We start from the raw sequence: 144,179 nt of genomic DNA, 5'->3' as shown, positions 1-144,179 counted from the left end.
ATAATTATTATGTAAAGCAATTTTTAAAAGTCCCCCATGCACCCGGTCTCCATTTTCCTCCACCCCTGATGATTGTCAATATTCAAAGGTTTTGTGTGCTATATGCACTAATACAGTAAACTAACTAACTTCCATTTGGAGGGTATTTGGGTTCTATCCAGAACATTGGGAGATTTGATCAGTGTCTCATGGCGACTACGGAATACACCACGTCCTGCTCCTTTACAACTCTCTGAAAGAAACACAAAGGTTCATTCACATCACAGATATGATTATAAGGAAGCATTACTAGCCAACTATGAGACAGTAAAACATTTCCATTACACACACTGACAGAGACACACAAGTCTGACTCACTGCTGAAAGAAATACACACTATACACCTAAAACAAAGCTTTGTACCGTTTTCTTTTTTTCTCTCTTGTAGAATGTCGGATCAGCGTATGTAATTTCTTCACCCCTCTGAACTGCTTCAACTACGATGACAGATAAAACAACTTAAATAAGAAAATATAACAAACAATATATATTTAGGAATTACTGTCACACAATCTTCACACTTTCCAGATGTATCACTTGCCTCCTTTATATGTATTTCTTTGTTTTTTGAAGATCCAGAAGACTAGTGAAACAATCAACAGAGATCCACCAGCAGAAGGCAGTACTGTGTACAATAAAGCAAGGCCTGTGCAATAAAGCAAGTGATCTGATACTGTACTGGACAAAATTCTGTATTATATATAACCATTATTAGTGAATAAATAACATATCAGCAGTTCTGTACCTGAACATGTCTGGCAGAGTGTGTTGATGTCCAGATATGTGGTCTGGTTGCTGATGGTGTTCTTGATCACACAGCTGTAGGTGTCTTTATCTTGATATTCCACCTCCAGAGGTAGAGAGAGACTGATGCTGAGGTCAGGCGCACTGATGCTGGACAATACACTGTTTCCTTTGTACCAGGAGAGACTCACAGCACTCACATTCACCGCTGAACACACCACTGAACAATACTGCACTGATGAAGAACAGTCTCTGATCATGACTGGAGCAGGCAGATAAGCTGGAAAACACGAAAGGATAAACATAAATGAGGATAACCAAAGATATTCAATTAGATGTAAAGATACATTGACAAATAAAAACAGACTATATTTATAGGTTTTAAAAGCAGTCTGAAACAAAAAGAATGGAGCATTTGTTTAGCGCAGAGGCAACACTATCACTGAAAAGCTTGTGATGAAACAGGAGATGTGGTAAGTAAATATAACAGGGATTTTAGTCATATATTTGTAGTATATTTGTTTTAGTTTCATATACAGGAACTCTATATGTAAATAATCTGAAGGAAAACAAAGGAAACATCAATGTGATTCTAGGTTTAGCATTATTTTCTAAGGATTTATAGCTTAAATTGAAGAAACACTGTTAGCTTCAAACATGTTTACTCACCATAGACAGTAAGGTTGAATGTGTGGAGTGGCGTATCTCCTTTAGTGCGGCTGCTCACTGTATAAAGTCCAGAGTCTGAGATTCTGCTGTTTGTGATGGTCAGAGATCCAGTCTGATTGTCCAGCTTCAGTCTGTCTCTGCTTTTCTCATCAGTAACATCACCAAAATTCTCACCCTTATTGTCGTCTCGGCTGATTTTAGCTAAGAGAAAATCTTGAGGTCCAAACCTCCACATTATCATATCCTTGCTCTGTATTTCAGCTAAAGCAGATTCTAGAGTGACTGAATCTCCTTCTGTGACCGACACTGACTTCACTTCAACACCACACACACCTGATCAACACACACAATACTTCGAATTTGTGGATTTGTTAAAAAATGTTTTTGTTAATTTTACACAAGTTTGAGTTTCAATTCAATTACAATTTTTTGAAATGTTGAAAGAACAAAATAACATCATAAAATACCCATCAAAGACAATGGGAAAATTAGCTTAGAGAGATTTATGTCTAAGTACAATAATAAGGATACCAAAAACTAAATCAAAGAAATAGGTTACTTACCTGTCGAACTCCATAGCCACAAACAACAGAAAAAGAACATGTCTGTTGTCAAGTTTTTTTTTGAGACTTTACTAAACAAAAATATCAGTGAGTTATTATTATAATTTTCAAAAGGAAAACGCGAGAAAATGACAGCAGACTGAAGAGGAGAGTGCTGCTGGTCTCTGAAAGTAGTTTCGTGAAAGTCAGTATTAGAAGTGAAGCACCTCCCTTCATGTACACTACAACAGCAACAAAAAAAAAAATCGTCCTTGAAGAAAATTGGTGTTTTATTTTGCTAAGAATTATGAAAAAACTGCGCCTGTTTATTTAAGCCAATAAGTATTTTCCAATAAGTGTAGATACAAAAAAACATTTGAATTATTATTGTCACGCTGATGCCAAGATTTTGGCACAGGAGATAAAGCTGATGTTTCATACAGTATTTCCTTGTGTCTGTGACACGACAGTTTATCTAATTCAGCAAACGTATCGACAAGCATTCACGGCGGTTGTCAAGACGGTTATATATAAACGAGAGACTTGCGGGTGCGTCGCATATTACTTGATCTGCACAGGTCTTACTGTTATTGCAGCAAACTAGTTACAATCATTTTTTAAAGCATATTGAAAAGAACTCCTGAAATCCCACTGTTAACAAATGTGTTCAGAGAGTTTAGTGGTTTGATTCTAAGAATCTAAAATAATAGAGCTCTGAGACAGTAACTTTGTTTTGAGATGATGTTGTATAGTCTATACATTTATCATAATTCTGTTTCAAGTTAATAACATGTTTAAGCACAATTATGAATAATATAACTAATGTTAATACAAGTGTCAATGTTTATTCAAAGACAAGAATCCACGTTTTTAGTTTGTCTGGTACTATTAATGTTGGCCTACACTAATAGTAAAACATAATCACTTTAAAAACTAAATACGCATTCCTAATAACCATTTAGTTCTTATACACACTTACAAACCACACAAACAAATAACTTTGTTTTAAACAAATGTTTAGCTTTATTTTTTGTAACAAAAAAAAAAATTCCAATCCACAAATGACAACATATTTGGAAAAATCAAGTTACAAAACCACACACTATCATGATTAAGTTTTTATATAATAATATTAAACTTTCTATCAGTTAGCCTTGCCACACACATTTTGTAGTCACAGTGACTTCTGTCAAACAGGTTTTCAGCCACCAACAACAAAGACTAAGATTCATTCTTATCTGGAAAACTTTTCTAACCTATTTTCTGTGCTGTAGAGCTACCAGTCTCTCCCTTTAGTGCAACAACAGTGCTCTGAGCATGTCATGTAAAACTAACATTAAATTTGGACTAATCTTGCAGCAATAAAACATGATCCAGAGTTGTAAATGTTTTTCATATTTAATGCATGATGGATCAGTATTTTTTAAAAAGCTGATTTGTACTAATTGTATGCAATATATTAAATAATGCATCCACCATCCTTAAAAAAGGGTTGTTCACAAAAATAAAAAGAAAAGAAAAAAGATTCTGTTATAAATAATGTAGTTCCAACTGCCCAAGACCTTCATTCACCTCTGGACACAGATTAAGAAATTTTGGATGATATCTGAGAGCTCCATCATCGTAAATAGACAGCAATGGTCATGGCTTATTCAAAGGTTTAATCAAAATATTATGACTTTATTCAACATTTCCTCTCCTCAGTGTCAGTATAGGCTACGTTTATGAACACTAGAGTGATGATCCCCACACGTCACTTCCTTTTTTCTTATTTTTCTTTTTTAAACAAAGCAAAGGCACATCTGAAGTAATACATCAGCAGCATGACCGAGCACAACATGATAAGCACCACAATGTTCATGAATGTGCACCCTATACTGACACTGAAGAAAAGAAACTGTTGATTAAGGTTATTAGTTTTGTTATATGTTTGCACAAAAGCTTGATAACATTCTGACTGAACCACTGAAGGCCTACAGGGATTGAGGATGTTTTTGATATCTTTCTGGGCTTTGAACTCTCAGATTTAACCTAAAATATCTTCATTTTTGCTTTAAAGATGAATGAAGATCTCAGGGGTTTAAAATTACATAGTGGTCGGTAATTAATAACACAATCGTTATTTTTGGAGTATCTTTAATTAGTTCACTCTCTTCTGATGACTTCTGGATCTAATGTCACAAAATAGCACAGCAACAGTGGCCACGGCCACCACAGCAGAGAGAGCCAGTCGAATCCCAGCTTCAGTAGACCCATAACAGCAGATACAGTCTTTTAAAAGAAGAAATTTGATATATTATATTCATACCTATATATATAGAGAGAGAGAGAGAGAGAGAGAGAGAGAAAGACATATACAAAAATAGAGAGGGAGAGAGAGAGAAAGTACCTAAACATGGCTGACAGAGGTTGAGATGTGTGGTCTGATTGCTGATGGGATTGTTCACCACACAGCTGTAGGAATCATCCAGACAGTCAATCTCCAGAGGTAGAGAGAGACTGATGCTGAGATCAGACACACTGGTGCTGTTCAATACACTGTTTCCTTTGTACCAGGAGAGACTCACAGTGCTCACATTCACCACTGAACACAACACTGAACAATACTGCACTGATGAAGAACTTTGTGAAGAGGTAATGATGAGGACAGGAACAGGAAGATGAGCTGGGAAATATCAGAGAATAAATGTAATTTATTGTAAGACTGCTGTGCTATTTGTTAGTTGAATGAAGTATAAAATATAACACTGAATATATAATATTACAGCTGAAATAAAGTAGCAGTGAAACAAATATTACGTTATTAGGTTTGTTTATTAAACTTTTTAATTATAAGGAAGCATTAAACCCACAAATTAATCTGTGTATCATTACTGAATTGTAAAATATCCTCAATAATTAAAAAAAATTGATGATTGTCAAAAAATAAAACCACTTAGGCAATTTTATACTCACCATAGACAGTAAGGTTGAATGTGTGGAGTGGCGTATCTCCTTTAGTGCGGCTGCTCACTGTATAAAGTCCAGAGTCTGAGATTCTGCTGTTTGTGATAGTCAGAGATCCAGTCTGATTGTCCAGCTTCAGTCTGTCTCTGCTTTTCTCATCAGTAACATCACCAAAATTCTCACCCTTATTGTCGTCTCGGCTGATTTTAGCTAAGAGAAAATCTTGAGGTCCAAACCTCCACATTATCATATCCTTGCTCTGTATTTCAGCTAAAGCAGATTCTAGAGTGACTGAATCTCCTTCTGTGACCGACACTGACTTCACTTCAACACCACACACACCTGATCAACACACACAATACTTAGAATTTGGGGATATAACAAAATTAGTAATTTTGTAATTAAATTTTGCCAGTGCTTTGTCACTTTAATTTTAATCATCAATCGTGTTTCGTAATAAATTAAATCCTTTAATATCATTAGAAGGAATAAATGATTATAAAAAGAGAGTACTCTAGTTTGATAGAATAAGAATAGGAAAGTTATTAAAACAGAAATACTTACTATTCAGACTCCATGACAATGAACAGAAAAATATTATCGTCTTAAATACATTTTTCTGAATTTTTTTACTCATTTTTTTTTAAATATATATAATTTGCATCAAAGTAACAGAAAAGCTGAAAATGAGTGCTGCTGGTTTGTAATAATGACTCAGTGAAACCTTCCAGTAGATGTAAAAAAAAAAAAAAAGTACTGAAACTTAATGCTCATTGGTTAAACCATTTTTTTTAAACCTATAGGGTCAGGATAAAGATTTGAAGGAGTGGCCAAGTGTGAACACTTAGTTTGCCAGCAGGAGGTATTAAATTTAGAAAAAAGACAAAACAATGTATTAAATAGTTTACAAATGACAAATTTTTGTTTAACCACAAATAAATAAATAAAGTTTTCTATTTTTGTCATTCAATTTACAAACTACATTTATATGCATCAAATCACTTTATAGAATGTAATAATTGTGAATTACCAGAGAAAGAACATGTAGTTTATTTGTGCAGATACCTAGTAAAATCTATAAAAGAATAAAATCATCTGTAAATAAACATGTGACACCTTAAAAAGGTATATTGTGTTAATAGGCATGCTAAATAGCCTCCTTTTTGCTTATCTAGTACTGTAGCTTCATGCTAGTCCAGTAGGTGGAGGTATTTCAGTCGGAATAAAGAAAGAATATGTAAAACACTACAGATAGAAATAGCAGAACTGTCTTCAGAAATGAAAAGGGTACAGCTGTCAGTGGATTATTTTATAAAAAATAAAATAACAATAAAAAAACATTAAAATATTAAAGCACTCTTTGGTAAAAGGGAGAAGGAAGCTAAACGTTTTTTTGGTGGGGAGTCATGTAAAAAGCAACAGACGTAAAAATTAACTAATTAAATGTTTGTCCAACTGTACTAACACCAGTAATTAAAACAATGGGTACTACCAGACAAAACAGCAGATTTTACAATGTTAGAAAATAAATGCAAAATAAAGAATATAGGCATGATGGCTCAGTGGTTAGCAGCAAGAAGGTCACTGGTTCAATTAAGTCCCAGCTGGGTCAGTTGACATTTCTGTTTGGCGTATATGCTGGAATAGCTGGCAGTTCATTCTGCTGTGGGCACCCTTGATTATGCCGCCCTTAGTCACAACGCGAAGGCTGAGGTTCCTTTTTCACAGATGTTTAATGCACTTATCGACACAGATGCCGACATCAACACCGTAGAACTGTATAAATGATTATAATAACATCAGATACATTCACATACATAAGGATTAAGCATACAACTTTAAAATAATTAATGAACAAAAATACATTCACATACCACTTTGCCTGCTTGTAAACTAAGAGAGGAGGGATACATCCTTCGAATTCTTGATTATAGCACTTATAACTTACAAAAGAAACGCCCTTAAATCTTGCCGTTACTTTCCTCTTTCACTTTCCTGCGAGTGCCAAACCCGGAAGTAGTATTTTAGCTGGGCAAGATGGGAATGCAATTAAAAAATGTCCAAAACCGTCAGAATGAATAACTTTTGCTCAAATAAACCATAGATCGGTAAATAAGTCAACAATAAGCATTTTAAAATTATCAAAAATCGAAAATTATACATATTCAACTAATCACAAGTTATTGAAGAAAACACGTTTAAAGTACACTAGCGCCATCTAGTGGAAACAAAATACCACTGCTTTATGACAGCAAGGGACTAAGCTGTAGGAAAATGAATGAATAATATAATTTAGATAATTTCAGTGTGGAGTTTGCACGTTCTCTCTGCATTCGGGTTTTCTACAGGTGCCCCGGTTTCCCCCACAGTCCACAGACATGCGGTATAGGTGAATTGGGAAAAACTAATTTTTTCCAGTACAATTATTTTCAGTACCGGGTTGCAGCTGAAAGGGCATCCGCTGCATAAAAAATGTATGCTGGAATAGTTGGAGGTTCATTCTAGTAGAAGGCAAAATCATCTTTTGTGATTTTTTGCTAATAAATAAAGGTTTCAAATAAGCATTTTCACCAGACCAACAGTTTAACAGAAAATGTAAGAAGGTGGGCCAATTTTTTTTTACAGGAGGTGGGCCTCGAAGTCAAACTGTCAAAGTATTCTGTGAGATACAATGCATACATTCTTAAATCATAAATCAAATATTTAAAAATTATCTTGATAGGTCCACATATATAAAATGACATGAATAACATGATTTTTGCTTATTATTTTCCATTTCTGGTTGTTTAAGGGTTAATGATTTTTAGCTATTTGGACTAGAAACAAAAACTCAGTGACAAGCATTTTTTGAAGAGTATTTATAAACTATTCTCTCTCTCTCTATATAGGTATGAATATAATATATCAAATTTCTTCTTTTAAAAGACTGTATCTGCTGTTATGGGTCTACATTTAAAGAAGACTGGTAATCTCTAGTGATATTGGTGCAATAAGTAAATGTTTTATATATATAAAAAAAAATGTTGTCTGGATTTTTCTTTGTCATGTAGCTAAATGGTTTTGGAAGTTTAGTAAGGAGTGAATTGTTTGTCTAAAAGTTTTGCACCTGTCTGGTGGTCAGTACCACTGCATTCTCATCAAAGCACGTCATTAATTCATATTACACTGTATTGTTTGGTTATACTTTTTTATTTTCAGAATGCAACTATATATAAACAATGCAACAAATGCAATATCTATATATTAAAACGTATAACTAGGCTAATACAATTAATCATTGCACTTTCCAATTATGTTTGTTTGTAATTTTTCTAATTAAATTAATCTAAATTTATATGCAGTTTGGCTTTTGTATGTCTGAAACACTGTATCATGCGTGTATATTAACTTTCTTTCTGATACATCAACTTAAAAATAAGCTAAAAATAGATAGAAAAGGGCATATCTATGAATAAAACGTAAAAAATGTCTAAGCGTTGAATTAAAATATATTATTTGGCCATAAATCTTTCACCCCCCCCCCTACTGGACGCATATGGAACAACAGGTGGCTAAAATGCCTTTCTTGGCTGTGCTGTAGGTCTGACTGCAGAGTCAGATGACCCATCATTTAAAGAAGTTGAAGAAAGACCCAAGACTCCGCCGAGCTTTTTAATGTTACGTGATATTTAGAAATGCAAACGTTGTTCATTGGCTTATAAATATACAATTAGTCAACAACAGTAGTTTTGTTCAATCTATTAGGCTTTATCTTCAGTCGTCGGTGACGTCGAGTGGGTGTGTTTCAGAAACAAACACAAAAACCGAGTATTTAATATTACCACTGAAATCTGATATTGGATCTTCAACATCATGAAGAAGTCTTCCATCTTTTTTCGGATCGTCCTACCATGTTGTAAGTAGTATGACATTTGTGTTCGTGCTGTCATTGCAAGCTACGCCATACGGAAGTGCAATATATTCGCAAATAGTGAAATATTGTTGAATATATGGGTGTTGCTGTATAAAGGTGTCATTCTACAGAAACGTGCATTTTTTCAATTTATTTATATTTTAAAATGAAACAATGTTATTGGAACAATTACACCCGTTTGAGTCATCAATTTGGCAATAATTGTGTTTTAATTACTTGAGTAAAGTTACAAACACCACAAAACTGCTTGTCCCACAGCCATGTACAGAGAGGAGAGAGGTCAAAAACTACCAATCGAAATACAAAAAGTATCTATAACAATCAAATAAATGATGTAAATGACATTAAAAAAGAAAATATCAAATAATTATAAAAAATTATAAAAGTAGTTGTGTATATATATATATATATATATATATATATATATATATATATATATATATATATATATATATATATATATATATATATATATATATATATTAAAAATCATGCTGACAACTTGTTTTTGATGTTCCTATTTCCTGGCTATCTATAAAAAAATGTCCCATTGGAGCCCCAGTTTTATTTTGTTAGTTAGTTAGTTAGTTAGCAATTTGTCATTTTTTTCTCTCCCTTTTATGTGCAGTCTTTAGTTTTCACCGCTGTTATTGTAAAGGAATTGTAAAAATTTGGAATATAAATGGAATATCGTACTTAATTTAGTGAGTATATCATGATTGTTAACATACGGTTAGATACATTTCAGCAGACATTTTGTAAAATGCATTTTTGATTAAAATTGTTACTAGTGTTACTTTTTTCTTGGTAACACCAGTGTTTCTCACTCATGATTCTGTTGGTTTGTGTCACTGGTGTTATGGTGTTTTGTCCTCCATCACATAAATAAAATGTGTTGACATATATAATAATTTAAAACATTACACATTTCTACCCATTGAAGTCTGCTACACTCAAGACTTACGATTTAAAAGATTGTAACAATACTTTTTTTGTTGTTTGTTTTGTTTATAGCTAATGTATGGTTACAGAAATTGACTAACACTGTGAAATAGCACTTTTAACTTAAAATTTTCTGTAACTGAGTACATGGCTTGAAAAAAATTAAGAAGTAATATTTCATAACAAGCTTTAATATTGCCAAAAAGTAGGTAACAAGTGATAAAAACTTGTACATGAGAGCTTTAAATACATGTACAAAATAAAAACAAAAATCATTAAGCTGTCATTTATGTGTTTTCATAAAGTCAAAAGGTGTTTGATTTATGTAGTCTAAGTTTAAATGTAAAAAAAGAAATGGATTTTAAGACATTTCACCAAACAAAATGGGCATGTTTCTGTAGAATGACCCAAAGGTCTACTGGGGCACAGGACCCCATTACAATTAGCACCTTTCCCCATTGCTTTGAGTGAGGCCTTGGTATTTAGATACAATACTACATTGCTTTAACAAGCATTGATTAGATTTAGAATAACGTCTTTATTCTGGGATAACCAATCTGTATTAATAAACTCAAAGCATATATCTGGGCAAAGGAGACTTTTACTGCGGCATGTGCATTTTCATTACTGTCATGTGATCATACATTTTGGACATAGTCATCATGAAAAGGAGAAGCATATGAGAGAAGTGGTTAAAAACTCAGTAAAAAAGTGGTTAAAAACTCAGTTTTTGTCTTGTCAAAGTAAACTTGTTACAGAATTAATGGCTGCTACATCAAAACAAATATATCAAGATCTAAAAACATTCATGATACATGTTGGTGATATTCCAATGTTTAAAGCCGTGTTAATTTTTTAACAAAATATTTTAATATAAATAGTTAATAAGCAAGCTAATTTATTTATTTATTTATTTTTTTTTCAAAATGGCAACTATGGAAAAAAACGAGCCATGCTATGGGGTAAACTGAGCCAGTGGTTTAACTCATTCTGGCATTTTCCCCACTGAGGGATGCAGTCAGGGGGTTTGAAACTGTCGCCCAGGTGGACCATGCTATTGCAGTCAACCTTTGCCCCCAAGGTGTCCACCTGCGGCTCTAAGACCTTCTCCGCCTCCACAGCACGTTCCAATGGCTAAATTAAGTACACAGAGAGAGAGAGAGAGAGAGAGACGCTAAATTAATTATATATATATATATATATATATATATATATATATATATATATATAATTTAAAAATCATTTTAAGGTCAATATTATTAGCCCCTTTAAGCTATATATTTTTTTCGATAGTCTACAGAACAAACCATTGTTATAAAGTAACTTGCCTAATTAGCCTAACCTGCCTAGTTAACCTAATTAACCTAGTTTAGCCTTTAAATGTCACTTTACGCTGTATAGAAGTGTTTTAAAGTGTTTACTGTCATCATGGCAAAGATAAAATAAATCAGTTATTAGAAATGAGTTATTAAAACTATTATGATTAGAAATGTGTTGAAAAAATCTCTCCGTTACACAGAAATTGGGGGGGAAAATAAACAGGGGGCCTAATAATTCAGGGGGCTAATTATAATATGGCTACATTAAGTAGATTTTTCCTCTGCAGCCCGTTCTACCGGCTAAGCAGCAGTGCTGAGCCCCCTGCAGGCAGCAGTCCGGTGGAGGGCCGGGAATTTCATCTATGAACAACATCAAGCTGTTGGCCTTACGCCTGGTGTTGACCAAATTATTAAAAAAAAAAGAGGCGATTTTCCTCTTTCCTGGTGTGCTAGGCATGCACAAATAAGCGTTTTCTTCCCTTAGCGTACTCACACAAATCCTGTGCATGCAAAACTACTCTGTTACTCTGTGGTCTTGGCGAACCTGTGCGTTGCTCATTGAGAGGACCTCCAGACATGCTAGATTAGTGTTGTGTTATCCTTCCTTTAGGATAAGCTGGAATGTAGGCTGTCACCCTCCACACTGTAGGTTTTCTTCACACGCTCTCACCATGATGTTTAAGCCACTAGACTTGAATCTTGAATTCTGTCCCTGAAAACAGCTATGCTGGTTGTGTTGGCATCGATCAAGATAATTGTGGAGCTGGAGGCATTTTTTTTGGTCAACAAATCATACTGGCTATGCGCCATGTTTCCTACCATGCGCTTTTGGGACCAGGTAGTGAGCATGCAAGTGCTGCCAGAAGAGGAGGCAGATCCAGCCCTTTCACTGCTGTGTCTTGTTCCCGCACTGCACCTATATGTGAACTGCACTCAGGCAATGAGATCTTCTGAGCAGCTCTTTGTCTGTTATGGTGGTCGGAAGAAGGGAAGTGCCATATCAAAACAGAGGTTGGCCAACTGGATAGTTGATGCAATTGCTCTTGCTCTTCCTCCTGGGGTAGTTCACTCAACAAGAAGTGTCGCCTTCTCATGCGTGTTAGTAGGGCACCTCTCTAGCCGACATCTGTAGAGCTGAGAGCTGGGTTACACCTAATACAGTTACAAATTCTGTAATTTTCAGGTGGAGCAGGTTTTTTATTACTTCATAATTATGATCAATTGGCAGGAAGTCAGTGTCCAAAAATGCTAGCTGCACCATTCTCCCTAACCCAGAGATGCATAGGCAAATTCTGCTCTGCTTAGCAAGTTCCTCATTTGGTGAACCCTAGAGAGTTCCTCCAAGGCCCCCAGCTTTGCCCAGTAAGATGTTCCTCCTTTTCAGGCAGACCTTTGTCTTTACTACCCACTAACTGCCTATTATATATAGCACTCTCCCTGGTTAGGGCTAGCCCATATGCTTATATTGTCACCAGGTCTCCCCATTGAGTAACAGGTGGCCTCTGCAGCATCCTTCCCCTATTGAAAGACTGGTACACTTCCCCAACGTCATATTTCTAAAAGTCCCACACAACAGTTAGCTAGGTAAAAGATCTCATACCCACCTTAAATTTTTAATTATTCCCATATTCTTGTGATTAAATGGCCTGGGGATGTTGGAAGGTTCCGCTTTTGGTGAAGCTGTGCACCCACACTGTGCTTGGTAAACTCATCACCAAATAGACACAATGGAGTTCCTGACCTTAAGGGTAAAGTTCTTGTTATGTCCATAACTAGTATATATATATATATGTGTGTATATGTAACGGTTCGGTTCGATACGATACAGTGGTGTCATGGTTCGGTATGTTTTCGATACAGCAAAAAAAGAAAAAAGCCAGAGAGGATTTCTCTGATTTAAATGTTTTTAATGTATTAAAACTAACATCATAAAAGTATGATCTTGTTTTTTTTCTTTTACTTTAAACAGTGATAGAGCTATACATCTGGGGTTTCTGCTTAGCAGCAAATAAAACAAATCCCTCTTTATACTCAAAACCAAAAAGCTGCTTATAAAAATACATTTAATATTGTAGTAGGTAAACAAATAAAAACAAAAGAACAATGTAGTGTTTGATATGGAACTCAGTTTCAATCAATTTTTAAGTATTTTCATATTTTCAGAAAGATGAGTGTCCACCTTTTCTTCAGACAGCACAGATCTGCTTGATTTGACTGTCACCTGCCATTTTACCCAAGCAGGAATTATCTGACTGAAATGGGCTTATCTGACTGTTACAGGGCACTATTACATTGAACATTTTCCTATAACCTGAAATTTCCACTACAGATTAAGGTCTCACAGGGCTCGAAATAAATCTTTTTTCTTGGTAGCACCGGTGCTCCTAACTTTAAACATTTAGGCGCACCAGACAAAATTTAGTCTCACCCACCAAAAATTATGGGCACCGTTACTACACATTTTATATGAACAGATTCTATTATATATTAACACTAATCACAACTAACAAATAAACACAAATCTGCATGCGCTCACCGGCCCTGCACGCACTGCTTGGCATGAATGAGATGAACTGAATTAACAATAATAACTGTGCTGTTCTGGGTGCACGGGTGGTGTCTGATATTGCACAGATGATATTGACTTATAAATTATTATTTGCATCCGTCATCTTAATAGCAGTAACGGTCTTTTCAGGAGCTGCAATATTAGTTTCATCTCAGTGAATGCATGCTCTTTAGCAATGGTGAACCCGGTGTCAGTCGCCCAATTGACAGCATCGTGATAATTAAATAAAGGATTAAATAACGTTAGAACATCTCGTGCTTTAAATGTGTCGATTCAGGGGCAAACACTGTTACCTGAAAACTCCGTCCCACCAGCTTTACGGTGAATGCTTTATTCATTTTCATAGCGGACTTTAACAACTGCAAGTCTTTTATCCACTCTTCGAAAAGTGTAAATGCTGGATTGACATTCAGCACATGACCACTAATCAGATGTGCCATTAGTTGTAACTTTAGGTGGTTTATAAAACTAAATCTGCCAGTGTTGTTAATATTCTCTCGAATCCAGACCTTTACATTTTTGCGACTGTAGCTCCCTGTCATCAAACTGGGTGATTGACAGCTGATAATAACCTATCCATTCACGATCTGTTCTAGCGCAGTGGGCCAATAAGAAGAGCTTAAAGGCGGGGCAAGCATTGCAGCAAGTTTAATGCAGCAAGTTGACATGACAACATTCCTGAGCGCTGCGTTTGCTGTGTAAATGAGTTGACATGCCCAAATATTACCGCTAAAATAGCTTACTGTCATAGCAGGTGTCATTGTTTTTTTCCACCACTCTCTTACCATCACCCTCATAACTTATAGGGAAACCAAAGTGCTCCCAAACGCCAGACCCGCTGTTGGTTATAGGAGCATTACATTAACGTTACTAGCCATTTTGCGAGCTAGTGCAGCGCATCTATATATATATATATATATATATAAAATTAGCTTAAAAGGGGTAATAATTTTGTCCCTAAAATGGTGTTTAAAAATTAAAAACTGCTTTTATTCTAGTCGAAATAAAACAAATAAGACTTTTTCCAGAAGAAAAAATATTATCAGACATACTGTGAACATTTCTTTGCTCTGTTAAACATCATTTGGAAAATACTTTTAAAAGAAGAAAAAAATTTGAAGGGGGCTAATAATTCTGACTTCAACTGTGTGTATATATATATATATATATATATATATATATATATATATATATATATGCACTCACCGGCCACATTATTAGGTACACCTTACTAGTACCCCCTTTTGCCTTCAGAACTGCCTTAATTCTTCGTGGGAATTAGATCTAAAACAGAGAGAATACAGATCATTGTGAAAGCTGCAGTCGACCATCTTGAAATTAGAGGACTGACCTGGGAGGATAGTAGTGATAACAGTTCACTGTTTACATTGAAATGCAAGGAGTTTATTGGCTAATGGACAGGATTATTAAGTTTGAACTGTAAAATTATAGATGTATTATACATTAATTGTCAACTAAACCAGATAAGATTTGTTTTTAAGAAACATAGCTGAAGTCAAACTTGGATTTAAGAATAGCCGGATATTTATATATTAGAAGAGACAGAGAGGAAGTATTTGAAGGGGGTTATGCTACTTTTACTCAGGAAGATGTGAGTATACACTATTCTGACTGTTACTTGAGATATTACAACTATGTCAGTGTAGGAAAATCCGTTTTTTCCTCAGGTCCCTTCACTTTAGTTTTTGTATCACCAGTGAGTGTCTGCATCAAGACCTTCCAAGCTTGGAAAAGATGAGAAGAAAATCAGCTGAGTGGTTCAGTATGATTTTATTCTGACACAAGGGAGGGAAGAGCAATCTTATATACACATTGAGGGTCCGCCTGCAGCTGAGCCCTAACACAAAAGAATATTATCATAGAAGGAGGGAAACAGCGATACAGAGAAAGCTTACAGCAACCAGAATACGTGGGAATGTGTGCGTGTAGGTATGCGCGCATCTGTGAGCGAGTCAGATAGTGGCTTTTTTGCGCACCCCAGATGGGACGGAATGTTCCGGCCACACCGAGATAAGATGAACAGAATATGCATACACACACACTTCTTCTGTGCAAAAACACAGAAGAGAGAACAGAAAAACAGGCTGTAAAAACAGTAGAATACACACACATTTATTAATCAAATCCTTCAGTCAGATTCAGATAATGGGGTTAAAGTTTCCATGAACCGGAAGCTGCGACCGTAATTTTTTCATATTATGACTCAGTTCCTAGAAAAACATAATATTAAATGACAAAACAGTGGGCGTGGCTTATTTTTTCTACTGCAAGCTGATTAGATGTGGTAAAGTAGGCATTTCATTCAGAAAGATCTGGAAAAGTGTTTGGGGAGACTTAACCTAACAGACACCTCCTGCTCACCATTTCTGTTTGATGTCAAAACTGACAGTTGCAGCAGTGTGGTTAAATATTTTAGCCACGCCCATTTGCTTAGATGTACAAAATCTGATAATTTGCCTAAAAAAAAAACAGGAAGTGCATTTTCAGATTTCAGTTAAAGATTACAAGGGCAAACTATTATTTTTTCTTAATGGCATGCACAGATGAATTGTTAAACACAAAACTAGCAATGTGAGCTAACAAAATCATATGGTTAGTTTTGATTTCTTGGGGAATTTAAGAATAAGACATACAGCGTTAAAGAGTGGTTTATACATTATAGGGACACATAAAAATGGAATGTGTTTATATTGCAAAGAACCAAAATCTGTAAAACACATAAGGATTATAGGATTATAGGATGTGTGTGTGTGTGTGTGTGTGTGTTTTTTATACAGTATATACAGTTGAAGTCAGAATTATTAGCCCCCCTGATAATTAGCCCCCATGTTTAATTTTTTCCCCAATTTCTGTTTAACGGAGAGGAGATATTTTCAACACGTTTCTAAGCATAATAGTTTTAATAACTCATCTCTAATAACTGATTTATTTTATCTTTGCCATGATGACAGTAAATAATATTTGACTAGATATTTTTCAAGACACTTCTATACAGCTTAAAGTGACATTTAAAGGCTTAATTAGGTTAATTAGGTTAACTAGGCAGGTTAGGGTAATTAGGCAAGTTACTGTATAACGATGGTTTGTTCTGGAGACTATCGAAAAAATATATAGCTAATAATTTTGTCCTCAAATGGTTTTTAAAAAATTAAAAACTGCTTTTATTCTAGCCGAAATAAAACAAATAAGACTTTATCCAGAAGAAAAAATATTATCAGACATACTGTGAAAATTTCCTTGCTCTGTTAAACATCATTTCAGAAATCAAAAAAAAAAAAAACATCTAATCAAATCAAAGGGGGGCTAATAATTCTGACTTCAACTGTATATATATCCCTAAAGATCATATCTCATTCCAGAAGGTGGCGGTAATGCATTCACTTTGCAAGCTGCCAATAAATACCACAGAAGAAGAAGATTATAGTAAACTTTTTGTATTTTATTTTAATTTTTTATTGAACATAGTAATGTACAACAACTTGGCATTATCAGTACACCTTTACATTACAAAAAAGGAAACAGGTGTAAATAAAGAACTAATAATATGTTACATAAAATAATTATAAATGAAATAATACATAACTAAATATGAAAAAACTAAATTAATTAAAAGGACTAAGGGTTTTCCTGTAATTTATACTTTTCCTGTAATTTATACAAAGACAAAAGATTAATTGCACTTTTTGCGTTCATTATATTTTGGAATTTTATATATGAAAGAATCTTATTATAATAAGGACAAAACAGTGGTTTCAACTTCAAACATTTTGATTTATGTATGTGAAATTTTCCAAACATAAGGATGTTGTTGATTAAAAAAGGCCTCTTCCTCACTGTCCATTACAAGTCCATAAATGATGTCATTCACATTCAAGATCCTGAGGTGTGGAATCTTTTGGGTAAAGCCACTCATAAACATCTGACCATAATGCATCCACAAACATAGGGCTTGTACACACCGGGACGCTTTTCGTTTGCGTTTATCGTCAGCGTTTTAGGAGACGTTTTTCCCAATTTCCGGATTGTCGTCAAGTAGAAGAGTATGCAAAATCACTCATTGACGTTAGATGACGCTACACAGCTTTAAGCTTCTGACACCCCGCGTATAACACAGAAGAAGAGAGGAAGTTCACACGCTTGTTGTTAACGTTACTGGTGACTCGAACAAGCATGGATGGTTCAAGTAGCAGCTGCAGCTCTAGCGATGAAGAAATGATTATTGTTCACCAGAGCAATAAGCAGCTCCACGTTCATATCACCTCTGGGCATCTTCTTCAATGTGCGCTCTCATTGAGAGTTTTGCGTCCAAGTGTTTATTCCTGCCATAATAGAAATATATTTGTAGAGCAACTCGTGTTCTCTTGTGATTAATATTATAATAAACTTTAAATGATAAAAATGTCCGAGATATGAACAAAAGCAAGTGATGCATCAAAGTTTGATTAAAAAAAATCTTGAATGGTTATAAAAATGCTTATAATCATTAAAATAATGTATAAAAATAAAAATTTGTTAAAAAATATTGAACAATATTATGATATGACGTAGTTCCGGACACTTCCTACTTCTCTGTTATATATATATATATATATATATATATATATATATATATATATATATATATATATATATATATATATATATATATATATATATTGGCTTGTATAATGTGCATTTCTTTTATTTATTTATTTATTTTTATTGCGATAATAACAGTGCATTACAACAAATACAGAACTAAAAGAAATATGGTACAATCAATAGAAATATTACTTTTTGGGACAAGAGAATTATAAGAATTTTATAACAAATATAATATAGGTAAAGCACAGAAAGACAACGAGAAAGAAAATTAAACTAACAAAAAACAAACAAAAAAAAAGGGAAAAATACTTGAGGGCACATGACATAAAACAAATGATTGCAGAATATTAAATAAAGCACATGTTTTATAAGTTTTAATAGCTTTCTTGTTGTGAAAGTCTGTGATGGTTTTTAAATAAAGTATCAGTTCTCCTTTAAAAAAAAAAAAAATTGGCTTACATTGAGTATATTTGCATTTGTGTATAAAAAACTTTCCAATAAATAAAATGAGGTTTATGCAAAAAGATGAATTATAAGTGTTTTCCTTTATTATAAAACCCCACAACAACATGTTTATAGGTTAAAGAAAAATCACCACAAACGTTTTGGACAATTTACTTCTCTGTTATATGCTTCAATAAAAAAAAAATAATAATAAAAAAGACACTCTAGAGCGATTTGGGAAATAGCCACTAGATGGCGCGGCGGCCATTTCCAATAGAGCAACAGCATATTATAAGTCTGTAAAATAAACTATTAAAAATGCTGATGATTGTGATAGTAAAAATATAAAAAAAGAATCATTTCTTCATCGCTAGAGCTGCAGCTGCTACTTGAACCATCCATGCTTGTTCGAGTCACCAGTAACCTTAACAACAAGCGTGTGTACTTCTTCTTCTTCTTTTTGTGGGGTTAATGGCGGTTGTCTGACCATAACAAGCGTGTGAACTTCCTCTCTTCCTCTTCTTCTGGGTCACAAGCGGGTGTCAGAAGCTTAAAGTTGTGTAGTGCCATTTAACGTCAAGGAGTGATTTTGCATACTCTTCTGCTTGACGTCAGTGAAAATCGCTTGGGTTTGAATGCGGAAAAACGTTTTCACAATGACGTCACTTCACTTCCACCTATCGGCAACGCAGTGTATTTTCAGTTTTGGTTTCCCTTTGAATGAATGGGATATTGCTCGGGAAAATTTACAACTGAAAATATTAACATTACATGTCTGATTTAAGACTATTACAGTGTTGGGCATGTGTCCAATTGTTTCTCTTTCAATTCTGATCTGAGTTCGAAAATGATTAAGTTAAGAATAGGAAAAAGCTATTGTTTATCAAGGATATGTTTAAAGCCTTTTCACTTAAATCAGTTCATTAAAAAAACTCAAAAAATTCAAAAGTTCATTTAATCAAGTTTTATTTTATTTATTCAATAATGGATAAACTTTTATTTTGATGCTGCTATGAATATAAACTTCTATTATCTATGTGAATGTTCCAGCATGAGTAAAATTCTTTATTAAATCTTCTCATCTGGTAAGTATGTCGTCTATAAATGCAATCAGTTTCATCATTTATTATTTACTGATCTATTAAAGTTTTGTTTAGTTCCTCCGTTTGAATGAATTAAGACTTTAAGACAGTGTCCTACCGCCTCCTGCTGGGTGGATTTAATTTGACATTGGTATTGCCTTTTAAAAAATAATGTTACAAATAATTTCATAATCTAATAATACTGAATTAAAATGCAGTTGTTGGTGTTATTTTGCAACTGTACATTTTTATAATGATTTTGTTTGATTTGCAAGAATCACAACATTGTTATTCTATTTCGTTTAATTTAAATATTAAATAGACAAAAATGTTTTTGTTCATAAATTAAATGCCTTTATAGAAACAAATATCAAAGAACAGAGCAGTAGAATGTGAATAACATGAATGTGTTCGTGAATCAGCTGTCCACTGTAAACAACCACAGTAAAACACCAACAGTTTTATGTATTTCTTATTCTTCAGGACACAAAAAAACAATAAGAATACATAGAGGTGGGCGATATGACCTAAAATTAATATCACAGTATTTTTCATCTTTTGAACGGTGACGGTATAATATCATGGTATTACTTTAAATAGCAAAATAATATACATCTCAAGGAAGAACAGACAAAAGAAAGTCTCACTTCTATCACTCTTTAAAAGTTTTGGTTTGGGTCATTGTAAATGCTCAGTCTTGTTATGAGCTGATCTTCATTTCTCTGTGTTTCTGGAATAAAGCAGGCGAGTCAGCCGCACCAATTTATAAGCAGACAGAGCAGGATTCTCATGATGATCACCGGCGCAATACCGCTCTTTGTTATGAGCCGTAGTTTCAGTGTAAACTTAGTAAAGGTGAGTTTCTTTGGCGATGATGTCTACAGTATTAGACTTTATATTTAGCGGACATTTGCGCTGAACACACGGTGAATGCAACGCATCAAGATTCAGGCACCTTCTCCGAAAACACTCGATTGATCTCAGCTGGCGGATCAACATTTACCTCATGTTATGATCGCTGTCATCTGCGCCATTATTATTATTATAACTTTAGGTGAGGTTTGCAAACCTGTGCACTTTTCACTCTTCAGCCGTTTGCATTTCCTGCAGTAACAAAAGCTCCCTGTTATCTGACAGCGGGAAGCGTTGAGTGACTGACAGCTAATATGAACCAATACAGCAGCAGGGTAGAGCGATTCAGCAAGTTTTAGAGAAAATCAAATCAGATTGCACTACAACCATTATATTCAGTCGCACAAATGCTCCCAAATATATTATGAGGGCGCATAGATTACATTTCGGGCGCTCATACGACCAAAATGGTTGCAATTTCGAGCCCTGTAGTATAAGGACATGTATTCAGACCACAACTGAACATTTGAAGAAAATTTAATCCCTTATTATTTAGAATTAGCTATTATTGATGTAAATGCAGCTGTTCAAGGCGCATAATTGATTTATCACAGTATTGACGGTATTAGAAAATCCATGTCGTGGCGCAATGTCACACCGGTGATGACTATGACACCGGTGTACCGCCCACCCCTAAGAATACATTTGACAAAAAAAAAAGTTCAGCGCCCATGTAAACATCTCAAATCTTTATTTGACAAATGCTGACTAGTACATACCAACTTCATCTGCAGTAAAGACAGCAACGCAATGCAATACACACCGTTTAACGTCCCATTTTCTTGGTTCAAACAGAAATCTGGCTGATCTATATGTTTTTTTAGATGTTAGACGTCTCACCTTGAATGCAGACAACAGAAAACAGCCTTAGTCTCAGTCTAACCGCATCTGTAGTAAATAAACAGCTTTCTGGGTGAGTTCCCTTATATCGGGAGTTCTGTGTAGACAGAAGTAATGGTACACTGTGTGGAGTAAAACCGGACACCGCATGTTGTCATGTGAAAAGGGTCTATTAGTAGGGATCGAGATAACTCCAACAGTTGTAATTCCAACAATATGGCTGTACCCAATGACAGAAATAGATTTATTCATACATTGTGAGATTCACAAAAAAAGAACAAAACATTCCGATAAAAATAGTTGCAAAGAAATACATAGATCAAACACACAAAAACAAAAGTCAAGTATATACGGATAAATCAAAATGTACATACCTCAGCAAATGGTTAAAATTACAACAGATCACATTAGCGTATTCTCAACAGAATTAATTGCTGTTTTTATGGCTCTGGAATAGACAGAAAGGCACCAGCATAACAATGTGGTAATCTGTACAGACACCCAATCAGTAATGTAAAGTTTACAAAGTGGTCCCTCAACAGATAGACAAGATATTGTGTACAATATATATTAAATAAATTATACTACAAGAACATGGGGATGAAAGTTAGCTTTTTTATAGATCCCTGCTCTTGTTGGAATAGAAGGAAATGAAGACGTAGATGAAAGGGCATATATGTAGCTCTAATACGGTCAGTGTAAGATTATGGTAGTGTATATGGGTCAGCAGCCAAGTCAAATTCTCAGGCACTCAGAATATGCTGTGGAGTTTTTAAAACACCAGTGTCAGCTATTCAGGTAGAAATGGGAGAATTGAAACTGGAATTAAGAAGGAAGCAGTTGATGGCTAATTATTGGGTAGGTTTACAGGGGCATACAAATTCACATAGCACTAAATCAATATTACAGGAGAGTTGGGGAAATGGGAAAAGTCAAAAGGAGAATTTTGATCGGTGTGGAAACATGGTGGCAAAATAATTTTAGGTGTTTAATTTAAGGATAAGTTATCTGTCTACTGTCATCTATCCAGAGATTGCTCCGTGGAGGCTAGTGTGGCCAAAGTCTTGTTCAAACTTCGCATCAGCTCTTCTAAGCAAGTCTAAGGTTTTTCTCAAAAAGTCAACAATATATTTTGCTTGCAGTACTCCAGTGTATAACAAAAATAACAAATCAGGGAAAGGAGGTGAAGTTTTTATGGGTTCCAGGTCATGAAGGGATAAAGGGAAATGAAATGGCAAAACAATATGTAGAAATGCAAATAAGGGTTAGTAAAGCAGAAGTAAAAAGTCTAATATGGGTAAAAATAAATCTAAACTAGCAAGAGAGGTGGGACAGAGAAAAGAAAGGAAGGCATTTGTATCAAATTCAAACACAAAGCAGTCAGTAGTGGTAACCGGAGAGAATGAATAGATAACTAGACTGGGACACTGTTTATTAAGTAAAACAGTTAAATTAATAGGGAAGCATAAAACTGGACTGCATGAGGGCTGTTATGTAGAAGAGTCAGTGGAACATGTGATTCTAAAATGCAACAGATATGAAGCACAGAGCGAGGAAATGAGAAATGAACTAAGGGAGATAGAAATTCAGGAAATAAAATTAAAAGGTTTACAAAGAACAGGGTTCAGACCAGAATTCTTATGAAGTTCTTGAGAGAAACTGGTGTTTACTATAAAATAGATAAACAAATTAACAAATTTAAATAAAAATAGAAGGTGAAGGAAAGATTGTTAAATATAATTCAATATTAAAAGTAGTAGTAGAAGTAGTGGTATGAGTATTGTGGTTGTTATTATTATTATTATTATTATTATTATTATTATTATTATTATTATTATTATTATTACTACATAGGGGTGTTTGTATGCATGTGTGTGTATGAGAAAGGTCGGAAGGAGGGAAGTGGGAGGAAAAGTGGTGCAGTGCAATCTGTGCTGCATCCAATGCTTTTTAATGTGCTCACCTAACCCCACCCCTCACAGGGACGTCACGAGCTCCATTTGAGTGCATTGTGTTTGACATTGCATCGCTGAGTGACGTAATCTCAGTTTGCACCATAAAGGCTGCATTCAGATGCTATTGGATTTAGTCTGTAAACCTAACTTCTGATTCACCTTCCGGAGCTGGAGGTGGCGATATTGCACCAAAAACGCTGGATGCCAACCACTGTAAAATAATAATAAGAAGAAATAGAAACATCACCAGAACACAGGTCTCCAAAGACTACCACGAGTTTTTGCCGACTCTGTTAAGCTTTTTTATGTTGTCATATTTAGGATTGTAAACTGTCTTCTTTTTATTAGGATATTTTAGTCAGTAACCGTCGCTTTGTTAATTCTTCTGATGACAGCCGTATAGGTGTGTGAGTTTGCTGGAATATTCAACATTATGTGCAGGACTTCCATCTTCTTTCAGATCTTACTACTAATGTGTTGTAAGTACATTTAACGTTATGTTCATGTTTCATATTAACATTGCAAACAGTTCAGCTAACGACTGCAGTCAAGCCAGTTGATCTCTTAAAAACGGTCAAGCTAGCCAGCAAATGTTTTGAGGAAGTTTTAAAAAAGCAGCTAAAGGCGGAAAAAATCCAGCTCGCTAAAAGTTACTATAACATCGTGACGTCATTGTGCAAAGACGGCATAACGTAATCGAAACTAAAAATTGTTAATGTTTTACATTTATAAATTTTCTCTTTTTATAGACCTTTTTCTTGGCTGCTGCACTGAGAGCGACCAGCGTTTTCTGGTAGAATGTTTAGAACTTCCGGGGGGTGACTGCGGTCACGCCATCTGCGGTTCCGAGAGACACGGTCACGCTATCTGTGCTTTAAATTATAGTGCGCGTCTACTCTGTGTTTTGCGGTAGATTAAAGACGCGTGTGTTTAATGCGCTGCAGTTTTATAATCTTGTTTCACTTTTATTCGCGTAAATGAATTCAAATGAGGGATAATCAAAAATCGTCACTTTTGTTCATATTTGGGTATATAATAATCATGAATTTGCATGTAGGCTATGCTATTATTCCTTTGTTTTGCTGTAATTGTGTTTTATTTGCGAGTTTAAAACAAAATTAATAGTATTAAAGTCATTACCCCGGCTGTTATGACTATTCACATTCCTTTTCATATTCACAACTTACTATTTAGGTGTTTACTGTGTAATTATGACTGTTTTATTGGTTTATTTGTGGGGTTTTTTTGTTAATATTTCCCCCTTTTTCATGTGGAATGTTGCTAAATTAATGAAAAAAAAAAATTTTTTTTGTACGAATGTTCATTTTCCCTACTTCAATCACATTTAAATAATAACATACCAAAATCATGTGAAATACTGACTTTTTACCGAAGAGTCATATTAGAAAAATCATAAAAAAATAAAATCAAATTGTTTTCTGCCAACTCCACCAGATTATTATTCTACATGTCCTGATGTACTACTGTACCCACTTTTCATATCATATTACTGTTGCATATTTTAATAATAGCGCGCTAAAATCATGGGAAATAGAGTTTTTTACTGTACGGTCATATTAAAAAAATCATAAAAAAATAAAATCAAATTGTTTTCTGCCAACTTCACCAGATTATTATTCTACATGTCCTGATGTACTTTATTACTTACTTTGCACTACATGAACCTCCAATTATGAAGTAAAAAAGGGGGGAGGTGATAACAAATCAACCAGGCAGGTTTCTTAAAGAAACAGGACCCGTAATGACCGGGTGAAAATTAAATGATGTGTGGGTTCAAATTGTACAATTTTAATTAAAAAAATGATTCTATATTGTTATATGAATTCAATAATTCAATTAGTTAAATAAATGGTTTGGTAAAATTAAAACACTGAAGTATTTTAAATGAATACAATAAGTCTTTTTACACGGACTGTAAATGCGTGGGCCATGTCCTTATAAATACATAACATCTCTTCAACTTAATTTTGAAATTTGTAGTTTAATACAATATTTGCAATATGATAATTAGATAAATGTTCTAAACTTTATGAACTTTAAATTATTTTTTAATGACTTATTGGCTTAATTTTATTAAAACAAAACCAATTTGGCTATTATTTAATGAACTAAATTTTTAATTTAATAACAAAAAACAGAAAAATGACATGAAAAGTGAGCACAGTGTAGAATAATAACAATTTGATTTAATTTTTTAATGATTTTTCTAATATGACTCTTCAGTAAAAAACACTGTATTTTCCATGATTTTAGCACTCGATTATTAAAATATGCAACAGTAATATGATATGAAAAGTGGGTACAGTAGTACATCAGGACATGTAGAATAATAATCTGGTGGAGTTGGCAGAAAACAATTTGATTTTATTTTTTTATGATTTTTCTAATATGACTCTTTGGTAAAAAGTCAGTATTTCACATGATTTTGTTATGTTATTATTTAAATGTGATTGAAGTAGGGAAAATGAACATTCATACAAAAAATATATATTTTTTTTCATTAATTTAGCAACATTCCACATGAAAAAGGGGGAAATATTAACAAAAAAAACACAAATAAACCAATAAAACAGTCATAATTGCACAGTAAACACCTAAATAGTAAGTTGTGAATATGAAAAGGAATGTGAATAGTCATAACAGCCGGGTAATGACTTTAATACTATTAATTTTGTTTTAAACTCGCAAATAAAACACAATTACAGCAAAACAAAGGAATAATAGCATAGCCTACATGCAAATCCATGATTATTATATACCCAAATATGAACAAAAGTGACGATTTTTGATTATCCCTCATTTGAATTCATTTACGCGAATAAAAGTGAAACAAGATTATAAAACTGCAGTGCATTAAACACACGCGTCTTTAATCTACCGCAAAACACAGAGTAGACGCGCACTACAATTTAGAGCACAGATAGCGTGACCGTGTCTCTCGGAACCGCAGATGGCGTGACCGCAGTGGGGGACTGGGGGTAGTTGGAATTCCGGGAGTTTTTCGGGAGACAGAGCAATACGGGAGATGGGTCTGTAATACACTGCGGTCACGCCATCTGCAGTTCCGAGAGAGACGGCCACGCTATCTGTGCTTTAAATTGAAATGCGCGTCTACTCTTAAACTTAATCTGGTGGAGTTGGCAGAAAACAATTTCATTTTATTTTTTTATGATTTTTCAAATATGACCGTACAGTAAAAAACACTGTATTTTCCATGATTTTTGCACGCTATTATTAAAATATGCAACAGTATTATTATGTGAAAAGTTTGCACAGTGGTACATCAGGACATGTAGAATAATAATCTGGTGGAGTTGGCAGAAAACAATTTGATTTTATTTTTTAATGATTTTTCTAATATGACTCTTCAGTAAAAAACACTGTATTTTCTATGATTTTGGTATGTAATTATTTAAATGTGATTGAAGTAGGGAAAATAAACATTCGTACAATCTTTTTTTTTTATAATTAATTTATCAACATTCCACATGAAAAAGGGGAAAATATTAACAAAAAAACCCACAAATAGACCAATAAAACAGTCATAATTGCACAGTAAACACCTAAATAGTAAGTTGTGAATATGAAAAGGAATGTGAATAGTCATAACAGCCGGGTAATGACTTTAATACTATTAATTTTGTTTTAAACTCGCAAATAAATCACAATTACAGCAAAACAAAGGAATAATAGCATAGCCTACATGCAAATTCATGATTATTATATACCCAAATATGAACAAAAGTGACGATTTTTGATTATCCCTCATTTGAATTCATTTACGCAAATAAAAGTGAAACAAGAAAACTGCAGCGCATTAAACACGCGTCTTTAATCTACCGCAAAACACAGAGTAGACGCGTACTACAATTTAAAGCAGAGATAGCGTGACCGTGTCTCTCGGAACCGCAGATGGCGTGACCGCAGTTGAAAACCACGGGAGACTCCCGGGAAAAACGGGAGTGTTGGCAGGTATGTCTTCAATGCGTGCACACACACGCAATTCTTCACTGCATTATAGAGCAAACCAGATTACTGGCATGAAACTTAACCGGTATGTAAGTAATGCAATTTACAAAAATGACCAATAAAATGTCTGTTACTGATACTCTGCTCACTGATTTGCATGTTGATTCTAATCGGGAGCCGTTTGTGTTTCATTTAATTAGTGTGTGTTGTGTAGTATTTACTACGGTTTGTGTTTTTCTGTCATTTCAAAACGCCACTTTATTTTCACTTTGTGACACTTCATCAATCTGTGTCAGTGGGACAGTATAGCTACGTGTGTGTCAAACATTTTGGTGAATTACATTTGTTTGGGTGGGTAATATTTAAATCAAAGAGAAACTGTTGACTTGAGCGATGACGAGTTCATTTAAACAGCAGAAGATGTACTGACAACGAGGGGAAAATGCCTCAGCAGTTGTTTTCCATCTTCTTAGATCGCATTTTTAAATAATCAGTCCAGGAGGTGGTGCTGATTGACAGCAGTATTAGTTTAAAGATGTTAAAAGCAAATAAAATATATTAAAACTATCGTTTCAAAGCTGTCCAAATGTGACTGTTTATGCGCATCAGCTGCCGACCAGAAGTTCTTAGCATTCTCCTTAAGCGTACATGCAAAGCATAATGGGTAAATGTTAGTTAATACTAGTTTGCTGTTGCATTCAATAACAAAGTTGTAGGTACTGCAATATAAACAGTATAATACAATCTACTATAGTATGGTTTAGGGCAGCACGGTTTGGGAAAAATATCACATTGCAATTATTAACGTCAAAATTGCGATTTACGATTGCGATACGATAAACAAGGGGTATGACTCAACTTGCTTGTTATCAAGAAAAATGCACACACAGATTACTAATAATGCTGAAATGTTTATTTTTCAACTGAGATGCAGGATGCAGTGCAATCTAGCAACAACTAGAAAGGAACAATGTTTTCAAATTAAAACAAAATTGTACAAAATTAAATAACAGTAACATCTTTACATTACTGAATTAAATTAAATTAACTAAAATGAAATTAAAAAGTCAAATGTACAGATAAATAAAACAAATACCCATTATTTATTTTATTTTTACATTTTGTCACAAAACGGCCATTTAAGCAGAATGTAACGCATACTTTGTATATTTCTTTTGAAAAGAAACCTGGATATAGGTGATTTCTCAATAAAACTTAAACCTCTGTAACTGTTGTTATTTTAAATGACCAACTGGTACATTACAATTCTATTTCTAAAACAATCTATTTAGCAATTGAGAGGTTCTTTGCCAAAAAAACAAGCATGTCAACCTTGTCTGCTTTCAGACAGGACAGATGATCTGTTACAACATTACCACTAGTACTAAAATCTCTCTCTGATGCAGAGCTTGTTGCTTGTATGCACAGATATTTCAAGAGTTCACACTTAGCTGATGATTAATTATAAGCTTGTTTGGCATGCTGTCCCGGGAGAGAGCCCTGAGCTCATAAGATCCTCGAGCCCGGGGCTCCCTCCCATTGCAAGGCGAGAGGGAAGTTTGAGCTCAGGTAGATCTCGAGAACTCCCCCGCTGTAATAATCAATGAACAGCCAGTGATTGCTCTTGAGAGATAACCATTTACTAGGAGCATGTCTATAGTGCCGGTTTGGATTAGTCAATTAACTTATGTTGCATGTTTTTTGGACGGTGGGAGGAAACCGGGGAACCCGGGGGAAACCCACGTGAGCATGGGGAGGAAATGCAAACTCCGCACAGAAATGTCTGCTGGTTTGGTAAAGCCTAGAACCAGAGACATTCTTGCTGTGAGGCAACAGTGCTAAGCACTGGGCCACCGTGTCAACCATCTAGGAAGAAGGAGGAGTAGGGGTGGATGGGGGGATTCTTCAAAACGAAGATAGCGGTGGTACGTAACCCAGGGTATTTGTAGTAGCTTAGGAGTCGTCTCATTGGTGCATTGAGAAATGGATAATGCGGATCCAGCCGCTAGCTATCATAAGCACGTGATCCTCTCGAAATTAGTTTATAACTAAACTTCACTTCTGTGCTAGTTTGTATAGCCTAGTGTAGTTTATTTTGTGACTGTTCCAGCATTTTAGTGGATCTTCTTCATGGTCTACACGTGGCATGTAAATATAAGCATCGAGTTCAGCAGCTACTGCTTCTCTGAACTGCACCATAGGATAAAAAGATGCTGCTGATGTTGTGCTTGTGGTTTTCTTAAAGAAACTGGCCAGGGTTTTTTTCTTGGCTTTAGCAGCAGGTGGATTTTCTGCATCCAGTTCCAGGTTATCCTCCATCGCTGCTGTGCTTTGAGCTACAGGCTGCTGCTGGTGAATGTCCTGAAATTAAAAACATTGCATTTTATAAATCTGTTACAAGCTATTCTTACCAGTTAAAAAATCGCTGTTATAATATTACTCACAATCAACTCAGTGATGACTTGTTCCTTTAAGGTCTGGGTCTCTTGCTCAGAAATGTGTTGTGTTCGAAACCTTGGGTCTAGGAAAGAGGACATGTTGAGCAGTTCCTGTGTGACACTGTCTTCATATTTCTTGTTGAGGTAGGCCAGAATTTTTGATTTCAGGGATTTGGTCAGGTTAGTGTCCTCTTTCTCTTCAGCCAGCACAGAGGTGTTCAGAAGATGCAGAGTAGGCTTTACACAAGATATGCTCACATAACTTTCACATGACAGGGCATCCGTGAAGTCCTGGAGTGGGCTAAGTGCCTTGTTCACAGATTCCAAGATCTCCAGATCCTGCCATAAGGCCAGTAGGTGTCGCATTTTGCGGTCTGCAGATAGAACCTTGGACAAGGCATTTTGCTGCTCCAGGACTCTTGCTATCATCTTCTGAGTGGAACCCCATCGTGTTTAGCAGTCTGTCACCATGGCATGCTCTGGAAGGTTGAGTTCTCTTTGGGCTTCCTTCAAGGCCACTCTCGTCTTCCAGCTATGGGAGAAGTGGCCCACAGTCTAACGATGAAGAAAAGATTAAAGGAAAGAAAAGTGTCCTTTAAACATTAATTTTTAGAGTCATGTGCTAATAATGATGAAAATAATTTAAATGGGACATTTTTAGTGTTCTTTGTGAGACACTGATTTTCACACTGTATTTCCATTTATTCTTAAATAAATATGCTAACAGCTGTCTTCTCTAACGTACAGTTAAGTAGCTTTAAATATGGAAAGATTAATTTAACTTACCAATGGCCAAATGAAGTCTATGCCCGAAGCAGAGTGATTAAGCGCCACCGCTTTGACGATGTTCATGCCATTGTCTGTTGTGACAGCGACCAAACCATCCCCCCAGAGGTCCCATGCAGCTAGTGCCTCTCTCAAACCCGCGGCTATTTTCTCTCCCATGTGATCGTCAGGGAAATACGATATTTGCAGGCAACAGCTTTTCAGTTCAAAATCATCGTCGACAAAGTGCACGGTTAGGCTAATATATGGTTCGGTCGTCCTGCTCGTCCAAAGGTCCGTAGTGGTTGAAAAGGATTTCACTGAAGTTATTTCAAGTTGAACCTCGCTACGGCACTTGCTGTGAAGCTCAGATATTGCGACTTGAGAGAAGTAGTTTCGTGAGGGCAGCTGGTATCTCTTGTCCAGTGTGCAAATCATTTTCTGAAATCCCTCTTTGCTAACAGTGTATCATGTCTTTTGCCAAACAGTGCGTGAAGGAGTGAGTGATTTCTTTATATCTTTGCGACGTCTTTTCGTATGGCGTGAGACTTGAAAACACATCTGTAATAATGTGTTGTTTTGTTCTGCTCACACTGGGTTGTGCTTTGTTTTGTTCGGTCTCTTTACTACTCTTGGCTTTTATCGCCATGCATTCATCATATTTTTCTCTGTGTTGCTTCAGGTGCTGATATAAATATGCCGTGTTGCCACGTGATGTAGCAATTTTAGTTTGGCAAATTTTGCACATTACCTCTTTCTGCTCAGTGTCCGATATCCTGAAGCCAAAATATCGCCAAATAACAGAGGTAGCATTTTTTCTGGGCACAAGTTCAGTGTCGGTCTGTTCTGTATCCATTTTCTCCCATCTCCACACTGCGCTGTGGAAAGTCACATGACCACAAGCCGACGCGCTACACGAGACTTATACAGCTCTTAGAATGAATGTCTTGTTATGTCCATAAATGCATTTGTTTATTTAATATAATCGCAAGATTTGCTGTAATGTAATCGCATAGGCTGACATCGCGATTGCAATATGATTAATTGTGCAGCACTAGTATGGTTCAAAAACTTAATTTTATTTACTACAAAGACTATTACAACTTATTTCATGTGGGTTAAATGTTATCTTTAGAACCATATAACATCATTCAAAGCAGCTCCTACAAAACTCCATAACCGTTTCTTATATAAAAACAAACTACAGAACCACCTAGCACAGTCCTTTGCTTAGCTTACAGTATTGAACATAGAGATAATTATTAAAAATAATAACTTACCCTCTGATTGCTCGAGGCCTCCAACAACATGAGCTGCCCTGTGTGCTGACGAACAAAAACGTCCCATCTCATTGGCTGGCTCTAGCCAATAAACTGGCTTTTCTGCTCTTTCACTGCTATGTACATTACCGCAGAATTAATGATATTTAACAAAAATCTTTTCAGAAAATAGTTTAAATAAACCCTAAATAATAAAATAATCATAGAAATTATTCATTTGCACCTCAAACCCGTGGGCTGCTGGCATTGTTCATTGGTCAGGCACGAATGACCTCATGATAAAATACCATGGTTATTTATATAGTAAATATTCTAGTGTTTTTGAACATCTTTTTTCAGTATTGGGTTATGTTTATAGTTGTTGTGATACCAGAGCAACTTTACAGGGTGGGCCATTTATATGGATACACCTTAATAAACTTATTGGGAAACAAATAAGTGGCGTGAAAACAATGGCGTGCTTGTTTTTAAAGTAACTTTATTCTTTCATGAGTTATTTACAAGCCCCCTCACATATACTAATGTGCCACAAACAGGACGTTAATATCACCAATCATTCCCATTTTATTAAGGTGTATCCATATAAATGGCCCACCCTGTAGAATTTAAAAAGGCTATTTTCATAATATAGTTCAAAAACACTGTAGTATTCCTATAAATTACTATTGTATTTTTATTGTGGGAGTGGATGTAATTGAAATATCACTGTTTTTACAAAAAAATGGTCACAATCACAGAAGATAAACAGCTCATTGTTTAAAAGGGTGTATTTAAAATACAAATGTGTATATTCAACAGTGGTAAGTGTTAAAAAATGACAAAATAAACTGCTTATACAGCAAGAAAGGTTTCAAGAAATCTCACTTGGCTAAATTATAAATTAAGTAGCTATAGCGAGATGCTTTTGAGTGACAGGTCATCACAAATGTTTGTTTGTTTGTTTTGCTAGGAATGTCCCTAGATTTTGGCATTTTATTGAACAAGTGATCCATTTTTATAGTCATTTCAGACTTTGTATAGAGGGCATTAGAAGGTATAAAGGGAAATACAACTTAAGACTAAATTATCAGCCCTCTTGTGAAGTTTTAAAGAAAAAATGGTATTGCATCAAATATGTAAATCTATTGTTCAACAGATTTTGTTTTCAAAAGTTTTATAAACTAATTTCTCTAGTCTTTGCAATGATTACAATATTATATTATATGTTTTACATAATATTTTACTAGTTTTTTGCAAGATACTAGTATTCAGTCTAAAGTCCCTATAGATTAATCATGGTAAATTAACCTTGCGAAAACGGAAATGCTTGAAGTTTCTGCCAACCCGACTCTTCACCATAACTTTTCAATCCAGATGGATGGGGCAACCATTACTGCATCCAAAATGGTAAAAAGCCTTGGAGTAACGATTGATCACCAACTAAACTTCTCTGACCACATTTCTAGAACTGCTCAATCTTGCAGATTCGCACTCTATAACATCAGAAAGGTCCGACCCTTCCTATCTGAACATTAGGCATGTGCCGGTATCACATTTTCATGCTGCGATTAATTGATTGAGCTTTTATCACGGTATACGGTATTATCACGATATTGTAATTTTACTAGAGAAACAGGTAAAAAAACACGAAAAACTTCAGTTTCGTCAACTTAGTAACTTTAATAACTTTTTAATTAACTAAAGGTACTTCAAACATTTAAATACAAATAAATATAAATAAAACAATACACAATATAAAAGTAAACTTGAGCAATTATATCAAAGTGAATGTGCAAAGGGAAACCGTCTTCGATCAGCAATTTTTTTGGAACCCAAAATATTTCCAAACCTCTGACTTTTTTTTTGAAGGGGGATAAATTGTCGGCAGCGTTCCTCCTTCCGCCATGCTTCTTCTTCGTGTGAGGATTAGAGAGCGGTGGCAGCAGCGGCGCACGCTGTGTGCACAGAGTGCTTCTACATGCGGGGATTGTTTACATCAGAGTGCGCATCAGTTCTGCGCAGCATATACGCAGTGTTTCTTCAAGCGGTTGATGGAAAATAAGCTGAAGGGGGATAAATTGTCGGCAGCGTTCCTCCTTCCGCCATGCTTCTTCTTCGTGTGAGGATTAGAGAGCGGTGGCAGCAGCGGCGCACGCTGTGTGCACAGAGTGCTTCTACATGCGGGGATTGTTTACATCAGAGTGCGCATCAGTTCTGCGCAGCATATACGCAGTGTTTCTTCAAGCGGTTGATGGAAAATAAGCTGAAGGGGGATAAATTGTCGGCAGCGTTCCTCCTTCCGCCATGCTTCTTCTTCGTGTGAGGATTATAGTGCGGTGGCAGCGGCGGCGCGCGCTGTGTGCGCACAGGGCTTCTACATGTGGGGATTGTTTACATCAGAGTGCGCATCAGTTCTGCGCAGCATATACGCAGTGTTTCTTCAAGCGGTTGATGGAAAATAAGCTGAAGGGGGATAAATTGTCGGCAGCGTTCCTCCTTCCGCCATGCTTCTTCTTCGTGTGAGGATTATAGTGCGGTGGCAGCGGCGGCGCGCGCTGTGTGCGCACAGGGCTTCTACATGTGGGGATTGTTTACATCAGAGTGCGCATCAGTTCTGCGCAGCATATACGCAGTGTTTCTTCAAGCGGTTGATGGAAAATAAGCTAAGGCGCGTTCTAAGAATATAAATTCGGATCTATTATTTTTCACGGTATTTTGAAGTGCCCGCGATAACAATATCGTGCATATTCATTACCGTGATTTATCGCATTACCGAATACCGGCACAAGCCTACTGAACATGCAGCTCAACTCATTGTTCAAGCTCTTGTTCTCTTCAAACTGGATTATTGCAACTCTCTACTAGCCGGGCTTCCAGCCAATTCTATCAAACCTCTTCAGCTGCTTCAGAATGCAGCAGCACGAGTGGTCTTTGATGAACCCAAAAGAGCACATGTCACTCCGCTACTCACCCGTTTGCACTGGCTGCCAGTTGCTGCTCGCATCAAATTCAAAGCTCTGATGTTTGCTTACAAAGCGACCTCTGGCTTTGCTCCTTCTTATCTGCTCTCTCTTCTGCAGATTTATGTGCCCTCCAGAAACTTGCGTTCTGTGAATGAACGTCGCCTCGTGGTTCCATCCCTAAGAGGGAAGAAATCACTTTCCCGAACTCTCACATTCAATCTGCCCAGTTGGTGGAATGAACTCCCTAACTACATCAGAACAGCAGAGTCACTTGCTGTCTTCAAGAAACGACTAAAAACTCAACTATTTAGTCTCCACTTTCCTTCCTAATCTGTAACTGCCTCTCTGGCTATACCACTAACTGTACTCTCTCAAAAAAAAAAAAAACACATTACTAATGCTTTGCTTTTTAGATTTTACACACCTAAAACTTGCCTATAGAGCTGTTCACTGCTGCTCTTATAGTTGTGTAAATTGCTTCCTTGTCCTCATTTGTAAGTCGCTTTGGATAAAAGCGTCTGCTAAATGACTAAATTTAAATGTTAAAGAAAAAATAGGAAAGCCATTGGACAACAGTGATTTGTTCTGCAGACATAAAGAAATTCTTAAAGGGCTAAATTTATTGACATGGAGATGAGGAGATGGGGTGGCTTGGCGCGGCTGTTCTCTCAATGACACAAGGTGTCATGGTGTTAATTTGTTTCTTTTAATGACAGCAGTAAATAACTGAACAATTATTTGAACTGTACAACTGCACAAGCTAAAAATGGACATTTATTTATATATATTTTTTATTATCCACAAAGTATAAAAGCTATTGTCACTGCAGTGTATCTTGATGGGCTTATTTTATATTTAATAAATAAAGTATACTTTTATACTTGACCTTTGTTTAAGTATACTTCTTTTTCCTAAGGGTGTATTTACTGACTTACCAAGATCAGTCTTGTACAGCCAGGGGGAGTATTGCTGCTCTGACAGCCTAGTTGGGTCAAAGCTAGAGATGCTCCGATCAGGATTTTTCAGCCGATACCGAGTATAGATTCCTTGTCATGGTGATCGCTAATACTGAGCACTGACTCTAATGCTATAAGTAGAGATGCTCAAAATAATCGATTAACCATTAATCGAAAGGGTGTGTTTGTAACCGATTAATGGTATCAGTTAAATGATTAAAAATATTATTTCATATATTTTTTGTTTGGCTGCATAAGGGGGTCGATCGAATGCACTTTTTTGCATTAAGAGCAAAATAAATTTGTTGTTAAATTAATCTTAGCAGAGAAACAACAGTCTGTCATTTTCACATTCGTTTTTCAGTTAGGGATTAGGTCTAATGTTAGTGTAACCTCATAAAAATGTTTTGATGGACACTGCACGGTCCCACAGTAGTCTGCACTATAATTAATAATATAATTTATTATATTCATTATTATTAACATTATTAAAACTAAGCTATACAATTGATAAAACGCAAAACCCTTTTTAATGTTTGCTTTCATTTTGACATTGCTAACAGTTGTAATAAGAAACATCCCATTATGTTGCAGCAGTCTCAAGTTAGGACACTTAAAAATGCGAAGTCAAGTTTACCAACACAATCTCACAGCAATTCGTAACTTTTTGATTTAGTGCCTAATTCGTACAATTTAATACGATTTGCTCATCCCCCAATGATGGTTGGGTTTAGGGGTGGGGTTAGGTGCCACACCTCCTTTTTAAAATCGTACAATTTCGTACAACTGAACTTGTATGAATTTGTACAAATTAGCCATAAATGAACTGGGTATAGTGCATGAGTAAAGGGGATTTGCCGCATAATGATAATCTTTAAAAATATATGGAATTTTAACAAAAACAAATAAGGAGAGTAAGATATAATTCAAACCACTGGTCTGGCGCTGAAGCCATGATCCAATTGCGTTAATAAATAGTATTGTTGCATAACCTTCATTGATGAAATCAGTACCTAATAGCAAAACTGCATACTATTAACTATAAAAAGTATATTTCTGCCTTAAGTCAATAAGTAATGCAAAGTAATAAATAAGTGAATAAATAGAAATGAAATTAACAAGAGGAAACGAAATCACAAAGTCAAATGCCCCCTATATGGCATTAAGATGCCACCTCAGGTATGACATTCTGGCGCCGGGCCTGCTATAGCCATACTTTATTGTTTGTAGCGAGAAGAAGAAAAAACTGATGAAAACCTGGCTGGGGAGATGGCGATAACATGGATTATCTGTTCTTCAATGAGAAGACTGTAGACTTGACATTGTAAAGGTGTTTATTATACAGCGCAGTCCATGTTTATGATTATTAAAATTAACTAATATTAATTGCATATTAATAACTCTTCTCTCTCTAGACTTTGTTTTAGGGCTTGTTCTTGTCGGCACAATATAGGTTTATTGCATGCACTAATCAGATTATGAAGAATGATTAAGAGCATGCCTTTTCTTTATTGTATCTTTTTTGCAAGTTATTTTATTTATCCATTTATTTTTTTAAGTAGTGAGAACATTATCCACTGGCAAAAATCTTCCTCCCGTACCACCAACAAATAAAGTAGCCTACCTAAGTTAATTTACCTTTTATGTAAAAATTAAGGAATAATTTATAAAAAATCTAAATATTAATTAATAAAACAACCGTATAAAGATACGTGTCTATTTTTTAACTTTCGTTAATCAAACAACACAATACAGCTAATAAATATTGTAGTTAAATATTAAATAGCTTTAACTTCTTGAAACCGTATAATAATAGGTTAAATGTTAAATTTTTAAGAACTTGACAATTAGCTAAAATAGCGTTTTTCTAATCAGTAATAATATAAATAATTATAAGAGGTACAGAAATATTAGCCTACTAGTAACAATATTAGTCAGATGTTTAAAACAGAGTATTCTCTCTCCACCTTGTTTTCTATTCATATTTTAAATTCTTTGCCAGAAAAACTAACATGTTGACTTTGTCCGGTTTAAGTGAAGACATAATTGGGGTTATAATGTTTGCAGCAATAGCAGCACATTGAGACGGTGTGCTTGTAGCACAAATGCACAGATACTTTTTCACAACCGTGCAAGAGAGGGTTTCTTGCTTCTGTTCCGCCGTCCGCATTTCTCAGAAAGCAGGTTTCTCTACACTGCGGAGCGGCGCGTTCTTAACTAAGTTACCAAATATGTTGCACCATTTCTCATCAATGTCTTCCATTGATCACTTTCTCTTTTGTATCTGGCCATTTTTGAAAAAGCCTCTGCGATACCTGGCTGACTAGCTGGGCGTTTGTGTTTAGAAGACAGGAGTTGATTATACAGTACGTGGCTTTTTTTCCTCGCCGCCGTCGATCGCCACTAGCTTGCATGGTTCAGTACCCGTGGAGCTGCGCATCAATGGATTTGCTCTTCAGTGTTTGGTCTCTCAGCAGTGAATATTAAACCACACTTCAACACTTTTTAACATTTTTTTTAAACAAACCCTACAAAAAGCTTAATCCAAATTAATTTGTTCACCTTTCTCGGTCTGCATGAATCCAAAATATTCCCAGATGTAAGATTTTGTTTTCCAACAAGATTCATGGTTGAACTTGAACTGAATCGTGCCTAATGTTATATCCTAACAGAAATGTAATACTTGGCGACATAACTATAATTTGTGTTTTAAAGTGCGTGACGTCACGTAATACCGCCAGTGGCAATGGACAACCATCGTGGTGACGCGGTTGTCACGGTGACCGTCACAGCCCTAGCTATAGGCAGTCACATTTTAATAAAACTGTAGCCTTCATACCAAAACCTAATACCAAACCTTTTTTTTTAATGAGTTTTGACCAAGCGGCAACCTCCCGCTCTCCCTCGGGAAGCCAATACGGAAGTAACTGAAACTGCAATTCATCAAAATTCCGCTAGTCCTGGCTCCATAATAGAGCAAATTGCAATTGAGCCCACTGTTAGAATGGCCAACTTTACAGCAGAAAAAAAGGTGTTTACAGCCTGGTACAAAGAACGATTTGGGTTCATATAGCTATTATTACCCTCCATGACAACTGTGAGGGGGGTGAATTTTTTTTATAACTCATCCATTTCCTTTATATTAGGTTATATTAAGTTTGCATAATTAAGGGTGTGGCCACTTGAGTGACAGCTAGGTCTCGCTGGTTGCCGTCACTTTACCTCAGCTGAATCCGGCAGATTAGCCACTGATCTCGGCAGATTCATCGTATTTTTGTTTTGTTTTATGTGGCTTTACACCGTCAGCTGCCTTTTGGACTTATTTCTTACAATTTCATATGATATGGGATGCTGTGTGCACTTAATTGTGCTCACAAACCATTCATGTGGCCTCGTTTCCCATGTGAGTAAAGTTATATACTTGTAGACCATCTCTATAAATGTATTTGTTTTATTTAAGATAATTTATATTTTTCTTTAGACCTGTAAAGCACTCCAGAATGTGACAGATTGATTAGCTGTAGGCTCTAGATCAGTCCTCTGAAGCGTTATCATACAGTGTTATGCTGGAGTTCATCAATAGTCTTGCATTTACTAACACACACTATATCTGAAGTGTTAGGAAGTAATTTGCGTTTTCCTCCTGTAGAAAAACGTCATAAGAGCAATGTTTAGTGGCTCAATGTATTACTACAGTGTTTTTGAAAGGCTAAACAATTTATTGATATAGTGTACAGCCAAGCACATGTGGTCAGAACACAAACGAGTCGCAGGTAATAGAGTATTAAGCGTTTCTCCCAAAGTAAAGTGTGTCTGCCAGGTCTAAGCAAAGTGCCAGCAGGTGTCTGTAGCTCCGCTCACTCTCCGCCTCTTTGCACTTGTTTGGTATCCCGCCGTGGGTGCAATGACGCACGAACAAAATGGCGACGGTTGGCCGTGCCTACTTGTAGTTTCTTTTGCAGTGTTCAGAAACCTATGTGTGACGTCACGGATATCACGTCCATATATTTTACAGTCTATAGTTTTGACAATGGCGGTCATTAATTATCGATACCAATTTTATCGCCCAGCCCTAACAGTAAGTGAAGTCGAGTTCAAATCAATTTATCTTTATTTCTGTAGAGCTTTTTACAATGTAAACATAGAAAAGAGAGAAACAAATATTTCTTTTTTCAGAATATTTCAAATTGTGCAATGTTTTAACAAGTCAGGTAGGCAGGAGAGAATGCTGGTTTAGTTCTAGTTAAATTTAAAGTGCTTCAGTTCAGTTTAGTATAAATGACACCGTTGAAGTGCAGTTTAGCTCAGGTCAGTGTTTTGCAGATGTCACTGCAGAAGTTCACTACTAAATGAGGTCAACAGTAATGTGAAAAAGTGCTTGCCGATTACTGATTTCTTTTTTTTTTTCACTTTTGTCACACTTTTTCAAATCATCAAGCCAATTTAAATATTAGTCAAAGATAATACAAGTAAATGGATCATATAATTTTAAACAAAGTTTTTTATTATTAAGGGTAAAGGGGAAATTAATGTATTTATTTTCCCATGTATTTACAATTGTAAAATATAACATGAAGAATATTGCATTTTAATTCAGTATTAGATTTTGTAATTACTTGTAATTAATCTAAAGATAGTACAGGTTTCAAATTAAAATCACCCAGTAGGTGGGACAGGACACCTTAATTCAGTTAAGGAATAACAAAATGGGTGGGTGACTGGAGATGGGTCTGAAATGCGGAAGACTGTTGCCTTTGCTCATACATACACTCTGCACTCTGACTACTTCAATATTGTTGATAAGCCGTGCTGGGAATTTCACTCTGTCTTGCGCTGAACACTGTTGACCAATCGCAACAGCTGTCATTGGACCAATCAGCGCAGATTAGCTTTTCGCTAAGGACGGGTTTGGGAACAAATTAATCGCTGAACGATTCATATGGGAGTCGCACAAAAACAGAATTGTGAAAAGTTGGCGGGACATGTCGTGTATAAATTTAATAGATATATAAATATTTATTTTTGTGCAGGTGTGTTTGGTGCTGATGTAGATGAAAAGAGGTCAGTGATGGAGGGAGATTCTGTCACTTTGAACCTCGATCAGGATATACATGGGATTATTCTGGTGCAGTGGAAGTTTGGAGACAAAGGTTCCACCATTGCTGAAATTGATAGAAATAAAATATCATATCCTGAACTAAATGAGCTATTCAGAGGCAGACTGAAGCTGAATCAGACTGGATCTCTCTCCATCATCAATATAAGAACTAAACACTCTGGACTTTATAAAGTACAGATCGACCACCGTGGGCTTCCCTTAAAAAGGAGCTTTAAAGTTGATGTCTGTGGTGAGTACATTTTTAAAGTTTCTTTTTTTTGCTTTTGATTGTAATGTGATAACATGCTCCTTTTTGTATAGCTGAATTATCCATTTATATTTGATTTATATGAAATTTGAATGTCATGACAATTAGAAATGAGACTCTACTGATATTGAAATTCTGAATGTAATGCTACTTGCTAAATAGATGGTCACCCAATGATGTTAAGACGATCTGTTCCTCCAGGATTTTGCAGGACTTTTTTTCTGAATTTTGCGGGCTAAAATAACTGATTTTGCTGCTGCTTAAAATTTAGTTTTGCCTTATTTTTTGCTGATTTGCCACAAACAAACTCCTAGACCCAGACAGTGGGTTCTGTAACTTAAAAAGATACTAAAAAAAATAAATAAATCTTGTATCCATATTTAAATTGTGTGCACACAACAGCTCAAAAATCTAAATCCACTGAATCATTGAACAGGTATTCTCTTGTGAAGGCCATCCCAGTAAAATTTTTTTTAAGTGTTGTTGTTTAATAATAATGTTTTAACATAGTTAAAGTCAAAATTATTCACCCTCCTGTGACTTAAATTTTTTTAATGTTTCAATTTTTTTATTTTATTTTTTTCCTTATTTCCCAAATTATGTGTAACAGTGCTAATTATTTTTCACAGTATTTCCCATAATACGTTTTCACCTGGAGAAAATTTAAATGTAAAAAAGCAGTTTTACATAAAAAAAAAATAATAATTTAAGGTCAATAATATTAACCCCCTTAAGCAATATTTGTTTTTCCGATTGTCTACAGAACAAACAACTGTCATACAATAACTTAATTACTGTAACTTGCCTAATAACCGAGTTAAGTCTTTAAATGGCACTTTAAGATGAATACTAGTAACTTGAAAAAATATTTAGTCAAATATTATTTACTGTCATCATGGCAAAGATAAAATAAATAAGGTTAGAAATGAGTTATTAAAACTATTATGTTTAGAAATGTGCTGAAAAAATCTGCTTTTCATTAAACAGAAATTGCGGGGAGAAATTCAGGAGGGATAATAATTCAGACTTTATTCGTTCATTTATTCATTTTCTTTTCGGCTTAGTCCCTTTATTTATCCGGGGTCACCACAGCGGAATGAACCGCCAACTTACCCAGCACGTTTTTACGCAGTGGATGCCCTTCCATCCGCAACCCATCTCTGGGAAACATCCACACACACTCATACACTACGGACAATTTAGCCTACCCAATTCGGTTTCTGTGGGAGAAACCGGAGCACCCGGAGGAAACCCACGTGAACGCAGGGAGAACATGCAAACTCCACACAGAAACGCCAACTGACCCAGCCGAGGCTCGAACCAGCGACCTTCTTGCTGTGAGGTGACAGCACTACCTTCTGCGCCACTGCGTCGCCACAATACAGACTTCAGCATTAAGTAAATAGAAACAGAAGGATCTGTGAAACAGCCGTGAATCAGGTGTGCGTGTCAGATGCCGCTGATGTGAAATCCTGCTTGCTGCTTCTGCTCATGCTCTGCGCATTAGGGCTGGCCGATAAAATCGGTATCGATTTTTATTGACCGAACACCATTGTCAATAACGCAAAAAAAAAGTTTGGCGTGAAGTTTTGGTATGAAGGCTTCAGTTTTGTTGAAATGTGGCTGCTGAGATTGCGCCTTAAGTCTGGTTTATACTTCTGTGTCGAGTGATCAGTATAACCCATGGCGCATGCAATGCGCGTATTTGTGCATTTATACTTCTGTGCGCTGTGTGTGTTCCTTTGCATTAACACTTCAGAAACGCTAGCTGGCAGTAGGTGTTTATTTTCTTCTGTCAAGTTTCTTCGCTAATGTTTTGTTGTTTCTGAACGCTTCCTTAATGTATAAGTGGATCAAACTCGCTCATTTTGAGGCTGAATTGGCGGACATGCAACAACTTTAATCATAAGGTAAACACAAAACATCCTCCTTCATGAGACACACTTGTAAACATTCGCTCCATCGTGCTCGCGCAGATCTCACCTTTACCCACACTCGTCATTGCTACAAAGCCGACCAATTACAGTGCTTGCGCTACCCATCGTTAAATTTTTTAAGAGGTGCACATCAATGTGACAGATGGCCATGGCGAGGGCTATGCAACCACGCATAGGCTGCGCCTGAGCATACGCATGCACTTGATGCAGAAGTATAAATCAGCCTTTAGAAGGAATACCAATAAGCCTAGGGTGTAAGTTTGTCTTTTCAATGAAGGTGCGTGACTTGCACTACATGCACATGGTGTGCAAGCAGCGCACACATTATGCGTGCGCATTTTCCAGGTACAGCTAGTTAAAAAACATCTTAACTTTTCCAAATGCCCCAAGCACACCGCAATTCATGCAAGTAGAGCTCACCAATCTGCTTTACACTTTGTATGGAATATACACATTTCAGTCACAGCAGCCTAATTACCTCAGACAAAGACAGAGCAACCAAACACTGCAGCATTTTTTACTTTCCTCCATAAGCTTGCATATGGTCGTCTAGTTACGTGAGACGCCATAGAAAAGGGTGAAGGAAATCACGCGCTCGCGCTTGTCACTTCGGGTCAAAATAACAACACATGTGAAAATGAGTGGTGTATAGCAGCAGTGAAGAGATTATAAATAAACAAGAATGTAAGAATGTCGTCAGAGTGGCTTTTTGTTTTTTTTTTCTTTTGCATCCCAGCCACTAGCTCCCCATCTGAAAATGTTTTTAGCATAGGGGGCAATATAGTCATTCAACTTCACAATGTTTGATGTTGCAGTATGTTTTTAATTAATAATGGTTGGTTCCTTTACTTGAAAGCTCAGATTTGATCATCATAATTTGTTTTGATGACAGAGTTTGAGGTTTACTGTATCATTTTTCACACCTTACAGATGTTGATCTACCACTACCATTGCACACACTTTGTAACATTTTATTTATCAAGTTTAAGAGTCTCTTTAACACTTATCTTTATTTTATTATAAAGAGATCAGATATTTTGTTTAAATATTTTTGTTTTTTTACCATTAAAACTATTTGCCTTAATAATGTTGGTAAATTAATATAGTGGATAAAAAAATCCTGATATACCTAAATGGATTGTTAATAGAAATTCAATAATTATCGATATCAAATTATATGAAACATGATATTGTAACAATTTCTTTTGCAATATCGCCCAACCCATATATAAATCACATGTACATCAGTATTCACAGCCTTTGTCGTGAAGCTCGAAATTGAGCTCAGGTACATTCTGTTTCCACTGATCATTCTTGAAATGTTTCAGCAGCTTAATTGGAGTTCACCTGTGGTAAATTCAGTTAATTGGACATGACTTGAGAAGGCATACACCTGTCTATATAAGGTCCCAGGGTTGACAGTGCATGGCTTTTGAAAGAATAAATAGTTGGCTTACAAGCGTGATCAGTTTAAAGTTTTGTTCAAAAATCTTTGAAAATGTACACTTATGAAAATAGTATCAAATAAATTAAAATAAAACTTAAACTAAGCCCAAGCAAGAATACTATGCTTACAGAAAAATGTATAAAATTTTTAAACTGCAACAACTAATTGTTATAAAACTTCATATTTTGTTGTTTAATGTAGCTCTGTGAATCTTTTTCTTCCAGAGGTTCCATCTGTTATTAAAGCTCATAAAGCTGAAATGAATAGCATGTCAGTGACGAAAGGGACTTCTGCTGTTCTTCAGACTGATGTTACTGAATTGCATGGAGATGAGCTAATAGTGTGGAGATTTGGAGATGAAGGAAAACTGCTTGCTAAAGAAGATAAAGAGACGAAGAATCCACCATATTATAATACCGATGAGAGATTCAGACACAGACTAGAGCTGAATGACGTGACCGGATCTCTGACCATTAAGAAGATGAAAGACACAGACGCTGGACTTTATACAGTGAAGATCAACAGCAATGAACAGATAGCATACAAGAAGTTCATTGTTACTGTCAAAGGCGAGTAATTATTATTCACTGTGAATAATTCCAATGTTCTGATGTGAAAGGCTTATGTCATGAGTAATCAATCCTTTCTTTGAATATAATTTCAGGATCAGCTGTTGTAACAAGAAATGTTGTCATTTTTATTGTTCTACTGTACGTCTGTGCAGCTGGAGCTATATTGCTTTTTTTATACTATTGCCGCAAGATCTTTGTACAACAGAAATGTACTAGTAAGTATTACAGTTGTTTAACCGAGAAAACAATTATTTTGTGACACGAGTGTAAAAGTTTAGCAAAATATTATTTAAGAAAATAATAGGATCATTAAAAGCACATGTTTTTCAGAGTATTTATGTTTATGTTCGAAGTACGGTAATGTGGCTGAATTACTAAAAAAAGTTTGAATAGTCTGTCCAGAAGTTTACAGTTGATTAGTTTACACTCACCTTTACAACAGTGACCTTTCCAGTGATCTTTCACTCTGTGGGGAAATTGAAAATCTAAAACAGCACTTTATCACATTTACGATCAAGAAGAAAACATGACATAGAATTTACAGACAGCTATAATTCAGTCTCACAAAGAATATGTAAAACTATGTTACATAAAGCAAATTCATTGAGGCAGTACTAAATAAAATTTCACACAATTTAAGTTTCCTAATGTTTAACATGCTTTGATGTTTCATATGGTTACCTCAACAACATTCTGACCTGAAACTGGCTTGGTGCTCAAGAAAAACAAACAAATTTTAAATTTTAAATTTTGGTTGCAGTCAAATTGGTCGAACCCATTGGTTTAAATAGTAGTATAAAAGTGTACATTTAAGCTTAAAAGATTTATTTGTATTCCAAGGTTGCACTGTACTTTTTTTGCGATGTAACATTGTCGCATTGAACTACATTTAGTGGGAGTGTTCTAAATGCTGATTAAAAAAACATAGTATTTTTTTTGTGTGTGTGTGAACAAAACTGAAATTAATTTTTATCTATACAGGAATCTGTTCATTTTTACAATGATTGGCTGTCAATGCCGTTTTCACAGGGGAAAATTGTGTCTTGAAAAAAGCTCTGGTTGAGGGATTTAACCCCTCGACAAACTTGAACAAGAAAACTTTTGCTCACAATGTAGGGTGACTGCAAATTTAATGTCAAATGAGAAAAAAAATAAACATTAGATAAATATGAGATAAAAAAACCAGCTGGCAAGAATTTTAGATTAAATTTGATATTGATATTTTACTCGCCACCTTGTCATACTAAATTATCATTTTTTTCTTTAGTGAAAAGAAATTAAGGAAAACATACAGTATTTGTATCCCTATAATGGACTTCTATGTTGCCAAAATGATCTTGGATAACAAAATAAACTATTTTGATTCTGGAAGTGAACTAAACTTTGAAACCAATGACTTTGAATAGACATGCAGAGTTTGAATAGAATAGAAATGCAAAGTTTATATACATTTAATGTTAAAAAATACAGTTTAACTCCATAGGGATAAACAATGTATTACATAAGGACAATTTTTTTTTAATAAATGATTTGGTGTCAGTTCTTCATCTAATGCCAACATCCCCCCCCCCCCCCCCCTTTTTTTTGTTTTTTTTTTTGTTTTTGTTTTTTGTTTTGCTTTTTGTGGTCACAAATGAAGAGCATGTACAGCGAGGAGAATCTGTCACTCTAGAGCCTGACACTGAAATAGAGAGAGATGATGAGATACAGTGGACTTTTGGAGAGAAAGATGAGCTGATTGCAAAAATGGGAAAAATGACAGGAGAGACCAGAGAGATAACATATCCTGGTGAAGGATTCAGAGACAGATTGAAGCTGGACCAGAAGACTGGATCTCTGACCATCAGGAACATCACTATTAAACACACTGGAGATTTTAAAGTGAAGATCAGCAACTGGAGAAAAATCACTAAAACAAAGAACTTCTCTATTATAATCAAAGGTGAGTTGTTAGTGCGTTAAAATGAAGACAGATTTACGCTTAAACAAAAGGTTACAAAGGTAACCTGCTTGAGTGAATTAAGTTTAACATGCCACATTATGGTTCAGCCAGCCTCAGTGAGGGTGAGGGTTTATCAAATTAAGCACACCCACTTTCTGTCACAGTCTATGAATGTTTATTTCTTTTTATTCAAATTACAGCAACCTGTCTACTGGATCTAATGCTAACATTTTCTTTCTCTGTTTTTTTGTGGTCACAAATGAAGCGGAGACGAAGTGTGTGCAGTGAGGGGAATCTGTCACTCTAGAGCCTGACACTGAAATAGAGAGAGATGATGAGATACAGTGGACTTTTGGAGAGAAAGATGAGCTGATTGCAAAAATGGGAAAAATGACAGGAGAGACCAGAGAGATAACATATCCTGGTGAAGAATTCAGAGACGTACTGGAGCTGGACAAGGAGACTGGATCTCTATTCATCAAGAACACCACTATTAAACACACTGGAGACTTTAAAGTGAAGATCAGCAACTGGAGAAGAAGCACTAAAACAAAGATGTTCTGTATTAAATTCAAAGGTGAGCTGTTTGTGCTTTAAAACGAACACAGATTTACACATTTAAATGAAGAGTTACAAAGGTAACCTACTTCAGTGAATGAAGTCAACACTCCACATTATGAATCAGCCAGCCTCAGTGAGGGTTTATCAAATTAAGCACACCCACTTTCAGTCACAGTCCATAAATGTTTATTTCTTTTCTTTCCAAACACACCAACCTGTTTACTGGATCTAATGCTAACATTTTGTTTCTCTGTTTTTTTTTTGCGGTCACAAATGAAGCGGAGACTAAGTGTGTGCAGGAAGGAGACTCTGTCACTCTAGAGCCTGACACTGAAATAGAGAGTGATGATGAGATCCAGTGGATGTTTGGAGATAAAGATGATATAATCGCAAAAATGGGAAAAATGACTGGAGTGACCAGAGATATAACATATACTGATGAGGGATTCAGAGACAGACTGGATCTGGACCAGGAGACTGGATCTCTGACCATTAAAAACATCACTATTAAACACACTGGAGATTTTAAAATGAAGATCATCAGCAGCAGCAGAAGAACCACTGAAGTAAAGATGTTCTGTATTAAAGTCAACGGTGAGCTGTTTGTGCTTTAAAATGAACACAGATTTACACTCATTTGAACGAAGAGTTTAAGGTAACCTGCCTCTGTGAATGAAATGAACATGCCACACTGGTTCAAACAGCATCTGTAAGTGTGAGATTTAATCAAATTAACCACACCTAAAGCCAATTCTCTCTATTTTGCTGACAATTGGCAAGAGCTTGCAGAGTGACCACACAATGTGGTAGAGCTGCTATTGGCAATGACCTCAGGAAACAATATGCAATGCGATACGGTTTATGATACAATATAATCTGATATATTTTCATACATTTTATATTACAATATATTGTAATGCTTAAAAAATGTGTGAAATGAAATCAGACTAATTGACCCATAATGCGGTGTAGAACTGAATTTTAATAGTTAATATATAGTAGTCCCTATTCAAGGTTTGAAGTGGATCAAAAAATGTAATCAAAGTTGTCCTAAGACAAGAACAGGGCTTGTTTTTGATTTTAGGACAATGCTGATGAAGGCTTTATTCAATATTATATTAAAGCAGTAGGGTAATTTACTCCACAGATTATAAATAATGCACATGTATAGAAGAGTTCTGCTTTTATGTTCACATTGTATTGTTTTAATATATTAGAGTTATGAGAATCTCATATTTACCTCTGCAGTTTGTTCTTGTTTTCATATTTTACGGAATATTTCTGTCACTTTCTGTCCAATAAAACTTTACTCACTTGTCATAATGACTGTATTTCTCTGTTTCTGTGGCATGCAGACGAGAGAGTGACAGTCATGAAGGGAGATACAGCTATTTTAAAGAGTGCTGCAGAAATAAAAAGTGATGATAAAGTGCAATACTCCTTTGAATATAATAAGTCTCCTATAGCTGAAATCAAAGATGGACAAGAGATCTCTACATCTGATGGTCCTGATAAGATGTTCAGAAACAGACTGGAGCTGGACAAGAAGACTGGATCTCTGACCATCAAGAACATCAAACGTGAACATGCTGGGTTTTATTATCTAAAGGTCACGAGTAGCAGCTCAGTCTGTGAAAAAAGATATGATGTTTTTGTTGTGGGTGAGTATTCAAAGTTTTTTAGTTTTACGTTATGAAGATCTGGTTATGCATTTTTATACAGTTTTACTCATCAGGTAAATCAGCTGAAAATGGTCATACTGCTGTTAAATGGCTAATCATTTCAGTCTTCATACATTTAAGATTAAAGATTAATGTTATTATTGTCAACTGCAGACACAATTTGCTTTTTGATGGAATTGTTTGGCAAACTGAGACAGTTTGTTGTTTTAGAATGGCAATATGCTAAGAAGGCTTAATCACAATCAGGTCTTTCAGAAACTGAGTGATTTTTTCTTTATTTTATACAAAGTATTGTTCATCTGTTCAACATTAGCATTGTACCGCCTACTTTATCCTATTTTATACAGGGTATTGACAAATATTATTAGTTATTTATTTTAATCACCACTGTATTGCATTACATTGTGTTTTAACTCTTTAGAAATGTGATTATTAAACCAAGCATTTAAATGTCTTATGTATAATAAGATATTAATATCTTAAATCTTACGGAGACATTTTTGGGGACATATAGAGAGACGGCTGATATTTATATCCATTTTTTTTGTTTTCACCAAATTAAAGTGTCATTATCCATTTAAAATTCTCTTATGCTATGTTTCTGTGCATGAATTGTCAATATAAAATGTAATTGTGCATGACATTGGCTGACATTGCAACATTGGCTGACATTGCTGACATTTTTTATTTTTTATTTATTTTTTTATTATTTTTTTTTTTTGTGTGTGTGTTTTATATTGTGTTATGAATGCAGTTCCACTAGATTAATTGAATTGCCTTGGAAAAAAATTATAATGTTATATTGATTGGAGTGATTTTGTTGGAGAGTGCATAAAATATAATAATAATGATAGTAATTGTCGTCTACGTTGTGCTTTCCTCACTTTATTCAATATTATAGTGAACATGAATGATAATATAAAGCAGTTCAGCAATTTACTGTACATATTAATCATAAATAATGCACACGTATAGAAGAATACTGCTTTTGTTCGCAATGTTTTGTTCTTCTATATTAGAATTATGAGCATCTCATATTTACCTCTGCAGTTTGTTCTTGTTCTCACATTTACAGAATATTTCTGTTGCTTTGTATCCAATAAAACTTTACTCACTTGTAATAATGACTGTATTTCTCTGTTTCTCTCTGTTTCTGTGACATGAAGACGAGCCCATAAATGTCATGGAGGGAACGTCATTTGTTTTAGAGAGTGCTGCAGAAATACAGAGAGACAAAGATATAGAATGGAGGTTTAGCACCGATAAGTCTCCCATAGCTGAAATCAAAGATGGGCAGATCTCTACATCTGCTCATGATGAGATGTTCAAAGACACACTGGATCTGGACAAAAAGACTGGATCTCTGACGATCAGGAACATCAGACGCGAACATGCTGGATTTTATCAGTTTATTATCAGGAATAGGTGCTCGACTTTTTTTCCTTTTTTCAATGGTGAGTATTTGATGTCTTTGTTTTTATGAAGTTCTCATGCATTTAAAGATTAATGTTATCATTTTCCACTGCAGACACAGTTTGCTTCTTGCTGGAATAGTTTGGCAAACTGAAACTAAGACAGTTTGTTGTTTCAGAAAGACTTCATCGTGAGAAAGCTTGATCATAATCAGGTCCTTCTGAAACTGAAAAACAGATCATCTTAGTGATTTATTTTATTAGAGTGTTGTTATTCTTTAACCCTTTAACCCTTGTAAAGCCTACTTTATCATATTTTAATTTTATACAGGTAAAAGAATGGACAAACTCAGCAGATACGTTAAATATGAAACACATTTATTATTGTTATTGTTATTAATATTAAAGCATCAATGTTTTTCATTACAATCATTTTTTTACGTTTTTAGAAATGTGTAAATATTGTAAAAAAAACACACTGTGATATTTTGTTTTCTGTGATATAGATTGCGATCTGAATACAATGTCACTAGATTAATTGAACAGCATTGGAAGACAATTATAGAGTTATTTTAATTGGGGTGATTTTGTTAGATAGTGCATTTGCATAACATATAATAAACAAATCACAAACTACATAAATACAAGAGAGCAAAGATATATTGACCATCAAGTATTCATCTGTTCAACATTAGCCCTGTACAGCCTACTTTATCCTATTTTATACAGGGTATTGACAAATATTATTTATTTATTTTAATCACCAGTGTATTGCATTACATTGTGTTTTAACTCTTTAGAAATGTGATTATTAAACCAAGCATTTAAATGTCTTATGTATAATAAGATATTAATATCTTATATCTTACGGAGACATTTTTGGGGACATAAAGAGAGATGGCTGATATTTATATCCATATTTTTCATTTATTTATTTGTTTTCACCAAATTAAAGTGTCATTAACTATTTAAAATTCACTTATGCTATGTTTCTGTGCATGAATTGTCAATATAAAATGTGATTTTTTTTTATTTTTATTTATTTTTTTATTATTTTTTTATTTTTATTTTTATTATTTATTTATTTATTTTATTTTTTTTACGTTTTTAGAAATGTGTAAATATTGTAAAAAAAAACACACTGTGTGATATTTTGTTTTCTGTGATATAGATTGCGATCTGAATACAATGTCAGTAGATTAATTGAACAACATTGGAAGACAATTATAGAGTTATTTTAATTGGGGTGATTTTGTTAGTGCATTTGCATAACATATAATAAACAAATCACAAACTACATGAATACAAGAGAGCAAAGATATAATAAAATAATGTTTATGGTTTTCTGCAGAGTCACAGTTTTCTGGTAAATTACTGAATAATCAAATGTAAAAGAAAACTGTGTAGTCTTCATTGTATAAATTAATAAATATATTTATTAATATCTGTTAAAGCTATTATGATTACATTTTTCTGTGATTTAAAACTTAGGTGTTCTGAACCGTAGCTTCTGGACAACCTTAATCCAGACTCAACATTGCAGAACACGTACTTAGTGGAGTCATTGCAAAAATGTGTAGATTAATCAGAAATAATGCACAACTGTAAAAGAATATTGTTTTTTGTTTTAATATGTTAGAGTTGTGAGCATCTCATATTTACCTCTGCAGTTTGGTCTTGTTCTGACATTTATATAATATTTATATCTCTTTGTGTCCAGTAAAACCTTACTCACTTGTTATAATGACTGTATTTCTCTGTTTCTCTCTATTTCTGTGACACGAAGCGGAGACTGTGACATTCATGGAGGGAAAGACAGCTGTTTTAAAGACTTCTGCAGAAATACAGACTGATGATCAGATAGAATGGAGGTTTAACACAGACGAGTCTCCCATAGCTGGAAAAAAAACTGGGCAGATCTTTCTATATGCTGGTGCTGAAGAGATTTTCAAAGACAGACTGGAGCTGGATGAGCAAACTGGATTTCTGACCATCAAGAACATCAGTCATGAACATGCTGGGATTTATCAACTAAAGATCATGAATAGCAGCTCAGCAGCCTATGTCAAAACATTCACTGTTATTGTCGATGGTGAGTATTTGAAGTTTTGGTTTTATGAAGATCTCATTCATTTAAAGGTTAATGTTATCATTTTCAATTGCAGACACAGTTTGCTTCTTGCTGGAATAGTTTGGCAAACTGAAACTAAGACAGTTTGTTGTTTTAGAAAGACAGTATTGTGAGAAGACTTAATCATAATCAGGTCCTTCTGAAACTGAAAAACAGATCATCTGAGTGATTTATTTTATTACGAAGTGTTGTTATTCTCTTCACCTTTAACCTTGTAAAGCCTAATTTTATACAGGGAAACGTATGGACAAACCCAGCAGATGGGTTAAATATCAAATGTTTCATTAAAACATTTTTAACATTTTTAAAACTAGATCATTAAGCAAAGAATTTCTGACAAACACACTATTTGAGGACATATAAAAAGGACTGAGATTTCTATGCATTTTGTAAGAAATTGGTAATACTCATAGAACTAATTATAACTATATAAACTATGTTTATATATCAGCTTCTGCACCAGTCTGAATGTTGTGCTCAATTTGGTTAAAATCAAGATGTTTTACACTCCATTGTTTTGAACTACCTTCAATATTTTTTGATCCAGTTTGAAAGTTGAAGGTTGCCTTACTAAAATGTTACAGATTAGAACAAAATAAAAGCTCAATGGTGTTAATTGTACTGATAGGCTTTGAAAATAGCAATAATAGTCCATCATTATTTATTCATTGCTGAAATGTAGTTGTAACCCTAACAGTAATGTATTTATCTTTATTTCACAAATAGCTTCCTGTATTTTATACTGTGTTTATAATATTTATTAATTTTATTTATTATTATTTTATATTTATCATTATTAATTTTATATTTATTTTTTAGTCTCAGAAGATTTTTTTTATTTACGATTTTTTTTAAAACTGCTTTTATTGAACAAATTAAAGTGTCATTATCCATTTAAAAATGACTTATGCTATGTTTTTGTACATAAATTAATATAAATATAATTGTAGTAGAGCAGCATGATATATTTGAAAAAACTGGCATTGCAATAATTTGTTTTCTGTGATACATATTGCGATCTGAAAACAATTTCACTAGATTAATTGAACAGCATTGAAAAAAATATATAGAGAGTTATTTTGATTGGGGTTGAAGGACAGCTGTTTGACAGAGAGCTGCAGAAATACAGAAACATGATCAGATAGAATGGAGGTTTAACACCGATGAGTCTCCCATAGATGAAAACGAATCTAGACGGATCTTTCCTGAGTGGTTATTGGGACGCAGATGTATTGGAAGGGTGCTGGAAGAGGAAACTGGATTATCGACTGCTGGTAATATCAGACGTGAACATGATGAGATTTATCAACTAAGGACCATGAACAGCAGCTCAGCAGCCCTTGTCAAAACATTCTATATTTGTGTCAAGGGTGAGTTAAGATCTTTGTTTTATGAATTCTCATACATTTAAAGATTAAGGTTATCATGTTCTTTTATGTACACTTTGTTTTGTTTTAATATATTAGAGTTCTGAGCATCTCATATTTACCTCTGCAGTTTGTTCTTGTCTCACATTTAAATATTTAGATATCTTTGTGTCCAATAATCTTTACACACTTGTCATAATGACTGTATTTCTCTGTTTCTTTGACATGAAGAGGAGAGAGTGACATTCGTGGAGGGAGATACAGCAGTTTTAAAGAGTGCTGCAGAAATACAGAATCATGATCAGATAGAATGGAGGTTTAACTATGACAATCCCATAGCTGAAATCAAAACTGGACAGATCTTTCCATATGCTGGTCCTGATGGGATTTTCAAAGACAGACTGGAGCTGGACGAGCAAACTGGATTTCTGACCATCAGGAAAATCAGACGTGAACATGCTGGGGTTTATCAACTAAAGATCATGAATAGCAGCTCAGCAATCCATGTCAAAACATTAACTGTTATTGTCAATGGTGAGTATTTGAGTATTTCTCGTGCATTTAAAGATTAATGTTATATTATCTATAATATTATTTTTGCAAGTAGTTGATTATACTGTTATAACCAATTATTATGTCTCAATTACAAATGCATCCCTTGTTCCCTGAAGGAGGGATCAGGTATGTTGTGAAACTGAATCTGTTATGCATTTGGTGTTATATGTGTCAAGCAGAAGTGTGAGCACCACTAAAGGCGCAGCCATTTCAATGTTTCCAGGACTTAATTATCAGAATATAGGAATATTTAGTATTTAGTGGGGTCTTAAATGCATGGTTCAGGATCTATAGAGCTGCGCATCGTTGGATTTGCTCTTCAATATTTGGACTCTCAGTAGTGATTATTAAACCACACTGAACTGACCTAAACTGAACTGAACTTAAACACTACAAACTGAACTACACTGTTCCTATTTACTGTGACCTTTTATGTGAAGCTGCTTTGACACAATCTACATTGTATAAGCGCTATACAAATAAAGGTGAATTGAATTGAATTGAATTAAATGAAATTACCTACGATATTGTTCTAATATAGTAGAGTTATGAGCATCTCATATTCGGGACATTCTACCAGAAATGTACATTTTCACTCATAAAAAAAGTTACTGAAGCTTGTCATCCTCAAAAAAATAATGCATAAAATCACCCAATTCAATGATAAAACCAATACTTGATCACTGACAGCTTCTCCATCAAATTATGTCACTTTGGAGTCATAGCCTCAAACATGTATTGCACCCATTTTATGTTAAATTTAATGCAAATATGACAGGACTGACAGAAACATGGAGACAATTGTGAATTTATTCGTATTATATATTTGTGGAATTTATAATCCCATGTTTTTAATCAATTGATGTGAAGGATAACAACTTAAACTTCTGAAGTTTTTCCCTAAATAACAGTTTTTAGCGTAACAAAACTATTAAAGCTTTAGGTTCAATTACGCTGAGGACAAGGACGCAGACAGAGTTTGTACAGTGTGAAGTGTTTTTAATAAAGAAGAACAATCTGAGAACCAAATGAATGACATTCCTCTACAGAACAACTTATAGATATCAACCTTCAGTCCATAAAAGAACTTGCACGTTTCTGCTAGAATGTCCCCTTTACCTCTGTTTGTTCTTTTTTTGTGTTCAATAAAACTTTACTCTTCTGTCATAATGATTGTATTTCTGTTTTTCTCTGTGTTTGTGACATGAAGAGGAGAAAGTGAGAGTCAAGGAGGGAAGGAGAGCTGTTTTGGAGAGTGCTGCAGAAATACAGAAGGATGATCATGTAGAATGGAGGTTTGAATATAAGAAGTCTCCCATAGCTGAAATCAAAGATGGGCAGATCTCTACATCTGATGGTCCAGGTGGGAGATTCAGAGACGCACTGGATCTGGACAAGAAGACTGGATCTCTGACCATCAGGAACGTCAGATGTGAACATGCTGGGTTTTATCTACTAAAGGTCAAGAAAAGCAACTCAGCAGTCCATGAAAAAAGATTCACTGTTTCCTTCGTGGGTGAGTATTTGAAGTCCTGCTCATAGATCTTTTTTTTCTTTCTTCTTCAAGCATTTCAGTTGAAAATGAACAGACTCCTGTTAAATGGCGAATCATTTCAGTCTTCATACATTTAATTAATGTTATCATTTTCCACTGCAGACACAATTTGCTTCTTGCTGGAATTGTTTGGCAAACTGAAACTAAGATTTGTTGTTGTTTAAGAATGACAATAGCGTGAGAAGGATTTTTAATTACAAAGTGTTTAACGCTGTAAAATGTACTTTATCACATTTTATACACATTTTTGTATGGATAAATAGGAAAGTTATTATATTATTCGTTTAAATCATTCATGTGTATTGCATTACATTGTGTTTTAACTTTTTAGAAATGTGATCATTAATCAAAGCATTTAAATATCATTTTACTAAGAATTTTTTGGGGACATGTAGAAAGACAACTTTTATCGATATGCATTTTGCATATAAATTCGCTAATACTCATTTGTTTTAGATACAGTTCATTTTTTTCCCCCCAGTTAGAAAATTTATGCTGTAAAATGAATCCCTATTTGTCCTGGAATGTAGTTGTAACCTAAATATTAATGTATTTGTCTTTTACATGATTTTCATAAACACCTTACCCCAGTTTATCTTCGATAATGATTCTATGATTCTTTTAAAACTGCTTTTATTCCACAGATTAAACTGTCTTTATTAATTTTAAATTCACTTAAAATGTAGAAACTGCTGTTTCTATAAATAATCAATATAAAATTAAATTGTGTTATATTTAGATTTTGCTTTTTTTAAACATTGTGTACTTTAGATTCTCATCATTAAAATAAAATGTATACTCTGACGCTAGTAAGAAGTTTTTAGAAATATTAAATGATAAGCTTTACCTTTAGACTGTAGATTTGTAAACAAATACAACAAATGTAATTTCAGTTCAGAGAAAATACTAGAATGTTCTAATCAAATGTGTTATCTCACAATGTTACACAAGTTATAGACGTATAGACGTTGACATTAGTTTTCCTTTACAATGAAAGATTGATGTTCAGATCTTTTAATAGCTGTTTTTGTTTCAGTTTCTAAAAGACAACAAGTGAAGAATTTAGCAGTTGAAAAAGCACAACTTTTACATGAAGAAACACCACTGTTACATGAAGATGATGTCATATACGAGAACGAGAGGATGAGTTCACTTTAATGAGAGAAGACACACCTACCAGTGTCAATCACTGTGACAACATCAACATTTAACTCTCCAGCTACTCACAGAAACCATCCTTTAAACAAAAAAACTTGTTCAGACGTTAAACTCGCGCATTTTTATATATATATATATATATATATATATATATATATATATATATATATATATATATATATATATATATATATATTCATTCATTCATATTCTTTTCGGCTTAATTCCTTTATTAATTTGGGTTTGCCACAGCGGAATGAACCGCCAACTCATCCAGCATATATTTTACGCAGCGGATGCCCTTCCAGCTCCAACCTATCTCTGGGAAACATCCATACACACTCCATTCTACTCATACACTACGGACAATTTAGCCTATCCAATTCACCTGTACTGCATGTCTTTGGACTGTGGGGGAAACCGGAGCACCCAAAGGAAACCCGCGCGAGCGCAGGGAAAACATACAAACTCCACACAGAAACACCAACTGACCCAGCCGAGGCTCGAACCAGCGACCTTCTTGCTGTGAGGCGACAGCACTACATACTGCGCCACAGCGTTGCCACAATACAGACTTCAGCATTAGGTAAATAGAAACAGAAGGATCTGTGAAACAGCCGTGAATCAGCACTACTTACTGCGCCACTGCGTTGCCTATATATATATATATATATATTTTTTTTTATGAGGATTGAAAGCGTTGAGAAAACCTTTATTTCATTTATTAATGTTGCATAATATATATGTTAATTTTCAAATTTTGATTTCACCCAGGTCAGTGAGTGATAGGAGCTCTGTTGTGGTTTATGATAGACATTAAGCAGGTTGATTCATACTAATATTTAGGAGTGAATATTGATTGTGAACTTAATTGGCACTCTCAGGTTTCAAGTCTTTGTGAAAGAATTCATCAGCGATTACACTTTTTACGTAGATTAAGATTATTCGGAGTGAGTAGCAGCATAATGCTGACTTTTTATAAAGCAACAATAGAGTCTACTTTAAGATATGGGATTATTGATTGGTTTGGGAATCTGACAGTAAAAATGAAAACCCAAGTAAATAACCTGACGAGAGTGGCAGGAAAAATCATGAGAATTAAGACACTTGGTTAAGATACCTTTGAGTTGTGCACAATCCAACAAGCCAACAAGATTTTTTCTGATTCTTTACATGTGCTGTCTTTGGAGTATAAGCTGAAGAATTGTGGCAGAAGATACAGGGTCGTGTTATGCAAGTACAACAGATATAAACATTCTTTTGTTCCTTTTTCAATTAAGTTGATCAATGCGCAAGTAGGGAAGGATGGTCAAAGATTAAGATAACGGGATTGGTTGGCACAACAGTATCTATGAAAAGCAAAACCTTTTTTCTAAAACAAATTTCTCCTACGGGAGACAATAAATTTTACCTTAACCTTGATTTCATGTGACTGAAGACATTGATCAGCTTTTATAAGACATTTTATCTCAGCTCGGGCTGCAAAATATATCTTTTCAGCATCGGAATTGCAATGTGTGAATATGCAATAGTCAAATTGCAGAATCTGCAACTTTGAGTTGTGATTATAATTAACCAGGAAGCAGTTCAAAACACAAGAAAAGTTGATCCCTGCTACAGAAAGAGCACAAAAACTAATGTCTTTTTTAAGGTATGCGACTGTTTGATTTCAAGCTAATTTAAACCATTTGGGAACAAGAAACGTGTAGCCTTAACAAAGATTAATTAACAAAGACTATACAGTGTTATTTAACATTTCGTTAGATTGTTTGATTTACCTTTCATTCTTATTTTACTTTTTAGCTCAATACTGGTAGAATATCCCCAAATCCATAAAGCACTGTCTGAATCTGTGTTGTGTTATTCTTTAAAACACACTCTCTACAAAATTATCACAATGTAAAGTTACGAATTCTTTCCTAACAAATCTTCTTATGGAATTGCATTAATATCACAGTATTTATTTATATATCGCAGAAAAACGAAATATTTCGATGTCAGTTTTTCCAATATCGTGCAGCCTCAATCCCAGCAGCATTTTTCCAATCGTTGCGTCGGTTGTTTTGTCATTCACACCAGTGTCAGTATTGTTCATTTCCAGCTTTGGTACAGAAATGTCTTTGATCATCAGTTTCATTGTATTTGATGTTTTTAATTAACCAGCTATAACATTATTTACAGTATTTTACATTTCAATTGAATTTTTAACGTTGTACTGTTATTATAACTTTGTTTACTCTTATTAAACCTATTTTTTACTATTATTTTTATCATGCTTAAATACATTTTTCAATGACATGTTTTAAAGGGAATATTTTTTTACTAAATCTAATATGGCAAATTTTGTTTACAAATGACTTTGTATTCTTGCTGAAGCACTTAATTTATTACACTGTGTCCTAGCAACATGCGATGCGACGCGACATGCTATTAAATGTATGTTTTTCATGTTAAAAGGAGTTTTTGTCCTAACTATTTGTGACCGTGACGCACAAAATTTAGATTTTGGAAAGCAGAACAACAGCATTATACTATATGACAATGATTACCTCAGGTACTGATTATGGGATTTATTCAGTGTTAAATGCTACCACTGTGAGTTTGAATATCCTTTTGTGTAACATTTATTTCCATACTACTGAAAGCAGCAGCAGCAGAAAGTTTACCTCAGATGTTAAAAATAACTAGCTGAAGGTTTGAAAATTAAAGTCTGACTGACTGAGTGCAAAGCAAAAACATCAGTTACTCAGTAGCATACTAATGCTATTAAAGAGGTTTAATATGTATTTAGTTTAAAAGCCTTTACCATGTCATTTGGGAGTGCAGTGGCTGGTATTTAAATGCTTCTGTCGTGTCATGTGGGTCATGTGGATTTTGGTGCAGACAGACAAATTGCTTGTTGTTAGGACAGTGTAAATGTTAATCCTTGAGTGGGTAACTCAGAGGTGTTGTATTTTTTTTTCTTCTAGTATTAACTTGGTAGTTTTTATTCTTTATAAATAACAAGTGCCTTTTATCTTTGTATACTTCTCCTCTTTGCAGTTAAGGGAAGATTCTGTTGTCAATTTTCATAACAGATTTTAGTTTCATGTAAATTGGTTCTATAAAACTTGATTGGATGCTTTTACATGTTATTTTAAGCCATGCTTGCTCAGTTCATTGCCTGTTAAAGTTAATACCTTTTATGGAATGAAATCTGCTGTTTATTTTTTTGCTAATAAATATTTTCATATTAAAACAATTATTAATTAGTGCTGACTCTTCACTCTAAGGCTGTAGATTGAAGCGTGTTCTCCACAATAATTTTTTTTCAATTCTAATTTTATTTTATTTACCAGCAGCCTTATTTACTCTTCTTTATTACACCCCCAGCCGACACTCTAGACTGAAAAAACGGAGGTGGTAAAACTTTCTATCACATGTTATTACATAAAACACTTTAAAATGTATTCATTTGTTATTCTACTCTAACATATTAAAGTTAAATGTATGTTATTGGATCACACAGATTTCCTACAACAAATTCGATCAGACAAGAGACAGTCGAAGACAAAAAAGAAGTTATGAAATTGCAGTATATATCAATGTTTTCCTGATCAGTTTAAATATTTTCAATACGACATGATAAATCTAGAGACTTGTTGCTAAAAAAAGTTTTGTTGATAAACTTCATCTTTTTAAGCACCAGATGGCAGCAGACTTTTAGAAAAGTTTTAATAAAATACTTTTGTATCAAAGACCTAATTGGTTTGTTTTAATATGTGTGTGTAAAAAACTTTTAAGATGATTAAGACAAACTTCAGACATACCAAAGTGTCACATGTGAACCTGCAAAACACAAAAAAAAATTTACGAAAAAAAAACATCTAAATTCACAGACTAATCTTTTATTTCAAAACAGAAGCAAAATATACAAACATTAAAACAGCAGATTTTGCATTTGATACTCAAAAACAAATGCTACTTTATGGCTGAAAGAGAAATCTGTACAAAGACGTTTGAGGTTTATGAGTTTCACACAAGCAGTGAATGGAAAAGAAGCTCTGAACACGTATACACACTTGCACATTCAGTGTATAAATTTAACTATAGACACACACATACGTACAAGCTGTGTACAAGGGTTTAAACCATGTTTCTTTCAAGATCTATTAATACAAAGAAAAACCAAAGCAGGTTTCATTTTAACCCATTGTCACAACAGACTTTTCTTCTTCACACTGCATGACAAAAAAAAAATCTAATATGAATTATTACATTTTAAAACAAAAAAAAAATCATTGTAAACTCTCTACACTTGACTTGGGGGAAAAAAAATTTGTAAAAATTTCATTAATTTATTTTCTTCTGCTTTTCCGGGGCCGGGTTGCAGGGGCAGCAGTCTTAGGAGAGAACCCCATACTTCCCTCTCCCCATACACTTCCTCCGGCTTGTCCGGGGGATCTCGAGGTGTTCCCAGGTCAGCCGAGAGACATAGTCCCTCCATCGTGTCCTGGGTCTTCCCCGGGGCCTCCTCCCGTATGGACATGCCTAGAAAACACTTCCCTGTAGGTGTCCAGGAGGCATCCAAAACAGATGCCTGAGCCACCTCAGCTGATTTCACTCTATGTGGAGAAGCAGCGGAGCTCTTCACCCTATCTATAAGGGTGCGCCCTGCCACCATGCAACAGAAACACATTTCGAGGATCTTATTAGCTCTGGGCTCTCTCCCTGGACAGCATGCCAAACAAGCTTTATAATCAATCATTAGCTAAGTGTGAACTCTTGAAATAGTCGTGTTTTGTTGACATACTTGTTAATCTACTTGCCGATGTTTAACTGTTGGAAGGTCAAATTATTCTGACAGTGTAGCATTATGACAGTCATGTTCAATCAGAAACTTTTTCAACAGTTTTCAAATACACCCTTTCAGCCATGCAAAAACTCACATCAGTGACAATATAAACATGTTACATAACGAGAATAACAAGAAAAAAATGCAGATGACTTCAATCCTCCACTGTCAGGATCTGACTTCATAAACCAGCATAGCAAATGTGACCACACCCACCACAGCAGAGAGAGCCAATCGGATCACAGCTTCAGTGAATCCATAAGCATGGACGTAGTCTAGAAAGGGGTGGAAAAGAAAATACAACTTAAAATCTCAAAAGTCAAATAACCCTACAGTACAAAAACTAAACTCTTCAGGCACTTAATTCTTTTCTATTCAAACAGGATATAAACACTGGTTTTAAGGCATGATTTGGATCTTACTGAACCAAATAGACTATGGAGACATATTGGCGTTTACATCGGATGTTTTAATCCACCTCTTTTGTTGACTCTCAGAAGATTTCTAAAGGAAGTGGAGACTTTTTCACTTCGTTTTGAAACAGAGACTACAGAAAACAATACAAAGAGTTGCAACTTTTTAATTTTTTTACTATTCATTTTTTCTGTGACAGCCACAAAACTATGCTGAACATTGTGGGTCTGTTGGATTTAGAGATCATTATTATTATTATTATTATTATTATTATTTTTATTATTGTTATTATTATTATTTGCCATTCCAGACATCAAATTATAAATCATGTCCAGCTAGTAAACAATTACCACACTGAACTAGTAAACTGAGCTAGTAAACAATTAAACCACACTGAACTGAGCTAAACTGAACTGTACTTAAACACTACAAACTGAACTACACTGTTCCTAATTACTATGACCTTTTATGTGAAGCTGCTTTGACACAATCTACATTGTATAAGCGCTATACAAATAAAGGTGAATTGAATTGAATTGAATTGAATTGAATAACAATACTTCCAACACATTTGACGACTGGTGCTGTGAACAACGCTATGAAAAAAATCAGGTTAAATGCATTTTCAACTGCCTTTGGAAGTGGTTGAAAGTTTACAAGCTCAACCATTTAATCAACCATTTTGTTGTTGTTTTAATTGTACCATGGTGAATACAAGGTAATAATGGTTTTGCTGACCAGCACTGAAACCAACAAAACCAGCATCAACACATACCTGACCAGCATATGCAGGGTTTTTTTCCGCAGGGATATTTAGCTTTCTACACATGTGATTGGATGGACTAAAACACATCATTCCATATCATCAAAAATGTGCGAGTAAAATTTTTTTTATTCTCGAGACTATACTATATATACTATATTCCCAGAATTGCCAAAAGTACATGTGGCTTGTGTAGACCAAAGCTTTGTTTGCTTAAGAGCCACATTTTTTATTTCAGTACACATCAGTTGGTAGGTGCCATTTTACTGCTCATTTTGCTAATGGAAACACTAAGTAGATTTAAGAAAGTTATTTTTTTTAGGAGTTAGTTTGGTTGTATACAAACTTCCTTAGGGCTGGAACGTGAATTTCAGGATTTTTTTAACCACACGATAAAGCATGAGGGTATAGAAACTCTATACAGAAACTCGCAAGGCTTGCTCTGCCTCTGAGTTCTTCTGATTGGTCCACTGCTTTTAACTTGGTGTCTAAAAACGTGACTCTCATGTGGATGACCCTTCAAAAGACATGAGAAGTGAGCGTAATGGTCATACACATCAATAAAGTGCATATTTACTAAAACAGTAATATAGCGCATTAGAATGGAACATGTGTTCTGTGTGAACGGCCCCTTATCTAATACCAAAAATCTGTAAAAATGTGTCAGTTTGTACAGAATGGGATTAAAGCACTCAAAATGTGACAACTGGTAAAGGCAATGGACTGCTGATCCATTGTGCGCTGCACTTATATCTAAATCCTGGTCATTCCATGACTTTGGCCAATTGTATTTGGATGCAGACTTGGATTTGCTAGCTGAGACTGCATATCTCAGACTTGCAATGTCAGACACAATGAACTTAATGATGTCACTGTAGGGCAGACCGCTCTTCTTTTGGGGGGCAGTCAATTCCTTATGGTTAATTAGTTGGATTTGTAAACTGAAGTTTGCAGGTTTGAGTCCTGGTACCACCAGGGATTGTAGATGAGGAGTGAGTAGCCAGCACTCTCTTTCAACCTCTTTCACCCTCAATACAATAAATTAGGTCAATAATTGAGGTCAAACCCCAAGTGCTCCCTAGGCACCACAGCAATATAACTGCTCACTGCTCTAGATGTTCATTTACAGTGTATATGTGTGCATTACCGTGTGCATTAGTTTGTAAAGGTTAAATGCAGAGCACAAATTTCAATTATGGATCGCTTTTTACTTTCACTTTAAAAGAGGGAGTTTTTTTAAGGGAAGGTTGAACCCACAATAATAATAATAATAAAAGTGTTTATATAATTAACAGCACATTTGTCTCACCTGAATGTGTCTGACGGTGTGCTGGTGTCCAGATGTGTGGTCTGGTCGCTGAGAGGATGGTGGAGCACAACAACACAGAACAGCTGGAGTTTGATGATGGAGGATCTTGTGGACAGTATCTGGTGATTACAGGAACCTGGAGATGAGCTGAGAAACACAAGACAGTAAACAGTGAGTAACAGAGCTTTAGTGTTGCTCGTATAATTCTAAAATTGAAATTAAGCTGATGTCACGGTGGCGCAGTGGGTAGCACAACCGCCTCACAGCGAGAATGTTGCTGGTTCAAGCCTCAGCTGGGTCAGTTGGCATTTCTGTGTGGACTTTGGATGTTCTCCTCATGTTGGTGTTGGTTTCCTTTGGGTACTCTGGTTTCCACCACAGTTCAAACACATGCACTATAGGTGAATTGGGTAGGATAAATTGTCCGTATAAGTGTGAATGAGTGTGTATGGATGTTTCCCAGTGATGGGTTGCAACTGGAAGGGCATCCGCTGCGTCAAACATATGTTGGATAAGTTGGCGGTTCATTCCGCTGTGGTAAACCCAGATTAATTCAGGAACTACGCCGAAAATAAAATGAATTAATAAAATTAAGCTTGAAATCTTGTACCTTTGAGAAATAATGATGCAGTTTTGACATGTACAATTACATTTGTGAGGTAAGACCTCACGTTCCTCCTGTAACATTAATAGAATGTTTATTCAAAGTTATCTGTTTGTTAGAGGTTTATTTTTTACTACTCTAAAAATATTACCAATATGTCATTTTTAACACATTGGTGTGTTTTAGTTTGGATGAAAAAACTTTTTTTTGGAAATATTACTTTTTTTTTAGAACGTTCAGTGCATGTAGTCCCATTTTGTTTGCTAAGTTCTAAAATGGAATGTTTCATTGATGTTTTTTTATGTTCTAAAAATGGTGGCTCAGTGGTTAGCACTGTCGCCTCACAGCAAGAAGGTCGCTGGTTTGAGTCCCGGCTGGGCCAGTTGGCGTTTCTGTGTGGAGTTTGCATGTTCTCCCTGTGTTGGCATGGGTTTTCTCTGGGTGCTCTGGTTTCCCCCACAGTTCAAAGATATGCACCATAGGTGAATTGGAGAAACAAAATCGTCCGTAGGGTATGATTGTGAGAGTGTATGGGTGTTTCCCAGTAATAGATTGCGGCTAAAATGGGCATCCGTTACTTAAAACATATAGTTGGTGGTTCATTCCACTACGGTGACCCCTGATAAATAAGGACTAAGGAAAATGAATGAATGAACAAATGAAGGTTCAGAGGACAGTGTGAAATGGCATTTTTATGACTTAATGGTAATATTATCGAAACATTATTTTTTTTCTAGCAGAGATAAACTTGCACAGTCAAACTTATAAATGCACAAATGTATTTGTTTGACCCAGCCGAGGCTTGAGCCAGCGACCTTCATGCTGTGAGGCGACTGCGGTACCCACTACGCCACCCTGAATTGTGAGTAATTTTTGTTTAATTTATGGTAATCTATTCCTTTAGGTAAAAAAACATTTTTGAGCAAGCTATCCCTTTAAAAAAATCTGCCCAGAAATTCCTCTTTATTCACCACCCATTACTGTACTGACCGTCACTTGTTTTGTGACGCCACTGATCGGTTTACCTCATCATCTTAATCCATGGTTATGATCTTCAATTCTACAGCAATATAGGAAATTAACGTTGCTCTTTTCCTTCATTGTACTTTTCAATCATACTGATTTTAGCGTACTATATAGTATTCAAGTATGCAATTTTGGATGCAGCATGTAAGTGTGGTCACATAAAAGTCCATCTTTGCGAGACAAGGCATTCCACATGTGGTAATAATGGGCTGTGCTACAGTAGCAAAGACTTCTGATATTTGCTGAGTAGTTTGAGTTTCAACATGTGACATCCAGCCAATTAATCCACAATTGAATGGAAAAGCAGAGAAAGGAGTACACTAAAATTGCTACTCAAAAAAGCAGTACACAGTAAACCGGATCCGTATTTACCTGTAGCTCTGCTGAATGACCATGCTTCACCATTAGAACATGGCATGCACCCTGCAGAAATCCTGAGGGGACTTGGCGTACGGACCACACTTCCTGGCCTAGCAATACCCAGAAAGAGCAAAAATCTAATGAGAAAACAACAGAACTTGAAATGGAGACAAAGGGCAAATCATGACACCTTAGTGACTAGAAGAACTTTCCAAATGTGACACCATGTGTCTGGGGTTGCAGCAGTACCTGGTCTAAAAGAGCCACAGTGCTGGAGGTGTTGAACCCGAGATTCAGATGGAGGATGGTCAAATTTTGAGGAGAAATCGGAGGAGTTTGTACACAGGGATCCACTGAAACATCTGAGACACTTCCAGTGCTAGATGGGAATGAACCAGCTGATGACATGAAATCACCTGTGGTAAGAAATCTAAGCGCAGTGTAAAGCCCCCCAAGAGATTTAACCTGTAAAAATGCTTAAATAAGCAAATAAGAGTAAGTGCAGTCTGGTTATTATTAATATTCAGTGTTAGTATCTGACACTATAATTGCTGTGTTAAGTTTGTAACTTAAAAAGTGCCCATTTCAATGGTTGTTCTATCTTCATGTTTACTCGATTTCTTTTAATAACTTGTTCTTAGGGTGACACGGTGGTGCAGTAGGTAGTGCTGTTGCCTCACAGCAAGAAGGTCGCTGGTTCGAGCCTCGGCTGAGTCAGTTGGCATTTCTGTGTGGAGTTTGCATGTTCTCCTATCGTTCGCGTGGGTTTCCTCTGGGTGCTCCGGTTTCCCCCACAGTCCAAATTGGGTAGGCTAAATTGTCCATAGTGTATGAGAGTGTATGGATGTTTCCCAGAGATAGGTTGCGGCTGGAAGGGCATCCGCTGTGTAAAACATGTGCTGAATTAGTTGGCGGTTCATTCCGCTGTGGCGACCCTGGATTAATAAAGGGACTAAGCCGAAAAGAAAATGAATGAATAAATTAACTTGTTCTTAACATCTAAAAGAAAAAAGATGTGCTATTATGTAGATGTGTATGCTATTGCTATGAGTAACCGCTAGGAGTCAGTGATGTTACACTTATCAGTGTGTATAGTTGAAGGCCTAGAATAAGAAAATATACAGCAGTATTTCCTGAAGGCACACTAACAGTTACAGTACACATTCTCAACTTTTTCTTAATCAAACACACGTGAATCAACACAGCAGAACATTAGAGGAGACTCCAAAACCTGAGATGAATGGGTCAGATAAGGGAGACATCCAAAATATGTACTGTTTGTGTACCTTCAAGAACAGGGTTGGGACACACTGTTATACAGGACTGTTTCTGTATTTAATCAAAAAACATGACACTTGTTTTATTTACAGCAGTGTGGCAGGATGTTTAGTCTATCTGTTAAACTAATGCGCTTACGCACTATTGATACCCACCACACGATCGGATCCAGGTGCTCGTTTTTCCCCTGAGAGAATCATAAAGCTGTAACATTATCTCAGAATTAATAAGAAACTAAATTTTTTCAGAGAAAACATGGATGTAGTACTAGTCTAGTTTTTAGACACTCAAGATCGAAGAGAGCTTGTCACATTGCCTTTAAGAGAGGGTGAGTAAATAAAAAATTACTTTTATTTTAACCACAAAAGCTCATCGTTCACTAACTCTGAGATACACGTTCTGTGGTTAAAAGTAGTATATATATGGTGATATATAAGGTGATGAGAACAAATTCAATTGTTTTTACTCAGTGATTTTACTTTTATAGTGACGAATACGTCCTTTCCATTGCTTTTAAAGTGAAATAACTGAACATAAACATACGAGGCTGAGAAAAATGATCATTTTAAATGGCATTTAGAGGTTTTGGCATCTGAACTCTTCATTTCTTTATTCTAAGAATTTAAAGTTCTAATTTCTAATGCAAAGTATTTTTTATTATTTCTGAAACTTACAGTTTAAATGCACATGTGTAAATAAAGCAATTTGACAAAATGGTAGGAAATATTTTTGGTATAATAACTATCCAACAAGATAAACCAGCAAAAATAGTTCTTAATATGTCAATAAAATGTAATATTTATACCTCAATTAAACAGAATGAATAAATAATCAGGTGAATAACTGCAAAAAGGTATAGTTTTTCAGAAAACAAATAACCCCGCCTTTCAATAAGCTGGCTACAGGTCTGAAAGTGTAATGTTAAAATAATGTTTATTAACTGATAAAGAGAGAGTTTAATAAAGACTTTCGCTTATTTTTCGTACAGATTAAACATGTCTCATAGTATTATTAAAAGGTGGAGCACAGGCTGTAGTTTTTCAGACAAAATGTTTCAACCGAAATTGAAGATGTTACTCAAGAGATTAGGAGAACTGGCAGGATCATATACGTTTACATGTAATTTAGGTGTTTATTCTGCAGTTAGTTTTCAGGGAATATTGTTCACAGACTAGTCTGCTATAACTTTTGACTGATCGTAAAAGCGGTGAAAACAGTAGCAAAGCGGCATTATCATGATGGACTCATTCAGTAGCGAACTTGAGTTTATGTGACTTACATTTTCGTTGAAAAAAGCTTTTTATGTCCACCTTTGTTTGCTATCGACATCCTCACTTGTGCATCCCCACCTCGCGCAGTTGTTTCGGCGCTGCTTGTATCTGAAAGCACGTCCCCTCCGTCCACCCTAAATCTACGCCCCTGGTGTCAGTGACTGGGAAAATATCAAAATAAAATCTGTACGTTTATCTGGTGCATTCAGAGACCTTTATTTAGCTACAATTAAATAAAGTTTATAAAATAAACGCGTGATCAAATACTACACTAAAATATGCTTGCTACCTTATTTTTCTAAATTAAATGAACATTTCTAGTCATCTCAACTTATATTAATCAAGCTTATTAAAATAATAAGCTTAAACTTTGCAAAACTTTCATAAAATGTAGTTGAAACTGATTAACTTATGATAATAATTAAATTAACCCTTTGATGCACTGCATGGGTCTAAAGTGACCCGTCCAAGTTTGTTTTTTCTAAATCTATTTTACAGATTGTGCTTCAAAGGGTTAACAAAAACATTTGTATTCATGACTTTTTGTCATTTCATGTAGATGTGTAAATTTCAGAATAATATACAATATTAGAATATTATTGCAGAATAATATTACAGAATAATATATTATATTACATAATAGAATAATATTACAGAATAATATATTACATAATATAATAATATTACAGAATAATATAGCAATTTCAAAAACATAATGAGACTAATATAACAGATTAAGAAAATATTAAATGGTTATACATTTTTTTAATAAATGTTAATAAAAATATGTATTTTCCATGATTAGCCGCTAGTTGATGCTTTAGTGGGATTTTAGTAGAGGTGTGCTGTCTATGTAGTGCCATCTGTGACTAAACTAGAAATATATAAATAAATGAATATACAAAGAAATGTAAAAAAGCAAATATAAATAAATACATATATAATAATAAACAAAAATAAATAAATATGCTTAATTATAATAACAATTACTTCCTTTTGTATTTTTACATTGTTTTCCACTTTTATTTTTTTTTCTTTATTTTATGTCTACATTTATTTATTTCCAATTTTATTTTATTTATTTATTTATTTTATTTTTAATGTACCGAGTTCTGAGTGGAACTTTGTGGTGACCAAACAAAACACAAAAATGTATTGCTGACGTGCCGGTTGATAGTGTGGAAAGAATGATATAGGGGCCGTTCATTTGTCTAAAACTGTGTGGAAATCAATGGAAAAGCATGAATTATGAGGAAACTTGAATATGCTGGCCAGTTCATTATCTGTCTTTTATAGCCAAAAGACAGTACAGTTTCAATTTTTTTTATCTGTTTATTAAACTTTTACAGATATAACAAAGTAATTTTACTAAGAAATTTAAACAAATATTATACAGTTTAAACAATATTTAAACAAGTTTAATATTTGTGTTCTTTTGTGATAGAGTAATAAAAATGTTCACATTTACAAAAAAAAAACCTCATTGCTAAACATAAGAAGTTGTGCTCCTTGAACACGTCTCCTTATGAAGTCTTTTGGTCTTTGATCATTTTGTCATGAATATACTTTTTTTAAACACAGGCCGTCGACGTGGTGGCACAGTGGGTAGCACATTCGCCTCATAGCAAGAAGGTCGCTGGTTCGAGCCTAGGCTTGGTCAGTTGGCGTTTCTGTGTGGAGTTTGCATGTTCTCCCCGTGTTCATGTAGGTTTCCTAGACGTGTCACTCGTATTCTTTTGAATATGGAAAAGTGTAACAGTCAATATGGCGAATGAAGCCCCACCTTCTAGTAAAGGAGCCAGTGAGCAATCACTATATGGCTAATAAAGCTCGCCTTCTAGTACAGGAGCCAATCAGCGATTGCTATATGGTGAATAAAGCCCGCCTTCTAGTACAGGAGCCAATCAGCGATTGCTATATGGTGAATAAAGCCCTCCTTCTAGTACAGGAGCCAATCAGCGATTGCTATATGGTGAATAAAGCCCTCCTTCTAGTACAGGAGCCAATCAGCGATTGCTATATGGTGAATAAAGCCAGCCTTCTAATACAGGAGCCAATCAGCGATTGCTATATGGTGAGTAAAGCCCACCTTCTAGTACAGGAGCCAATCAGCGATTGCTATATGGTGAGTAAAGCCCACCTTCTAGTACAGGAGCCAATCAGCGATCGCTATAGAATGACAACTCTCTGGGGAGGGGTTTGGACTAGACCTAAGTTTCTAGATTTTTGTGTGATACAAACATTCAGAAATGAAACTAAGTAAACTAAAACATATGCTGAATAAGTTGGCGGTTTATTCCGCTGTGGCGACCCCAGATTAATAAAGGGACTAAGTGAATAAAATGAATGAATAAACACACAGGCCTACATAGGAATTATTACAGAAACAAGTTTGAAGGAATCAAAAATGAATGGATTGAAATGGCCACAAACCGTAATACAGGGGTGTCCAAACTCAGTCCTGGAGGGCCGGTGTCCTGGATATTTTAATTCCAACCCCAATTAAACACACCTGAACCAGTTAATCAAACTCTTTCTAGGTATACTAGAATCTCCAGACAGGTGTGTTGAAGGAAGTTGGAGCTAAACTATGCAGGACACCGGCCCTATAGGGCAGAGTTTGGACTGCCCTGCCCTAATAAAAAGAAAATGTATGCTATAATGATTGCACAGAAAAACATATAGCTAAAGTAATCAAATGAATGCAACACTAATAAAACTAATATTAGATATTATGTAAAAATATGAATACAGTGATATAAATATTTCAAGAAAGATATCAAGGTATCAATACACAGAATTTAAATGTAAAAGATGTTTGAGAACTTATTCACAGTAAAGTCTCATGATGATCATCTCTTTGTGTGACCTGTAGTCCTAATAACACAATGACATTCAAAATCACAACAAACGTGTTATTAAATTGTTTTAAAATTGTAATCATGCAGATAATTCTCTTCATTCAATCTTAAGAGATGTTTAGATAATGTACAGGTCTTGTTAGTTTTCAAAAGCAGCTGACATTTAAACAGGAAAGTCAATACTTCCAACATGGTTTTTTTTTAGATGTTATTCAGAGTTGCATACAGGTGTTAGAAGCAAACTTTCCAATCCACTGGTCAGTTTCTTGTGTGGTTTTCACACTTTATCTCTCTCACACATCTCACACCACAGCTCCTTTACACCTTTATCACCTTAGACCTTTAGTCGCGTGTGACTGATGTCGGTTTCAGAAGCAGGTTAAACCACAGTGTGAAAAGCTGACCAACATGTTCAGTTTTACTGTTCTTTCACTGATGAGCCTAAACATTGTCTTAAGTTTAAAAACACATGTAAGTATAAACTTATAGAACATAAACAAATAATTGTTAATAATTTTAACAAGTAATGGTTAAATAATAATTTTATATACAATTTCTATATACTTTGGTCATTTTTAAAGATATATGTTTGCCTTTATTATGATGAAAAAGTATAGACATTAGCTATGTTTCCATCCAAAAATGCGAATGAACTTCATGCACAAAACTGGATTATCGCATAAAAGATGTGTGAATAAAGCAGCGTTTCCATCCAACGAGTCAAAGCGAAAAAAATCCTCACTTCCTGATTAACTGGTGCCAAATATCAACAGTAAAAACAGAATTTGCTGCGGTAGGAGAAGCTGCGTCAATCTTTTCTTCATCTAATAAATGACCTGCGCCTCAGAAGGCAATCCTGATTCACGCGCGGTGGCGTTTGAAGCTGTCAGACGCGGAGCACCGACGCTCTTGATTCTGGAGGTCGTTAATAATATAATAACACTAATACTGAAACAGTTAAGGCATTTTATAATGACCAAAACAACATTTCAGATGTTTTACAACGTGCTCAGCCTGCTGGTTTGTCCATTTACGCACATTTTCCTCATCACATGATCTCTTATAACAGAATCACATGACCTTTTTTAATGCGCATACTGGAATTTGTGCGGTAAAAATGTTTCCATTGTAGTTTATACGCATCTTTTCTTATCGAATAAAACTCCTACTCAGTTATGCGCATACGTTTTTTATGCACATTTTCAAAATGTATGCGCATCATGGCGTTTCCATCAACCGTTTTCTTTATGCGCATATCCAAAATGCGCATAAAAATAGGTGGATGGAAACATAGCTATTGACAAGATGTGCATTAGGGATTTCAGTCTCCTTCACTATGATATAAACATTATATTCTTGCATTGCACAACTTTTGTACGACTGCATAAAGTACACAAGGTCCCACCAACCTCTTTTTGTGCCTTTTGCCTTTATTGTGCTAAAGTGGATGGGATTGGGATTCAAACTTTCTGTAACTTTCACACGGTCGCCCACTGAAGCTAAGCAGGGCTGTGCCTGGTCAGTACCTGGATGGGAGGTCACAGGAGAAAGCCAGAAGTGGTATTAGTGAGACCAACAGGAGGCGCTCAACCTGCGGTTTGTGTGGGTCCTAACACCCCAGTATAGTGACGGGGACTCAGTGAGCTTTCGGAAGAGACGTTAAACTGAGGTCCTGACTCTCTGTGGTCGTTAAAAATCCCAGGATGTCCTTCGAAAAGAGTAGGGATTTAACCCTGGCATCCTGGCCAAATTTGCCCACTGGCCTCTGTCCATCATGGCCATCCCCATATGATAATTGGCTTCATCACTCTGTCTCCTCTCCACCAATCAGCTGGTGTGTGGTCTGGTGCAATATGGCTGCCATCACGTCATCCAGGTGGATGCTGCACACTGGTGGTGGATGAGGAGATTCCCCCCAATGTGTAAAGCGCTTTGAGTGCCTAGAAAAGCGCTATATAAATGTAAGGAATTTTTATTATTATTATTATTATTATTATGTTGAGTATTTTATAATTTAAAGTGGTAGTTTGCCCAAAAATGAAAATTAGCTTATTGTTTTTGGTGTCTGACAGCCTCTTGGTCAGTGTGCTGACATATGATGGGTACTGTTACCGACTCTGTCCCAGTCATTCCCCTCGCTGGCCAGCAGAGGTCACCATCCCCAGACTTTTAAGCATTACATCATCCATCTAAACTGATTGTGCACACACCTGAACTGAATCTAGTTAACGACCCACGCTTCCTATATAAGCCACACTCAAACACCAGTTCATTGCGAAGTCTTGTTTAGCCCCGGCCAGCATTACTGAGCGTTCTTTCCTGTCTGATCTTCTGAGTATAACCCCGGACTGTTTCTGACTGAGTTGCCTTCTGCCTGCCCACGACCCTTGCTTTATACACCGACTCTGAACCACGCTGCCTGCCCTCGACCCAAGCCTGTCTAACGGATTCTGAACCACACCGCCTGCCACTGATCTATGCCTGGTAAACACTCTGTGTCTGTCAACCGCCAGCCCCAAGACCATTATTGATTACTGTTGATGTGTGTTCGCACTTTAGTGCATATTGGATGTTTGTGTTTGACTGTGACTAATAAATACTGCATAATGGATCCCTCCGTGTCAGTCTCCTTGTTACAGGTACATTTTTATTTAATTTTCAAAATAGGTCATCTCTTTCTGATGAAATAGCCCTTTAGTAGGTCAGAATTTGTTCATTATCCCTAAAAACACTGAATACTTAAGTTTATTAATAGAGATGTCATTTACATTTGAATTAGATTAGGTTGTCCCTAATCCTTTTCGTCCTAGTATCATAAATGTTACACTGACTGCTGAAAAAGTCTTGATAATTCAATTCATCTTTATTTCTGTAGCGCTTTTTAACATGGTAGATAGTGTCAAAGCAGCTTAACACAGATTAACAAAAGAAAGTAAAAGCCATCATATTTCAAACTGTGGAATTCAGACATAGTCAATATAATATTCACACAATGGGCTTACGGTATATTGTAAAACTTAAATAAATGTTAAGAACTTATTCAACATTTTATTTGTTATTAGTTTTCGGCTCCTATACTCTCAAATTCCTCCGCATTATTTCACGGATATTCAAAAAAGTTGCAGGTTCTGTCTGGTGCTGTTCATGGGGTAAGAAAAAAAGATTTTAAAGGACAACACATAATATATATGAATCTATATATTATGAAGTTTATATTATACTATATATTATATCTATATATTATGAAGTTCAACACTAAAGCAACAATGTGCTGAAATGTAAAAAGTTGTGATCAAACTAATAGCAAAGTGCATGGAATATAAACAGCTTCACGCTTATTTCCGTGACTGTTTGCAATTTTTTTTTTTTTCTTCTCAGCTTCTCATTTCACACTCGCAGGTTTTTTTTCACTCTTGAGGTGAATATTTTCCTTGATGTCAACAGAGGCATGATGAGGTTAAAGTTTGTCACCTTTATCAAAACATTTTAAGATTTAGATATTTGCTAAAGCATTTCATACTCAATGCCATTTTTAGTGCAGTGAATTGACCAGTAGTCTCTGTGCTACTGTAAAGTAAAGCAAAGAAGATTTAGAAGATCTTTTTTACATCATTAAATAGAGATGTCTTTAAAATGTGCTGGTGAGGAAATTCAACCAGTTGAAAAATCCTCAATAATTTCAGATATGTAGAGGATATAAAAGAGAAGGAAAGAGCACCTGACTCATTATTTTTAAAAATTAAGATTGAAAGTAAAACAAATGACGGTAACCTTATTATTAAAGAAACCAACAAGAATAAAGCTAATAGAGAAATTGAGATTAAAGTCAATGGTGAAGAAATTTAATCAGCTCAGGATTTCATCAAAATTTGATCATGGTGGATAAAATATGCCCCTCAAGTCAAGCACATTGGGCTTTGAGTTATTGGTAGTAAAGGTTTTATTACACCCTGAGTAATAAAGGTACAAATGCTGTCACTGTGGTGGTAAGATTTCAAAAAGTACACATTTTTACTTTCTAGGTCCTAGTATGTAACTTTAAGGTACTATTGTGTAGGCCTGGCACAATAATCAATATATGGACTTATCGCACCACACATGGACCTCAATCACTTTTGGTTATACAATATATATATCGCCCATACATAAAAACCATTTCTAGCAACATTTGAGCTGATTCAGGAACATCTCTATCTCAATTGGAGGTGTCATTGTGGTTAAAAAAACACTATATTTTTATGTGGAGTTTTTATTTTTTAGCGGTTTCTGTGTTTTCAAGAGTTCACACTTAGCTGATGACTGATTATAAAGCGTGTTTGGCATGCTGTCTCGGGAGAGAGCCCTGAGCTCATAAGATCCTCGAGCCCAGGGCTCCCTCCTGTTGCAGGGCGAGAGGGGAGTATGAGTTCAGGTAGATCTCAAAACTTCCCTGCGGTAGTAGCTAATGAACAAATAGGGATTGCTATGAAGAGATACCTACATACTAGGAGCATGTCTATGGTGCCGATTTGGAATAGTCAATTAACTTAACTTGCATGTTATTGAACTGTGGGAGGAAACCGGGGGGAACCCATGCGAACATGGGGAGAACACGTAAACTCCTCACAGAATTGTCGACTGGCTTGGAAATGACTAGAACCAGTGATGTTCTTGCTGCGAGGCAACAGTGCTAACCACTGGGCCACTGGGCCACTGTGCCACCCATCTAGGAAAGGAGGAGGAGTAGGAATGGAGGTGGCATTCTTTAAAACGAAGATGGCTGTGGTATGGAACTTAGGGTATTTATAGTGGCTTAGGAATTGTCTGATTGGTAAATCATAAATTGGCTAATGCAGGACCAGCTGTGTTCAATCATAAGTAAGAGTTAAGCTGCAGTCACACTGGGCTTTGTGTGTGCGAAATTCTGTCGTACGGCGCTGCGAAAAGGGGCGGGATTAAACAAGATAATTAGACATTTAAAAAAGCCAGCGATTGCTCCATATTTTAAATTTCTGTCCAGAGAGGTCGTGTTTTGATTCTCGATTGGTCTCACGCAGTCAAGTGATGCGATTTCGCAGGTCAGAGTTCACCAAGCTTGAACTTTGCACCGCAGCGAACTGCAAAACTTAACGCATGACCTTGCGTTTCCGGTCTGACGCATTCGCGTGCGTATGAATGGAAGTCTATGGGAGGAAAAGCCCAGTGTGACCGCAGCTTAAGAGTGGGGAAAAGGAGAGGGAGCAGTGGGGCATTGAAGCATAACTTTGAAGGGGTGGCCGGGAATGGGCTTGGCATGACTCCTGCGGGAGTCGGAGCTCAGGGTAGACTCCTACGGGAGTCAGAGCTGTTGAGAGGTAGGAAAGCAAAGCATAGCAGTGCTTGGGGAACAAAAAGAAGGGAAGGGGCACAATCACTAGATAGAGCATTTAGTGAGGAACAAAGGCAGGGTCAAGCTCGAGCCCTTAACTTTGGTGTATGGCAATCAGCTGGTTAGGACCAGTACTTACTTGAGATGGTATTGGCTAAGGCGGATGTAGGCATTGAAAGCATCAGAGGACCAGCGACCGAGAGTCTGGTTTTGATGTGGGGAGAGACCTTTGTGGGCTGCTGTGGTGGCTGCACCAATTCTAAATGAATGGCTAGAGAATGATTCAGGGGGTTAGCCTGAAAGGCGGAGGATTTGGAACCAAAATGAGTTACTGGATGGTTAGCGTCATCAGTAAAAAGTGGGGAGAGGGCGTTAGACTCTTGGGATCTCCTTAAAAGTAGAATGGAGGGTTTGGAAAGGGCGTGTGGCGGATGGGGATGTTAAAAACGTAAAAGAATGCCTTTTGCGTATTAGATCTGTTTTGCTTAGCTTGACAAGGAAAGTAAAATCATCTTCATCCTGCAAAGTTAGATCAGGTATTGTAGTGTGGAAGATGGCAAAATGTAAGCAATTTTCATTGTAATAACTGTGAATTTTATTTATTTTTTTTTTTTTTGAGGTAGATAGACAGACTCTCTTTAAGGCATACTGCCTTAAATTGTACCTAAGTAACACATTTAGCTACATTTTTTTTAAAATGACATTAGATTATAACATTTAACTTTTTCCTAACACTAAAATTGGTTGGGTAATTAAGTGTGATTACTCGGTTATGCTGATTTCACTATATTTATTTACTGGTTATGCAATGGTGGGTTAGCTTGCATGTGTGGGCATAGTTTGACGTCTTAATCTTTATACTTATACTTACCTTATATTTTTTAAATAAAACAGAAAGAAATTAGGAAAATAAAATACGATTTAAAGCACTCATTTGGCGCTTAAGCTATCTGTCTGCATTAATGTAATCTATTGTTCCTTAACCTTCATTGATAAAATCAGTAATAGCGAAACTGCATATTATTATTATTACTATAAAAAGTATATTACTGCCTTAAGTTAGTAACTTTGGCAGTAATGCAAAGTAATAAATAAGTAATAATGCAATAAAAAATGCAATAAATGCAATAAAAAATAATGCAAAGTAATAAATAAGGACAACAAGCAATCTGGCTTTAAGAAAGGCCACTCAACTGAGACTGCCCTGCTCTCGGTCATGGAGGATCTCAGACTGGCTAAAGCAGACTCTAAATCATCTGTCCTCATCTTGCTGGATTTATCAGCTGCTTTTGACACTGTAAACCACCAGATCCTGCTATCTACACTTGAGTCACTGGGCGTCGCAGGCACTGTTATTCAATGGTTCAGATCTTACCTCTCTGACAGGTCATTCAGGGTGTCTTGGAGGGGAGAGGTGTCCAACCTACAGCATCTAAACACTGGGGTACCTCAGGGCTCTGCTCTTGGTTCACTTCTCTTCTAAATCTACACGACATCTTTAGGACCAGTTATCCAGAAACATGGATTTTCCTACCACTGCTATGCTGATGACACCCAGCTATACCTCTCTTTTCACCCTGATGATCCCTCGGTTCCAGCTCGCATCTCAGCCTGCCTGTCAGACATTTCACACTGGATGAAAGATCATCACCTTCAGCTTAACCTCGCGAAAATGGAAATGTTTGAAGTTTCTGCCAACCCGACTCTACACCATAAGTTTTCAATCCAGATGGATGGAGCAACCATTACTGCATCCAAAATGGTAAAAAGCCTTGGAGTAACGATCTGGCTTTGCTCCTTCTTATCTGCTCTCACTTCTGCCGACTTCTGTGCCCTCCAGAAACTTGCGTTCTGTGAATGAACGTTGCCTCATGGTTCCATCCCTACGAGGGAAGAAATCACTTTCCCGAACTCTCGCATTCAATCTGCCCAGTTGGTGGAATGAACTCCCTAACTGCATCAGAACTGCAGAGTCACTTGCTGTCTTCAAGAAACGACTAAAAACTCAACTATTTAGTCTCCACTTTCCCTCCTAATCTGCAACTGCCTCTCTGGCTATACCACTAACTGTACTCTCTCTCTCTCAAAAAAAACAACACATTACTAATGCTTTGCTTCCTAGACTTTACACACCTGAAACTTGTCTATAGCACTTGTTCACTGTTGCTCTTATAGTTGTGTAAATTGCTTCCTTGTCCTCATTTGTAAGTCGCTTTGGATAAAAGCGTCTGCTAAATCACTAAATGTAAATGTAAGTGAATAGCCTAAATGAAAGGAACAAACGGAACCAAAATCAGTCACCATGCCCCTCTATGGGATTAAATGCCTCCTCAGTTATGACTTCCTGGCGCCGGGCTTGCTACAGCAATACTTTATTATTTGTAGCGAGAAGAAATAAAAGCGGAAACTGTGGATGAAAACCTAGCTGGGGAGATGGCTATAACATAGATTATCTGTTCTTCAACGAAAAAAGATTGCAGACACAACACTGTGATGGCATTTATCATACAAACGCAGTTCGTCCATGCTGAAAAATCAAGCTTAAACCAGCCTAGACTGGTTGGTTGGTTTTAGCTGGTCAAACTGCCTGGTTTCAGACTGGTTTCAGCCGTTTCCAGCCTGATCTTAGCTGGTCAGACTGGGAGATGACCAGCTAAAACCAGCTTGACCAGCCTAGCCAGGCTGGGAGCCCAGCTAAAACCAGCTATGTCCAGCTTAAACCAGTCTGCTCGTTTCCCAGTCTGACCAGCTAAGACCAGGATGGAAATGGCTGAAACCAGTCTGAAACCAGGCAGTTTGACCAGCTAAAACCAACCAACCAGTCTAGGCTGGTTTAAGAAATGGAAATACTAATATTAAAGTTGCAGTAGGTAATTGTCTGCAGAAACATTTTTTGTTGTGCTGGTTGAAAGTCTCTTCACAGTCCAATAGTAATGATTCAAGTAAATGATCTAAATGTGTTTACATGTATTTTTATATTCTGTGTAAGGCATAAAACGAAAAAAATGTTCATCCAATTAAATATTGTTGGGCCGACATCTCCCATAATTCCGATAAGCAGCTCAAACTGTCGGTCAACAAATGCAGATTAGGGCTTTTGCCCATCTCTGTTCATGCATATCCGCCATGAGCGTCGCACGTTCACGACACATGCACACGAGACAGTCACGGTCGCGGCAAAATCAAATGGTGAATTAAAACTTTTTAAACACCTGAATCAATATCGGAGTAACTTTTTTGCACGCTGGAGGATGGACGACACCATGTTTGAAGTATTTCTGTTAGACAGGTAATGTTCTGTTTTAAAACTATTTTAGCTTCACGCAGAGTTGATGTAGTTTGGGTTGTTACAAATAGGTTATGCACAGACGTGTTGTTTAGCCGATGAAAGATTAATGTGAGTATTTTCAGTTTCATAAGGTCCTTTTACAGCATCAATAATGAAGATTTATCATTCATTAATTCATTTTCTTGTCGGCTTAGTCCCTTTATTAATCCGGGGTCGCCACAGCGGTATGAACCACCAACTTATCCAGCATTTGTTTTACGCAGCGGATGCCCTTTCAGCCACAACCCATCTCTGGGAAACATCCACACACACTCATACACTACGGACAATTTGGCCTACCCAATTCACCTGTACCGCATGTCTTTGGGGAAAACCGGAGCACCCGGAGGAAACCAACGCGAACGCAGGGAGAACATGCAAACTCCGCACAGAAACACCAACTGACCCAGCCAAAGCTCGAACCAGCGCCCTTCTTGCTGTGAGGCGACAGCACTACCTACTGCGCCACTGCGTTGCCTAATGTAGATTTATATTTAGTTTAACAACAAAACATCAGTAAATAGCTCTATTCCACCTAGCCTGCTTCATTGAGCTGAAGTTGCTTTTATATTCACATTGGGTCATCGTGCTCCCTATATTGTTTACCATGCTACTCTGAATATTCGCTCTGAAATAGCATGTAAGTGTGGCTTAGGAATAAGTGTAATTCTTGCACGCCACCAGGCCAACCACTACATACACTTCTAACTGGCGAATGACATGAACTAGTGGGTTGTCAGCTGTGGTGTGACTCATGTCACAGTGGGTCATTCGCGATTTTAGGAGGCGTGACTTTGAAACACAGTTCCTTCCCCGCTGTCCAAAGCTAATATGCTAACCGATTAGCATTTTGGCAGATCACCTACTGCACCTTAAATAACATTACTCCTCTCTCTGTAGAGCTTGTTCTTGTCAGTGCAATATACATTTTATGTAAACATAAGAAATAACAAAGACCAAAGAATTATGCTAAAACATCCGTACAAATGTACCTGTTTATTTTTTAACTTTCCTTAATGAAACAACACAATACGGCCTATAAATAATGTAGATAAATATTAAATAAGCAATAATGCAGCTTTCAGATTGTGTATTAATGAAGATAAAAGAAAATAGGCTTATGGCTTATTACTATTATATGATTAGATTACATATTTAACTAAGAATGGGTCTTCAAAGAAGCAAAATGTCTTATTTTTCTAAATAAGTGTAGTTACAAAATCCACCAGCAGGAGCAAACAGGCCATAAATGAGAGAAAGAGAAGAAAGCAAACAACACACACCATGAGCCAAAAGGCATAAATGATCACAGCTATACAGAAATCACGAAGATTCAACAAAATTTGTATAAATATAATGTTAAGACATAATATCACCACCATTATAATATAATAATTAATGTTCTTGCATTTATATTATAAAATTGTATTTTATTTTCATCTCTAAAGCAATATTGATGATTTCAGTTTTCTTTACTAATGAAAAACCATTAAATACATTTAATCAGACTTTAATATGAAAACTGAGTATCTCTTTATTAAAGTTTGTTGATAGAATCAAACTACAAATCATTCACTACGGACACATATGCAAACATGGATATGCAAACATGGAGCAAAATCATAAACAGGATAAAAATGGGATCATATAACTACAATATATTATTTATATTATAAATATTATATAATTATATTATATAAATATATATTATATATATATATATATATATATATATATATATATATATATATATATATATATATATATATATATTGTAACTACAATAAGTATTTGCTTAGGGTTAACCACGATATGCTGAGGTTTTCACCACAGTTAGGTAAAAAAGGTTTCACCTAAAACGTTAGGTGAAAGTTGAATGAGAAACACAGACCATTTATGCAGCGTTAAGCGATTTTTAATATAGTCCATGTTTTGTTTTATTATATATATTTTTTAATCTGTGAAGGTATGCAAGTAAAATCTTGTATTGTTGTGATCACCGTCTTCTAGGCTAAAAGATGGAACCATTTTGAAAGATGTAAAAAAACACAGTGACTGCTAGCCAGTTTTGTGGATAACACGACACAGCCGTTAGTTGTAATAATGTTACAATTAAACCACACACTGTTGGACACTAATTAAATGAACAAAATATTTTTTGATTTTTGAGTGTAATGTTGAAAACTTTTTATATAAAAATGTTTTTTAACAGAAAATATATTTTCTATAGGAAATAAAATCTATTTTATTGCTAAAAATGCAAATAAATGCATTGCATAATAATTATATTTATCCAAAGAGTTTAGTACTGAGGACTTTTTAAGCACATGGGTAAATAGTAACATTTTTGCTCCTGGCACTTTTGGTTAGTGCTGGGTGATTAGTTGAAAAGTAATCAAAATCGACACATTGAGACTCTATAACCGATCTAATTTTTCCAGGTCAATTTTTTCAATTACTTTCCCTACCATGTGTGGAGTCACGTGACCCTGCTCTGTTAAGGCTAATTTATACTTATTATACATTGAATATTATGAAATATACCGTTTAATTAATAATTTATACTTATATTATTATGATATTATACTTCTGCCAAGGGCACTTGTACAGTCCGGCGCAGCCTTCGCATACACCTCTCAAAAACATGTACTTGTAGTCACTATAATGCGTAGCGCAAGCTTTGTGATTGGTCGGTTTGGTAGCGGTGACGAGGGTGGACTGTGCAGAGAGCCGCGTTTTAGCTAATGTGTGTTTTAATTTCAGTTCTTCAGTGTTGATGTTCAATAAATAATCATAGATAGCTGATGTGCGTGTTTACTTCAATTATTTTAAAATCAAGCAACGCACCATACATTGAAAAATCTCTCACTTGTAATATTTGAGCATGTTTACTGGACCAAAAGTTCTATGTGAACTGTGAGGGCAAAAGCATAAAATAAATAATTAAAATAATCGTTTATTAATTGTAATCCAGTTAAAATGTTCAATTAATTGAGATTTTGATTTCAGGCCAAATTGACCAGCCCTACTTTTGGCAGTACTGCACAGAAACCATAGGTCTGGCGATGATGCTGTCAGTGCTCATTTGTAGGAGAGGCTTGTGTGTTGTTGGTAAAAAAATATGGTTTGTCTAACCTCATTATTTTGTTCATTATTTGACCAAAACCAAAAAGTGTTACTTTGTGCCCTGCTCTCCCCTAAACACAAAAGGGTGCCGGACTTTACAAACGCTGCTTCTTGTTTTTAATCTGAGTTTTTCTAGCTCTAAATGCTTTAGAAGTAGTGCAGAACAGGAGCATCTAGCAAACATGAACCGCAATCCACAAACAGCAAAACATTAAAACAATGACTGACCATGAACAACTCAAACGCCAGTGTGTGTATATATCTATATCTATATATACAGTACAGTCATGTGAAAAAGGTAGGACACCCTATTAAATTACAAACTACTGGGGGCCTCATGTACGAAGACTTGCGTTGAATTCATACTAAAACGTTGCGTACAGACAAAGCTGTAAATGTGCGTACGCTAAATCCCACGCATATTCTCTTTGTACATCCGAATTAAGGTCAAACTGAGCGCACGTCCACGAGTGCAAAACCCCTCACTGCCTCCTCCCCCTAATAAATATGGTAATGACTCTACTTTGGCAAAACCAATTGAAAAAGCAATGGCAAAAGCAAGCAAGAAGAGAAACTTTGAACAGAATGTGAATTAGAGGTGCTTCTTTCGGTGGTAGACCGGAGATAAACAGTGTTATTTGCAAGTTTGTCCTCCAGAATTAATAACAAAAGAAAAAAATAGAGTCGGAGAGTTTAGCTGACGCGGTTAACGCAGTGGGGTCTGAACATCGCACTGTGAGTGAATTTAAAAAGTGTGTAGGGAGATGGTCCGGGCTGTGTTGATGTAATGTTGATGGCTTTGTAGGGAGATGGTCCGGGCTGAGATGTTTGCATTTGAATCTCAACAACGGCAGTGATCAGACAACATTTTGAAGGAGCAGATCAACAGCAAGCATGTTAACAGGTAAGCATTAACAGTTTATAATTTTATTGTCTTAAATAGGGAAAGACACATGCTGTTCAAGCTTGTTCAGGGGCTTAGTTTTTGCCATAGGATGTATATACACTGTAAACCCGGATAAGTTGAATTTACTTAAAAAATTTGAGGAAACCGGTTGCCTTAAAAAAATAAGTAATGTGTAATGAAAACCTAAGTACGTTTAACTGAAAATGTTAAGTACATTACACTCAATTCAAAATTGATTTAACTCGACATGTTTTGCCAAGTTAACTTCTTTGCACAATTAATACACTTAATATCTTAAGTATAATGTACCAAATACCTAGTTGTATCTTACTTATTCAGTTCAGTTATTATCATTAAATTATTATTTCAGTTTTTAATCTGGTGCATTATAAATACTTATTCAGATCAAGAAATCAGATGAAACATTTGTTGAAAACACCCTGGTTAGGGGTAAAATGCTTTATTGTGTTTTTCTAAAAGCACATAAAACTAGGCACCTGGTATCAGGTGCAACGATTCAGAACACCACTTAACACTGCAAACTGATTTTCCTCAGTTTATGGTTTGTTAATCTGAATGAAACCAGACATATCAGTGCCAATCCAATAATATAAAATAGAAAAAGTGCATAACAGTGCAAACAACATTTTCCTAAAAGAAAAAAAAAATTAGGCACCTGGTATCTGGAGCAGTAGTGCAATGAGTTAGAACAGAACTTTACACTGCAAACTGACTTTTTCACAGTTTGTTAATCTGAATGAAACTAGATATATCAGTGCCAATCCAATGACATAAAATACAAAAAGGGCATAACAGTGCAAACAAGTTGCTTTTCTAAAAGAACAAACATTATTTCTCATATCTGGAGAAATAGTGTAACAACACCTCTTTACACTGCAAGTTGGTTTTTCAGAGTCTGAATTTTGGGTGCCAGCTCACTTTTACCCAGGTTAAACATCACCTGCTGAACAAAGCAAAAAGTGTTTTTCACGTATCTGGGATAGTCCAGGTGCAGGGCATATATCAGTCCAAAAAGGACACAGAAGGCCTGAGGAAGGTTGGCCAAATCATCCATCACCACGTTCCCTTCCAAGATGATTCCCACTTTGGACGGGTTCAGCTTAAGTTTCTCTTCACCGATGAAAAGCAATCCCACTGGAGTTTGCTTGTACATGTCATTGTCAGCTGTGTCCTTGCAGAGAAACAAATGAACAATCATGTGTTAGTTAGCACATTTTCGAAATGTTCACAATAAAAATACCCTAAGAAGAAACACTGTACACTGACATATAGCAAAAGACACTCTGTTCATACAAGATATGATGCCTGGCTTGTTCAGCTTCCTTTTCACTGTACAATTACAGCAAAATATTTACTGAACCCAAATTTTTCAGCAAAGTTTTTTCAGTTAATTTCATGGTTAAACCTACAGATAATTTTAGGTTTTCAAGAGGAGAACACGTGTGTGTGAGAGGAGAGAATACGTGTGTGTGAGAGGAGAACACGTGTGTGTGTGTGAGAGGAGAACGTGTGTGTGAGAGGAGAACACGTGTGTGTGTGTGTGAGGAGAACACGTGTGTGTGTGTGTGTGAGAGGAGAACGTGTGTGTGAGAGGAGAACGTGTGTGTGAGAGGAGAAGGTGTGTGTGTGAGAGGAGAAGGTGTGTGTGTGAGAGGAGAACGTGTGTGTGTGTGTGTGAGAGGAGAACGTGTGTGTGAGAGGAGAACGTGTGTGTGAGAGGAGAACACGTGTGTGTGTGAGGAGAACACGTGTGTGTGTGTGAGAGGAGAACGTGTGTGTGTGTGTGAGAGGAGAACGTGTGTGTGTGAGAGGAGAACACGTGTGTGTGTGAGAGGAGAACGTGTGTGTGAGAGGAGAACGTGTGTGTGAGAGGAGAACACGTGTGTGAGAGGAGAACACGTGTGTGAGAGGAGAACACGTGTGTGTGTGAGAGGAGAACACGTGTGTGTGTGTGTGTGTGAGAGGAGAACGTGTGTGTGAGAGGAGAACGTGTGTGTGAGAGGAGAAGGTGTGTGTGTGAGAGGAGAACGTGTGTGTGTGTGTGTGAGAGGAGAACGTGTGTGTGAGAGGAGAACGTGTGTGTGAGAGAGGAGAACACGTGTGTGTGAGAGGAGAACACGTGTGTGTGTGTGTGTGAGAGGAGAAGGTGTGTGTGTGAGAGGAGAACGTGTGTGTGAGAGGAGAACACGTGTGTGTGAGAGGAGAACACGTGTGTGTGAGAGGAGAACGTGTGTGTGTGAGAGAGGAGAACGTGTGTGTGTGAGAGAGGAGAACGTGTGTGTGTGAGAGGAGAACGTGTGTGTGTGAGAGGAGAACGTGTGTGTGTGTGTGAGAGGAGAACGTGTGTGTGAGAGGAGAACGTGTGTGTGAGAGGAGAACACGTGTGTGTGAGAGAGGAGAACGTGTGTGTGTGAGAGGAGAACGTGTGTGTGAGAGGAGAACACGTGTGTGTGAGAGGAGAACGTGTGTGTGTGAGAGGAGAACGTGTGTGTGTGTGAGAGGAGAACGTGTGTGTGAGAGGAGAACGTGTGTGTGAGAGGAGAACACGTGTGTGTGTGAGAGGAGAACGTGTGTGTGTGTGAGAGGAGAACGTGTGTGTGAGAGGAGAACACGTGTGTGTGTGTGTGAGAGGAGAACGTGTGTGTGAGAGGAGAACGTGTGTGTGTGAGGAGAACGTGTGTGTGAGAGGAGAACGTGTGTGTGTGTGAGAGAGGAGAACGTGTGTGTGTGAGAGGAGAACACGCGTGTGTGTGTGAGAGGAGAACACGTGTGTGTGTGTGAGAGGAGAACGTGTGTGTGTGAGGAGAACGTGTGTGTGTGAGGAGAACGTGTGTGTGAGAAGAGAACGTGTGTGTGTGTGAGAGGAGAACGTGTGTGTGTGAGGAGAACGTGTGTGTGAGAAGAGAACGTGTGTGTGTGTGAGAGGAGAACGTGTGTGTGTGTGAGAGGAGAACGTGTGTGTGTGTGAGAGGAGAACGTGTGTGTGAGAAGAGAACGTGTGTGTGTGAGAGGAGAACGTGTGTGTGTGAGAGGAGAACGTGTGTGTGAGAGGAGAACGTGTGTGTGTGAGAGAGGAGAACGTGTGTGTGTGAGAGGAGAACGTGTGTGTGAGAGGAGATCGTGTGTGTGTGAGAGAGGAGAACGTGTGTGTGTGAGAGAGGAGAACGTGTGTGTGTGAGAGGAGAACGTGTGTGTGTGAGAGGAGAACGTGTGTGTGTGAGAGGAGAACGTGTGTGTGAGAGGAGAACGTGTGTGTGTGAGAGAGGAGAACGTGTGTGTGTGAGAGGAGAACGTGTGTGTGAGAGGAGAACGTGTGTGTGTGAGAGGAGAACGTGTGTGTGAGAGGAGAACGTGTGTGTGTGAGAGAGGAGAACGTGTGTGTGTGAGAGGAGAACGTGTGTGTGAGAGGAGAACGTGTGTGTGTGAGAGAGGAGAACGTGTGTGTGTGAGAGAGGAGAACGTGTGTGTGTGAGAGGAGAACGTGTGTGTGTGAGAGGAGAACGTGTGTGTGTGTGTGTGAGAGGAGAACGTGTGTGTGAGAGGAGAACACGTGTGTGTGTGTGTGTGTGTGTGAGGAGAATGTGTGTGTGAGAGGAGAACGTGTGTGTGAGAGGAGAACGTGTGTGTGAGAGGAGAACGTGTGTGTGAGAGGAGAATACGTGTGTGTGAGAAGAGAACGTGGGTGTAAGAGGAGAATACAAGAATACCTGTGTGTGAGAGGAGAACACATGTGTGTGTGTGTGTGTGAGAGTGCCAGAATGAATTATGGCTTGCACGGCCCCTCATATGCATCTGCAACATATAAAAATGAATTTACTTACAAAGCAGGTCTTGAAGAAAGCAGAAGGATCATCGCCCAAGATGACCGGCAGTCCCCGAAGACAAAGGCATCTGACGTCTGTTGGCTCAGTTGTCTAGACGATAGTGAACATTGAATAAAACACTTTATAAGGACACTGACTGTAATTTACAAGAAATGACAAGAAGAGATTAAGGAAAAAAACAAAACGGAAATAGGAGATAAAATTATGAGAATAGAGAATGCAGAGGTAAAAAAAATGTGTAGAAAATGAATAGAAGAGGGGAGAAATAGAGAAGAGAAAAGAGGTGGGGGTGGGGGGGTGAGAAAAATTAGACAAGAAACAAAAAGGATAAGGAGGAAAAGCTGCATAGGAAAACAGGACTGATGTAGGTATGTTAAATTACCTTTGTCTGGCGTAAAAGTTCAGCCAAAAGCTGACCAGTAAGTCCTTTTTTCTTTTTGAAGAGGTCCATGAGGCTTGGAGACAAATGGTCAAGTGCATCCAAGAAGTTTTCTCTGAGATTTTTCCCTACCACTCTGCTAAATTCATAATAAACCTGAAACATGGCAAACAATGCATTAGTCAATGTTCACACTGTTTAATCTGACACAGTCAACACTACATGATATGTAGAAACTTAACACAAACCTGATTTTCTGTAAAAAGAGCTGGCCAACGATGCACCACCTGGCTGATGGCAGGCTTCTCGTTGACAATCTCCTTTCTGCGAAAAGCAAACGTCACATCCATCTCTTTCTTAACCAGGGATTCCATTGGCTTTGTCTTCATCATTTCATTGACCAGAACCTCACGAGCTACTTCCATGTTCTGGTCATTCATCCCCTCTGGAAAATCAGGCAGGAAATTTATTTCCCCTTTCTTTGGCTTCTTGATCTGTGTGTTGGGAGGATCGCCATTTGTAGTGCCACTTCCTCGCTTGCCACCATTGACAGTAACATCAAGTCGACCCAGCTGCCGCATTTTGGTTCTATAATTACCCATTTTAAACTTAAGGCTATTTTTCCAACCGTTCCAGCCAGAGGGTGACCCGGTTTCTTTAAGGCATGGGTGTGTTTGCACTAAAGCCTTAGCAACAGTCTCAAAATCTTCCTTCGTTGGGTATGCTTTAAATGCATACATGGTCTCAGCCAATTTCTCGAGTATGTCATGCTTTAGTTCTTTTGTGACTTTAAGAAAGCTTGCATCCCTGAGATAATGCAGGTTACCTTGGCGTAGTCTATACTCTACATCGACTTGAAATTTAGGAATTTCAAATACCTCTGGCCACTGAGAACTTCTATCCAAAGAGATGGACAGGATCTCAGTGTCTGCTTGGCTGCTTGTGTCACTACATAATTCAGAACCTCCAGGGACTGGTACAAGCTCAATGATAGGGATGATTTTGATCGTTGGTTTATCTGGGAGCTCAGACAAGTCTGTGAGGTTGCATAATTCATTGTTAAATTCAGGATCTTGGTACTGTAAGGTAAAATTGTAATTTGTTTGGAGAGTGCCTTTAAGCCAGCTAATCAAATCTTCAAGTATGTATGGTCGAGGGTTCATTGTCATCTTTCTTATATCTCCCTCAGAGACGATAACTCGCATTGTTAATTTCTGTTCCATGGCCATCTGGGGGAAAAAAAAATGACAGACAGCTGTTTAGCAAAGTACAAATCGTCTCAGTGTCACCATAAGCTCTCCTTGCACACTGTATGCTGATAATGGGAGGACATCATTTAAATCTGACATCTTCAACACACACACAGAAGTAACACTATCACAATGAAGTTGGTAAGATCTCAAATGCTCCCTGTACCATGCGGCCAATTTGTGACAGACAAATAGAATCTCTACATTAACTGCAACTATCTTGTGAATCTGGACGAATGCAGGGAGACCAGAACATGACCCAGAAGACAGTATCATGCCTGGTTGATACTTGATTCCATCTACACTGACAGATGCCGCTTCAAGCACCGACTCTGGTGTTGTAAAGTTTTGAGCAATTGCTGTCTGCACACTGTGAGGGAAGGTGGCAAGCAAAACTGGAGTTACCTTTGACATCTCAACTGATGGTCTGAAAAATGAGCTACAATCGAGATGGTAACTGACTGCCTTCTGGTGTCTTGTAGCAAGTGTCATGGCAACATTTTTAAAGTTCTGAGCAGTGCGAATTACCCTCTTAAAGAATTTATGCTTCCCCTCGAACCGCATTGTCCAAACCTCAGACAGGGGACCAAATTTCCTTACCAGCTGAGGATAATGTTCCACAAAGTGATGTTTTGGCCTTAAACGAAACTCTGGAAATGTTGCCTGCAATAAGCGCCTGTGCTCTGCTATCTTACAGTCCAGAAAGTTAAGTGTCTCTTCTGTATGCGTTGGTGCTACAGCTAGCTCAGTAATATCTTTAAGCAACATGAGAATTTCCCAAGTGTTGTCACCTTCAGGGACACAATGACCAATAAGAAATGGAAGGAGCCTTATGAGACACCAGTTCTCATGGCCATTTCCACCAATGGTCCCTTTACTGGAAAATCCCTTTCCAATAACCTGAGGTCGATCTGTTTTGTCACTAAATGAGTACTTGAAATACCTGATGGCCTGATTCAGCATATCTAGGGTGAAATAAGTCTTGCCTATCAGGTCTGTAAGGCAAAGGGACAATTCAACTGGAACAATACCTTCCAAAATATCATGCAAGATGTCAGGAGGGTACCCACTGACCACATGAAAGTGCTCAAGATTCTCAGTTAAAGGACATGCTCCTTTCACACCATAAGCTCGAGTCATTCCTGGGTTCTCTCTGATCTCTTGCACCTGCCTGTCATGGGACTCTTTGTCTCGGAGCTGAAAGAAACCAGAACATACCTCTTGTTGTTGAGTGTCTCTACTGCTTGCCACGCAGAATCTGCAGAACTTGTCGACAGTAAAACTCTCCAGGAAACCTGCAAGAGAGTGGGCAGCAAGATTGTCAGCTGCAACATACAAGACTGTACCTTTCACACTTGCACCTAGTTGCTCCAGGTAAACGCCATTCTGCTCCAATAATTTTAGATCATAGATCAGAGGTTGGAAAACCTTTGCATAACCACACTCCTTGACTGTGGAGGTATTGCACAGTAGAGCAAGTTGGATAGAGCTGAGGGTTGACCGATATTTTGAAGGTATGTTTGCAATAACCCAGTATACTGCACACATCTTGTGTTTTAGCTTTGATGTTCCAAGAGGATTGGCGACTTCAAAGTCATCAATGTAAAGTACAAGAGCAATTGTAAACTCATCTTTTGCAAGAAATGGATTTTCAGTAAAGTATTGCCCATCAGCATATGATCTGAATTCCTGAGGGACATGTACTTTCTCTGACATAGCTTTGTCTAAAACATCAGTTTTGTTAAGCAACTTCTGTAGCATAGGAACAATGGGAACATATGCAAGAGTTTTTTTGCCTTTCTCCACAACATATTCAATTGGATTTACCAGTGGAAACTCTCTACGCACATAGGCTGCTCTTTTTTTGGCAGTTCCTAAAGGTCCATCTTTGGAACAATGTGTCATCATGTTACTTTCTGACACAGCACTGATAATCTCTTTAATAACAGTCTCATCCATGTCAGCACAATATTTGTTTAATATGCCCCTGACTCTGTGTTGTACAAGTGGTTGTGAGAGCTTATTGATTTGACAGAGCTGCTCTATCACATCTTGCACTGAACTCTCTGGTATGTGTAAAACAGTGTGCATCTTTAGTAGTAAAGATGCCAAGTTGTGCTGAAGCTGTTTTTCTAAATCGTGCAGATCAGATTCAGTTACCTCATTCAACTCTTCTGTGTCCTCAATATCACCAGCATCTGACATCTGCTCTTGTGAAGCATTACTGTCATGGCTTATAATATTGTCACCAACAATTTCTGATTTAAACCTCTTTGAGATCTGTTTTTTGTGTACTTTACTCTTGTGTGCTTTGAAGGTGGAGTAAACACTGCTTTCAAAATTACAGTCTTCATAAGGGCATCTGACTTTATGATTTACTTTTAGATGTGCACGATGTAGATGAGTGAAAAAGTCACTCTCTGAACAAGACTCTGTAAATCCACAGGACAGACAACTAAACTTAGTTGGTATACTTTGTTGCTGATTTGGAGTTTTTGGGTGAATGCGGGATAGGTGAACTTTTAGTGCATTTAATGATTTAAATGTGCACAGACATTTCTGATGTAAACAAGGAAAAGGCTCGGTTCTGGTATAACCTCCGTGTTTTAGCCTGTAATGTTTAAACATTTGTGCTCTTTTTTCACAGCTAAAAGGACAATACTTGCACTTCCAAATCATTATTTAATCTGTCTTTAGACTTAACTCTATCAATTTCTCTTTATTTTCCCTGCAAATGAGCAAACATTAACAACATTTACCTTACGAAACCTAACAGACTGAAAAAGTCTGAACACTGACATCACATTTATTATTTTGCTTGTTTACGGCGAATTAGCTTTAATATAGGGCATTTTTAGTCACATACACATCTTAAGATACACATATTCGCTTACGTTGTCTTAAAGGAACTTACCAGATAATAGGCCTTGGTAAACCGCGTAAAACAGCTGCACGTGTTCCCGCGATCTTCTTGGAAAAAAACGCCGCTTGCAGCCGGCCGGGTGAAAGCCTAAAGGCAGTGAAACAGGTTAAAATCGTGTTTTACTGCACGCAATCAGCAACTATCTAGCGTTAACGCTAACCGTTAACCGTCAGTTTAAACATACACCTGCTCCTCTGTGCTCCTCTATAAATGGCGCGTAAAGACGCTGATCTAGGATCAGTTTATTGTATGGAGCGCGTCTGTCAGTTAGCGCTTATACATGCATTCACTGGTTCAGAGGTAGCATATGAAAGGCGACGATCGACGCACAGTAATGTAAAGAAAGTGGGATAGAATGGTAAAATACGGGAGAATTTCGGCAAAAACGGGAGGGTGTACATGAGTGAAGTGAACAGGAAGTGTTTGTGGAGAAACAGTTTTGCGAGGGAACGCAAAACTTTGCGAGAGAACGCAAAAACTTAGAAATATATATTTTCCTCCCACCCATTTTTTCCTTTCACCCATTTTTTTTTCACCCAACCAATTTTTTTCTCCTCCACTACGTCCTTTCCAGGGTTCCGTAATACCCCTCCCCTCACAGCTAAATAAACATTATACAGATAAGATAGCCAGTGTCTAAAAATGTCCGTCGAAATGGCGAAATTTTAAATGAGGTTTTTACAACTCTCGGAGTTAAACTCACCTTCCAGTTCTTTGCCAGCAGTGCCTGAATCCACACAACCACAACCAAAGGCAGAAACCGTCGACTCAGTGCGTGGCTGAAATCAATTTTACATACACACTGATACCTTAAGCAACTGCTCATTACTCTGTTAATAAGACAGTTGTCACAACTGGGAAAAAGAGGTGTGGTCTGTTCAATAACTTTTCAATTTAAGTTTATTGTACTTCAAATTATTTGCGCATTGGACTATGCCAACAAATTAGTAGAATATACTTAAAATTATAAAGTGATATCATCAAACTTTTTTGTTTTAGTGTATTATGCTTAAATATTTAAGTAGAAACTAAATCCGGGCTAACAGTGTAGGGATCCACAGGTGTTTTTAACCACCCGTTCCTATTTGAAATTGATTTGCCGCTATGTTCATTCTGAATTATATAATGAAATTGAACAAATTATTTGCATTGTAATATTTAACAGCAATGATCAGGCAACAGTTAAGCAGGGTGGATGAACAAAAGTGAGATTGTTAAGTGGTAAGTCTAAGCTAAGCTAAGTTAGCTAGCTATTCAATGGGGTTTATGCACAGCTAGTGCTTTTCCATTTCATAAGGTTCCTTTTACAGCATTGATGATGTAATGTAATTAACTGTGTTTATATATAATACTGTACATAAATACTAATATTTGTTTGCTTTATTTTTCATTTACATTTACATTTAGTCATTTAGCAGACGCTTTTATCCAAAGCGACTCACAAATGAGGACAAGGAAGCAATTTACACAACTATAAGAGCAACAGTGAACAAGTGCTATAGACAAGTTTTAGGTGTGTAAAGTCTAAGAAGCAAAGCATTAAAAATTTTTTTTTGTATTTTATTTATTTATTTATTTATTTTTTGAGAGAGAGAGTACAGTCAGTGGTATAGCCAGAGAGGCAGTTACAGATTAGGAAGGAAAGTGGAGACTAAATAGTTGAGTTTTTAGTCGTTTCTTGAAGACAGCAAGTGACTCTGCTGTTCTGATGTAGTTAGGGAGTTCATTCCACCAACTGGGCAGATTGAATGCGAGAGTTCGGGAAAGGGATTTCTTCCCTCTTAGGTATGAAACCACAAGGCGACGTTCATTCACAGAACGCAAGTTTCTGGAGGGCACATAAATCTGCAGAACTGAGAGCAGATAAGAAGGAGCAAAGCCAGAGGTCGCTTTGTAAGCAAACATCAGAGCTTTGAATTTGATGCGAGCAGCAACTGGCAGCCAGTGCAAACGGGTGAGTAGCGGAGTGACATGTGCTCTTTTGGGTTCATCAAAGACCACTCGTGCTGCTGCATTTTGGAGCAGCTGAAGAGGTTTGATAGAATTAGCTGGAAGCCCGGCTAGCAGAGAGTTGCAATAATCCAGTTTGGAGAGAACAAGAGCTTGAACAATGAGTTGAGCTGTATGTTCAGATAGGAAGGGTCGGACCTTTCTGATGTTATAGAGTGCGAATCTGCAAGATCGAGTAGTTCTAGAAGTGTGGTCAGAGAAGTTTAGTTGGTCATCAATCGTTACTCCAAGGCTTTTTACCATTTTGGATGCAGTGATGGTTGCCCCATCCATCTGGATTGAGAAGTTATGGTGAAGAGTCGGGTTGGCAGAAACTTCAAGCATTTCCGTTTTCGCAAGGTTAAGCTGAAGATGATGATCTTTCATCCAGTGTGAAATGTCTGACAGGCAGGCTGAGATGCGAGCTGGAACCGAGGGATCATCGGGGTGAAAAGAGAGGTATAGCTGGGTATCATCAGCATAGCAGTGGTAGGAAAATCCATGTTTCTGGATGACTGGTCCTAAAGATGCCGTGTAGATAGAGAAGAGAAGTGAACCAAGAACAGAGCCCTGAGGTACCCCAGTGTTTAGATGCTGTAGGTTGGACACCTCTCCCCTCCAAGACACCCTGAATGACCTGTCAGAGAGGTAAGATCTGAACCATTGAATAACAGTGCCTGCAACGCCCAGTGACTCATTTTTCAGATCAATGAAGAAAACGTTCAAAGTATTTTCCCACTAAAGAGGAGCGGTTTATTAAGGCAGATTTTGATAAAGAGAATGGGTGCCATACATAAGGTATTTTTTAAATAATGTTATTTGTGTATTATTATTATTATTATTATTAGGCAATTTTACTAATTTCTACACTTTTTTTGCATCAAACCTCACATTAAATCAGGGATGAAACAAGAGATGTCGTACTCTGTTGCTGGTCTATCTGTATGAAGAAGAGGAAGAGCTCATCCAGGAGTGCAATGTAAGTGTCTCAAACCATTTCAGATATTTATGGTCTTCAGAAAACTGCATTTTATATTATTGCAAGCTTACAAAAAAATAACACAAGCACTACATTGTTGAATGCACTATTCATTAAACATGGTTTGTTTTTATAAATTTCAGTACACTAGTATACATTTAAACACCCTGTCCATTATAAGTCAAAATACTTGTGTACTTGTGTTATAGTGTAAGTCAGCAATGTCTACTCAAACACTTTGGAGAATTACTGTTCACAGAGATACAAAGAAATGGTTTATTTCCTTAATAGCTTTCCTTAATGTGTTTTAGTAAACCTTAAACATTTGAAATGTACAACTGCATAGTTTCAATATAATAAACGTAATGTTTATTTTACAGTGTGGGAATGCACAGAGAATTGCTGTCTGTCAGAGGGATGACCAACCATGAGGACTTCTGCATTGTCTTGGAGGATGAGTAAGTCATGGCTAGCTTGGAAAATCTAGAATTGCTGAACTGGATTTATACAAATATTCCCCAAATTAAAATCACTTAAAAACCCATTAAAATCACTTTAAATCACTTACAATGTAAGTTTCTGACACAAATTCACTGCTACAACCTTTTGGGGAAATTTCATTGCATTGACTGATTGAATGTGTTGCTAATATTTTGAGATACAGCTTTTATACTGGTTTTATATGTTATGCAATACACTAATTCTGTCGAATTTTGTCTAAAATGTGACTATTCCTACAAAGGAAAGTTGACAGGTCAGTTTTTTCCATGACATGGATAAAGGAATTTATATCAGAGATTAGCATTGCTGTAAATTTTATATAAATTTGTTTAACATATTGTACCATTTTGTTATCAGTGTAACATGTAATAAAATGATATTTGGCCAAAATGTATTGTGTATGTATTTCATTTTACATTATATATTTTACACTTTATGAAGGAGTAATTTTCATTAATACATTTGAGTAAATGGGGATTTATTTGCATATATTATAAAAGCATATTCCACTAATAATATTAAAATAATCATCTATCACTCAAAAAAAAAAAACTAGTCATTTTCACATGATTCTTTCAAGTGTTTTTGTTAAAAACAAAATATGATTAAATGGGGGTGGATTTGCTTAAATTATAAAAGCACATTCCGCTAATAATATTAAAATCTTCATCTATTACTCAAAAATTGTAGTAATTTTCACATGATTCATTCAAGTGGTTTTTGCTAAAAAAAAATCAAGCCTTGAAATTTACTTTAAAATAATACGTGCAATAGTGTTACCACAATTTTTTTTTGTAAATAGAACATAAGATTTTTTTTACAGGAGATGGTCCGGGCTGTGTTGATGTGGTGTTGATGGCTGTGTAGGGAGATGGTCCGGGCTGTGTTGATGTGGTGTTGATGGCTGTGTAGGGAGATGGTCCGGGCTGTGTTGATGTGGTGTTGATGGCTGTGTAGGGAGATGGTCCGGGCTGTGTTGATGTGGTGTTGATGGCTGTGTAGGGAGATGGTCCGGGCTGTGTTGATGTGGTGTTGATGGCTGTGTAGGGAGATGGTCCGGGCTGTGTTGATGTGGTGTTGATGGCTGTGTAGGGAGATGGTCCGGGCTGTGTTGATGTGGTGTTGATGGCTGTGTAGGGAGATGGTCCGGGCTGTGTTGATGTGGTGTTGATGGCTGTGTAGGGAGATGGTCCGGGCTGTGTTGATGTGGTGTTGATGGCTGTGTAGGAAGATGGTTCGGGCTGTGTTGATGTGGTGTTGATGGCTGTGTAGGGAGATGGTCCGGGCTGTGTTGATGTGGTGTTGATGGCTGTGTAGGGAGATGGTCCGGGCTGTGTTGATGTGGTGTTGATGGCTGTGTAGGGAGATGGTCCGGGCTGTGTTGATGTAGTGTTGATGGCTGTGTAGGGAGATGGTCCGGGCTGTGTTGATGTGGTGTTGATGGCTGTGTAGGGAGATGGTCCGGGCTGTGTTGATGTGGTGTTGATGGCTGTGTAGGAAGATGGTCCGGGCTGTGTTGATGTGGTGTTGATGGCTGTGTAGGGAGATGGTCCGGGCTGTGTTGATGTGGTGTTGATGGCTGTGTAGGGAGATGGTCCGGGCTGTGTTGATGTGGTGTTGATGGCTGTGTAGGAAGATGGTCCGGGCAGGTGTGAGGTGTCTGGTCAAAGGTGTCAAACTTACGATAGAACATATTCAGCTCGTTTTCAAGATGTTTATTGCTGTCGATGCTGAGGGACGGTGTCTTGTAGTTAGTAAAGATTAGAGTTACTAAAAGTAGTTAGATTGCATATAAGGCTGTTTACCCAAAAGAAATAAACTCATAAAAGTTTGGAACAAGTAAAGGGTGAGTAAATGTTGACAAAATTGTCATATGTGGGTCACTATAAGATGCATTTTTGCAGATCAGATCACAATTGGACAACACTAAATACATGAGGAAATATAATCCTGTCCACTTTCTATGGAGTCAGAAGAGTCTTAATAAAAATCCACGCCAAAAAAAAAAAATTATTCAAATTCATATGCATGAAACCAAATTCATGTTACATTCCACATTCACAGTCATGATGATCTGGTCAATTTTAACAATTCAAAACATTTTAAATTCATGAACATACATTTTTATTTTGCACACTTTTTATTTCACGTTTTCAGACACTTCCAGATGTAGTTGGAAATACATTCAGTCATATTGCATTAACACTGCAAATGCTCACAAGGTCAAATGTGTTAGATATTAGAAAACACCTAAAAACACATTAAAAACAACCACACTGATATAGTAATTCCTTTTTAAGTAGGTTGTGATCTAGTCACTGGCAGCCCTTAAAATGATTCACAGGTTTGATCAAAAGTTTGATCAACGTCTCACAGCGACTCCTACATACTCCACATCAGGCTCCTCTTGAACACCCTAAAACAAAACAAACACACGTGCATAGAGATTAATTAAAGCATATAATGTGTAATCTGTCAATCTGCATTCAAACAAACTTCAGATAGCAAGCACATTTGAGTCGGTTCTGGCTAAAATGCGACACGGTTGGCTCAGTCTCAGCATCCGTGAGATGATAATGGGCCAGAATTGTGCCAACGCTACAAAACCCTTCTAGCTGGCTGACATTTTTCTCTTTGTGCTGGTCTCAACTCAAAGCTGTTTTATGCGTAGCGGGTCTGCTCTTGGTGTAGTTGTGTGTATGTACCTTCGGTCCAAATTCGTACCGTTACAGACGACCACCGTCAGAATGAAGGATCCCATACCACAAAAAATAAATAAAGAACGTTTGACAGTTGAATTGTGATCAGGCGTTTGATTAAGCACATTGCCCGCTAATGTAGTGCTTATGTTTCTGTAAATAATAATGTTGATTAAATAAAATGCAGTGTATCTGATGCTGTATTTGATGAAACCTAGTTCAATTCATCATATCATTCATATAGGTTTAACAAAGACTCATTTATGGGGTCCTGTGTAAATAGAAATGTTTCCACAACTGAGAAAAAAATTCACGAAGAGCCCAGGTGTAAACAGCCCCATAGTGCCACATAAAAACCTTATTATTCAGGGAACCTTTTTATAAAACATTATTTCAACAGGGAGTGGGCCAGATCTCAGCATGATCTAAATGTATGTGTCAGTTTCCAGTGTGTGTGTCAGTTTTTGGCTAAGGACCCAGGTGTAAAGTATGCTAAAACTTAGGCCAAGTTATGGCCCAGAGGTGAGCCAGAGAGATTTTTGCTGATAATGATTTTTGATCTCACCGATTTCTGTGCTTTTCTTCTGTGGAATGTGGGATCAGCATATGTGATCCCTTCTGCACGAGTCTCAACTGTTGAAACAATAATGACATCTTTATGTTTACTTAATTATAGAGGGGATTTTCACATTTCTGCAATGCTAATAACATGAACATGAGCAGTGTCAGCATTTGGTAACACTTGCCTTTTTTGGCTGTTTTCTTTTGCTTCATGCAGATACAAAAGATCACGAGCAGAGCTAGAATCAAGCATCCAGCAGCAGCAGAGAGCAGCACTTGTAGTAGGCCTGTATGCGAAAATATACATGGACTATATATATATATATATATATATATATATATATATATATATATATATATATATATATATATATATATATATATAAAAATACACACACATACACACTTTTCCCGGCCACTTTATTAGGTACACCTTACTAGCAACGTGTTGGACCCCCTTTTGCCTTCAGAACTGCCCTTATCCTAGGCATAGATTCAACAAGGTACTAAAAATATTCTTCAGAGATTTTAGTCCATATTGACATGATAGCATCACGCAGTTGCTGCAGATTTGCCGGCTGCACATTCATGATGTGAATCTCCTGTTCCACCACATCTCAAAGGAGTTCTATTGGATTGAGCTCTGGTGACTTTGGAGGCCATTTGAGTACAGTGAACTCATTGTCATGTTCAAGAAACAAGTCTGAGATGATTCATGCTTTATGACATGGTGCGTTATCCTGCTCGAAGTAGCCATCAGAAGATGGGTACACTGTGGTCATAAAGGAATAGACAGTCAGCAACAATACTCAGGTAGGCATTGACAGGATGCTTAATTGGTACTAAATGGACCCAAAGTGTGCCAAAATATCCCCCACACATTACACCACCACCACCAGCCTGAACCGTTGATACAAGGCAGGATGGATCCATGCTTTCATGTTGTTGACGCCAAATTCTGACACTACCATCCGAATGTCGCTGCAAAAATGGCGAGTCATCAGACCAGTCACCATTTTTCCAATCTTCTATTGGTCAATTTTGGTGAGCCTGTGCAAATTGTAGCCTCAGTTTCCTGTTCTCAACTGACAGGAGTGGCTTCTGGTGTGGTCTTCTGCTGCTGTAGCCCATCCGCCTCAAGGTTGAATGTGTTGTGTGTTCAGAGATGCTCTTCTGCAGACCTCGGTTGTAGAGAGTGGTTATTCGAGTTACTGTTGCCTTTCGATCAGCTGAAATCAGTCTGGCCATTCTCCTCTGAGCTCTGGCATCAACAAGGCATTTGCACCCACAGAAGTTCCGCTCACTGAATATTTTCTCTTTCTCTGACTATTCTCTGTAAAAGATGGTTGTGCGTGAAACCCCAGTAGATCAGCAGTTTCTGAAATACTTAGACCAGCCCGTCTGGCACCAACAACCATGCCATGTTCAAAGTAACTTAAATCCCGTCTTCCTCATTCTGATGCTCGGTTTGATCGGTCAGATCTTCTTGACCATGTCTACATGACTAAATGCATTGAGTTGCTGCCATGTGATTGGCTGATTAGAAATTTGCGTTAACGAGCAGTTGGACAGGTGTACTTAATAAAGTGACGTGGTGAGTGTATATTTATATTTAAAATCAGAGATGTACCTAAACATGGCTGACAGAGTGTGTTGATGTCCAGATGTGTGGTCTGGTTGCTGATGGGGTTGTTGACCACACAGCTGTAGGTGCTGTTATTCTGATATTCCACCTCCAGAGGTAGAGAGTTGCTGCTGCTGAGATCAGACACACTGATGCTGGACAATAAACTGTTTCCTTTGTACCAGGAGAGACTCACAGACCTCACATTCACCGCTGAACACACCACTGAACAATACTGCACTGATGAAGAACATTGAGAAGAGCTGAAGAGGATGTCAGGAACAGGTAGACGAGCTGAGAGATATTAGAGAAAAACAACTACTTTAATTATGACTCTTAAAATGTCGAAGACTGAGGCTTTTTTACAATAGAAATTCACAATGTTTCCAGCCATCTATTTCTATGCTCATTTTTGATATGCGCATAAAAATGATTGATGGAAATACCAAGATGTGCATACATTTTGAAAATGCACAAAAACAATGTAGATGCATAATTGAGTAAGAAGAGATGCTCAGAGGAACACTTTTATCAAACAAATTCCAGTATACGCATCAAGTCGTGATTTTTTGATAAGAGATCATGATAAGTTATAAAAATGTGTGTGAATGGACAAACCAGCAGGCTGAGCACATCTGAAGTGTTCTGAGCACATTGTAAAACATCTGAAATGTTGTTTTGGTCATTCTAAAACGCCTTTAACCATTTACTAGTACTAGTGTGGTTATTAATTACCTCCGGAATAGTCAAGAGCGTCTGTGCTCACGTCTTTTTTAATGTATTAAATAAAGAAAAGATTGACACAGCTTCTCCTACCGCAGCAAATTCTTTCTTACTTTTGATATTTGGCGCCAGTTAATCAGGAAGTAAGGATTTTGTTCTCTTTGACTCGCTGGATGGAAATGTTGCTTTATTCCAGTGGTTTCCAAAGTGGGGTTTGGGACCCCTAGGGGGTCGCTTGGTGAGGGTCACTTGGTGATTTCCAAAAGTCAAATAAATGTTATTAAACTATTAGAATTACCATATTTTAACCATAACCAACAGAAGATACATTTTTTTAGTTTTTAATAGTAAAAATCAACAACATGCAAATGAAAAGCCATCAGCCTTTCAGTTATTTTTTTTCATAGTCTGGTGTGTTCATGTTAGCTTAACAACACAGGAATAGCGGCAGCTGCAGCAGATTGATTTCAAAGCACCAGGTTAAACTTTTTCTCCAAAATTAAACCAAGAATAGACTTGTGCTGAAAACATTGTGTCCACCAGTCTCTTTAGGTCCGGTTAATATTAAACAAATTAATAAATGACTATAAAAATTCTATGGTTGTTAGACCACGAGTCACTGGCATTGTAATTTTAGGGGTTGCAGGCTGAAAGGTTTGGGAACCCCTGCTTTATTCACACGTCTTTTATGCGATATTCCAGTTTTGCACATACGTTTAATTTGTGTTTTTGGATGGAAACACAGCTAATGATGGGTGTTAAAGAAGTACATGTAAGTTATTACTGTACTTAAGTAGCTTTTCACCTGTCTGTACTTTACTTAAGTATTTCCATTTGGGAAGACTTTTACTTTAACTTCATCATTCAAAGTCAGCAATTTTACTTTTTACTCAACTTTTGTGAAGTCAGTTATTCATTTTTTTATTTATGAACGGATAAAAACGTAATTGGTCAAGCATGTGGCACACCACCAGTCAGGGTACAGAACAAAATTACAGTTTGGTCCTTTGCAATTTATAGAAAAGTACACCGTAATTCAATATACTTATTCGGTACTTTGCTTGTTGCATAACTGGTTGTTACCCCTTTATTACCCAAGCATTACAGTTTGTTCTCTTATACCTAACACATACATTTTTATACTTATACTATACTTCACTGTACTTACCCGGTACTTTGTGGGTTGTAATCTAAAGTGTTACTTACCCTCTTCTAAGCCTCGTCTCGACACATCTGTCCTATCTAGATTTATTTGTAAGTTGTCTTTTATTTCCAAATTGTTGGAGAGAGTTGTATATTCACTCTTGTATTATTTTATTAGTATGATTAATGTTTTTGATACATTTTAGTCAAGGTTTAGACCACTGCATAGTAGCTACAGAGACTGCATTGTTGAAGGTTAGCAATAACCTTTAGCAAGTTCTTGACACTGGTACATATGCAGTGCTTGTTTTGCTGGATTTAGGTGCAGCATTTGATACAATTGATTATGTTACTCTGTTATATCAGTTGGAAAAGGTGGTGGGCCTACAGGGTGTTGCCCCACAAAGGTTGGCATTTGATTTCAGTTATAGAACAGTGATCACTAGAAAAATGTTCTTCGTCATATTCTCCATTGTTATGTGGTGTGCCTTAAGTGTCCATTTAGGTTTCATTACTCTTTTCACTCTATATGCTTCCTCTGGGTGCCAATTTTAAGAAATATAAAATGTGCTACTATTGGTTATTTCAGTTTTATCTACCAGTTTTGTCTTGCAACTAAATACAAATAAAAGCTAATTTTTGATTTTAGACAACGTTCTGGTATAGTGTATTTTTAATCCACGTATGGGGAATTTCGTTCAAAAAGCCAATCGTCTGAAAGAGTATGTAAATGGGCCAATGAAATGCCAAATGAATTGGCAGCGTCAGCTTGCGCACCGAATGCTTGTTGCAATCAATTTAGCATAAAAGCACAGCGAAAGCAAGATGAGGCATCCTTTTTAAGCTGAATGGACTGATACCTACAGCTAAGGAACAATCATTATGGTGATGCAATATAGCATTTCCGTTTCCCTCCTCAGGGAACGAGGGTTACTTTAGTAACCAGAGCGTTCTCCTTCTGATGGGAAACTTCAATGCTATAGTGGAATTTTAATCCACGTATTGGGAAATGTCTGGAAAATGCAATAATGACTGCACCTTACCTTCGCCTCCGATGAGAGGATAGCCAGGCTTTATGTGAGCGCACCTGCATCATAGAGAGGCATAGAGATCCCTGGCCCTTACTTATCCTACTTCAAAAAAGATTTACAGATTTAGACATATTTTATTAATTGCTAGGAATTTAAATATGACAGTTCGTTGGGAAAGCGCGCAGTCCCGAATGGGAGGACGCTGCTGAGGCCACCTGCTACCCAAATGGGGAGAGAAGATGGCAGAATATATGGACTAGCCCTGAAAAGGGGGAGTACGCATATAATAAGATGGTTAGCGGAGAGAGAAGACACGGGTCCGCCTGTGAGGGGGTACTGCACCTTGGCTGAATAAGCATATGTGATTGCCTAGTGGGGATCACGCATAGCGGGCACCTATACCCAAAACTTTACTGACAGAGTGAATAGGTGCACGTATCTCCATATTAGGGAGAATGGCACAGCAAGCGTGTTTCAACACCTTAACCGAGTTGTTTCCTCAATCACCAATGGTTACCTAATACCCTTGAGGAAACTGGCTCCACTCGCAGATTGTAAAACCTTGCAAATGTATTAGGTGTCACCTCCTCCGGAGGCAGTGCTTGCAGGCTCACTACCTGATCTTTAAACAGTGTGGTAGGAACCTTGGGCACATATCCCAGGCAGGGTCTCAGGACAACATGAGAGTAAGCCGGCCCAAAGTCCAGGCATGAGTCACTGACTGAAAATGTCTCCAGATCCCCGACCCTCTTAATCGATGCCAACGCGACAACCTGAGCTGTCTTCAGGGACAGAAGTCTTAAAGATACTGAGTCGAGTGGTACGAAGGGATCTGTAGCAGGCTCGTGAGAATGAGGCTGAGATCCCAATAGGGCATGAGAGGGGGGCGGGGTGGATTAATTCGCCTAGCCCCTCTGAGGAATCGGATGATGAGGTTATGCCTTCCCACGGTGCTGCCAGCCACCGCGTCATGATGAGCGGAGATGACAGCCACATAAACCTTGAGTGTGGAGGGCGACAGCCTGCTCTCCAGCTTCTCTTGGAGGAAAGAAAGCACAATGCTGATCTGACAATTTCGGGGGTCTTTTCTGCGAGAGACGCATCATTCAGTGAATAGACTCCACTTAAGGGCGTAGGCGCATCTCGTGGAGGGGGCTCTAGCCTGAGTGATGGTATTAACCACAGCAGTCGGTTGGTTACCTAAGTCTTCCTCGCATCTAAGGACCACACGTGGAGATTCCGAAGATCGGGGTGAGGGTGCCAGATGGTGCCCTGTCCCTGAGAGAGTAGGTCCTCTCTCAAAGGGATCTGCCAGGGGAGGGCCGTCACGAGGAGGGAAAGCTCTGACATCCAGGTCCGGTTGGGCCAGAGGGGCGCAACTAGCAAGACCTGCTCCTCGTCCTCCCTAACCTTGCACAGTAACTGCGCAAGCAGGCTCACTGGGGGAAATGCATATGTGCGCCAGCTGTGGGCCAGTGCATCGGTGCCGAGAGAGCCCTCCGTCAGGGAAAAAAACAATTGACAATGAGCGTTCTCGGGGCAAGCAAACAGATTGGTCTGGGCTTCCCCGAATCACGCCCATATCAGCTGAACAGACTCGGGCTGGAGTCTCCATTCTCCAGGACGTAAAGGCTGTCGTGAGAGTGCGTCGGCTGCATAGTAGAGCTCGCTTGGAATGTGAATGGCACGCAGCGATTTCAGCGGCGTATGACTCCAGAGGAGCAGATGACGGGCGAGCTGAGACATGAGGCGAGAACGAATACCCCCCATGCGGTTGATATATGCCACCGTCGCCATGCTGTCTGCCCTGACCAGCACGTGCTGCTGCTCCAGCACCAGAAAAATTAAGAAAAGAGCGAGGAACACTACCAACAGCTCTAGGCGATTGATGTGCCAATGCAACTGGGTTCCTTTCCACAGGCCCGCAGCTGCATGCCCGCAACACACAGCCCCCCAGCCCGTGCTGGAAGCATCTGTTGAAACAATAATATGACTGGACGCCTGTCCTAGAGGCACTCCGGCCTGTAGGAACGAGGGGTCGTTCCAAGGGCTGAGGGCGCGGCGACACAGCTCAGTAACAGTGACTCGTGTGTGCCCGCGTCCCATGCACGTCTGGGGACTTGATTGTGAAGCTAGTGCTGAAGTGGTCTCATATGGAGTAATCTGAGCGGCGTGATTTCAGTGGGACCACTATTTTGCTGTCGAACTCTCTCAGACAGTTCAGCATTAGCTGAGCATGCTCTCCGGAGAGGCTCGCTGTCATGGTGACCGAGTCCAGCTGCAGCCCAAGAAAAAAGATCCTCTGCACGGGGGCGAGTTTGCTCTTTTCTCGTTTGACCTGAAGCCCTAACAGGTGGAGGTGCCGGAGCACCTTGTCTCTGTGCATAATCAGTTGCACCCGAAGGTGGGATAAAATCAGCCAGTCATCAAGATAATTGAGTATGCGGATGCCCGCAAGCCGAAGGGGCGCTAAGGCACCCTCTGTGAGCTTGGTGAAGACCCATGGAGACAGAGAGAGCCCGAAGGGGAGGACTTTGTATTGATAAGCTCAACCTTTGAACGCAAACCGCAGAAACTGACGGTGGCGTGGAAGAATGGAGACATGAAAGTACGCGTCATTCAGGTCTATCGCTGCAAACCAATCCTGAGGACGAACGCACCGGAGGATGAGCTTCTGCGTGAGCATTCTGAACGGCACCTTGTGCAGACAGTGGTTCAAAACGTGCAGATCTAGGATTGGCCGTGACCCACCACAGGAAGAGCTCTCGCTAATGGACTCATTGCTACAATCGCTGATGTACCAGCAGTGGGGCAGCGCAGAGTGGGTGTGCTGATCCGGGAAGCGCGAGGGTCCCGCGGAAGAGCTGGAGGCGAGAGATTCACTCTCACCTCGCACCCAAGCTCTGGAGAGGGGGCTCGAGGAGTGAGAGAAATGAGACCGTCCTCCCAGTGCCTGTAAGCCACTGGCGAAATGCACAGAACCTGCGAGCTGGAAGGCATAGCGTCCCAGACTGGCAGAGTTCGGGCTGTCACATCCAGGGAAGTGGAAAAGTGCTCTTTCGTTAATGTTTGCATGGCACTGTGCCGTTGGAAATGGGGCCCGGCTCTCCAGCGGGGAAATAGCAAATTCCCTCTTCTCCGCATGACCTGTCTGAGGGACACTTCGCGGTCCGTTTACCGGACTTAACGGCGCCCTGGGCAGGGGGGGCTGCCTGCTTCCGAGGCGCCCTCGGCGAGGAGCAGCAGATGTAGATGGCTCGGCGGGCGGAGCGGGCTTACGGTCCCGCCGATAGATCACATTACCCATTGCATCAGACTGATCTCTCACTGCCTTGAATTCTTGGGTGAATTCACCGACGGTGTCGCCGAACAGGCAAGAAAGCGGACTTTGTCGACTTCGCGCATATCAGCCAGGTTTAGTCAGAGGTGGCACTCCTGGACCACTAAAGTGGACATTGTCCTCCCCAACGCACACCCATCGGACTTAGTGGTCTGAAGAGCATAGTAGGTTGCGGTGCAGAGCTCTTGTAGCAAGCTTGGGTCGGACCCACCCTCGTGCAGCTGGGCCAGCGCCTTTGTTTGGTAGCGCTGGTAGGCGGCCATAGCGTGCAAGGCGAAAGCAGCCTGGCCCGCGGCCTTGTAGGCTCTAGCTCCGAGGGAGGCAGATAACCTACAGGCTATGGACGGGAGATGGTTTGGCCAGCGGAGAAATTAAAATGGTCGTGCCCAACTGAGCCTGGTTTCTCTCAAGGTTTTTTTTTCTTCACTTCCGCCTTTAGTGAAGTTTTTTTTCCCTCTCCGCTGTCGCCACTGGCTTGCATGGTTCAGGATCTGTAGAGCTGCGCATCGTTGGATTTGCTCTTCAATATTTGGACTCTCAGTAGTGATTATTAAACCACACTGAACTGAGCTAAACTGAACTGAACTTAAACACTACAAACTGAACTACACTGTTCCTATTTACTGTGACCTTTTATGTGAAGCTGCTTTGACACAATCTACATTGTATAAGCGCTATACAAATAAAGGTGAATTGAATTGAATTGAATTGAGATGAGGCAGACCCGTTCAAGAAGAGGCGCCACGCGGACAAAGATTGACCGCAATGGTGCGCTCGACCTGAGGAATCGCCTCATACCCCCTGGCTGCTCCACTGTCAAGAGTGGTGAGGGCAAAGTGACATGCATCATGGGCAGAAAAAGGTGCCCTGCAGACTGCGTGAGCCTACTGTGCACCTCTGGGAAGAAGGGGAAGAGAGGCTTCGAAGGCTTGGCTCTCTTGTCCTCTACGTAGCACCCATCTAGTTGGTCCGGCCGCGGAGCTGGGGGATAAACCATCTCCAACCCCACAGCCGAAGCAGCTCTGGATCCTCGTCGGACAATGAAAGCCTACCCTCCAATGCAGCAGTGGACATCTGGTCCCCGGTGTCATCGGGCGTAAGGGCTACCATCTGGTTAGATGTATTGCTTCCTCTGCTCGAAGCTTGGATGGAGCGCTTGAAGGAGCGGGAGGTCCACGGGCCTGGAGGCGGTGGATAATCTCCCACTGGAACCCTCAGACCTGCCCGAATGCCCGCTGCAGTGCAAGGGACAGCTGGGATGGTTCACCCTTTTGCAAGGGCTAACCGCGATCTCAACTGTGCAACAGACATGGCATCGCAATGACGACATGAACTGCCCACGAGCACCGCATTAACATGCTGGACCCCCAGACATGCAACGCAGTGCTCGTGCCCATCATCCGGGGACAGGAAACCTCTGCATCCAGAAACGCACGGTCGGAGCGCCATCCTGAAAAGGACGTGCTGCACGACTGTGTTGTTCTTTTAGAAAATTGCAACTTTATACGCATCGTTCTGGAGGACCGGACCCAAAGAACGCCAGGCAAGGGAGAAGCCCAGCTCGACCGTCTGCCGCCGCATGTACACACTCTGGACCGGGAGACTGCTCTCGTTCACTCGAAATCTCTGGATATCAGCAGGAAGAACCCTCATCGACTCTCTCAGAAGCTGTAGAAGTCTCTGAAACGAAAAGGATGCCTCATCTTGCTTTCGCTGTGCTTTTATGCTAAATTGATTGCAACAAGCATCAGAATCAGAATCAGTTTTATTGCCAAGTGTGCTTCACACACACAAGGAATTTGTTTTGGCTACAGAAGCTTCCAGTGTACATAAAGTGACAAGTGACAACACAAAATAAATATGAAAAAAAAAGATAAACATTAAACAGATGCGGTTAGTCAAGAAACCTGGATGTTGAGTTGTATGTACAGATTGTTATAAATATACAGGTTATAAGGTGCTGTGTACAAGTGCGAATGTAGAAAGTATTGCAATGTATATTGATATAAGGTGCTGTGTACAAGTGCGTATGAGAAAGTATTGCATTGTATATTGATATAAGGTGCTGTGTACAAGTGCGTATGAGAAAGTATTGCATTGTATATTGATATAAGGTGCTGTGTACAAGTGCGTATGAGAAAGTATTGCACATATTTATTGCACAGTAGGGGAATATTTAACTGTTCATAAGGTAGACAGCCTGAGGAAAGAAACTTTTCCTGTGTCTGGCTGTTTTTGTGCTTGGTGCTCTAAAGCGCAGACCAGATGGTAACAGTTCGAACAGGTAGTGTGCTGGGTGTGAGGGGTCCAGAGGGATTTTGCGAGCCCTATTACTCACTCTGGAAGAGTACAGTTCTTGAAGTGTAGGAAGGGTTGTGCCAGTGATTCGTTCAGCAGTCCGGACTATTCGCTGTAGTCTACATAGGTTGGTTTTGGCAGCTGAGCCGAACCAGACAGTGATTGGTGCGCAAGCTGACGCTGCCAATTCATTTGGCATTTCATTGGCGTGTTTACATACTCTTTCAGACGATTGGCTTTCTGAACTAAATTCCCCAAACGTGAATTAAAAATCCACTATAGAATTAAAGTTCTCCATCCGAAAGGGAACTTTATGTGATCATCTGTTTTTAATTTTGGATCTTGTCCGAGTTCAACCATATGTAAAAAATCTTGGAGTTGATTGGTTTCTCAAATTTTAAGTTACAAATTAGCACAGTGGTAAAGGTTTTCTACCTGAAATCACATTTCCCCAATTTTAGCATCTTTACATTGGCAAACTATAGGGTTCAGAATTGATTTTAAAATAGTTGTAATTGTGTGCAAGGCTTTATCTGGAACAAAATACATTAATGCTGATTCCTTAAACTTCTCAAAGATCACATAAGTAATCAACTTCTTCTGTCCCATGCTTTTTCAACTGCAGCTCCCCAATTTGGAAAAAACTGAGTTTTAAAACTTCTCTTAAATCTTTTTTTTTTTCCTCTCTGGCTTTTGATATAGGTCTGTTATAAGTTTATGCATTTTTTTATCTTTCTCTTTGTTTCTCACATACTTTTATTTTTTTCATATATTGTGTTTTTCTTTTAACTCTATTGCTTTTAAATATGCTATGGAAATAAATTTGCACTTGACTTGAATTAAACTTGTTTGGTAGCAGGTTATTTCATATAAACAGGATTAGACTGTGTAGTTTGTATGTACCAGTAACTGTACCAGTAACTGTAACAGAACTGCTGATATTCCCTTATTAAGAGTACTGTATTAAATTGGGGAAAATAACAATAATGCAAAATTATTTGTGATGTTTTGTAAAGCCCACAATTGCAAAATGAATAAAATTTTATGTAATCTACAATTCTTAAATAAAGGTAAAAAAAATTACATTAATAAGATGATATCATTACTCTGTTGCCTCCAGCCAATTTATGCATTGCTGATCATGATTTCAAGAATGGATAAATCTGTCCTTTACAACAAACACAAGTATATGCAGCAATCTTAGAATTCATTCAGATATTTTAATCTGATTCACAAACTTGTTTGAAAACTCAGGATATGGTTATTTGATTTAACCGGAACAGATTGTGTCTTTTCAATCAAAGGTGATACTAAAAGTATATGCCAAATGCTGGTATTTTCTTACAACCGGGCTGTATAAAAAAGCAAAAATAACAATATGGCAACATTTATTTTAATGGAGAGATCTGAAAATGTCTGTACACCATCGCTTCCCATCCAACCTGATAGAGCCTGAGTCGTACTGCAAAGAGTAATGGGCAAAAATTCCCAAAGACAGGTGTGTTAGGATGTGTAAGGATGGCTATATCTCTCCATAACATTAAACCCTGAAAACTGATATGGAACTCCACGAGAATGGTCAGGCACTAAAACAATAAACTTTCTAATCTGAGAAGAAGATCAGCTAGGAAACCAGTTGTTCAGGTTGTTCTCGATCATGCATCCTGAGCCCCCCTCTTTGCCCTGGACTTTACCTTCTCCACCAGAGCAGCTCCACACAGAATGAAAGTTTTTAATATGGTGTATCTTGTGGCTCTATATTCATGTTTGGTGTCATTTTAAATGTCTCTTTGTGATTGGTAAAGTGGTCCTAATTTCACTGTAATATTTTACAATCTCCCTTATATTGGTTTATTTGAGTTTTGACTTTAATAAGATCTTTGCCAGCTGCTCCACTCCAGGGAAAATGGTCTTCGCATCAACTCATGACCAGGTAAGAGTCTTGGTGAAGCTTTTATTGTCTTGAACTTATGATGATTTGAGTATTTAGGCAAAGGGTGCAGAAGTGTCTGGGGGATCCTGATGACAGGATACCCCATTGCAGTTTGTGAGTCTCTGAGCTCTGCATCAGGACTTATATGCTGCAATGTATTTCTACACGGTTCTCTAACTTAAATGTATCTTCGAATAATTGATGTTGTACAATCTTGATTGGCTTATTTTGTTTAACTATGTGAATTGGATTGAAAAGTCTTTGTCTGACAAATAAATGCAAAATTCTTGTTTAACTCTAATATCTCCTGAAATCTTTTAAATCTAGTAGATTGTTTAGGCTGATGTTTCCGCAGCCTACGACCAGGATTAGTCATGCATTCAGGCTGAATGGATGGAGCATGGGCACAGCATTAGAGACCTGTTGATTTCTGACAATCACTGCCTTAGTATGATATAATCTAGTGGCTAAATCAAACTTTCTTTAAGTATGTGCAAGCATGGGGCGGCCTATTGTTACTTAAAGGAAATTAGCTTCCAGTTATATTCTCTGACTAAGCTAAATCAAACTTTCTTTTTGCTTATTAGTACTTAAAGGAAATTAGCTTATCTGCTAAGAATCAGAACTGGCGAGGATGTGTCCGTGAGCAGATGAAACTGGCCAGCATACTTGACTTTAAGTGACTTCGGGTAAACAATGAACCATTAACTGAAAATAAGGATTTATTAGGTTAATCAATCTAATTTAGACCTAATCATGACCTATAAGGTAATCAGCTTGAATTAGATGAATCTGAATTTAAATTATTATCAATTGGAGTCAGATTAAAATTCGGAGTTGGAAACAAATTAAAATAAATTTTAAGGAATAAAAATATTTCTTTTCACATGTGCTAAAAGGCTTACATGCATTTAACCTTCACCCATGCTGTTAGTTCCATCATAGGACTAATAGATGGACCCTTATACAAGCTTGTGGCATCATATTCAAAAAGACTTAAGGCTGTAATTGCTGCAAAGGTGCATTAACAAAGTACTGAGCAAAGGCTGTGAATGCTGATGTACATGTGATTTTTCAGCTTTTTTATTTTTAATAAATTTGCAACAATTTAAAAAAAAAAATTTCACATTGTCATTATGGGCTATTGTGTGTAGAATTTTGAGGAAATAAGTGAATTTAATCCAATTTGGAATAAGGCTGTAACATAAAAAATATTGGAAAAAGTAAAGCGCTATGAATACTTTCCGGATGCACTATAGAAATACTGTCACGGGGTGGTACTTTTTTTAAAGGGCTCTCAGCCTCAAATGTAACACCAAATACGGCCTATGAACCTTTGGTTAAACATCTGATGCATATGGCACACTTTTCCGGTAACACTATAGTAGATTCTCAATTGTCCTCTGTATGAATGTTCCCCAGCTGGAAGGGCATTCGCTGCGTAAAACATGTGCTGGATAAGTTAGCGGTTCATTCTGCTGTGGTGACCCCTGATTAATAAAGGGACTAAGCCGAAAATAAAATGAATGAATGACTACACATTTGATGACGAGTCTAGTTTTGGGTTATTCTTAGATTTTCATGACAGCCCAAATTTAGAAATGTATATAGCCTAAAGATTATTTAGGCTAATATGTGTTGGTGGAAATAACACTGTATATGGCTAAGCATTATTTACAAAAAGTTCTGTTACTTTGTAAACACACACACACACACACACACACACACACACACACACACACACACACACACACACACACACAAATCGTTAAAGGGACTAGTTGAAGAAACACCAATACCTTGCAAACATTGCAAGTGATACTTTACTCACCATAGACAGTAAAGGTGAATGTGAAGAGTGGTTTGCTGTTTATGTTGGTTACTTGATAAAGTCCAGAGTCTGTGCTTCTGCTGTTTGTGATGATCAGAGATCCAGTCTGACTGTCCAGCTTCAGTCGCCCTCTGAATCTCCCGCCAGCACTATCATTATAGAATGTGCTCATATTATTCATTCTGTTGAGTTTAGCTATCAGAATATCATTTTCAAACCGCCACTCGATCTCATTAGTTCTCTGTTCCTCTGTAACACTGATGTGTAGAAAGACAGAGTCTCCTTCAGTCGCCGACACAGACTTCACTTCAACACCAAACACATCTGATAAACACACACACAAACTTTCTCAGCCAAAGACTTGCAACTGTAATGTTTTAAAACTATAACAAAACTTAAATGATGTACTACAGTTTTTTACAATGGCTATGACAGTTTTTTTAATACATTTAACAAGTTTGCTAACTCTAAACGCAGCAACACACCTAAAACACACAATTGGCAAAACAGTTAATTTCATGCTCAAAATCATACATTGTAAACTAAACCTCTAAACTAATGTTCAAAATACAGTAATAAACTAACACAATACACCATGTCTAACAAAACACTGCAAACATGTTTCAAAATGAAATAATGATTCAAAACACTGACACACGTTCTCTTCCAACAGAAACATTAAGTCAATCATAACACATTGACAAAAAAAAAAACACTATCATCATCTAAAATTACAGAAACTGCATTATTTTATGTGTCAGGTCTGCCCTTATATTTGAAGCCTCTCTACAGTTTTGTTTTGTTGGGATTAGTAAATGCATGCATTTTCTTTCTTTTACTGCAAAATTCAATACAAAAAATGAAGAAAAAAATTGCTTTGTAAAATTTACAGTTTATGTAAAAAAATACAGACACATAATTGCTGCAGTACAGATTTTATTTGCAAAAGGATATCACTGCAAGATATGCAAAAAGAAAAAGCACCACGATTTACAATAAAAAAAAACAAAAACAAAGTAATCTTCTATTCTGTCCGGTCTTCTGCATTTGGCCACATGTTCTCATCCACATTACACTTGATATCTTCTATGGCCCGGCACGGTAACTGTGGCTTTTTGGCCTATTATGTTTCTTCCACGGGGACATCCACAGCTTCGTCAACATAGATAATTCCATGTGGTACTTGATTGGCCTCCAACTTCATGACTCTCTGAAAGTAATTAGACACAGTGTATGCAAATGCTGTACTGTACAGGCCTGTAGCCAACCTGGTGAGAGGGGTGGGTCTTATTTTTTTTTTTTCAAAACGTGGACCTTTTTGCAGTTATACGCCTCAGTTTCTATTTAACTATGAGATTTAAATACTGTATTTTAGTGACATTTTAAGCAGTTTTTTTTTTTTTTGCTGGATTAACTAGTCAGATGTCATCATAACCAAACTTTTGATGTACTAAAAATATTTTATAAAAATTTGCAATAAACAAACATTAAAACAAATTTATTACATCATATCATTAGGAAAAAAATAGGAATCTGTTAAAGTTTTAAAGTAAAAAACTGTAGCCTACTGTCATTTATTGAACAAAAAACAAACTGGCCAGCACATGCAACTGCCCTCAGTCACAATTTGGCCATTTCAATAAAAAATTAATTATATAATATATATATTATATAATTAATAATAATAATAAAAAAATAATAATAGTAATAATACAATAATAATTAATTCTGCAGAATTTTTCTAGCCTCTTTGGTTAAAAAAAAAGTAAACAAAAAATTCCTGGATATCAACAATAGCCTAAATATATTCATAATAATTTAATATGGTCCACTTCTGGTGCTTCACACCTTTTTAATGCTTTTTAATAAAATAAGGTCCAAGATTTAGAACAAAGTTACCTGTAAAATGTTTTCTCTGTTTAAAAACAATACAGTAGTGAAAGAAGACTTCTCTTACATCAGATTATAGTCCCACCGAAGCAACAGCTGACAAATGATTCCGTTTGGTTTTAAAGCCTTTTTCGATGGATTGTTTTCATTATTTATGATGGCATAGCAGTCAAAATAGGACAAATGAGCTCATGTATGGGACAAATTCTGGACCTTTGTCAGTGAGGGGTGGGTCTTGGTCAGAGCAGTGTGTCCTAGCCGGGCTCACTTTCTGTTCTAATGACCCGCATCTGTCTTTAATTATATTCCTCTGTCTCCATATTCTACTGCATCCCAGAATATTACACAGCACCAAAAATGTAAAAATATATTCAATATATTTAATATGTTTTTGTCCACAGCCGACCGCAACTCGCCATGACGGAGATTCCCAAGCCTGTGTGCTCCAATGAGGTGTGCTCTCTTCAGCGCTCACCATGACAACGAGACTCAGCAGTGAAGTGGCATTGTAAACATTTGCATCTGCATTCCTATAAAGCTCGTCAGTTCTCTATCAGTGTTGTCAGTTCTCTTGGTGTTGCTGTTTGTACTTGACAAAAGGTGAGTTCAATACCGACAGTACGAGCGGAGCCACGCCAATCTCACGAAGTCTGCTTCGTGAAGCTTCACTCGGGCCCATCTGTGCTGTAGTTCCTTGCGGTTTGCGTACATAAACGCAATATCGCGAAGAATATTACGCGTTTGTTGCTCGAAATTTGCGGCCGAGCAACATTCCAGTGAACACTGGCACGGACTGGCGCCCAGTTAGCTCGTGCACTCCCTGGGGCGAGGCAGCTTGTGAACCCTTGGCAGGGAGCCATACAAGCCCTGAGGACCCTCAGGGAAACACGGGAGGCTGATAGTAGGACCCCGCTGCAAGGGTTATTGTGGGTGGGAGCAGCGAGGCCCACTCATCGTCTATTTTAAACTATAGTTTCAAACTTTAGTTTACTACGGTTTAAAATAATAACCATGGTAACTGTTATGTTTTAACTGTTTGTCTGGCTGTTGTAATGTTTTGCTTTGTTTTTCAGCAGAGTTGTTGAGCAAAGAAGGACTTTTGAAGACAACCGTTGAAGACAACCGCGGGTTATATTCATGAGCGCGCGCATTATAATGTTTCCGTGCTGTTTTCTGAAAGTTTATCTTGTTTAGATAAGTTTGCGGGTCAAACTAAATAAACTATACTCTTTCTAAACACCTGTCTCGTGTTTTATTGGTCCTCTACAGCAATACACTGTCATATAAGTCTGTTGAATGCATTTGTATGCAACATGGTTTGACAATAAAGTAGTCTAACAAATAAATAGTTGTTATAACTGGACCTGCATTAGTCAACATTTGGTGTAGGTAATAAAAAGTTAATCAAACATGTCCTAAGACATAATGGTAATGTTATGGTTGTTACATAACTGTATTTATTATTATTCTGTATGCTTAAAACCAGCAGAATATACTATATATTTAACATGTCATGAACTTACTGTTATTCAAACATTTGCTTAATAGAAAATGTCATAAGACAAGAATGGGTATTGTTTTGGTTTTATGTCAAACTACTGTAGGTTTTAGGTTGACTACAGCAGGTATGGGCTACCTATATCATAATATTGGTAGTCAGAGTTATTTTAAAGACACAAATCAAGTAAAGTGTCTCTTACTCAAGTACTTCGAGTATGCAAACGTCAAATTTAATTTAAGAAAGTCAATATTAATTTATGAATGATTATACCTGTCCAATTTCATCTGGAATGCATCCCAGATCACCTTCTGAAGTGGTTTGAGCGATCGAATATCTGATCAGAATAAAACGAATGAAGTGACCAAACAGCCTTAAAAACACAGACGTGACGGGATTATACAGGACGTCCCAGCTAATGTGGCCAGTTAACCCAGTGTTTCCCAACCCTGTTCCTGAAGGCACACCAATAGTACACATTTTCAATCTCTCCCTAATCAAACACAAACCTGAAGTTAATTAGTCAGGTAAGGGAGACATCCAAAATATGTACTGTTGGTGTGCCTCCAGGAAAAGGGTTGGGAAACACTGAGTTAGCCTAGAACCTCATGGATGGGGTATATTTTCATCTGTTAGGAAGTAAGTAACTTTTGCCTTACCCTGTTTGGCAGTATTTTTGAACATATGTTCAATATTTTGCGATAATGACACCGCTGCCTGCCTTTTCTGCCCCTCTTGCTCTTTTCGGCCCACAGCGTTACTCAGTATGGATGTCGCATCAAAGATTCAAACATTACCACTCAGTGGGTTATGTCACGTGACTCGCGTCACATTATTGTGGCTTTGAGTTTCCATGGGATTCAAATTACTGGCCATAGTTATTTAAAATGACACTTAATTACAATATATATTAAATATAAATATATTATATTAGTTATTTAATAAATATATTATATGATATTAAATAACATAAAATAATTAAAAGGACAAATTCTGGACCTTTTGGCCGTGGGGGGTGGTTGATCAGCTGTTCACTTTGACTTCAGTCTATATAAGTTCTGTTTAGAACATTGTGTTATCTGTTCTGACACACTGTGTGAAAGCATTTGTAAATTTGACTGTAAAATGACATTGTTTTGGTCTTGATTGTGCTTGTGTGTAAAAGACGTTCAAGCATTTAAATTGGTGTTAACTGGATGCATTTTGTGTCAAAGCAACAAAAAATGTGTTAATTGTATAGTCTACAAAGATGGATGTTGTGCTAACCGTGTTAAGAGTTTAGGAAACTTGTTAAATGTATTGAAAAAAACTGTAATATGTAAGCTAAACATTATTATGAGCTAATGAGGAGTAAAGACATGTGCTAATAATGATCTTAAAACAAGAGTCACATGATTTTGTGTGAATATTGGCTACCTCGTTACTTGTTAGTTCATGTTTGTTAATGAATGGTTTAGCTATATTTTTATTGTATTATTTTAGCTACATGTTACCAACATGAACTTATTACCTGTTAATGTATTTTAATGTCATCACTTTACAAGGAGGGGCACAATGTCATTTACTCGTTCTAAACTACTCGTGAACTCCTGTTTAAACTGTTCGTTTTGATGTAGACAGAACTCTACTGAAAAAAAAAACAGCTTAAACCAGCCTAGGCTGGTTGGCTGGTTTTAGCTGGTCGACCAGCCTGGTTTTAGAGGGGTTTTGGCCATTTCCAGGCTGGTTTCCAGCCATTTCCTAGCTAAATACAGCTAAAACCAGCTTGACCAGCCTAGCCAGGCTGGGAGCCCAGCCAAAACCGGGCTGGATTTAGCTGGTCATTTTCCAGCCTGACCAGCTAAGACCAGGCTGGAAATGGCTGGAAACCAGCCTGGAAATGGCCAAAACCCCTCTAAAACCAGGCTGGTCAACAAGTTTAAACCAGCCAACCAGGATTTTTCAGCTGGGAAGACTTTTCTATTATTTTTCAATGTAAACACAGTATGACCAATACGTTTAAACCCAGAAGTGACATGTTAGTTTGTCATTTCTAGAATGCCTTTACTCATCATTAGTTCATAATAAAGTAACATTTAATTAACACATTAATGCATCATTATTCATGTACTGTTATTGTAAAATACCACTATATAACAATGTGTCAGTTCAACTCTGCAGATTTCAACAGGCTAAATTACAGAAATTTGTGATGAATTTAACTTTTCATAGTATAAGTATAATAACATAAACAATGAAAATAATGAAGAATATTGTGCATCTAGACAAATGATAATATGCTGTAAACGTATACTATTTCTTGTCGTTTTGTAAGGATATTGTAAGATGCTGATATACAAGAAGAAGAAAAAACAATTAAATATAGATCTGACAATAAAGTTTGTATAAATATATTGTACTAAGCCTAATAACAAAATAATAAAACTTACCAGCCAGACTCCATGAGTACAAAAAGAAGAACATAAACAAGTCCAACATTTTCTTGAGGATTTTACTCAATTGTTTCAAAGAACTTTCAAAGAAAAGCCACAAATAAGATAAACAGCAGAAATACACTGAATCTTTTTTTAAATTAACTAACAAAAGAGTTGGAGAGCTGCTGGTCTGCAGGCGCTTGTGAAAATAAAGTGAAGCTCTATAGTCAATGACAATACACTCCTTAAGTGGGCGTCACCTTTCAGACACTGTGTGTCTTTATAGAAATAGACTGCTTGGTCTACTTTCTAACAAAGGGAAAGCTAATTATCTCTATGGAAAGTATTTAAATATTAACAATTTACATTACAAAAAGCCAATAAAAGTTAGCTTTGATCTGATCCAGTACCCAGACACAGCCATTGAAAAAAAACTGGTTGCATCCATTTTGTTAGCTGGTATACTGGAGGCAGCCATCTTGTGGTCTGGAGAACTGGTGGCAGACATCTTGTGCATATGTGGACTGGTGGCAGCCATTTTGTGAGCAGCAAGCCCCGTTGCCAGCGAGTCTCATAGTTGACCCCCCCCCCAACCCCCCGCCCTCCGCCAGTTATTAAACTGCACATGAATCCTCACCTCTGTTGCCCTCAACCATTAGTTACAGTATGTTCCAACTAATCCAGCAGAAAGAATACCTTTGCAACATACTTTGACAATGTTCTATATAATTGTATTCATGAGGATTTGTTATTTTAGCTGGCAATTTTAATTGCACTGAGCATTTTTTAGACAAAAATTACACTGAACCACATTTCTTCACAAAGGTGTCTTATTCAGTTATTCAAAGTTCACAAGGTTGTTGATATTTGGAAGAATTTTAATGAAACTCAAAGGCAGTACACATATGCTCATGTTTATGATAATTGAATTTCTTTGGCAATGCTGGATATGTTTAGGAAGTCAAACATCAGCTCAAAGCACCTGGAGTTGATGGGCTACCAGTGGACTTTTAAAAGTCTTTCTGGTCAGAAGTAGAACAGTTCTCATGCTGTTGTCGAAAAGGAGACTTGAATGACATTAAGAACTGGAGACAGAGTTTGCTGTGCTGTGATTATAAAAAGAAAACATTTCCTGACTCGCTCTTCCAAATCACCCCAAAGTGGCTAAATAATATTCGGATCAGGTGGCTGTGCAGGCCATGGGAGATGTTCAACTTCACTTTCATGTTCGTCAAACCACTCTGTCAAAAGTCTTGCTGTGTGCGTTATCATTCTGATACATGGCAACACCTTCAGGATACAATTTTTGAACCATTGGGTGCACATGGTCCACCAGAATGGTTCTGTTGTTCTTGGTAGTGACTTGCCTATCTACCACAAGTATTGGGCATAGGGAATGCCATGATATTGCAGCTCAAACCATCACTGATCCACCCCCCTGCTTCACTCTGGGCATCAACAGTCTGGGTGGTACAGTTCTTTGGGGCTTCTCTACACCATAGGATGTGGGAAAGGCAGTAAAAGTGGACTCATCAGAGAAAAATACAATGAATACAGAGAATGTTTTACATTGTTCACAGCCCAATATTTTTGCTGCTGGCACCATTGAAACCATTATTTGGCATTTGCATGAGTGACCAAAGGTTTGGCAATAACAGCCCGTTCATGTAGATTGATCCTGTGGAGGTCCCGATGAACAGTTTTGGTGGAAACAGAAAAGTTGAGGTGGACATTTTTAAATAAACTGAAAACAGATTTGCATGGGCTGTATATTCCTAGTTGTGCATACAGGTTTAAAGTGTCAGCTTATGCTGATGATGTTGTTATTTTTATGAGTTGGTTTTAGACTTGTTGCTTTTAGCAGTCTTGATGATCCTTTTCTTTTTTGGTCTGGAGCACACGGTGTCCATTTCTCCCCAAAATACCTGAAATACTGATTCATCTGCCCACAGCACGTTTCCACTGTGTGATGGTCCATCCCAGATGCCTCCAGGCCCAGAGAAGTCAACGACGCTTTTGGACACTGTTAACATAGGGCTTCCTTTTGGTACTGTGCAGTTTTAACTGGCATTTGTGGATGTAACTACGTATTGTGGTACTTTTCAAAGGTTTGTCAAAGTAGTCCTGAGCCCATGTGGTGATAACACTTATAGATGAATCAGGATTCTTGATCGCCTTAGGGATCGGAGATCATGGTTGTTCAGCTTAGGGTTGTGCCCTTGTCCTTTACGCACTGAAATTCCTCGATTCCTTGAATTTTTTTATTATGTTATGCACTGCTGAAGGTGAAATATCCAAATGTCTTGTCTTTGTTAGAGGAACATTGTTTTTAAACATTTCAATAATTTTCTCATGTAATTGTTGGCAAACTAAAGATCTTCTGCCTATCTTTGCTCCTAAAGTACTAGACCTTGGATGCTGCTTTTGTTTATTCATTCATTCATTTTCTTTTCGGCTTAGTCCCTTCATTAATCCGGGGTCGCCACAGCGGAATGAACTGCCAACTTATCCAGCACGTTTTTACGCAGCGGATGCCCTTCCAGCCGCAACCTATCTCTGGGAAATGCTGCTTTTGTCCCAAATCATAATTACAATCACCTGTTGATATCACCTGTTTCAATGGAATGTGTTTCAGGTCTGAATGACAGGAAAGGATGTATATTTACAAATGAAATGAATCAGACAAAAGATGAAATATTTTGTGTTCATATTGTCTGCAATGAAATACAAGTCAAAGTAAATTTGGAAATTACTAATTAGTTTTTTCATTTGCATTTTCCATACTGTCCTAACTTTTTGTACTACAAGTTCCCTGCACTGGTTATTACAAATTTTGACTATCGGTTATATATTTCCCAGGACAATTGTTGTGAACTAGCTCAGGGGAGAAATATGAATAATTAATCATGATCACTGTTTAGATAAGCTTTTATAAACTTTTACTTGAAATATTTGTGTCAAGAGTTTATTAGTTCAAAGACAGTAATCTGGGTTAAATGAAATAACCTTGTAAAATACAATTCTCCTCAGAGCATGTAGTAAATCTGGCATGATTAGAAAATCCAGGTATGAACAAATAATGAACAACTTCAAGTAAGATACAAATAAGGCTTTATTAATTATGCTAAACACTTGTGTCTTTATTTTAACAGTCTAAGTCCAAAGCACAGGGCACAAAAGCATTTTTTCTTATCGAATAAAAAGTTTATCCTACTCAGTTATGCACATTTTCAAAATGTATGCGCATCTTGGCATTTCCATCAACCATTTTTTTATGCGCATAAAATAGGTGGATGAATATGGAAGGTAAATCCTGCCAATTTTAAATAAATCAAATAAACATTTGAAATGAAAATGAAAATCAGATTAACAATTTCATTTTAAAACACCGTTCGCAAAATATCTGCCAAAATTGAAATCGAAATGAAGTTATTTAATTTTCATTTTCATTTTCACTTTGACAACACATCGTCCCTGTCAAATTGATAATTAAAATAAAGTTTCCAATTTAAGATTTAATTTTCACTGCATTTCCGCGTCAAGACTGCCAATATTAAAATGAAAAGCCAAACTGAAAAATAAAATGCAAACACAATTTTTACAAAGCATGTTATTAATGTTCACGCTATAATAGTGACAAAATTCAAATTAAAATGTAAATTTAAGCTTTCCTTTTATTGACACTTTTTCATTTCAGTTTTCATTTACGATTTCATTTTCAACGTCAACCTGTATGCAAAGCCTATGGTAATTAGTGGGAGGGGCGTATTTAAGTGACGTCGAGTGTTTCCACAGCTCGAGGGGAGAAGCCGCAAAGCCGGGTTTTGACAGCGAGAGTTACTAACGTTACTGTTACGTTTATTAAAAGGAATAAAATGGAAAAAACGGTAAGCCAGCTTTTAAGAGAAGCAGCTGCTGCATTGGAATAGCAGGAGGAACGACGGACACAGGAAACACAACCGTCAAATATTCGTCCCACATTATACATATCTCATATTATTATATCTCTTACCTCACACGATGCTGTGTCATCCTCCGTCTGACAGTTCTCTCACTTACTCCGAATATTTCCGCTATTTCTTGAGCAGTAAAACCGTTTAATAGGTACATCTTTAGTGCCTCTAATGGGATGTCGTACTTAGGACGTCCCGGTCCGAGGGTAGTGTCTGAACAACCTCTTTCGAGACACCGTACAATCTCACGAAGATTTCTTGAAGCTACTGGATCTATGTCGGAGTTTGTGAGAGCCGCAAAGTGTAAAAGTACATCCAATATTGCTTCAACTCGAAGCAAAAGGAAATCGTCATTGTCAGATACATTTGAAAGCTGGTGTAATTCCGCAGCTACATTGAGTAAAACCGCCATTTTTTTCTGCGTATTTCAGCCCCTCCCACTAATTACCATAGGCTTTGCATACTGGTTGACGTTGAAAATGAAATCGTAAATGAAAACTGAAATGAAAAAGTGTCAATAAAATTTACATCTTAATTTGAATTTTGTCACTATTATAGCGTGAATATTAATAACATGCTTTGTAAAAATTGTGTTTGCATTTTATTTTTTTCAGTTTGGCTTTTCATTTTAATATTGGCAGTCTTGACGCGGAAATGCAGTGAAAATTAAATCTTAAATTGGAAACTTTATTTTAATTATCAATTTGACAGGGACGATGTGTTATCAAAGTGAAAATGAAAATTAAATAATTTCATTTCGATTTCAATTTTGGCAGATATTTTGCGAACGGTGTTTTAAAATGAAATTGTTAATCTGATTTTCATTTTCATTTCAAATGTTTATTTGATTTATTTAAAATTGGCAGGATTTACCTTCCATAGACGAAAGAGTAGCTACTGTTTATATTTGTGCATATTTAACCTTTTAATCTGTGCCCCAATTTTGAGGATTTTCCAGAAAACGACTCTTGAACCCTGTGGTCTATGTTCACAAGTCTGGTTTTGTTTGAAACTAGACATTGGCTAGTTTGGTACCCAAGGGTCAAAATAGTAAAGTAGTATTGAAAGTAGTATAGAAAGAGTAAAACATGGTAAAATATAGGTGAACGTGAGTTGAGATTAGTTTCAATAAAATTAATTAGAGGAAAAATGGATGTGACTATCAGGATAATTGCATGAAAACATCAGAAAGATGAAGCTGAATGTCTGACTATGTTTTGATTCAAATTTCATGATGATACTTCCAAAAATGTAGCTTCTTTAAGCTTTTATTTCCAAAAAGTCTAGGCATCCTTTCTAAAAAGCCACTTGGAAACTCCAAATGGACACCTGGTAATAAATGAGTCAAAATTACATAAAGCATATCTGCATATCTATTCAAAACTGTTCTGCCTACAAAACCACACAAGAAAAAAAGGTATTTCAGACCAACATTTGTGGCATTTTCTTATTTGGTGTCCATTTGGAGTATCCAATTGACCCCTGCAAATCTGAAATTTGTTTTAAAATTATTTGAAACATTTTAAATACAGACTTTACTTCAACACCAAACACATCTGATAAACACACACACAAACTTTTGTCAGCCAAAAACTGTTTGACAAAATATAAAAGTGCATCAGTTCAATTAAACTTTTCATATGGTTATATTAGGCTGCATTTACACTCCATGGTTCAAGTGACTCAAAGTGTCCAAAGGATTTGGCCCATGTATGTGTAAGCAGGAAAAAATCACATGGATTCCGATTTACTCAAATCAGATTCAGGCAATGTTCATATGTGGACATTTATCCAATATGAATTGGATCTGTGCCCTCGTGTCTGCAGCGTAAGCATTGGATTTTCAAAACAACTTGTCAAAAAGAATTTAAAATAATAAACCCAGTGAAAGCATATCTGCATATCTATTCAAAACTGTTCTGCCTACAAAACCACACAAGAAAAAAAGGTATTTCAGATCAACATTTGTGGCATTTCCTTATTTGGTGTCCATTTGGAGTATCCAATTGACCCCTGGAAATCTTAACTTTGTTTTAAAATCATTTGAAACATTTTAGATTCTTTTAATTGCTTAAAGAATCATGAGATCTGATGTTTTTCATATATGATTAATCAGTCTTTGATGATGAAATTGTTTCAAAGATGTCTGGATCTGAAATCATAAATCAGCAAAGTGACAATAGCCACACCCACCAGAGCAGAGAGAACCAATCGGATCAACATTTCAGTAAAACCACAGCAGTGGACTCGTTCTGTAGACGGAAAGAGAAAAAAGGGTTATTCAATGGTTGAACAAATCATTAGTGACCAGTTCACTGCTGTTGTACCTGGACATGGCTGACAGAGATCAGTGTTGTTGAGCTGTTGAGTCTGGTTGCTGATGGGATTCTTCACTTCACAGCTGTAGGAATCATCCAGACACTCCAGATGCAAAGAGATGCTCGTGTTGAGATCAGACACACTGATGCTGGACAATAAATGGTTTCCTTTGTACCAGGAGAGACTCACAGCACTCACATGCACCACTGAACACACCACTGAACAATCATGGCTCGCTGTTCCTGATGATGTTTTTTTATTGTTTGAGGAGTCTCTGCTGATAACAGTATCAGGCAGAGGGACTGAAAAATATTGAAAAAAAAATTAATTAGAGAATAAATAAAGTTGATTTTATAAATCTATTTCATAATGCCAGTGTAGTGAATAAAATTTACATCATTTTGTAATGTAACTGTCAAGTAATTGATGTCAACAGATTTATAAAAGAAAATGATGTCAACAGACTTATAAATATGAAATTGCAAGTAATACTTTACTCACCATAGACAGTAAAGGTGAATGTGAAGAGTGGTTTGCTGTTTATGTTGGTTACTTTATAAAGTCCAGAGTCTGAGATTCTGCTGTTTGTGATGGTCAGAGATCCAGTTTGATTGTCCAGCTTCAGTCGCCCTCTGAATCTCCCGCCAGCACTATCATTATAGAATCTGCTCATATTATTCATTCTGTTGAGTTTAGCTATCAGAATATCATTTCCAAACCGCCACTCGATCTCATCAGTTCTCTGTTCTTCTGTAACACTGATGTGTAGAAAGACAGAGTCTCCTTCAGTCGCCGACACAGACTTCACTTCAACACCAAACACATCTGATAAACACACACACACACTTTCTTAGCCAAAAACTGTTTGAAAAAATATAACAGTTCATCAGTTCAATTAAACTTTTCATATGGTTATATTAGGCTGCATTTTCACTGCATGGTTCAAGTGACTCAATGCGCAGATCGGATTTGGCCCATGTATGTGTAAGCAGGAAAAAATCACATGGATTCCGATTTACTCAAATCAGATTCAGGCAATGTTCATATGTGGAAATTTATCCAATATGAATTGGATCTGTGCCCTCGTGTCTGCAGTGTAAGCATTGGATTTTCAAAACAACTTGTCAAAAAGAATTTAAAATAATAAACCCAGTGAACAGATTAAATACAGGAATGGAGAAAAAAGCACTCTTTGATTATCAGCTATCAGTCCCACCCGCTCTTTTTTTTCCCTGGTCATTGCATTTTTGTTGTGTGCCGTGTAAATGCAGACAATAGGATACAAGTCAATATTAAAAGATTATGACAGGAGGTCAGCAAAAAAATCGGATACAGTCACCAAATCTGAATAGACCATCAAGACCTGCAGTGTAAGTGCAGTCTTAGATACCAAATGATTGGTAATATGAGCTCTAAATGTAAACAAAAGCTGATTAATTTGGATACTGAAATCAGATATTCAGAGAAAGTAATAACTATAGATAAATCCAAACATACTAAACAGAAATTATTAGCTCTAAAAGCAGAGTATGAAGAACTATCCACATTAGCCTGGTAGATTAAGAAATTAACATCAGAGAGATCCATTAATGAAATTAGGAATGAAAAAGGGGTAATCACAACATAACACTTTTTAATAACACTTTTGTTACATTTTATAAATCTCTACATCAATCAGAATTCCCCACAAGCTCCACTAATCAGAATAACCTTTTTGACGGATTGGATATTCCCTCTCTTACTGAAGAAACTAGATGGGAAACTAGAATTAGAAGAGCTTTCTAAAGCTGTTCCTAGTATAAGTGGTACAGCGGCAGGTCCTGATGTGCTTTTAATTGAGAAATGAATTTAAATGGAATATATTACATCTTTTACTAGATATGTATATGTAAGCTTTTCATCAAAGTTCTCTCCCTACTGTATTGAGAAAAGCCCTTATCACTCTTATTTTGAAGCCAGGAAAACCACCAGTGGAATGTTGTTCATTCAGGCCAATTTCACTTTTAAATGCAGATGCCAAAGTAATTGCTAAAGCACTGGCAATGAGGCTTGAGAAGGTTTTACCTCAATTGATACATATAGACCAAAATGGCTTTATTAAATATCGCCAAGGGTTCCATATTATAAGCAGAGTACTTAATATTGTGCATGCAGGAGATGAAGCCCACAATATTTCCATCTATCTTCATCCATCTCCGAAAGTATTCACCAATCCAAATCTTATGAAAAACTCCATTAAGTATGGCCATTCTGTCACAAGATGCCGAAACGGCAGTTGACAGATTAGAAGGGCCATACTTAATGGAGCCATTAGTAAGATGGAAATCCTTTTAGTTGACTCTTCTGCAAAAGTTTTCAGATGTAACGTCATTCATAATAATTATCTTGTCAGCCTATAACAACCAAGCAAGCTATATATAAGCCCATCTAAACAATCTGTTTCGCTGTACTCAGGTGATGTTGCGGAAGTTTCAGTCACGTTGCGGAAGTCTGGACTTCCCGGCGTTGTTTATGTGTCACAATTTGCACGTGCTATATGCTTTCAAGAGGTTCGCTGCTCCTGTGGTCACGTTCACATACAGATAAATCTTGAGGTCTCATAATGAACTATACCTTTCTGAAACTTTTATCCACCTGAATCTCCAAATTCTGTTTAGCTCAACGCACTGCTGTCTCTGCTTTCTCATGCACAACAGTGTGTAGAATGTGACTGCAGAGCAGATAACCCAAGCTAACTGGTATTGACATCAAATTTCTAGGATACCGAAAGCATTGTAATCAACCATACAAAGAACATTAGCATTAGAACAACGGTCAGTAAAACCTAGTCATCACATAGACAGGCCTGCGCTACAACTTATCGACTATTTAAGAAATCCCAACAAGGAAAAACTTAACTGTTGGGTATTTTATTTTTGGGGGTAGACACTGCCTGCCATCATCCTCAGACAGGACCTAATCATAATTTAGGGGATTCAATGTTTACTCCAATTTTCTAAATGGTTAGACATTAATTGTTGTAAATCACAACATATTGTCCATTTCATGGGTTTCATACAAGGTAATCCTGATCGAGCCTAGCTGCCTGCCTTGCTGCCATCTCGCCTACCAAGCCCAACGGGGCTCCGCTTCGCACAGCAAGCCCACCGGGGCTCTGTCTTGCACAACGAACCCAAAAGAGCTCCGGCTCGCACTGCAAGCCCAACGGGGCTCTGTCTCGCACAGCAAGCCCATAGGGGTTCCATTTCGCACAGCAACTCGCCAGGGCTCCGTCTCACACAACAAGCCCAATGGGGCTCTGTCTCGCACACCAAGCCCGCCAGGGCTCCGTCTCGCACAGCAAGCCCAATGGGGCTCTGTCTCGCACACCAAGACCGCCAGGGCTTCGTCTCGCACAGCAAGCCCCTTAGGGCACCTTCTCTTAATCTCTTCGGCTTGTCAGGGCATGCTCTCAATCTCTTCAGCTTGTCAGGGCACGCTCTTAATCTCTTTGGCGCGTTGGGGCATGCTCTCAATCTCTTCGGCCCATCGGGGCATGCTCTCAATCTCTTCGGCCCATCGGGGCATGCTCTCAATCTCTTCGGCCTGCCAGGGCACACTCTCAATCTCTTCGGCTTGTCGGGGCACACTCTCAATCTCTTCGGCTCGTCATGGCACGCTCTCAATCTCTTTGGGCCCATCGGGGCACACTCTCAATCTCGTCGGCCCATCGGAGCATGCTCTCAATCTCTTTGGCCCATCGAGGCACGCTCTCAATCGATTCGGCCCATCGGGGCACGCTCTCAATATCCTCTGCCCATCGGGGCAAGCTCTTTCTCCTCTGCCCGTCGGGGCATTCTCTCCTCTGCCCATTGGGGCACGCTCTCTCTCCTCTGCCCGTCGGGGCACACGCTCTCTTTTCATCTCCATTGGGGCTTTCTACCAAATAGCAAATTGTGTGCTTCATTTTTATCTTCATGCTGGATCACTTATATATCTTTCTGCCCATCAGGGCACTATTTAATCTCCATTTTGCCTTATGCGATTTGCTTGAATATACAATATAAGCTATCTCATTTAATGTCATTTTCTGTTTATGATTGCTACTTAAGTTAGTACAAAGCCCATAAATATCTTGAAGACCTCTCAGAGCTTTCTTGCATTTCACTTATTTGGGGAAATAACAATTCATTAATTTTTTTTCGGCTTAGTCCCTTTATTAATCTGGGGTCGCCACAGTGCAATGAACCGGCAACTTATCCAGCATATGTTTTACACAGCAGAGGCTCTTCCAGCTGCAACCCATCTCTAGGAAACATCCATACACACTCATTCACACACATACACTACAGACAATTTAGCCTACCCAATTCACCTGTACTGCATGTCTTTGGACTGTGGGGGAAACCAGAGCACCCGGTGGAAACCCACGCGAAAGCAGGGAAAACATGCAAACTCCACACAGAAACGCCAACTGACCCAGCCGAGGCTCAAACCAGCGACCTTCTTGCTGTAAGGCGACAGCACTACCTACTGAGCCACTGCGTCGCATAACAATTTCAGTCCCGCTAAAAATTATATGGATAAATTATGGATAAATTAGAGCATAATAAGATTTAAAAACTTGTAAGAAGACAATTAAATAATGTCATTTAAAAAATGTTGTAGCAAAATTTAATATACCTTAAAAACACTTTTTAAATTATTTACAACTAAGAAGTTTTTTTTTAAATACATTTAACGAATTCAACACAGCAAACCCCAACAGTAGAGTACTGGAATACAATATGTTTGAATGCGCAAACAAAAACTTTGAATTCCCGACTGAGACTGCTACGATACAATTGGGCAATGAGAACTTATATTACTCCTGTAAGATTAAATAAATTCAGTCCTATTATCCCTGATCTTTGTTTTAAGTGCAATAAGATACAATGTATGTTTTTTTTTTCAATATGTGTCGGAGTGTGAGGAGGTGCACAAATTTTGGGTGAACTTGACTCAATTTGTTTCTCAATTTATTTTCATTCCAATTCTTTTATGTCCAGGATTATGAATATTGAATATGTATGAAGACAGTTGTGCTTTGTCTACTAAAGAAAGAAAATTGATTGATTTATGTTTAATACTAGCAAGATGTCGTATTGCTTTGTGTTGTAAAAATGTTAATCGCCTCTCCATTTTGGTTGAGAAACCTATTAACATGTTTGGAAGAGCTGTAATCGGGCCATAAAAGTTAGGCCCGGCAGAATTTCGGCCTGAGCCTGACAAGTACAATTTGATTGACAGCATTTTAAAAGCCCAAACCCGTTTACAGCCCGACATTATTCAAATGTGCACATACACGAAGCTCTTTTGTCTTTTTTCAGGAAGAAGTTGTTTATAGTTAAAATCAGAATTATTAGCCCCACTTTGAATTTTTTTTCTTATTAAAATATTTCTCAAATGATGTTTAACAGAGCAAGGAAATTTTCACAGTATGTCTGATAATATTTTTTCTTCTGGAGAAAGTCTTATTTGTTAATTTCGCCTAGAATAAAAGCAGTTTTTAATTTTTTAAAAACCATTTTCAGGTGAAAATGATTAGCCTCTTTAAGCTATATATATTTTTTCAATAGTCTACAGAGCAAACCATCGTTATACAATAACTAGCGTAATTACACTATCCTGCCTAGTTAACCTAATTAACCTAGTTAAGCCTTTAAATGTCACTTAAAGCTGTATAGAAGAAGTGTCTTAAAAAATATCTAGTCAAATATTATTTACTGACATCATGGCAAAGATAAAATAAACCAGTTATTAGAAATGAGTTATTAAAGCTATTATGTTTAGAAATGGGTTTAAAAAAAATCTTCTCTCCGTTAAACAAAAATTGGGGGGAAAAATAAACCGGGGGGCTAATAATTCAGGGGGGTTAACAATTCTTACTTCAACTGTATGTGTTTTATCATAATTCATTCATAACAAAAGTAGGCTATAGGCCACTAAGAAGTTGGAACAAAGAAATAAAATATGTCCGCTGTATCATCTCAGCACTCTAAATAGGCCAGGTACATACTAAATAAAATACTTAAATTAAAATAAATTCAAAATATGACGGGTAGATTAGATTAGATTAGATTCAATTTATTGTCATCACACATGTACAAGTACAAGGCAACGAAATGCAGGTAAATGGAACTCCCCAACCGTGCACAGACATCACAACTCCAGGGAAGACAGGTCACAGGAGGTGGAACAGGAAATAAGATACATTTAGGAAAAACTCCCTCTCACCTTGCTCTTAAGTTAGAGCAATCTGAGATCAGGGAGAAAGAAAAAGCCCCAGCAATCTAGCACAAAAACACACCGACAAGACATAACATCGCCACAGGGGATGGGAACAGGGGGTGCAGATATAGTCCGGTAAGGGCGGGCAGCCATCAGGTCCTGCAGCCATGGAGGCGCTGGTCACAGACCCGCCTACCCCCTCCAGTGGGTGAAAGCATACGAAGGCATTGGATTGGGGCCAGGAAGTGTCGTGCTGTTTATCTGTGTGTGTGTGTGTGTGTGTGTGCGTGTGTGTGTGTGTGCGTAAGCCTGTAGAGTCCCACAGGTGTCCTTGACAGGGATCAGGAATTTCAGAGTGTATTTGGCAAAATCGAAATTAAGATAAAGGTTCTGCAGGATTTGTTTCGCCACTTCTCTTCACAATCCGGCCTACGGTGAAGCAGAATAATTAAAGAATAATGCCAACATTAGCCTATACTCTGTCTACATTATGCATTTATGATTGAATTAATATTTGAAAATAATTTACTCACCAAGATTAGGCTTTGTAAACGTGTTTTTGCAGAGGAACTATTTTTGGATGCACTGTAGGCCTAGATGGCTTTACCGCGGTCCTGCCTAGTGCGTCCAGCAGCACTAAACACCCTTTCACTGCTGCTGCTGCTGGCCGGGATGCATAGTAGCTACTACTGATCTGGCTAATTTTGCAAGTTTTGGGTAGGATTGATCTATTTCATTTTTCAATGTAGCGATTGACCTCGTTATTTTCCCTGTCAGCTTGCCGTACATTTTCACACTCCGCAAAATTCACTCTTTTTGATTTCTCTGTCATCATTTGTTTCACCTTTGCAGGGATGGGTTTTAATGTTTTAACAATAGATCTGATTACTTTCTTGCATTAATCGAAATGCATCACATGACTGTTCATTGCCGTGTAAGCCGGAGCGCCATCCCGAGCCCGGCCCAACCCCATCTAAAATGATAGAAAATAAGCTTGAACTCGTCACGTTCCTTCAGGTTCGGGCAAAGATGTTATGGCTCCTAATGTTTGGCTCCTGAAAAACCCACATACAGTATGTTATAGGAAAAAAAATCCTCTGAATTTTGTGATATCTGGTAGGTGTTTCTGAACCTTGGTGAAAAATGGAGATATCGAAGTAGCTTTGGAAGTCGGAAGGTGTGGAAGTGTTAGATTTCCTTTTTAGTTTAATAAAAAAAAAAAATATATATATATATATATATATATATATATATATATATATATATATATATATATATATATATATATATATATATATTATAATTATTATTATTTTCCCCCCTAAACCTGTCTGAGGTAAGTTGTGGCTATTGAGGGTTTGATTTATTGTAAAACCTTGTAAAACTTTACAAAGAAATGTTATACAAAAAAACGTTTCATATGCTCGAAACAGCAACATGAACACAAATGAATGAGTATATTAGTAAGATTAGAATTAGTGTAGGCCTAAGTAAAATAAATGCAAATAATGAAGAATAATGCTGGTGGACAAATTATATTATGCTATACACAGAAATAAGCGTAATAATCAAATAATTAATCTTACCAGGTAAAGTCCATGAGCACAAATTGAAGATAATAAACATGTCCAACATTTTCTTGAGGATTTCACTGAACAGTTAGCTGTAGAAATGCCTTACTAGGAACTAACAGAAGAGCTTGAGAGTTGCTGGTCTGCAATCGGTTTATTGAAGCTCTGCAGTCAGTGGCAGTAAACCCCTCTAGTGGCCGTCACCTTTCAGAGACTGACACTTGTTTACTCTTGACCTACAGTACATAAATGTTTTCCAATTGCTTTTTTTTTTTTACAACAACTGGGTTTTGAATTTTCTTTTCGATAGAACCATAAAAATTAGGGTAGGTAATTATAAGGAAATATTATGTGGAAAACGGGATTCCACAAGGCAGTGTATGTAGCCCGTTGCGTTTGAATATCATGATAAATGATATATTTGATGAAGTAGATTCAATTATATGTAAATCTCTGTATGCTGATGATAGGCCCTATGGATTAGAGGGCCCCATCAGCTATTTTTATAACTAAAACTCAAGTTATTCGCTTTTCTAAAAAACATAAGGAAATAACACTCAAACTATATGGCCATACTCTTGAACAAGCTATAAAATGTTTAGGAATAATATTAGATGAAAAGATAACCTGGAAACAACATATTAAAAATAAAAATAAAAACTCTTTTGAGATGTTTAGCTGGGTATGACTGTGGAGCTACTAGAACAGCAATGTTAAAGCATTTATCAGGTCATTATGAAAGCTTCATTCTATTATGGATGTATAGCTTATATGTCAGCTGTAGAGGTGGAACCTCTGGATTGTTCTGATAGTCCTTAAAAACTGGAGACTCTGGTAAGAGAGTAAAGGGCTCGGAGAGTTTTATTCAACAAAAGCTTTAATGAGAGGGTATATTAGTACAGGTCACCTTAGTGAGCAGGTGATTAGATGTTGTTGGTATAGGTACAAATGGGTATGTGAGTGTGTGGTCTGAAACATAAAAAAGGGCAAATTAAGTATCAATAAAATCAATTATCAATTAACTAACAACGGTCAAACATCTCCATTCTGATAACAACAGAAAACAATCTTCAAATATATAAATAAATTGACTGTCAAACTTTAGTATATAGGGATGACTTTAAATTACACCATCAATCATAATGTATACATAAATTCAACAAAGAAACAAAGCATCAATAGTTTGAACTAGCATATTAGCTTCCCAACACAGATTGACATATAACGTCATATTGTGCAAATATACGCATTAAGGATCAATATAACATTACATATATTATCACAACAGTATTAACCTCAGTATTGTACATATTTCTGGTGGAAATCAGCAAGTAAACTCTCTTTCTTGGCATGAACGCACACAGGATAGATATTTTGCAGCCATGTGCGTGCTCTTAAAGTGAAAGTGGTAAATGTCTGTCAAATTAGAGAAATGCGCCATCTAGTGAGAACTGCAACTCAGTCTAGAACTTTCCTGCATCAGCTGCAGATAGTCATGTTAAAAATTAAGAACGTGCAGCATTTAGAATGTCCCCAATAGTGGCGTTACAACTGGAGAGATGCCGTATAAGAAGGCATAAACTTATGTTAACATATTTGAATGATCTAAGAAGACATAACAGTATTCATCCTACCAAAATTATTTTAAGGGGAGTGTTGGAAACACAGCAAATACAACATTTCAAGTTTCGGATGGATAGGAGATATAAAAGCAGAAAATGAGGGACTATGTAAAGTACAATACAGCTCAACAGTTTGTCTTTCAGATACCCCTCCTTGGTTATGAATGCCAATAATAGATTTAAACATTCAACAACAAATTAAAGATAATACTTTACAAAAGAAGGTCTTCTCACTCATCTCAAAATAGGACATAATGGATTAAATCAGACATTGCACATGATAGGCAAGCACCCAACAGGCTTATTTGAAATTTGTATAAAGGAATCAGTAACACGTGTATTGTTAGAATGTAGGAAATATGAAAAAGAAAGAAGATACATGTTTCAATTAATAGAATTAAACATTAAACCGGATTTAATTTGCATTCAGGAAACTTGGCTGAAACCATCATTAGATTATGTAATAGCAGGATATGAGAGCATACGTAGAGATAGAGACATTGGTAGTGGAGGAGAATGTGCAGTTTTTATTAAACAAAATGTACAATATAGGATATTGGAAAGAGGTAAATTTTACTGGAGGTTTGGACGGAGAAGGCAATTTCAAATAGCAAATTTTTATAATCCATGCCAGAAATTAACTTTAGAAAATCTACAGGAATTTACAGCCCAACTGGAAGGTAAAGTTATTTGTTGTGGAGACTTTAATGGTCATAATACACTATGGGATAATTATAATGATATGAATGGAGAGGTAATAGAGGAATTAATGGACAGAAAAAATTTAGTATGTGTTAATAACGGTGATGGCACCAGAATAAATGTTAGAAATGGGAAAGAATCTGCAGTGGATATTACTCTTGTTTCTGAATCAATAGCTGGGGATTGTTGGTGGGAAGTTAAAAAAGAAAGCACTGTAGGGAGTGATCATTACCCAATTTTTGTGGAAGTAGCAGTGAAAATGAAGTCGGATGAAATAATTAAACCTGGAGGGTGGATATTTAATAAAGCAGATTGGTATAAATTTAGAGAAATTAGTGAGGAGTTGATGATGGAAATCAACAGTAGTCAAGAAATAGAAGAAGTTAATCAGTGTATAAGTGAAGCTATAATAGAAGCTGCGATTCAATCAATTCCAAAGAGAGTAGGAAATAAGAAAAGAAGAACTGTTCCGTGGTGGACGGATGAATGTGGAAAAACAGTTAAAGAAAGAAACAAAGCATTTAAAAGACTTAAAAGAACCCTTAATTTTGAGGAATTAATTAGTTATAGAAAGGCACAAGCGTTGGTGAGAAGAACAATTAAGACAGCAAAAAGAGACTATTGGAGACAGTTTTGCAATACTGTGGGTAGAGAAACGGATATTCGCAGGGTTTAGGATATGGTAAGGAAAATGAATGGTGTTAGGAGACAGTATAATTTCCCAACATTAACTGATAGTGGAAAAACAGCTGTAACAGAAAAAGAAAAAGCAGAAATGCTAGTGCAATCGTTTGTTAAAATTCATAGAACAGAAAACCTTACTGAAAAGGAAAAAAAAGAGGACGTGAGGAAACATTATCAAAATACAGAGATTGTAATGATCATGAAAATGTGAATGAGGTATTGAATTTACCTTTTAATATTGATGAGTTAAATTATGTATTAAGGAACAATAGAGTGTCTGCACCAGGTAAAGCTCAGGTTTGCTATACAATGATGTCTAATTTAAGTGAGATATCTAAAGATATTTTACTGGATTTTTTTAATAGGGTATGGGAGAGTGGTAAACTATCTAGACTATGGAAAGAAGCAGTAATCATTCCAATACGCAAAGCAGGGAAAGGAGGTAATAAACCAATTGATTATAGACCAATTGCATTAACCTCTCATATATGTAAAGTTATGGAGAAAATGATTAATAAAAGATTAACATATTATATGGAAACTAAATGATATATTGTCAGGTATTAAAATGGATTCAGGAAAGGGAGAAGTACTATAGATTCTACAGTGTGTTTAGAGTATGAAATAAGGAGAGCACAGATTAATAAAGAAAAGGTAGTAGCGGTTTTTCTGGATATCGAGAAAGCTTATGACATGATGTGGAGAGAGGGGTTGATAATTAAATTAAAGAAAGCAGGGATTAATGGAAACATGGTAAGATGGATTAAAGACTTTTTATTTGGAAGAACTATACAAGTTAAGATTGGGGAAAGTGTCTCTAGAAACAAGTGTGTGGAAAATGGTACTCCTCAAGGAAGCATAATTAGCCCTTTGTTATTTTCATTCATGATTAATGGTATATTTTCAGATATTGAGAAAGGAATAGGTTGTTCTTTGTTTGCAGATGATGGTGCAATCAGGAAATGGGGAAGGAATGTAGATTTTGTGGTTAAAAAAATGCAAACAGCTATAGAAGTGGTTGAAAAATGGTCATATAATTGGGGATTTAGATTCTCTGTTGAAAAAACAAAGACTAATTTTTTCAAAACAAAAGTATAACAAGGAGTCAATTCTGAAATTATATGGACAAGATATAGAAAGAGTTTCATGTTTTAAGTTTTTAGGGGTATGGTATGATGAGAAGCTCAATTTTAAAGTACACATTGAGAAAATTGTAGATAAATGCAGGAAAGCACAGAATGTAATGAGATGTTTGCTGGGTAAAGACTGGGGAGCTGAAAGGGTTGCAGTGAAAAAAATTTATAATGGTTAAATAAGATCAGTACTGGATTATGGTTGTGTAGTATTTCAATCTGCTAATGTAAGTTTATTAAGGGAACTAGATAAAATTCAGTATAAGGCATTGCGATTAATAACAGGGGCTATAAGGTCTACCCCTACAGCAGCTCTTCAGATTGAAACTGGGGAAATGCCACTAGAAATTAGGAGAGTCCAATTGACAATGAATTACTGGGTCAATATACAGGGACATACCTTTGATCATCCAGTTAAGGAAGTGTTAAAACCTTGTTGGGAAAAGGAAAGTCAGATATCAAGAGTTTTGGATGGATTGTACCAAAAGAGGCAGAAGAAATGGAACTAAACAAGATGTCCATTAGTCCAACAATACCATGGTCAATTACTCCTGAATGGTTCTACCAAAACCCATTGTTGATACATCACTGGTAAAGAGAAGAGATAAGAGTGCAGAGGGCAATTTTAATATTCAAATGGTGCAAACATATCTTAAAGACAAATATTTTAATCATGTTTTAATATATACAGATGCATCTAAAGATAGTGGAAACAGAGTGGGGGTAGCATACACGGTAATAGATTTTAAAATAAAAGTTATTAAAAGAATCTCAGATGATCTGTCAGTTTATACTGGAGAAATGGTGGCAATACTAATGGCACTTCAATGGGTTGAGGAACACAGACCATTAGGAGCATTGGTATGTTCAGACTCAAATTCCTCATTGATGACATTAGAGAGTGGACATTCTGAAAGCAGAAAGGATATATTGATTGAGATATTGCAAACATTATATCGCATTCAGATGATGGGATTAGAAGTTAAGTTCTGTTGGGTTCCAGCTCATAGTGGAATAACAGGGAATGAGTTGGCAGACGAAGGTGCTAAAGAAGCAACAAGAAAATTAATTATAGACATGGAAGTAAAATATAGTAAAAGTGAGATGAAGGTTTTAATCAAGTGACTTTTAAAAAATAGGTGGCAAAAACAATGGGAGGAAGGAAAAAATGGGAGGTGGTTGTTTAATATACAAAGCAATGTAGATAAAGGAAGAAAAACAAGTAGAAGTAGGAGGGAAGAGAACATAATTTCAAGAATTAGATTTGGACATACAGGACTCAACAGTACATTGTACAAAATGAAACAACATAAGACTGGAAAATGTGATTATTGTGGGCAAGAAGAAACCGTGGAACATGTTATTATGAGATGTCCAAAGTACAATAGTGAAAGGAAACTATTTATTTTAAATTTGAAAAGAGTTCATATGAATTTTAATTTGGTTAAAATTTAAAAAAACAAGTCAGATGAGGACTGTATAGAATTTTTAATTCTTTTTTTAAAAATGACTAAATTAGATAAAAGAATTTAGATATAAGTGGTGTAGGTGGAAATTTTTGTTTTGTTTTTCAAATCTTGTGAAGATGGATAGAAAGCGCGATCATGGCCCACACTCCTAACCAGCAAGTGGCGGTAATGAACCTAGAAGGTGTATGCCAACCGCCAATAAAACTCATGAGGAGAAGAAGAAGAATCCCCAAAGAAGAGCAACAAACCGAAGACAAGGAGATATTTTTAAATCCACAGCAATATGAAGTACATTTTACAACAGTTATGTTTGCAATCGTTATATGCGGTAAGTAAAGAGTTCATTGCACTTTCGATTTCATTTCACTGTGTTAGCCAGCTGTTGTACTTCTAGCCTCTGATCCCTGTGAAGAGATACAAGTGGTGAAATAAAGTGATTTCAGTTCTTTAAAGTTCTTAAAATCCTTGCTATTTTGGAATTTATATGTATCCAACAAGCTAAAGCATTTTATCTAACGGACTAAACAATGTTAGTGTCACGGTAACCACTTCCTTATAACTACATAGAACTATAACAGATATAACAACATACATACAACTGTCACACTTCACAGTAAAGTTTTATTGGTTGCTGGTTTATATGAAAATATGAACAATATTGGTACATCATAAATTATTCATAGTTTAACATTTACTAATGCATTATTAAAATTCTAAGTTATGATTGTTTACATAGTTAATGCACAGTGAGTTAACATGATTAATTAACTCTATTACCGTTTACTAACGTCAACAAAGATGAATAAATACTATAATAAATGTATTGTTCATTGTATGTTCATGTTAGTAAATACATTAACTTATACATACAACCTTGTTGTGAAGTGTTACCCATACAGCAATAGGTTTGTTTATAATAAAAGATGTAATCTTATCGTAGACTTACAGTATCGTTACATATAAAAAATAAACGTGAAAAAAACATTATATATATATAGAATAAAGCACAAGATGTGGGATGCGACCTGTGTGAGCCTTGATTTGTTTTTCTGCTGCTACATGAGTTAGGCGAGCTCTCCTGTATTTTTTAACTCAACGCGTTACACGACATCTTTCACATATATTTGGAAGATGCATGTGTAAGTAACATGAATCGTTCACATATCTTTTGCCAGTTCATTATCTGAGATGTAAAACGCATGGAAAAGCTGCCTATAGAGAAATGCTAGACACTGTGCATGTCATGATTAATTTTAACAAATAAAAACACTTCAGGTTGTGGCCTCAGAGTTCACAGCTTCTGCTTGTTGGAGCTGCTTCTCTATGTCATTCTCTATGGCATTTTCTCCCTCTGCTGTAATGTTACAGCGCCTCTGGCTACGGCCCTTAGCTGCACAGTGTGTGTGCGCGGTAAAAGTGATCTCACAAGGCCCGGAAGTATTTTTTTGTAGTCCCCAAAGTTCGTTCATTGTAGGCTTTGCTAAGCTAACTCTGTAAAAACCAAGGTCTCCCTTTGCATTGAACTTTGAGCATTTTACATTCAGAGATGCTGTTTATGTTCACACAGCTACATTACACATCAACTAAAGTTTAAAATATGATATCGTAGTGGACCACCCCTTTAAGGGGGTCTGAATACTTTTCATACCCACTGTACATACTAAAAACACCTGTACCCATGCAGGCTATATGGTATGAGGGGATTATATATAGCATTTTCACACATTACCTACAATCATTAAACTTATGTTTTTTATATGAAATTCTAATGGTATTACAATTAGAGATTAAACTGCAGAGAAATTGAAATTTCCAACGTTAATGCGCACTAGGGCAGCACAATATAATGTTTCAGCATCAATATCACAATGTGCATATTAGCATAGTCACATCTAAGATATGCGATGTTGAGTTTGAATTATGATTGACCAGGAGCTACAGAATTGTATGTAATTACTGTATTTATAGGCAATTCATTTGATTTATGCTAAAATAAATGTTTTTCTTCCTTAGAATTTTTGTCTTGGTTTTAGTCCAAATATCTACATTTCAAAGCAAAAACAAGATAATTTTACTTACTCCACTGGCAAATAATTTTACTTGTTTTAAGACAAAACTCTTAATTTTGACTTATTTCTTCTGAAGTTGAAAACAAAACAATATGTTTTCTAGGAATGTTTAGATATTTAGACTAGAAACGAGACAAAGCAAGTAAGAAAAGCTTTTTTTACATTGTGTTGATTATTTGATTTCTTTTCCTAAATACTGTTAGACTCTCCGGAAAACCACCAATTAGTGCTATTCAACCATCTTGTGAAAATCTGTTCATATAGCGATATTTATTGCAGAAAAATAAGAAATCAGTTCAATATTGTGCAGCCCTAATTTGCACTATCACACAATAGTCACACAATGCTGATATTGGTAACATGAATCATTTGAAAACAAAGTATAATTGCTTATGAGCGATTGTAATAATAATAAGGATAATAATAAAATATATATATATATATATATATATATATATATATATATATATATATATATATATATATATATATATATATATATATATACATACAAGTTATTGTTTAATTTAATCCCTATTGGCAGTACTTTGTTTTTAGCCCCATGTTGGTCAGAACAAAAGTGACAGATATCAAGTTATTAAGAATTTAGCACTGAAAAATAATTGAATTTGAATTGAATAATGTCAAATAAAATTCAATTAAAGCACTTTTCACATGGGCAACCAGGAAACATTTATTGGCCATAAATTACTTATAAACTCAGCAGCTGCGTTGATTTTAACAAACTGTTGACGAGATTGTTAGTAACCAATGAAAGAAACATTCACTGAGCTCTGTGAAATGTTTTGTATGTAGGATGTACCATGAAAAGTATAATACAATTGTAGAGCCTATAAATGTGAAGTGGCATTTGTGTTTTTTGTTATCTTATAAGACCTATAGGTTTCATTTCAGACACTGTAGACCTATAGAAATATAGAAACCTACAGTAAAGTTCTGATTAGATAACAAAAAAAAAACTAAATTATCCCAAGCTCATCATCTGTGTTAGATATTATTAAATACAAATGTGGCATTATTGATTGCTACAATGATAAGGATCTCCCCTGAAGCTGCGCCGTGCACAATGGACAAAACCCCTCCACCAGAATAGAAACAGGCACTCGAGTGGCATGTCCTTCACTTTCCATGTGAAAGGACCTTAATAATGCATCTATATTTTTCTGTGTGTTAGAAAAGTATCATTTAATTTAGTTTTATTAATGTATTTTACATACAGTTGTAATACTTACTCTTGTGTTTTTTCTTCACTATTTTCAAATGATGTTTAACAGAGAAAGGAATTTTTCACAGTATGTCCGACAATAATTTTTCTTCTGGAGAAAGTCTTATTTTGGCTAAAACAAAAGCAGATTTAATTTTTTCTCAAACCTTTTAACCATTTTTTATTAGCCCCCTTAAGCAATATTTGTTTTGATTTTCTGCAGAACGAACTATCATTATACAATGACTTTCCTAATTACCCTAACTTGCCCAATTAACCCAATTAAGCCTTTAAATGTCACTTTAAGCTGTATAGAAGTGTCTTAAAAATATCTAGTAAAGTATTATGTGCTGTCATCATGGCAAAGAGAAAAGAAATCAGTTATTAGAAATGAGTTATTGAAACTATTATGTTTAAAAATGTGTTGAAAAATATCTTCTGTCCATTAAATAGAAATTGGGGAAAAATATACAGGGGGCTAATAATTCAGGAGAACTAATAATTCTGACTTCAACTGTGTGTCCATTTTGTAATCTGTGGATGACAGCCCTCTTCTGTAGTCATCTATCACCTTGTTTGCATCGAATCTTGTAATGTTTGAAATAATTTAAGTCTCAGTCCCTAATTTAGATGGAAAAGTGCAGTGATTTGCAGAGATTGAAGTATATTTCCAAGATACAATGTAACGCAAATGACGTACATGAGTAAAAAAAATAAGTTGATATTAAGTTGATTCGTTATTAAATCCATTTAGAAAAGAATAAATAACACTAAACATAACACTGCCATGACCCCACACGATAGTATCATGTTTCGGCGATATAACGATATGCTGCTGATCAGAATTTTGTACATCACTCAACACTAAAGCACACTATTGTCACATTACATCATTACAATTTTTATTAACAGTACCAGCAGTGGAGTGTATGGTCTGACTAACTATTTCTGTTTGTTCTGCAGGTGTGCTTAGTGCTGATGAAGTTGAAGTGAAGTCAGTGACGGAGGGAGAGTCTGTCACTTTAAATCCTGACCTTACTCAAATACCAGGAATAATTCAGAAACGGTGGCTGTTGCAAAAAAAGGGATCTGACACTTATAAAAACATTCAGAATGTGGAGATACTGAAAGACAGATGGAAGATAGATGATCAGACTGGATCTCTGACTATCAACAACACGAGATCCAAAAACTCTGGATTTTACAGTCTTCAGATTGACCACAATAATGGGTCCAAAAAATACTATTTTACTGTTACTGTCAACGGTGAGTAATTATTAATTTACAGGAAATTAACCTGAAATTCAGTTAATGTTAGTAATATTCA

At 36.9% G+C, this 144,179-nt stretch overlaps 6 protein-coding genes across 6 annotated transcripts; 2 read left to right on the top strand and 4 right to left on the bottom strand.

The window, feature by feature from the left end:
* Nucleotides 1-178: 178 nt before the first annotated feature.
* On the bottom strand, nucleotides 179-1,923 carry LOC130216628 (uncharacterized). Its single transcript, XM_056448517.1, has 5 exons — nucleotides 1,920-1,923; nucleotides 1,453-1,785; nucleotides 785-1,063; nucleotides 403-476; nucleotides 179-232 (listed from the first exon to the last, which is right to left on the bottom strand). Exons 1-5 carry the CDS (start codon nucleotides 1,921-1,923, stop codon nucleotides 179-181), a joined length of 744 nt encoding a protein of 247 aa, XP_056304492.1.
* Nucleotides 1,924-3,055: 1,132 nt separating this feature from the next.
* On the bottom strand, nucleotides 3,056-5,934 carry LOC130216627 (SLAM family member 9-like). Its single transcript, XM_056448516.1, has 4 exons — nucleotides 5,916-5,934; nucleotides 4,950-5,282; nucleotides 4,384-4,659; nucleotides 3,056-4,265 (listed from the first exon to the last, which is right to left on the bottom strand). The coding sequence occupies exons 1-4, from the start codon at nucleotides 5,932-5,934 to the stop codon at nucleotides 4,135-4,137; spliced, it is 759 nt and encodes a 252-aa protein (XP_056304491.1). The 3' UTR covers nucleotides 3,056-4,134.
* A 17,855-nt stretch (nucleotides 5,935-23,789) lies between these two features.
* Nucleotides 23,790-47,521, top strand: LOC130216624 (uncharacterized). The gene is made up of 5 exons (XM_056448515.1): nucleotides 23,790-24,000; nucleotides 40,923-41,240; nucleotides 44,867-45,211; nucleotides 46,854-47,156; nucleotides 47,422-47,521. Exons 1-5 carry the CDS (start codon nucleotides 23,955-23,957, stop codon nucleotides 47,442-47,444), a joined length of 1,035 nt encoding a protein of 344 aa, XP_056304490.1. The 5' UTR covers nucleotides 23,790-23,954; the 3' UTR covers nucleotides 47,445-47,521.
* Nucleotides 47,445-57,689, top strand: LOC130215475 (uncharacterized). The gene is made up of 9 exons (XM_056447281.1): nucleotides 47,445-47,733; nucleotides 47,997-48,311; nucleotides 49,073-49,378; nucleotides 50,566-50,853; nucleotides 52,598-52,903; nucleotides 54,121-54,312; nucleotides 54,541-54,843; nucleotides 56,075-56,380; nucleotides 57,456-57,689. Exons 1-9 carry the CDS (start codon nucleotides 47,538-47,540, stop codon nucleotides 57,575-57,577), a joined length of 2,334 nt encoding a protein of 777 aa, XP_056303256.1. The 5' UTR covers nucleotides 47,445-47,537; the 3' UTR covers nucleotides 57,578-57,689.
* A 4,890-nt stretch (nucleotides 57,690-62,579) lies between these two features.
* LOC130216623 (SLAM family member 9-like) lies at nucleotides 62,580-120,512 on the bottom strand. Its single transcript, XM_056448514.1, has 5 exons — nucleotides 120,494-120,512; nucleotides 114,055-114,378; nucleotides 101,762-102,049; nucleotides 92,897-92,911; nucleotides 62,580-62,686 (listed from the first exon to the last, which is right to left on the bottom strand). Exons 1-5 carry the CDS (start codon nucleotides 120,510-120,512, stop codon nucleotides 62,580-62,582), a joined length of 753 nt encoding a protein of 250 aa, XP_056304489.1.
* Nucleotides 120,513-125,945: 5,433 nt separating this feature from the next.
* LOC130216622 (natural killer cell receptor 2B4-like) lies at nucleotides 125,946-130,074 on the bottom strand. Its single transcript, XM_056448513.1, has 4 exons — nucleotides 129,819-130,074; nucleotides 126,630-126,953; nucleotides 126,137-126,430; nucleotides 125,946-126,061 (listed from the first exon to the last, which is right to left on the bottom strand). Exons 1-4 carry the CDS (start codon nucleotides 130,072-130,074, stop codon nucleotides 125,946-125,948), a joined length of 990 nt encoding a protein of 329 aa, XP_056304488.1.
* Between the last annotated feature and the right edge of the window lie 14,105 nt (nucleotides 130,075-144,179).

Source organism: Danio aesculapii, chromosome 22 (assembly GCF_903798145.1).
Source record: "Danio aesculapii chromosome 22, fDanAes4.1, whole genome shotgun sequence".
NCBI classification, from domain to species: Eukaryota; Metazoa; Chordata; class Actinopteri; order Cypriniformes; family Danionidae; genus Danio; species Danio aesculapii.
The sequence above is the reverse complement of the archived record's forward strand: the minus strand, read 5'-3'. Positions and strand labels throughout refer to the sequence as shown.

Coding starts and splice junctions, on each gene's coding strand:
- LOC130216628 (XM_056448517.1), bottom strand. Junction 477..784: donor ACTCTGCCAGACATGTTCAG/GTACAGAACTGC, acceptor CTGTCATCGTAG/TTGAAGCAGTTCAGAGGGGT. Junction 233..402: donor AGAGAGAAAAAAAGAAAACG/GTACAAAGCTTT, acceptor TGTTTCTTTCAG/AGAGTTGTAAAGGAGCAGGA.
- LOC130216627 (XM_056448516.1), bottom strand. Junction 4,660..4,949: donor ATTCAACCTTACTGTCTATG/GTGAGTATAAAA, acceptor GATATTTCCCAG/CTCATCTTCCTGTTCCTGTC. Junction 4,266..4,383: donor CCTCTGTCAGCCATGTTTAG/GTACTTTCTCTC, acceptor TTCTTTTAAAAG/ACTGTATCTGCTGTTATGGG.
- LOC130216624 (XM_056448515.1), top strand. CDS start 23,955: ATGTGCAGGACTTCCATCTTCTTTCAGATCTTACTACTAATGTGTT. Junction 24,001..40,922: donor GATCTTACTACTAATGTGTT/GTAAGTACATTT, acceptor ATTTTTGTGCAG/GTGTGTTTGGTGCTGATGTA. Junction 41,241..44,866: donor CTTTAAAGTTGATGTCTGTG/GTGAGTACATTT, acceptor TTTTTCTTCCAG/AGGTTCCATCTGTTATTAAA.
- LOC130215475 (XM_056447281.1), top strand. CDS start 47,538: ATGGGAAAAATGACAGGAGAGACCAGAGAGATAACATATCCTGGTGAA. Junction 47,734..47,996: donor GTTCTGTATTAAATTCAAAG/GTGAGCTGTTTG, acceptor TCACAAATGAAG/CGGAGACTAAGTGTGTGCAG. Junction 56,381..57,455: donor ATTCACTGTTTCCTTCGTGG/GTGAGTATTTGA, acceptor TTTTTGTTTCAG/TTTCTAAAAGACAACAAGTG.
- LOC130216623 (XM_056448514.1), bottom strand. Junction 102,050..114,054: donor ATTCACCTTTACTGTCTATG/GTGAGTAAAGTA, acceptor AATATCTCTCAG/CTCGTCTACCTGTTCCTGAC.
- LOC130216622 (XM_056448513.1), bottom strand. CDS start 130,074: ATGAAGCACACAATTTGCTATTTGGTAGAAAGCCCCAATGGAGATGAA. Junction 126,431..126,629: donor ATTCACCTTTACTGTCTATG/GTGAGTAAAGTA, acceptor AATATTTTTCAG/TCCCTCTGCCTGATACTGTT. Junction 126,062..126,136: donor TCTCTGTCAGCCATGTCCAG/GTACAACAGCAG, acceptor TTCCGTCTACAG/AACGAGTCCACTGCTGTGGT.